General features: G+C 37.9%; 12 protein-coding genes, 3 long non-coding RNA genes and 3 pseudogenes across 15 annotated transcripts; 9 read left to right on the top strand and 9 right to left on the bottom strand.

Moving 5' to 3' along the window:
* Positions 1-3,783: 3,783 nt before the first annotated feature.
* LOC149096406 (uncharacterized) lies at positions 3,784-5,522 on the bottom strand. The gene has a single exon (XM_089281204.1). The coding sequence runs from the start codon at positions 5,414-5,416 to the stop codon at positions 3,812-3,814; it is 1,605 nt and encodes a 534-aa protein (XP_089137330.1). The 5' UTR covers positions 5,417-5,522; the 3' UTR covers positions 3,784-3,811.
* Positions 5,523-11,248: 5,726 nt separating this feature from the next.
* Positions 11,249-12,807, top strand: LOC149096405 (melanocyte-stimulating hormone receptor-like). Its single transcript, XM_089281573.1, has one exon. It carries the CDS (start codon positions 11,586-11,588, stop codon positions 12,540-12,542), a length of 957 nt encoding a protein of 318 aa, XP_089137699.1. The 5' UTR covers positions 11,249-11,585; the 3' UTR covers positions 12,543-12,807.
* A 4,992-nt stretch (positions 12,808-17,799) lies between these two features.
* On the top strand, positions 17,800-18,767 carry LOC149096404 (melanocyte-stimulating hormone receptor-like). The gene has a single exon (XM_089281289.1). It carries the CDS (start codon positions 17,800-17,802, stop codon positions 18,712-18,714), a length of 915 nt encoding a protein of 304 aa, XP_089137415.1. The 3' UTR covers positions 18,715-18,767.
* A 7,164-nt stretch (positions 18,768-25,931) lies between these two features.
* Positions 25,932-27,450, top strand: LOC149096403 (adenosine receptor A3-like; annotated as a pseudogene).
* A 4,723-nt stretch (positions 27,451-32,173) lies between these two features.
* Positions 32,174-33,165, top strand: LOC149096402 (melanocyte-stimulating hormone receptor-like; annotated as a pseudogene).
* A 6,955-nt stretch (positions 33,166-40,120) lies between these two features.
* Positions 40,121-42,271, bottom strand: LOC149096401 (adenosine receptor A3-like; annotated as a pseudogene).
* A 2,650-nt stretch (positions 42,272-44,921) lies between these two features.
* On the bottom strand, positions 44,922-45,851 carry LOC149096400 (trace amine-associated receptor 9-like). The gene has a single exon (XM_089281428.1). The coding sequence runs from the start codon at positions 45,849-45,851 to the stop codon at positions 44,922-44,924; it is 930 nt and encodes a 309-aa protein (XP_089137554.1).
* Positions 45,852-48,486: 2,635 nt separating this feature from the next.
* On the bottom strand, positions 48,487-51,140 carry LOC149096399 (adenosine receptor A3-like). The gene has a single exon (XM_089281669.1). The coding sequence runs from the start codon at positions 50,720-50,722 to the stop codon at positions 49,709-49,711; it is 1,014 nt and encodes a 337-aa protein (XP_089137795.1). The 5' UTR covers positions 50,723-51,140; the 3' UTR covers positions 48,487-49,708.
* Positions 51,141-55,278: 4,138 nt separating this feature from the next.
* LOC110059385 (proprotein convertase subtilisin/kexin type 6-like) lies at positions 55,279-74,272 on the top strand. Its single transcript, XM_089280897.1, has 11 exons — positions 55,279-56,049; positions 65,619-65,746; positions 65,979-66,052; positions 67,035-67,139; positions 68,909-69,093; positions 69,824-70,039; positions 70,519-70,619; positions 71,124-71,357; positions 71,513-71,805; positions 72,162-72,332; positions 73,351-74,272. The coding sequence occupies exons 1-11, from the start codon at positions 55,789-55,791 to the stop codon at positions 73,536-73,538; spliced, it is 1,956 nt and encodes a 651-aa protein (XP_089137023.1). The 5' UTR covers positions 55,279-55,788; the 3' UTR covers positions 73,539-74,272.
* LOC149096398 (uncharacterized) lies at positions 59,652-61,469 on the bottom strand. The gene is made up of 2 exons (XR_016204542.1): positions 61,232-61,469; positions 59,652-60,783 (listed from the first exon to the last, which is right to left on the bottom strand). It is a non-coding gene; the product is annotated as an uncharacterized LOC149096398 (long non-coding RNA).
* LOC149096397 (uncharacterized) lies at positions 61,601-63,065 on the top strand. Its single transcript, XR_016204543.1, has 2 exons — positions 61,601-61,843; positions 62,628-63,065. It is a non-coding gene; the product is annotated as an uncharacterized LOC149096397 (long non-coding RNA).
* Positions 74,273-80,765: 6,493 nt separating the features above from the next.
* LOC149096396 (melanocyte-stimulating hormone receptor-like) lies at positions 80,766-82,510 on the bottom strand. The gene has a single exon (XM_089281610.1). It carries the CDS (start codon positions 82,180-82,182, stop codon positions 81,322-81,324), a length of 861 nt encoding a protein of 286 aa, XP_089137736.1. The 5' UTR covers positions 82,183-82,510; the 3' UTR covers positions 80,766-81,321.
* A 1,538-nt stretch (positions 82,511-84,048) lies between these two features.
* Positions 84,049-85,973, top strand: LOC149096395 (uncharacterized). Its single transcript, XR_016204595.1, has 2 exons — positions 84,049-84,208; positions 84,637-85,973. It is a non-coding gene; the product is annotated as an uncharacterized LOC149096395 (long non-coding RNA).
* A 3,232-nt stretch (positions 85,974-89,205) lies between these two features.
* LOC149096394 (uncharacterized) lies at positions 89,206-91,045 on the bottom strand. The gene has a single exon (XM_089281282.1). It carries the CDS (start codon positions 90,775-90,777, stop codon positions 90,253-90,255), a length of 525 nt encoding a protein of 174 aa, XP_089137408.1. The 5' UTR covers positions 90,778-91,045; the 3' UTR covers positions 89,206-90,252.
* A 7,069-nt stretch (positions 91,046-98,114) lies between these two features.
* LOC149096393 (melanocyte-stimulating hormone receptor-like) lies at positions 98,115-99,550 on the bottom strand. Its single transcript, XM_089281337.1, has one exon. The coding sequence runs from the start codon at positions 99,017-99,019 to the stop codon at positions 98,147-98,149; it is 873 nt and encodes a 290-aa protein (XP_089137463.1). The 5' UTR covers positions 99,020-99,550; the 3' UTR covers positions 98,115-98,146.
* Positions 99,551-101,322: 1,772 nt separating this feature from the next.
* On the bottom strand, positions 101,323-102,605 carry LOC149096392 (uncharacterized). Its single transcript, XM_089280896.1, has one exon. The coding sequence runs from the start codon at positions 102,558-102,560 to the stop codon at positions 101,328-101,330; it is 1,233 nt and encodes a 410-aa protein (XP_089137022.1). The 5' UTR covers positions 102,561-102,605; the 3' UTR covers positions 101,323-101,327.
* A 78-nt stretch (positions 102,606-102,683) lies between these two features.
* LOC149096391 (uncharacterized) lies at positions 102,684-104,721 on the top strand. The gene is made up of 2 exons (XM_089281336.1): positions 102,684-102,743; positions 102,927-104,721. Exon 2 carries the CDS (start codon positions 103,321-103,323, stop codon positions 104,683-104,685), a length of 1,365 nt encoding a protein of 454 aa, XP_089137462.1. The 5' UTR covers positions 102,684-102,743; positions 102,927-103,320; the 3' UTR covers positions 104,686-104,721.
* Positions 104,722-108,394: 3,673 nt separating this feature from the next.
* On the top strand, positions 108,395-109,875 carry LOC149096390 (melanocyte-stimulating hormone receptor-like). Its single transcript, XM_089281407.1, has one exon. The coding sequence runs from the start codon at positions 108,576-108,578 to the stop codon at positions 109,440-109,442; it is 867 nt and encodes a 288-aa protein (XP_089137533.1). The 5' UTR covers positions 108,395-108,575; the 3' UTR covers positions 109,443-109,875.
* Positions 109,876-125,908: the final 16,033 nt, after the last annotated feature.

The following is a 125,908-nucleotide window of genomic DNA, read 5'->3' as shown; positions in this document are numbered from 1 at the left end:
TGCCTCTTTACCAGATGAACAGATTGGTGGTTTTTATCTGCGTCTTAGCCATAGAAGAACTTTTAAGAATGATCAAAAACTCGTCTCTCTGTTGTAATTCAGGCAGATCGGTTGGAGGCTGCTCGTAGTGTTTCCCTATTCCCTATAGTTCTAATACAGTGGGCTACCGTGTTGTGCATAAAACACCAATTTTTGTAATTAAAAATAGCATGCCCACCAAACACCGAGACGAAATATAGTTAATTCATTGATTGTGTTTTCATTTCCCTTTCTTCGTCCTATGAACCATGAAGATTACAGGCCATACTGGTCTCGTTTTGCGATATCAGATGAAAAAACGCAGCAACCGGGTGGAATTAAAAAAATATGATCGGTGAATATACACTAGAGAAGAGGAAAGATAAAGTGTAAAAGTTGAAATTTAGGTGGGAGCCATGAACTGTAGCGATACAAAATGCTGGTAGCTCTGAAGAAGACAGACTCTTTTAGAAATAGGACTTTTCACCTTTGTAACATGAAAAAAAAGAAGACCTTGTTTTTGAAACTTTGTCCACTGCCACTTAATGAAACAATGCAGTTCGCTAACTGCTAATGCTTGAGACTGACGTCTAAGGTCAATTATCTTAATTTAAGGGAAATGACCTTATCTTAAGCGTTTTTTTTTTTTTTTTTTTTCTGGAGCGGTCGTGAAACAATATTTCAAACACGAGGGGAATGTGTAATTTCTTTATCGCATTTTCAAAATCTCCAAATAGGCAACGGTAAATTAGCTTAATATAAAGTATGAAAATATAAGTTTAAACCTAGAAGGTATGTGGCTTTGTATATTAAAGTAAACAAAGTCAAGAACAATTTTAAGTTTAGAGTAAGATAGGTGTCGACAGCCGGAGTTTTGAATTATCTACATGTACATTTCCAAACGTGCTTGATAACAAAAGGCAAATGATAACTTTCAGGAAAAGACAGCACAGTCTCGAGGAAAGCGTGTTTCGTCAGCCACAGTTTCATGCCAGTAATAAAACTACAGAGAACAATATGAATAACATAGACTTAGAACTGCATATATTAAATGAGTGAAAAAGAAATGCAGCGAAATATGGAAAATTCGAATGAGTTGAACTTCTGATAAGATGAATCAACCTTAATTGAATACCCATGCTTTTAACGAAAGCGAATTAAAATGCAACATCTGCTAAGAGTTCATTTCCTCTTTGCAAAACTCCTAAGCTCTCTCGTGTTCACAGGCTAGAATCAACCTGACTAGCAATTTAAAACAAAGCTTTATCGGCCTTTTGGGGGAGTGATTATTACACTTTTCAGTGAAATTAAAGTTTAAGATATTGATACAGGAAGAAAAAAAGAAAGAAACAACAACAACATTAACGGTACGTCACAAGTATAGGGCAAAGTCGAAGTTTAACACCAATATCAAGAACCCAAAGGTCTTTAATTTAACGGGGCTTTTTCGCTTACTTACAGGTAATAAAAAAAATGTCTGTTTTTTTTTTTCATTGTATGTAAATTATTATCTAGCTCCTACAGAGAGGGCTGATGACTATATTTTACTGTTAAATGGCGGATATCACCGACAATGCAAAATGAAATTTTCTATCAGAATAATTAAATCTTCAAATGGTTTTAGCCTCCAACGAGAGCTGTCGACGTATTACAAAGCTTCCTGCCAATCACTGAAAGCTGACTACAAACTAGCAATACGCACCTGCTTCTGTTAGAAATAAGGTTCTTTTTTTCTGAAAGATTAATCAGGCTTAAATCGATAGCTCTAACTGATCAGCAAAAAAGAGCCTTTTAGGACCAGAGAGCCATCTTCGAGGTAATTTAGGTTAAGGCCAACTAAGAAACGAGCTGTTAGCTAAACTATACATGCTAATTCTTTGAGTCTGCAAACTTTCGTTTAGGTCGGGTAGCTGTGTGCCAACATATGTACCCTGTTGCTTTGATTCTGTAAATGAACACCCTCTCAATTCCAAGTGGAAATCTGAAGTTTAATTATCGTGTGATTATTGTGCTAAAATCCACTGCGGTGGGTATAATATGTACTTAAAGTCCAGAATCTTGTTATTAGTATTAGTATCTAGACCTAGTTTAATACAATCCAGGGAACGACTAGGCGAGTGATTCCAAAAAAAAATTGGACAACCGCGAGGCGCGAAGGCGATTTGAAGTTACGAACAAGGATACTTAGTGAATTGTACGATACGAGGTCCAACCACTGATAAAGCGAAACAAAAACAAATTTGGAGATTACGAGTCTTTAAAGGGGCACTATCACGACGATTTTGATGTACTTCTGGTGAAAGTAGGTTGAAATTATGAGTGAGTACCTTCGTTTGTACGTAAACTCTTTATATCCGACGTAATGTAGACGAAAACAGTTGATGCGTTTTCTGAGTGGAAGCTACCTTATTATAAAATTTCCTCGCCGTAGTGCGGACGGGACCTAAACGATACTTAATCTAATGTTAACGCTTTAACCAACAGGAAAGATATCAGACGTTTCTGACTTAAAATAAGGAAATTCGTTAACAAATTGAGGTAACTAGAGCAACGAATCGAAGAAGAAGAGGAAGAAGAAGAAGAAGAAGAAGAAGAAGAAGAAGAAGAAAATGGCAAACGTTTCAGTAGATGGAAACCACACCACGATTCAAGTGATATTTTGCATCCCTGGTCCTTATGAATTTTATCAGCAAATGCTTTTTGCAAGTCTTAACATCACTCTGGCAATCATAATATTTCTGGGAAATGCTCTGGTTATTGTTGCTCTTCAGAAGGCATCGTCTCTACGTCCTCCATCGAAACTCCTCTTCTCTTGCCTTGCGAGCACCGATCTTGGCGCAGGTATTGTTCTGCCTCCTCTTTACATTGTTCATGTACTGTCTCCAAAGCATTCCAGGCTCTGATCGTATCTTTCAATGAGTACTTGGATCTTTGGTTTAACGTTTTCCGGGGTATCTCTGTTGACACTCACTGCAATAAGTGTGGAGAGAGTTATCGCCCTGGGATTGGGGCTAAGATACAGACAAGTGGTAACTTCGAAGGAATTTTGGTTTTTGTTATTGCATGTTGGCTTGTTAGCAGCTCTATAGTGAGCTTGTTACCATAACGATAAGCTGCATAGTACTATTATTGACTGTGGTGACTTCCACCTTCTGTTACACGGTGATCTATCTAAAAATCCGCCGTCACCAAATTCATATGCAGGACCAGCACATTCACCGAGGGCAGCCAAACAGAGAAGGCGTTCCACTGAATATAGCACGATACAGAAAGTCAGTGGCAAGTGCAATATGGGTGCAATCAACATTACTTGCTTGTTATCTACCATTCGGAATAGTGTTTGCTTTATCGGGAATTACTGGCCAATTATATACACATACACCATCAATTTCCTTGGCTTTAAATGTAACGATATCCCTCGTTGTCTTAAATTCAGCTCTCAATCCATTTCTGTATTACTGGAGGATCACGGATGTACGTCAAGAAGTTAAGTACATGATCAGGCAGTTTTGTTGCTTCTTCTCGAGTTGAATGCGAGCATTACTTTTTGAAAGAAATTAAAATCAACTTCCTATAACAATATCGAATCTTACTCTAAAAAAAAGTACCCTAATATTTAAACACGATAAAAACAAATAAAAGAGTCACGTTATTTTAAAAATAGAGTTAAGCTTAGATATCTACTATTCAAGCTGCTTCGTTGGGCATCCTCTCTTTAGGAATTAGCAAGGAGTGACAGGCCTGCACAACTTCTGACAATGGAAACTTTTGTACCATGTAATATATGACCCCTTTATAGTTTTGCTCTTACGAGTATGTCTTTTAGGGATTTACCTCTTTTATACGATATTAGTGGTGGCTCTTTGAAAATTTGCCGTAGAGAAGGCTGATTTTGTATCAAGTGCCATTTTTCCATTAGAACATTTTTGAGGTTGGGCACTGATGGTTGATATTGTGTTACAAAAGGCAAGAGTTCTTTCCGGCTTTCATGTTTTTGTCTTAGCGCCGATTCCCTTTCTGTGAATTTAATATCTGAAAGGAGTGTTTCGATCAGATTTTTTGGATAACCTCTAGCAAGGAGACGTGATTTGAATTTGTAAATGTTCTCTTCAAATGTTGCTCTTGAAGAGTTAGTTCGTAAGAGTCTTAGAGCTTCGCCCTTCACGAATCCCTTTTTGACACCCGGTGGGTGGCTAGAGGAAAAATGAGTGTATTGAAAGGTTTCAGTTGGCTTAAAGTGTGTTTTTATATCCAGGATGGATTGATCTCTAAATCGTTTGCCTTTGTATACAACTGTATCCAGAAATGTAGTTTCAGTATTTGAAATTTCAGCTGTAAATTTGATTGTAGGGTGATGTGAGTTTGCTTGTTCGATGAACTTGTCTATATCAGGTTGGCTGACATCCCACAAAGAAAAAATATCGTCAATATATCGTTTCCAGATTGTGGGTTTTGCGACGCTATTGCTAGGAATCTCTGTTTCGATATTGGCCATAAAAATATTTGCAAAAGCAACGGCCATTTTAGTACCCATGGCGGTACCGTGGATTTGTAGATAATTCTTACCGTTGAATTGGAAAGAATTTTCTTTCAGTATCAGGCTTAGCATTTCTTTGAGATATTGTGTGGGGATAGGAGGGTTATTTCTGTGAAAGTTTTCGTATGCTCTGCATACTGTAGTTATACCCTCTTCTTGTGGTATATTAGTATATAGACTTGTTACGTCCATTGATACAAGGAATGTTTGTTTATTCACTTTTGTCTTTTCAATGAAATTAATAAAATCTGTAGTGTCTTTTAGATAAGACGCTTGTGATATGGAAATAGGTTGAGGTAATGTGTCAACAAATGCTGATATTCGTTCTGTAGGCCCACTGCAGCCTGAGATAATTGGTCTTCCTACTAGAGTAGGTTTGTGGATCTTTGTAAGGGTATAGAATTCCGGAATCCGCGGTGGATTTGGTGTTTGAGATAACCACTTTCTAGTCATGTCATCAATGTAGTTGCCACGGTGTAGTTTTGAGATCAAGCGTGACACCTTCGTATGTGTTTCCTTAACTATAGGCTTGTCAAGAGGCTTGTAATTATCTAGGTCATTGATTTGGACTTGGCCCTCTTGTATTTTATCATTTTTATCCATGACTGCAAGTGTGCTTCCCTTGTCCGCTTTTTTGAAATTAAGATCTTTGCTTTGCTGTAAAACATTTAGCGCTTTACGTTCTTTGCGTGACAAGTTTGGTTTTTGTCTGGTTATTTTTATCTCCGCGATTTGTTGTTTAACCTCTTCCAGGTAGGTTTCTAATGTGACTGATGGTTGGACTGGCGGTTCCCAGTTTGATTTGACATAGAAGGGATGTATTGATTTGTTTTGCCCGTGAAAAATGTATTTTGAGCGCATTCGTCTTGCGAAATCCTTGTAATCTCGCAAGAGTTGGCGCCGTATTTTATTTTATTTTATTTTATTTTATTTATTTATTTATTTATTTTTTTATTATTATTATTAATTATCTATTTTTTACAGCACGCATACTTACATTATTAATTACAAAAACTACGTATAAAACTACAACAATACAGCTACTTACGCTAATTACAACTTGCTCTAATTACAATGCTTGACGAAACAACAGTATTATTTAAACCGCTTACGTTACACTACTTTTTAATCGCGGACAATTACTACAAACTTTTACTACGGTTACTAGAACTAGTGAAAACTGCAAAAAAAAAAAGAAAAAAAGAAAAAAAAATGACAAAAAAGCGACAATTTACAGTATATTTAGCTATATTTACAGTTTAACTTGCACCTTTGCTCTGCTAGTTTCTATTTCTATTGTGTTTTTAAGGATAGCCAAGAAAGCGTCTAAGAAATAATCTTCCTCATTTTTTGAAGCGGTGTAAGTATAATATTTTGCAATTATTGTACAGAGGTTTAAACCGAGACACAGAGGCACGGTGTCTGTGATGCCGTAAAGTATTTGTGCTTCAGAGAGCGTGATTACAGTATTGTTTTTTCTGTACCACCAATCAGTAAACTCTGTCCAAAACAGCTGGACGTTGGGGCAAGTTACGAAGAGATGTGTAATTGTTTGCTTTTCAGCACATAAATGACAGCGGTCGTGCTCTTTAATACCGAATTTATGTAATGCAGCATTGGTGGGTAAAATATGGTGTACAATCTTGAACTGAAACATCGAGAGTTGAATATCTTTAGTGGCCTTGAAAGGCATCATGTACGTTTGATAAATTTGCTGGTCGTTCAAATTAGCTCTTTTCAGTCTTTTTTCGGCGGTGGCAGAAACGAACTTCTTTTCAACAAGGTAGTTAGTAGCAAGTTTGCAAGAGAGCTTCTCAAGGGGAATTCTATCCATGTTTGTAGGTTCCTTCGAATGCGGCTGTAATTTGCCTTTCAAAGTTTTAATCCAGTTAGATGGAATTGCTTGGCATAAACCGTAATAGGTTAGAAAGTTAGTTTTAAGGGCAAAGTGAGAGCAGAAATCTCGGTAAGATGTAAATGTGTCACCGTTGAAGATATCTCTAATTTTTTCTACACCCGCTTCATGCCATTCTTTGTAGTACACTGAGTAGTTACCAATCCTGATGAATCTATTGTTCCAAAGAATTTCATCAAGTATTTCCTCTTCTGAGGACGGAGTAAACAAATTGATTGACTGCCAAGCCAACAAGGCTTTCTCGTAAAATTTGAGAGGAATTCTTACATTGAGATTTTTGAGATCAAAATTGCACTTAAGGAGAAATTTGCCACAACATTTTTCTAACATGGTGACAGGGATATGCGTCCAGCTCGCGGAAGGGTAACCGTTATCAAGTCTTCGGATCCAGGTCGCTTTGAGAGCGTTGTTTATTGCATCAAAATCAGGCATTCCAAGACCTCCTTTTGCTCTCGGTCCAATCATTGTGGTTTGCTTTATCTTTGGGGTTTTCTTGCGCCATACGAATTGGGATATAACTTTATTAACATTTTGAATGAAATTAGATGTAACAGGGAGGACAGCGGTGTTATAAATAAGTTTGGAGAGGGCTAGTGCTTTTAGGATGACAATACGGCCATGTAGAGTTAAGTTCCTAGGGTACCACAGGTTAAGTAGGGAAGTCATTGAAGACAATTTCTGTTCAAAGTTCTTTTGAAAGGCAGCCTCTTCATCATAGGAGAAGTGTATACCGAGCGCAAGTATGGGATCTTTTGGCCATGTTATGTCTAGAGGTTCCTCCAAGTTGTTTTTGTTTGCGCCCAGCCACATGCCCTCTGTTTTACTTTTGTTTACTTCGATACCTGAGCAGTTTTGAAAGGCATTGAGCAGTTGGAATAAATTTTGGGCAGATATACTATCGGAAACAAAAACAGTGGTATCGTCTGCGTATTGTGAAATTTTGAATTCTTTTCCGTAAATATTGATTCCTTGGATACCTGCATTAGACCTTATTGCGTTAGCAAGAATTTCGGCGCAGAGCACAAACAGGGAGCCAGAAAGTGGGCACCCTTGGCGAACACCTCTTTGTAGATTAAAGAAAGCGGAGGCGTAACCATTATTTGTTACACAGCTTGAACAGTCAGCGTAAAAGGTTCGAATCCACTGTTGTAATTGAGGGCCGAAATTTAAAGCCTCCAAGGTCTTAAAAAGGAAGTTCCAGTCAACGGTGTCGAAGGCTTTTTTAAAGTCAATAAAAATCGCCATGCCGGGAATGTTTTCCAGCTCAGTTATCTTCATGATGTCATTGATGAGTCTAATATTCTGTCCTATGTAGCGGCCCTTGACATAGCCAGTTTGGTCTTCATTTATTAATTTGGGAAGGACTTTAGCGATTCTGTGAGCTATTGATTTTGTTGCTATTTTATAATCAACATTAAGTAACGTTAATGGTCTCCAATTTTCTAAATACAGCCGGTTCTTTCGTTTTTTTGGTATGACCTTTATTATACCTTGTCTTTGAGTGATATTTAGTTTTCCTAATTTATGGGCGTAATTAAAACTTTCTACCATTTCTTCGCCGAGTAGATGCCAGAAGTGCAAATAAAACTCAACCGAGAGGCCATCACTGCCTGGGCATTTGTTTTTGGCACACTGTTTGAGGACATTGAAACACTCGCTTTTAGATAAAAGCTGTTCAAGCTCATGCAGGTCGTGCTCTTCTAACTTAACCAGGTTAGGGTCTTGTAGGAAGGCATTATGTGTGTCACTATTGCAGGGGGCCTTTGCATACAAATTTTCATAAAATGCTCTTTGCATTTCTAAAATCTCATTTTCACAGGTAGTTTCCCTTTCTTCGTCCGTTTTAAGTCTAGTTATATGTGTTTTTGTGAACCTCCTTTTTTCGAGATTTAAAAAGTATTTGGTGTTTTTCTCCCCTTGTTCATGCCAACGTATTCTGCTTCTAATCATTGCTCCTTCAGTTTTATATTCAGCAATCTGGTTGAGTTGGGCTCTTAATTGGTAAAGCTTCGCAATGTTTTCTTTTGATCTATTTGATTGCAGTAAGGTCATCATGTCGTCAATTTCTTTTTGAAGGTCGCGTTCCTTATTTCTTTTTATTCTATTTTTCCTTTTTGAATATTGGACGCAAAATCCTCTTATCTCCATTTTGAGCATGTCCCAGTACAGGCCTTTGTCGGCGAGATAGCTGTGTTTATTTTTGTATTCGGGTATTTTGCTTTTGAGCTCATTAATGAAGTTTGCGTCTTTTAACAACGAGTTGTTAATTTTCCAAAACCCGGGTCCCCGTTTAGCATATTCTTTGGATTGTAAAGTAAAAGCGATAGCGCTGTGATCGGATATTGTGGGGTTGATGATGTTTATATCAATGGCAGACGGCAATTCTTTCGAAACAAGCCAGTAATCCAAACGACATTGCACTTTCAAGGAATTATCGCGCCATGTGTATTGTTTTTTGTTGGGATGTTGATCTCTCCAAATGTCTTGAAGTTTGAATCGTCCGACTAAGCCTTCAATCTCATCAATGACTTTTTGTTTCTTTTGAACCGGAGCTTCACCTGTTTTATCTATAGGTGCTAATGAGCAATTCAAGTCGCCTCCCAAGATGATTTGTGAATCTGCATACGGTAAAAGAATGTTGTCAAGGTTACGAAAAAACGCTGTCTGAGCGGTAATGTCATTTGGCGCGTAAATATTGCTTAGCAAGAAGGACGATTCAAACATGTTGCGATTCAAACATGGCGCCGTATTTTAGTTTTCGTTACTGTGGCGGTTGGTATAAATTTTAATCCCTTTGATAGCAATTTAATTTGGTTGTCAGTCAAATTCGCTTTCGATAGATCTTTAATAAATCTATCGTTATTTTTTGTAAGAGAAGAGGTTGATAGTTTTCTGCGTTCATTACGCTTTTTGGTTTTTATTTGTGTTTTTGTGATTTTTGATTTTCCCTTCCTTTTATTTTTTCTGTCTGTGTTAGCAGTGTTAGAACATTCAGTGAACAGACATGTGTACTTTTCAACATCTTTATTGTTTACAACTTCCTTTAATGTTGACAGTAGTGTAGGCACATTTTCAGCATCGATTCCTAGTATAGCTGCTAGGTTTTTTACACTGATGTCCGCCGATAGCGGTTTAGGTTTGGATTTGTTATTTAAGCCTCTCTCTGGAGTTCCTTTTCGGAGAGTTTTACCTTTTTCTTTGCGAAACTTAATTTTTTGTTTCTCGAGGCGGTGGTAATTAAACCTAGTGAGTGCTGATAGAAAGCCATGCTCTGCTTTTTGTTCGACCGTCTGAATGTCCAATTGCATGTTGTTTTCCTCGCCCTCAAAGCTCTGTTGACGAAGATCCCTGATTTTTCCGACATCTTCGTGAGAGCCAGTATGAACTTTGCTTATTTGGCTAGCTTTGAAGCTATAGAGAATTCATGGACACACCCTTTCGGAAAATGCTTGATATCTCTCTACGTGAGACAATAACAATAACCATAACCATAATAATAATAATAATAATGATGATGATGATGATGATGACGAAAATAATAATAATTAATCTCTATGGAGGAAGTTCCCGTCACATTGCGTGAAATTATAAGGCATGATTTGGTCCAACGCTTTCTTTACATAACACAGCGCTCTGCGAATAACGTCGTTCGCAATTTGCAATTCACCTCCCCAGTTTCCACGCTTTCCGAAAGGAACGCCTGTCTTTTTGAAGTCCCATTTGGTGGCTAAGAAAAGGAACAGCCTGCATTTACTGACTCGGGCTTTTTATAGGGAAGCCCGAGTAATTAGATTATTTGCCATCGATTTCTTTCGCGTGATAGTTAAGCGAATAATCTAATTGTTTTAGGCGTATAAATCTACTCAACGTTTAAAACTTCATCTATTTACAGACACTTCGAAAATGTTAAAAAAAGTGGCCCTCATTTTGCCAACAACCGCACACTGCTAGGCCACTCGGTACCTTTAAGAGAATAGATAGTAAGTTGCGTATAGCGATAAAAAGAACGCCTTGCGCGATAGAACTGTTAATCTTCACCTCTAAAGGTATCTTTTCGGAGATAAAATAAGGGCCTGATGTTCTCTTTTGTCACACAATGATTACGTTTAGGGTATCCTACAGTAGCTATGATCAAAGCAATTTTGTTATAAAATACAAAATTGTCGTATTTTAACAGCGCTTACTTCAAAAGTTAGATCAAAGTAAGTTGTTGAATCGTTGGAGAACTGACTTCTGAAAATAAAGGATGTTCAGCAAGCCGAAAAAAAGGTTTGTATAAGAAACAAAAATTCCGCGCTCGTAATTCATGACCAGCTTATGTAATAATGATAATGTTGGCAGATTGTTGTATGACGACTGCCGATGATTAATATTCAATTTTGTACGTTGGTATTCCTTTGTGCTCCTCTTCCTTTAGAGGGAATCTTTTTCTATGATGATTCTTTGGAGATGAAAAAAGTCTTGATGTTTTCTCATGTGACACGATTGTCAAATTTAGAGTTTACTTTATCAGACTGGACTTTTTTTAAGGTGCAACTCCTGGGAAAGGACGTATGAACAGCAAATATTCCGCCTTTGCAATACGTGACTCTGAAGTTATTGTTAGCTTTTAACAGCATTAATTCACGAGGCTGGTGATAATAAATAATTAATGACACGTCGTTTCATAGCAAAACGTCCATTCAAATAATGATATTTTTTTCTAAAATAAAATATGCTGTATTATTGCTTCGAATTTACACAAGGCAGAGTTTAAAGCTAAGCTTTAATTTGTTTAAATTTTACAAACTAACAAAGATATCGATCTTAGTTTTTTTTTTTATATTATTATTATTATGGAAACGCATTAGCTGACAGATGAAATGGCCTTCAGTAAGGTGCCTATAATTACTGAGGCGCATGGGGACTAACTAACACAGCCACCTGTAAACATTAGAATTGGTGCTGTAAAGAAGGAACGCTGAGCCAAAGCACGACAAGTTTGTGAAAAGGAGACAGCTTGATATAAACACTCAGGAAAGCACAAGATGGGTAAAATATTCAACTAACCTCTCGAATAATAAGACAAACTGAATGTAGAAGGAAGAAATCTTGGCACTTACCTCAGTGTATCACATGATGAAGATGGGGAACCTAACCGTGCATGAGAACGAGACACTGATTCAAGATTTATTTTGCAATACAAGACTCCTCGATATAAATCAAAAGATAATCATTTCTGCATTTAATGTTCCCCTTTCCATCACAGCATTACTGGGGAATGTTCTGATCATCATTGCACTTCAGAGGCCGTCTTCCCTTCATCCATCATCAAAGCTTTTGTTTGGTTGCCTCGCAATCACCGATCTCTGCGTGAGCCTCATAGCACAGTCTCTTCGTGTTACATATCTGATGTCTCCAGAACACTCCAAACTTTGTTACCATGTTTGGGTCCTTTATAATACCTTAGGTCTCATTTTTTGTGGTGTATCTCTGTTGACACTGACTGCAATTAGTATAGACAGACTTCTCGCCCTGATATTGGGGTTACGATACAAACACTTGGTAACTTTGAGGAGAGTTTGGGTCGTTGTTGTTATTTCACGGCTCTCGATAATTGCCATTGTAATCACAATCTTTTATAACTTTTCAATTAGTGATTTTGTGGTTTGCACGATCTTATTGCTGTGTATAATAATCTCAACCTGCTGTTACACAAAAATTTATTTCACATTACGAAAACATCAAGCGCAGTTACAGGGCCATGCTCACCAAACACGATCGAACAGAGGATGCTCCTGGCAATCCAAGAGATCTACTCCTCTGAATATAGCGCGATACAGAAAGTCAGTGTCCAGTGCATTGTGGGTAAATGTGACGTTAGTGGCTTGTTACCTTCCTATTGGTGTCATCATAGCTACATTTGCTATCACTGAACGAAATACACTATCCATTGACTTAGGTTGGGAAATAACGACGGTAGTCGTTTTCTTAAATTCATCCCTAAATCCTTTTATTTATTGCTGGAAAATCAGGGAAATAAGACTGGCGGTGACGGACACTATTTCTCGGTTTTGTTATTGCGTAAGGTAAATGTCTACAAATATGTCTTAAAGAACGCATCAAGCCTGGAAAACATGTCATTCATATACCTGAAAACAGTATTAGCTACAATATAATGATTAACGAATAACTTTAGGAATTCAAACAAAGTGATGTAATGGTGGCGGAGAGTTTCCTTCTCACAATTTTAACTAACAGCGCATGACCATTAAGGGATAATACATTTAGGAAGGGTATGTATTTCCTCAGGACCCTTAAGCGATCCACTGGTTTGCAATAAAGCATTGTCTACCTAGTATCTAGTACACAGGCTGGTCAAGAATAGTTCGTCAATCATTTGGAATGATAGCACCTCAGAAACGGGTAATTTTGAAAAGAAGCTAAGGAGGCACCATTAAGCAAAGAAAATATGATTGTTTTCTAAAGTCACCACTCATCACAATATTTGTTTTAACTTATTTAGCTTCAGTGATTTGTTAAATTGGTAGTTTTGGAGTTGGCAAATAATAAGCATAACGAGGACTGTTCGATTTTAAAAGGTGCATTAAAGAGGCTTAGACACAGAGTATTGAGTTATTTTCACCGTGTATAAAATTTCCTTAAAATTGAAGAAAACCTGCAAATAATAGTTTACTAATATAGAAAAACACCATAGGGTTAATAATAAACTATAAGGGACCAAAGATGATCAAGGATGGAGGACATTAACACGGATTACAAACGACGAACTTGAAAATTTAGGCTAAGCTTTTCGAGATGCGCAAGCTCCTGTAACGTCTCTATGTTTAGATGTCTAATAATCTTAATTGATGTTGCTATGGGCAACTAGTGGATCGACGCTACAGAAATGCTATTACTATTACAATATAACATTATTATAAAGTTAATTAGAACTTATGCAATCATTTGATGGACTGCTTACTTTGATCTGAGAAACCCTTTCACGAGCATGATATGTAATATATTACTGACCCCCTATCGCAGTTTTTCACAAACGCAATATTCAGGCAAGAAAGTAAGGGCATACTGGGTATTAACCCTCAGACGTACAAGCTAACTTGTACTCCTACCTTGGTACAAGGGGGGATAGGGGAACTACCTCCCCCTCGACCGTCATTCGACGGAGTCATTTGACTGGCCATCTTGGATTTTACTAATTTTTTTTTAAGTCAACAAATAAAGGAAATTAACGCAAAATCAAACCAGAATTCTTATGAAATGTATAAATTCATAAATTTGTGTTATTTGATGAAGAAAACTGGAAAAAAAAAAACTACAGAATTAGTTCCCTCAAAAAGCTGATTTTTGATCAGACTTAATAGTAACATTATTGGTAACTTTATTTACACACGGTAAATCCTTCAGCAAAGATTGTAAAAGATCAGCTATTTATCGCTAACTAAACTAACTAACCTAAACTACATACTAAAAGCTGCTTTACAAGGATGCCATGTTAAAACTCATTCAAAACTGTGGTGACGTATGCACATCAGATAAAGATGTTGCTGTACGAAGGTCACTGGATAGGCTGTTCCACAACCTGCCTCCGCTGAAAGAGAAACTGATTGGTGTGGGGCTGAGGAAAAGCCAATTTATTTTCAGTGTTCCTGACTTGATATGATATTATGTCTAGCACTCAGATACTCAGGGGTCATCCAATGTAAAGATTTCACATCATAACAGCAGCTTATTCAAATCTTTGATATTTGAGTTTACACCAACCCAGTGCCCGGAACAATTCATCGATATTAGAGTCATAACTGGCACACATTAAAATACGGGCTGCACGAATTTGGAGCTTCTGAAAAATTTCAGAGAGACCACTGCCACAGTTTCCATAGACAACACTACAGTAATTAAAACATGGTTGAACTGGACTATCATATTTATTCATTAATATATGATGTCGTATTCGCTTGATTGCAGCCAATGCAAAGGCAAATGCAAATGTTTTGTATATGACAAGGAATTTGATGGTTGCCATGGCAACGTCAAAAATGATCGCCACACAATTGACATACGAAAATTTCTGCAGAGAATGAACGAGCAGCTACTGAAAGTTTCAGCCTCTTTGAGTAAATCGTCTTTTCAAAACTTTCTGGAGGACGTCTGAGAGTTAAAGGATAAAGTATTAAGATATGGGATATTTAGCACAGATATCAAGAAGTATCGAGCAGGAAAATTGACTTTGTTTTTAATTTGAATTGACGGCTACGGGATATTTAGGCCAACAGCTATTGAGCCACAGGATACTCAGCCCCTTCCGCCCCTCCCCACGTAATGAGGCCTCATTACTGTCAACGGCCGAAAACAGGACTAACTACGCGACTGGGATAGAAAAATGAACATACTGCTTTCTGTACGAAATCTTTCCTCGTAGGGTTCCTAATAGCGATTAGCCGGTCGTTGGTGTCAAACTAAAAAGCTCAGCGATTTCTCTGGTGTTTCCCCTTTTATGCTTTTCTCAGTGCTTGTGTCACGATGTTTAAACAGAAATGGGTCTTTGCACTTATTTCGTAAGTTAAATAAACCAAACAAAATGCTTTCAATAGTGTTTTCAAATCCTAGGAGAATGACTCCTGCATTACCTTTTCATTCCTACATTCATTCGAAAACAAAAGCCTGAAAAAAGAAGAATTCAAGAACTAACACTTTTGGCTGCATTGAAAATTAAAAGAGAAAATTCAAAGTTAAAAAGACAGATCAACCGAAAATAAAGTCAATATTTATTCAGGTATATTATTATTATTATTATTATTATTATTGTTGTTATTATTATTATTATTATTATTATTATTATTATCTGTATATGTGATTGAGGCAAATGAGCAGACCCAGAGTTGACATCAATGAATAATTGTATGTTTCTAAGATTGACATTTTATAAATTAATCATCTGAGAAAAATTAGTTTTCTTTGTTTGTTATGTTTTGTTTTTTGTTGTTGTTGTTGTTCTTCGTTTTTTTGTTTTCGTTTTGTTTTGTTTTTTGTTTTTTGTTTTTTGTTTTTTGTTTTTTGTATTTTGTATTTTGTTTTTTGTTTTTTGTTTTTTGTTTTTTGTTTTTTGTTTTTTGTTTTTTGTTTTTTGTTTTTTTGTTTTTTGTTTTTTTTTTAACATGCATTTCTCTCAGCCTTGAAGAACTAAAAAGAATATTCGGACTAGTTTTGTGATGACAAATACAACTTATTTTGTGTACCTCTCTGTACCCCCGTAAATAAAATTAGAAATAGAATCGCGTGTCTTGTTTTCTTTTTTCCAGAGCAAATAAACATACTTGTACGACAGGAAGACATTTAAAATATAAACAGTTGAATATAACCGAGCATCAAATACTCCAATTCCACCTCGGCAATGGTAATAATAATAAAAAACAAATTGTACCTCAAAATTTAGAAGAAAGAAATTTTCATATTAGTTAAGGCACAGCAATGGCGGTTGCATATAGACAGGGCTAAAGCGTTTAGGTATTTTGGTTGTCAAATAACAGCAGCAGATTGGAGGCAACATCCCTTTATCTTATTTTTTTTTTTTTAGAAACATAATATTACCACGGTAGCTACATGCATGCAGTGTCTTAAGAGTTTTGGGTATTAATAATACATTGTTAGGTAATTTGCACATTCATAATTTATATATACAACAAAAACACAACAATATTTATCAATACACCGATCCCGTAGAAAGGGCCTGAACTATGGGCAAAATCTTTGAATGCACAAACAAAAGCATAATCAACATACGTAGACGCAACAACAAAAGGCGTTAATTATCAGCAATTTACTGCGTTTGCATAAGTCGGTACATGCATCAGAGTAAGTCAGCTCTAGCAGGTGTTTTGGTCAACAAAGCAACTCCTCGAAAATAATATTTAAGGGGAAACGAAGGAAAGATTTCTGACTGCTAAACTACAAGGTGAGCACATTGAAACTCATTCAGTAATAGCTCGTGGACTTATAGGTAGGGGTAGGGGGTAAATCACGTTTTTTTTTTTTTCGCCTCCACAAGTGGGGTACGGTTCTGATAACATCAGTTTCCAGAAGGGTTCATGCATTTTCTTCGTGTCGGGTTAGTAACTGGTATTGCCGAGTTTTTGTAGCAGTTTGGCGAGTCCGTTATACGAGTCAAACATTGAGAATAAGGATTTAAAATAACGTATTACGATATTCGTTACGCTATGATGTCCAAACTTCCAAGGTAAACAAAGGTAAACATCTTAAGCCAAATGCCCGAACAATATTTGATGCAAGTGATAAATCTTTTAATCTTCTTATGTGCTGAGATATATCAATTGTTAGGAGAAAGTACATGTAGGCTTTATTGCATAAGTGGACCACACACATGAAATCGCATAATTATTATCTCGCATCTTTATGGCCCTAAGTCAATTTATGTTAATGGATTCATATACCTGCGTAATATGTAGGTTCTAAATTGCATATATATATATATATATATATATATATATATATATATATATATATATTTTTTTTTTTTTTTTTTTTTTTTTTCCTAAATAAGAACACGTACATGTCTTCGGTTGCGAAATTCACTTTTTACATTTCACAACCCCTTAGCTGTCTGAAATGTTAATACTTAGCGTTTCTTCTCACGATTATGGACTTGGATGTTGCGTTCCCCAAAAGAAGCATATATTTTACAAAACAGTTTTGTATTTACGCGTAGTAAATAGAGGGAAATGGTTAGGAAACCTGGCGAAGTTCTTTGTTGTATGTTTTTGTGCGCTATTTTGGCATTTGACCCTCCACACAACCTGACAAAATACAAACGGTGGTTATATGTACTCATTCAACTAACCAATAGAAGCATTGCGATTACGTAATTCACGCAAAATCGACGAGCATAAAACAAAAGATGTGCAGGGTCAAGGACCTTCCAAAATACATCTCAACATGTTTGTTTGCTTCTTTGATGCTTACCGGCCCTCCTGACCGCTTCCCTCAATTAACTATGATTTACCGGAACAAAAATTTCTAAATATTTGCCCCAGTTTAAAGGGAGAAAGTTTACTACTTAGGTTTATGGGTGAGCTAGAACTATACTATCAGCACCAGCGAAAATATCATTAGCTATTAATAGGAAATAATCATTCCAATTCAACGACAGGAGCAACAAACGACAGCTAAACTACTGTTACTACGCTCAGCATGACGCATGAATAGAGTGTTCCAAACGTCTTCGTGAAAGATTGTGGACTTAACAAAAGGAGTGACATAACTATAGAAACATTAACATCTATAACTACCAGCTCAGAGGGAGAACACGAAAATGGCGACTTCGAACGTAACTGAAGATGGAAATTACACAAGTCTGTGTAGCACAGGTCTCCATGGCACATATAAAAAGATTGTGTATTCCACAGTCAACAGCACGCTAGCTGTAATTGCAATCTTGGGGAATGTTTTGATCATTGCTGCTCTTCAGAAGGTGTCGTCACTTCATCCGCCATCAAAACTTTTGCTGGGCTGCCTAGCAACCACTGATCTCTGTGTAGGCCTCATTACGCAACCTATACATATCGTCTTCTTGGCATCACCAGAAAACTCCAAAAGTTGTTACTATCTTAACTTGCTTTTTAATAGCACGGCAGTAATTTTTGGAGGAGTGTCTCTGTTAACACTGACTGCAATAAGTGTAGACCGGCTTCTCGCTCTACTGTTGGGATTAAGATACAGACAAGTGGTAACTTTAAGACGTGCGTGGATTTTTGTTGCCGTGTTTTGGCTTTTCTGCTTTGGAGTTGCAATGATGTTCTTTTACGACTATCTTATTACTATATCCATCATTTGTATAGTGATGTCATTCTGCATATTAATGTCAATTCTCTGTTATACGAAAATCTACCTTAAGCTTCGCCATCAGCAAGCACAGGTACAAGAAAATGTCCACCGAGGGCTAACGAACAATGAAAGAAGTTCGCTGAACATAGAACGGTACAAAAAGACGGTGTCCAGCGCATTATGGGTACAAATTACATTAGTGGTTTGTTATCTCCCGTATATTATCGTAACTTCGATAACTGCCATCACAGAAATGCATACACAGTTCCTTGATCTTTTTTGGGAGGTAACGATATCTCTTGTATTGTTCAGCTCATCCCTAAACCCATTTTTGTACTGCTGGAAGATGAAGGAAGTGAGGCAAGGAGTGAAAGTTGCGATTAGACAGTTGTGGTGTTTCTGAAATTTTTATATAATAACTTAATTGTCACTTTATTCGACTATGGCGATATTGTTGCGGGAAGTGGAGGGGGGGGGGAGATTGGTATCTGAATTCAAATGCTTAAATGGTGAGATTATTTTCAATTTTTCAGTCAAAACTTCAAGTTCCCATCATTCTTATAATACACGTAATAAGGACAATTTCCATTATCCTAAGGTGCGTCCCAATTGGTATAAACAGAGATTTGTTTTTCATGCCATAAGGGAATATAATGACTTAGAACCTAGTATAAGAAGAGTGAAATGTTCACATATTTTTAAAACTAGCTAGACCCTTTTGTATAGCTCAAGATTTCTTTGTGGTATTGTATAATTTTACCGTGTTAGTTCTTTGTATTTAGTTTGTAATTTAATTTTCTACATAGGGCTTCCTTGGCGAATTGTGTTCCCTGGTTAAATAATGTCATCACCATCATCATCATCATCATCATCATTGCTTAACTGTTTAGTATCTTTTCGTACGGATACCTTATTTATTAGATAGTCTGTAATCTTGCAATCATTATGTCGCACACCCTAAACTGGAATCACGTGGTTATACCATTATATCATTGTACATAAATTAGTGTTGTTCAGTTCTAATAAAGCAGTTGTGTAGAGCACTTGTCACGATTCATTGCGTACTCTATAGTAGTACTCCGGATCCTAATACACAACACTGTACAATGTACCTGGATCTAAAGATCATTTACATTGTCATCGGTATGTCCGGGCCTCGGCGCTTAGTGCTTAGTGCTATATAGGTGTCGCACTATTTAACAAATTGAAGTCAGTTTTTCATTCGTCTGTCCTGTTATTGACCAGGAATTTCGTCATAACGTTGTCAAAGTACCTGTGGATCCACGAGGCGATAGCCGAGTGAATCCGCAGACTATTTTGATAATGTTATTTTGATAATGTTATTTTGACGAAAATCATCGTCAGTAACAGGATAAACGCATTAAAAACTGACAACAATTTACGATAACAAATTGTCAAATTGTCCGCTCTTGCTCGTTGACGCATCCCATAAATTATAAATTCATGTGTCTGTGACAATAAAAATTAGCCAATGAGCGCGTGAGAATTTCTGCAGTTATCGTAAAAATCGGAGTTGCGCAGGGAGCATGGGAAGAGTTTTAGCGGAGTTCAGGCGGCCCCAAAGGGACGCCAGGGATCCGGAAACCCATACTCAAATAAAAAAAAAAAAAAAAAGAAAACCCAATAACGGATTTCCTCATGGTTGTCATAGCTAGAGGCATTGATCGTGAACGTGTACGCGCGACGACGACGGCGATGACGGCGGCGGCTGCGGAGTTGCGCGATAAGGCGGCCATTCTCCAGCTAATAGGTTGACAGAGACACGCAGCCCTGATTTTGAGCGGACTTCTTTGATATTGGACATCTATGTTAGGGTCCACTGACACCTATCGTAACAATTTATATGCTGACCAGTGACACGTGATCATGTCGCGGACTCAAGTCTAGAGCTTGTCGTGGTCATGTGTTTTTCGACACACGATTCGACTGCTGACCAAGTGCTGGTTCTTGATCGGATCGCGGGCTCATTTCAAGTTAACTTGTTGTAATCAGTACCGGGTTGTTCGGAAGCCGTTCAACGCTAACCCAGGATTAAAAGTTAACGGAAGAATATTTTTTTTCTTGTATGCAAATACTTTTCACTGCTTATGTTTTGTACAGTTCGAGACTACTCGCAAAGTACACTTAGACCCAATACAGAAGGCCAAACGATATAAACAGGAAACCTTACAGTACAGTTACAAAATTGAAATCAAAACTCTCGCTTGTCCTAGCATAGATTAATTGGGCTTTGAACAAACCGACCCAGGTGTTCTGCTCTTAGACTTGGCTAAAAGTATTTATTAAACTTAAATCAATCGATCACTTACATCACTACAGAAAAGATAACGCTGAGTTTTGTCATTTGATTAAGTTTGATACTTTTAGGTTGACCCGAGTCGGAAACTTACAGACGTTACGGAAACATGGCTCATAGATAATCTATGTAAAACAATATTACGTGTATATATATATATAACTAACTGCAGACAGTACTGTTTCGGCCTTCTGGGCCTCATCAGTGCAGTGCTGAAGACTAGGATGGAGGCTAAGCTTAAAAAAGCCACCCCAAATACTACACATGTGGTAGTATCTAAGTCATTACCAGAGTGCTCAAACTAGCGAGCTAGTGAGCATGCGCATATATATATATATATATATATATATATATATATATATATATATATATATATATATATATATATATATATGTTATTTGCCGGCTTAGGGTCGGTCCGTATATTGAAAAACTATGAACGATGTCTTGAAAATGCTGCCCGAGGCGCGCCGCAGGCCGAGAGCAGCATTTTGAAGCCCGGGGTTTTCTATAAGGCGGCAAATAACATGTTTATTTTATTTATTTATTTATTTTTTTCCTGCAGTAAATTGGTTTTACAGATTACAAATGGGTTTGTTTACGTAACTCCTGTCATTGAATCGGCTTGCGCTCCCTCTACTAACGATTTGTAAAAAATCTTGGCAACGAGCGAGTAACTCAAATAGCAGACGAAGAAAGATGGTGAACAGATTTTTCCGAACTGTTTTATGTTAGTTCCATAAATTTCACCAGCTAAGTTCTCCAAAATTGTTTTTGCGGTGTGAAATTTCGTGGGAAGTTTGAAGTTTTACTACAAAAACAATTTCTGTCAGTCGTTGCTTTTAAAACCACCTAAACTCAGACTTTTCTACCGTAAATTGAATGGCAGAAAGCGAGGAAATTCGTTAAGTGTATGCTACAGAAATTCTCCTGAATACAGCAACGATCAGATAGGTAAACTCGACTGAAATTGACTAAAATTCTACGGCGAGAGAAACACAGGATTGCGCGCCATTACAGCGCCAAGCTACAAACAACCCAGCAAACTCTCACAACTTCAAAACACTCAATTGAATTTACTTACAGTGACTTTCCTTGCCATTTTAAAGTGAACAGAGAGAAACTTGCGTTGACTAATCGTCGCTAGATATGTAAAAAAGGCAAAAGATTGACGATTACCGCTAACTTTTAGGAGCGAAATTTAGACAGCGGGGAAAAACTCCGGCCCGTGGGCCGTACCGTAAAAAGCTGGACCAGTCATCTGCGTATGATTAGCCAATCGAATTCGAGGATTTAGGATTCCGGCCCGCTCAGATGCTTGCGAAGAAAATAATAGGGATTATCAATGGAGATGAAAATTAATATCATTTGCGAAGTGTGAGAAAACAAATATGATTTAAGGAATATATTCGTATGAGCTTCTTTCTGACAATTTAAACATTAGCGGCCAATACATTTAGGAACAGAGCGTATTTCCTCTGGACCCTCCAGTGATCAACCGACTTGCAATAAAGTATGGTCTACTTAATATCTAGTACTAAGGTTAGTCAAAAATAGGTAGTCAATCGTTTGGAATAATTGTCCTGAGAAAAGAAAATATGGTTGTTTTCTAAAGTCACCACTGATCACAATATGTGTTTCTACTTATTTAGTTTCAGTGATTTGTTAAGTTGGTAATTTTGGAGTTGGCAGTTAATAAACATTATTATACATTGAACTCACTATCTCTTTTCTGAATTGCCGAAAGCGTGTAGTGAATTTTCGAAATCAGCGTCTGTAACGTCATAGCTGCAGATTATACAATAATCATGTCAAGGACACTCAAGGTCACGGGTAATCGTGTCATAAAGGACCGCGGTACATGATTTCTAAGGGTAATCCTGTCAAGTCCGCGCGCTTTGTGTTGCTTGCCGTCAGTGAAGAAGCAAAAACATGACTTTCATTTTTTTCGTTCAATGTGTAATTAAACAATTATTGGATTCGGTTTTCGTGATATCCAGAATAATTAAGGTCTCGGCAAGGGTTATCAGCCTCAGCCTTCGCCTTCGGCTTTCGGCTAATGATATTACTATTACAATACTATTCTTCGCTGGTAGCTGCATGCATGCAGTGTCTCAGGAGTTTTCGGTATTCAAAATTACATTTTTAGGCAACTTACATATTCATAATTTCTATATACAAAAAGACAGCAAAATTTATTAATACCAGCGCCGATCCGGTAGAACGGGCCTGAACTATGGGCGAAATCCTTGAAATTGTGGAAAGAAAAATAAAAGAAAGAGATATTACAGCCCCTGTCCCTGTATTAAGACATAATCAACATATGTAGGCGCAATAACGTGCTGTTGTTGGAAAATAGTCCCAACACCAGGCGCTAATTATCAGCACTTTTTACTGCGTCTGCGCATATCGGCAAAAGCATCAGAAAAATAAATAAAAAGAAAAAAAAAAAGCTTTAGCAGGTGTTTCGGTAAACAAAGCAAGTCGTGATAATAATATATGAAGGAAAGCGAGAGAAAAGCGCTCTGACTACTAAACTGCAAGGTGAGTACATTGAAAGCCATGTAGTAATAGCTCATAGTTTTATTGTTGATAAGATACCCGGTACAGAGCAGATGTATTCCCGGGGTAAATCATGTTTCTTTTCGCCTCTGCGATCATGGATGTTGCCGCATGTTATTTTCCGAAAGGGTCGGGTTAGTGAATCGTATCGCTGAGTTTTTGTTACAATTTGGCGAGCCTGTAAGACGAGTCACACAGTATATATGCACGTATACCCGGGGTAGGGGTAAATCACGTTTGTGTCGCCTCCACAAGTAGAAGACGTTTCTGAACATCAGTCTCCAGAAGGGATAATTTTTTTCCTGTCGAGTCAGTGACTGGTATCGCTGGCAGTTTGGCGAGCCTGCAAGACGAGTCAAACAGTGAAAACAAGAATTAAAAAAGTATTACGATATTGACTGGGGAGGCGCGGCGATGGGCCACTTGGCTCGCATGCAGACTTTTTTTTTTTTAAGGTATTGACTATCCCATGATTTCCAAACTTCTGTCAATGTTTTTCCTAGGTAAACTGGTATTGCGGCGCAGAAATACACTGTGATATTTTTACTCCACCTTTTCTGATGAGTGGTATATGGGTCAAATTTTAATTTTTCGAAAATTAGAGATAAACCGTGTGACTTCCTTGTAATCGTATTAGTGTTCTTTGATAGCCAACTTGAATTAACGAGCCCAATGGGGGTATATACATCTAAGGTAAACATCTTCGGCTAAGGGCAAAAAATCCCTATTTTTTGTTTTTTTTGTTTTTAAATATTCAAGTTAAAGAAAAATGTCTTTGCGTCAGTCATACTGAAAAAAAAAAAGAAGTGGCGATATAGTAATATAATAATGATCATTCCACGCCTTAATAGTCTAAACCTCAAAATATTGCGCATATTTCCTGAAAGATTGCCCGATAAATTGTCATTATGTAATATTAGACTTCCATGAATACAATACAAAAATGGTTTCAATAGTAAAAATACGGCCGTGGGCGATATTTGATGCAATTCATAAAGCTTTTATTTTGAGTTTGCGCCTAGGAATTATTATTGTTCGGAGAAAGTATTAGTAGGCTCTCTGGCATAAGTGGACCACACATGAAATATCACGTACCTGTAGCCCTAAGTCAATATACGTTGATGCATTTATACACCTGCGTGAATACGTCCAAGTTTCATTTTCTTTTTGAAAATAAGATCACGTAAGTGTTTTCGTTTGCTACGTTTTACACTCACGTACCTGACGAAAATGGACTGCGATCTTCCGAAACGAATCTTGCGCTCCCCAAGAGTCGCACAGATTTTACAAAAGTTTTGCATTTACCAGAGCAAAATTTTGGAATGATTTGCCAACCAATTTTTATAACATAGCTTTAGCGTAGCGCGCGTTCTGATTGGCTAATACGCTCGATCCATTTGCCCGTGGGTTGCACGCTCACGTCAGTTTGTTTATTTGTACTTTTTCTCGGCAATTTTTTTCATCGATGTTTTTAAAACATGATTCCTTTTTTTAAACTCCTAAAATATGGAAAGATTTAATCATTCTTCCGGATATGAGAAAGATTATTCCTGTGAGCTACGAAATTTCGAGCTCAAGTTTTTTGACGGGCCTCCACCTAAGAGATTTGCTAATTTAAGCGAGAGGGAGTTGAATCAGCTGGTTGAACAAAGGTACTCGGCACTCGGAGACAGACCAAGAAAAAACAACAAACTGGTCTGTATCAACCTTTCGAGGTTAGTAATGTATAGCGGGAGTTTTAGAGAGAATTTTTCAGCGATTTGGCGACAATAAAATTCAGTACAAGCTTTCATTGTAAAACTGTTCTGTGGTCCAAAGCCATTTAAATGCTTTCGGCGAGCAAAACTTGTACAAGAGAGTCAAATTTCTGTTATAAGTCTTGCTTACGAAATCATTCTGTTTTTCTGAGCTTTAATAAAGGAATTTTTATGAAATATTGGTAGCCTCTGCAGATGAATTATTTCCCTGGTTCCAGTTTTGCTCGATCGCTCGACTCGCTCGATCGTAAATTGAACTCTTGAAATTGAAGAAACAGCCGCTCGAAGGAGCAATTGCATCGTGCATAAATATAAACTTACGTTTTTGACAATTTCCTTTAAGACTCAGTCTTGTATTCATTTAAGCTTATTTTACCAAATAACGAAAGAAAGAAAGCCATTCATGTGTTCAACTTCAGACGTGCAACTCATCAATTTAAAACGAAATGGAAAGGAAAACGAAACCCACAAACCTGCTACTGAATAAGAGCATCTCAAACAGCTCAAAGACAGGGGTGTTTGTTCGCTTTCTTCTCCACGCTTTCTTTTAAGAAATGTCTGGTTCCATATTGTTCTTTTCTTTTGCTGGAGAGGCCATGAAGGACAGAGAGCTCAGCAACCAAAAGGTTCAACCATGCGTAGTTGGTTTTCAATTCTTCGGAAAACTGATCCAGATTTAAGCTTGACTAACGTTTGAGAAACACTTTTACCGAATGTAACTTTCGTTTGTTGTCAGCTTGATATTTAAGTTAACGAGCAGTTTGAAGTTGTTTGTTTTCCCGAGATCGAGAAAAGGCAAACTATAAACTCGCCGCGATCCAAGAAATATTTTGATGTGTCGCTTTGCATTATTTTGGAATGAACATTTTCGCGCGGTTTATCGCATTTTTGACTTCATGTAAGCCGGACGGTATTCAATATATACTCAAAAGTCTCAAAAGTCTCAATTTAATAAAAGAACTGGTAAGCGTGCAGTGTGAAACTATCGAGTTGTGTATGTACTTGGGAGGTTTGCTAAGCACTCAAGAAGCTAGAGTCGCACTCGGCTATCGCCTCGTACGACTCTTACGCTTTTCTCGTGCTTAGCAGGCTCCCACGTGCATATATAACTCGATAGTTGCACGCTGCACGCTTACCATTTCTTAAATATAGACGGAAGCTCACTCAAAAGATTTATGGGTAAGCTAAGCCGGTGTTATCACGCTCTGAACGACACATTACTGGAGTATTGGAAACGCCACCGCAACAGATTGTGCACTCTGACAAAGGTAGCTGAGAGACAAAACTAAAGGATCATTAACACTAACACAAACTGAGAGAAAGAGACAGAGACAGAGACAGAGACAGAGAGAGAGAGAGAGAGAGAGAGAGAGAGAGAGAGAGAGAGAGAGAGAGAGAGAGAGAGAGAGAGAGAGATGGCGACTTTGAACCTTACTGAAGATGGCAACTACACAAGTCTGTGTAGCACAGGCCTCCATGGCACACATCAAAATATTTTGTATTCCACAGTCAACAGCACGCTTGCTATAATTGCAGTTTTGGGAAATGTTCTGATCATTACTGCTCTTTAAAAGGTGTCATCTCTTCACTCGCCATCAAAACTTTTGCTGGGTTTCCTAGCAACCACGGATCTTCTGTGTGGGCCTCATTACGCAGCCTGTAAATACCGCCCTTTGGGCGTCGCCAAAAGACTCCAAAAACTGTTACTATCTTTTCATGCTTTCTAAAATCTTGGCAGTAATTTTTGGGGGAGTATCTCTGTTTACACTGACTGCAATAAGTGTTGACATGCAGACTTCTCGCTCTTCTCTCGGGGTTAAGATACAGACAAGTCGTAACGTTAAGACGCGCGTTGATTTTTGTCGCCGCAGCTTGGCTATTTTCCCTTGGTGTCGCAATGATGTTCTTTTTCAACCGTCGTATTGCCATGTCCATCATCAGTACAATGATGTTATTCTGCATAGTAACGTCGATTGTCTGTTATACGAAAATCTACCTCACGCTACGAAATCGCCAAGCACAGGTACAAGAAAATACCTACCAAGGAGAAACAAACGGAGGAGGAACTTCGCTGAACGTAGAATGATACAAAAAGACAGTGTCTAGTGCACTATGGGTACAGATTGCATTATTAGTTTGTTATCTTCCATATGCTATCGCAGCTACAATATCTAACAGCAAGGAAACGCGCGCACGATTAATTGAACTTTTGTTAGAACCAGCACTATCTCTTGCATTGCTCAACTCATCTCTAAACCTATTTCTGTACTGCTGGAAGATGAAGGAAGTAAGGCAAGCAGTGAAGATCACGATCAGACAGTTGTGGTGTTTCTCAACCTAAATGTACAATGCCTTCGATCTGAATGTGATTTGCATTGTCCTTGGTACCTTTTAGTACTCTATCGGCGTATATTACAGTACTGTATATTGGGGACTTAAGGTGGCTCAAAACTGTTTCCAACGCTTTCCAGTACGTAGATATTGTGTCACTATTGCCACTCTTTACCAGCTGATGCTACAATCATAGTATGCAAAAATTACCTAATCATTGATGAACTTTGTTATCATGTTTGTTACTCAATAGGTAAACAAAGCAATTGTATGACCTGTTATAACTACTCTTAATTTTAGCTTTAATTACCTATATTTTAAAAACGGAGCTAAGACTTTTTTTTTCATATTATCAAATTTGATTAGCAGTATGACACAACTTTTAGCAAAACCTGAAAATTTCTTCACACATTGTCAGAGGCTCCTTAAATTTTCAAATATTTAATGCGTTCACCAATGTTTTTGTTTTTTTTTTTTTTGTTTTTTTTTTTTTTAATACCATGATTGCAAGAGCAATTAATAAAGAGTGGCTACAATTACCCATGGAGTATTGGATACTGTTGAGAACTGTTTTGAGTAACCTTTATGTATTATAGTACTATATTATCCATTGTTTTTTTTTTTTTTTTTAACGACGAGGAATTCCAAGATGGCGGATCCACCAGGTAGTTGTTTGGTATGAATGATGAAATTACCAAGAGATATGGCTTCAATATCTCACGTTGTTTAACTCAAAAACAATGGTTTTAGAATATTGTATTCCCTCTAACGTTCATTGTCATCGTTAGCACTTTCGTGAAATTACTGTGAAGGGGAAGGAGAATTTCCCATCCCTCAACCGTTCGTAGGCAGACAAAAAGAGCTAGATGTTGATAAATCTTACACCAATATCAAAGCCAATTTATAATGGTAACTGAACTGAGTGGAGTGCAATTTGGTCTGAAATCATACGCGTGATTTCAAAATCGAACGAGCGCGTAGCGCGAGTTCGATTTGAAATCACAAGTATGATTTCAGACCAAAATTGCACGACATGAAGTTCAATTGCCACTTTATTAGATCCATTTTGAAATCGCACAATTTTATCGCCTTAATTTTTAGACTTTTGGTGTATTGTTCCAGTAGCCGGTTTGTTACAAAAAAAGCGGAACCGGAAACACCTTTACGTCTCATTTAGTATGCAAAACGATGTCATGTGACGAAAACTCATCCGAGCATGACATAGAAACAAGCGGTTTTGAAGTCAGAACGAAAATAGTCTGCTTCAGGTATAAAAGTTCAATTCTCGTCGCTTGAATCAATGATGGAAGGTCTTTCTTTCTTCTGTGGTTGAGACTGAGACTTTTCATTGTCTTTGGAGAAGGAATTTGAAGGTGCATCCTGCGTAATTCTGCGATGGATTTCTTTTGAGTTGTGAAACTCCCTCGAGTGCACGATGCCCAGTGGATGGTACGTTTTTTTTTTCTTTCATACCGTTTAATGGCATGATTTTAAGGGAGTCCAGCTCGTTATCATCTCCGTTTCTTTTTGTGACCTCGGCGAAGGACTCAATACTCAGGACCTTGTCAAGTTCTTGCGGCGCCATTTGTTTCAAGATATTTCCAAGATGGCGGGACTAACACCAGCTTCGTAAGACGTTCATTCATTCACTGTTTTGTGGAGCGGGGTGTATTTCGACTATGTTTATTCACAGCGACAGAGTTGAGCTCTTTTGTTGCTTCGTTTGAAAATACCAGAAATCTGGAAACATCTACCTTCTTGAGATGGCCCTGAATTTGTTGTTGTGTGGTTTTGTTTTACTGGACTCGGTATCATACGGATTTTGAGCAGATGTTGAAGAAAAATCGCCAAAATATTCATCAAAATGGACACTGAAAGTTGGAAACTTCCATTAAAGTAGGTGTTCAGCCTGAAGGAGCTGATAATCGTCATTTAGAAACTGTAATTAATTACATTCGTCAAGTTTTTTGGAAAAAAAAACCCACAATAACAACAAAGTTTTGGCAATACTAGTTGCTAAATTCTCCACACAACGGCTTTTTGCCTTTCATTTTCCTGAAATTTTATTGTTTACTTTAAACTAATATTGAAATCTGATTTGTTGTTTTGTTTTACTGTCCCATTCTCAATGGCTGAGAAAAAGATGCGATTTAGAGCAAAAAATAGTGCGATTCGTGAATAAATCGCACCATTGAGAGCCAATCAGATTGCAAGGATAGCCAGTGATTTCAAAATGGATTTAATAAAGTAGTGATATAAATTCCAGTTATTGTAAACAACTACGAAGGAGAGGTCAGATAACTTATATGACCAATCTGTTCTTAATATACATTTCTGTCACCCAATTTTCCTGTACAAAAAACACTGTCTCATTGTGTGCAAAGGTCAAATTCACCTTTAGCGCCATTATGGTGTGTTAAGCCTGGGCCAATCAAATTGATGGTTTTTGCGTTAGGTCAGTCAAGGCCATGCGGTCTTATCTTTTCACATATGGTTTACTTCAAGTCCTTTAACCTCTCAGAGTGTTGCGAAAAATTCCCGCCCACCCAACCCTATTTGGCTCTCTTGGAGCACAGTATCACACTTAACTATAGTTTGTATCAAATCTTTTGCCACACATAATCATATTGCTATGTAGTGGTTGTAGTTTATCCAGCTTAGTGCTGTTGGACTTGAGCACCATGCTTGCCCATTGAGAGTTTTATTTATTCCATTCTAAAGTTACAAAGATAAATATAAAGTAGACAAGTAAGAGGAGAAATGGAAAAGGGCAAAAATATAACAAGCTAATTAGATACCCTTGTTTAATTGACAGTAATAATTAGGGTAAAAAAGTTAACTTAACATAGGAGAGGAAGAGGTATGAATTAATTAATACTGAGCAAAATAATACTGGAAGAGTGCTTTTTCAAAACGTTTTCTAGTCGCTAAGTTACGTATAGATAAGGGAAGGTCATTCCAATAGTAACATCCAAGAGTTTGTTCTAATTGTTACTGTTAGTGTCACGCCAGGTGCTGGTTTGGACACATGGGCCACGCTTGCTCATTGAGCTTTGCTTACAAATGTTATAACATTAATTTGTTAGTTTAACAGGCTTAGAACAACACTTCTAATTGATTGATTGATTTCTTAGAATAAATAAACTTTTAGAGGGGATGAAGTGCTCAATATAGGTCGCCCTTTTTCCACATAGACTCAAATGGCCCCCCAGATAGCCATGTTACCAAAGAATCAAACCTATGTTGTTTGCTGTTCTCATTCTTCCGAAGGGAGAGGGGTAGGGGTGAGAATTAGGACCCCAGGGGGAGAATGAGGACCTCTCAATAGCTTGGTGCCTACAGTGACTCCCGGAACGGAGGGAGAGGATTATTTCCTCTTAGGGCCTGGGGATTAGGACCCCGGGGAGATTATGAGGACCTCTCTGCAGCCGGTTGCTGTTTATTAATAATGTACTTATTGCTTAGGTCCTCTCGTTGCTAACCACCTGACCGGTGTCATCCTTTACGATTCCTATTGGCAACTCGAGCACTTTATCTCCTGCCCCTTTTCTCACATCAAAAGCTGTTGTTGTCTTGTTTGATTTCATGGGTTGGGAGCATTAATGGTGTTTATAAGGGGCAGCTGGGTACCTTACCTAAATTACCCATCAAAACTGAGACCCAAGGCCTTAATCTAATTTTGTATTTCTGATTAACACATGGCACAATTTGTGTGTTTTTTTTTTTTTTTGTCTGTTTGTTTGTTTGTTTGTTTTTTCTTTTCTACGAACAACAAGAGCTACAACTCAGAAAGATTTTATTACCACTAGAATTATCAACTTTTATTACCGTTAGAATTATCAACTATAAGAAGTTATTAAAGCATAAAGGAAAAAACAAAAACAGTCCAGTTTTACAACACCAAAGAAGCACGCGATTATCTTTACTGGAGATATAAACTGATGTTTACTTTTGCCAACCATACACTCCAATATTCGAATTTTGTCTCGATGTTAGTTATAATTGATCAAGCTGTGAATAGATGACTTGCCGCACATTTCAAGGATCAATTGTAGCCAGTACAAAATATTGCACGGCAAGAGAGAGGGAAAGAAAAAGAAAAAAAGAACCTTTACCTTTTATTATTTTTACCGCAATGATAAAGTGAATGATGCCGAACAGAACACAAGAGTAATTTACATCAGTTATTGCAATTGAATCATTTCTTCGTGTAATATCCGAAATAATGAAGTATTTCGCAAGTTTTCCAATCTGAAGCGGAGGGCTGATATTAAAGGGGCTAGGTAACGCTGTTTTAGGTAAATTTGTTTGATTTTGTTAATTATGAGCTCTAAATGTCAAATTGGCAGAGCAAAAGTCTTTCATTTGCAAAATCACGGCCACATAACAACTGAGAATGATTTTCCAGCTGTGTGAATGACATTTTGATATAAACTGATATAAATTTGATAAAAAGGTAGGCCGACGTTTTCACATATACCCAAATGCAATCCATTTTATTCCTATCCAGTTTTGTCCATCCATGTCCTTTCTTGGCTTTCCTGTGTTTTGTTTGAGATCTTCATAGTTTTGAGCCGTTTTTGTGATATTTTAGTTAATTCTATGACCATTTGATCGGTGCTGAAATTGCCTAAAATTGCGTGACCTGGCCCCTTTAAAATTACAGTACGTCCCTCGTCATTAATTGTATTACAAAATGTTAATGATGCGTCATTAGAAACGTGATAATTACTTTTACGGTAACAGTTTGGGTGACTCGTTAACATATGCTGAATTACTATGTGGTACATTTTGTTCAGGTTTGACAGAAGAAAAAAAAAGTCCCAATATTTTAATTGAAAACTTGTTTATTTGCTTGATTTATTCCTTAAGTATTTTATACTGGATTAACCTGAAGGAAGCAGAGCATTATCACTTATAAAAATGGCTAACTTAACGGAATATGGAAACCACACGACTCATGGAACTTTCTATTGCTTTGTGGGGATCAGTGGAATGAAACAAACTATATTCCTTTCAGCATTGAATTTTCTTACATTTATCAGTGCACTCCTTGGGAATGCTATGATCATTGTTGCTCTTCAAAAAGTGTCTTCCCTTCATTTGTCGTCAAAACTTTTATTTCGTTGCCTTGCCTGCACCGATCTCTATGTGGGCCTAATTTTACAGCCTCTCTACATTACATATTTACTGCCTTCAGAAGATTCCAAATGTTGTTACTATTTCCAAACCATTACTAATATGGTAGCTGCGGTATCCTATGGGGTGTCGCTATCGTCTTTGACTGCAATAAGCGTGGATAGATTTCTCGCGCTGTTATTGGTGCTAAGATACAGACATGTGGTAACTTTGAGGCGAGTGCAGGTCGTTGTAGTCTTGTTTTGGCTTTGTAACGGTGCCACTGCAATAACATACCTTTACAACGACAATCTTACTATAGCTATCGTCTGCTAGGGGCTGTCACTGTGTTTAGTAACCTCGGCCTTCTGTTACACGAAGATCTTTATTACACTCCGCCAACGCCAAATCATCTTCTACTACCAGAAGAAGATCACCAAGAAGGATCGAACAAAATGGGAACTCATATAAAAATAGCACGATACGAAAAGACAGTATCCAGTCCAATGTGACTACAAATTACATTGGTAGCTTGTTATCTCCCATTTGGTACAGCAATGGTGGTAGTTTATTTAACTGAAACTCCTCCGTCTGTTGCCCTCGTTTGGGAACTCACACTATCTCTTCTTACGTTTAATTCTTCTCTTAACCCGATTCTCTACTGTTGGAAAATCAGAGGAGTAAGAAAAGCAGTAAAGGGAATGATAAGGAAGACATTTTGTCCTGTCAAGTTAGCCGTACCATCGGTCTATAGACTGTAAAGAACATATACTGAGAGCATGTTACTTCCAAAAGAGTTAACGTATACATTATTTCTGAGTAATAGAAAACAAAAACAAACAAAAAAACAAAAACAAAAACAAAACAAAAAACAGGTTGAAGGTGCTTGCATATGAAAGAAGTAAACATTTTATTTTACTAATATAAGTTAAGTCTGATAAGAGTCGACTTTCCCTTCAGAAAATCGAGCAAATTAACCACAATGACAGGTAATAAAGATAGAACAGTTCAGCAGTGGCTGTTCTCTTAATGTACTCTGTAAAAGTTTCCAGCACTATTATAAGAGCAATAAATAACAACAGAAATCACAATTGACTCGGATTCTGAGCGGAGACTAGTATTATTTACATTAATAATAATTATAAGTTGGTGAAAGAAAATAGCATAGAAAGTGAATATCGATTGGAGCCTAGAGGCTAAAGGAACCGCAAAGTTTCGAGGTGGCTTCTAATAACTATTATTATCAATATACGCGGCCAAATTGAAAACAGCCCTCTTGAAAACACGCGCTTTGCGGGCCGCAAATGACTCCTAGCGGGCCGTTAATGTATTAACGGCCCTGCAGCTGATTGGTTCTCGGTTCATCATCCGATGAATATTAACCAATCAGGTTACGTTTATTGACGCGGGAAAACCATTCAGGTGCGAACAGCTTGCGTAGTGAACGTTTGCCGTTTGGAAATTTCATTTTAAAATGGAAGAACTCCCAAATTTTCAGCTTTTTTCTAGTCAAAACTCGGACTTAGACAACGAGCAACTGGATGAGATTGGGCAAAAAGCTCGAGCGAAAAACACCAAGAGAACAACTGAGTGGGGAGTAAAAAAGTTCGAGAAATGGTGTGAGAAAAGAAAAATTACAGTGGATCTCAAAACAGTAAGTGCAACGGACTTGAGTGAAATTCTGCGAAAGTTCTTCGCTGAAGTGAAAACAGAGAAAGGCCAAGCATTAACTCCAAGTGCATTGACTGGAATTAGAGCGGCCATTCATCGCCATCTAACCTGTGCTCCACTCAGCCGAAACATAAACATTTTGCAAGACAGCGAATTTATATCTGCCAACAAAATGTTTGAAGCGAAGGCCAAGCTATTTACGAAAGAAAACAATGCGAAACCAAAACACAAATCATCCATTCAGTCAGGAGACATGCAGAAATTGAATCGATACTTCATGGAAGGGCAGAACACGGACGGCGTTTGGAAAGATGCGGAGAAGTTAGTTGAGTTTATTTGGTTTTCGTTGTGTTTTCATTTTGCTCGCCGCGGCAGAGAGGGATGGCGGGAGCTTACAAGGCAGTCATTTGAAATAAAAACTGATGAGACTGGAGCCCGTTACATCACCGAAAAACTTACTGAACAAACTAAAAATTACCAAGGAGGCGCTAAACAGTCTGAGCAGTCATACTCGGATGTTCGTATGTACGAAACTTCAACTGCACTTGATCCAGTGGCTGCGTTTGAATTTTACCTCGGCAAGACTCATCCCGACTGTAAGGCACTGTTTCAGACTCCAAGCAAAGCTACCACCAAGAATGTAAACTTTGCAAGCACCCGACACTGGTACAGAAATGAGCCTATGGGAAAAAATACTATCAGCAAGATGATGGAAAGGATTTCCATCAAAGCAGAGTTATCGGAGCGGTACACGAATCACTGCATTCGTGCATCGACTGTCACTTCTTTGTTCAAGCGCGGTGTGGACGCAAGGAAAATCTGTGCAATCACAAAGCACAAAGATGAACGGAGCCTTTCCCACTACATCAGCGAGACAACAAGTGCACAAAAAAGAGAGTGTTCAAAGATTTTAAGTGACACATTTCAGCCACAACTCGCTGTTCAGCAAGAAGCTTCAGGAATCACAAAGCAAAATGTCGCGGGCCCGTCAGCCGGTCCTAGCTCAAACTTAAACCCACAGTCTCTTCTCCAAAACCAATTTATTTCCTTGGCACAGCCGTACCAAAATTGCACCCAACATATTCAGATTGGAACAATGAACATTTATCACGGAAAGTATGAAGAACCGTCGCCATCAACCCGCAAACGCCGCCGAATAATCGAGAGCGATGATAGCGACTAAAAGCTGTAACTTATTTGATGAAATTAGCAAAGACAGTCTGAGTCCATTGCCTGTGAACGGGAAGACTATCATTTTTTTAAATGTAAACTGTCTTTTTGCTAATCATTGTTACCAATCTTTTTAAAACTAGATTATATTTGACATTTTATTGTAAACACAAAGGAATTTTATTTGGCTCTTGTTTAGCTGTTCGTATTGTAGCAACAACTTTCCATACCATAGTTTCATGCTACATCTCTGTTAAACATTTTTTTCTTATTAAATGAATTTGTACGATTTGGCCTTGTGTATTGATAATAATGATAATCGCATGACTTTTGTCGGTCATATAATTTATTTGTGTCCCTCGTAGCATCATTTGCGCCCTTGCGCTTCGCGCTCGGGCGCCAATGATGCTACTCGGACCACAAATAAACTATATGCCCTCCAAAAGTCATGTGATTGTCCTATTCTACTTCGCATTTGCATACAATCGGAGGTCACGTGAGATAGCAAGCATGTGATATCCGAGCTCAGTGCAAGTTAGCTGTCCGAGCAAGCAGTCTAAAAGTTATTCTCGCAGTCTTATTTTCGAGTGTTTTAGACCTTTCTACGTCTTGCGGTTAACATGTCTGGAGGAAAAGAATCCGCAGAATCGGCGAACGAAGACCAGTTATTGGCTTATGACCCAGACGAGCACAACAACGCCGGAATATCCGGAGAGAAACATCTCGACACGCCAAGTGTCATAGCGGCCAAGGCCGCTGTGAACGACTCGAACAATTCGATGTCGCTTTTCAAATCCAGCAAGCCCTCGTTAAAGGTATAATCCCAGTCGCTCGTTTGACTGATCTGTCCATGACAGAGAGGAAAGGCCTAGACCAGGAAGGGGTTCAACAGATAAAACAGTTTGGACTCGACGCTGTATCGTTGCTGACGCATGTTAACTATGAACTTAACATGCAGCGAAAGCAACACATGAAACCTGATATTGGCAGAGATTATGTCTCTCTCTGTTCTCCTCATGTGCCGTTCACTGACTTGTTGTTTGGAGATGACCTTCAAAAACAGTTGAAAGACATAGGAGATGTGAATAAAATTGGAGCCAAAGTGCAAGGTCATAGAGGACCCCACAGATCCCAAACGGGCTATGTCAACAACAATAACTCCAACAATAAGGGCCAAACCTACAAACCCTGGCGACACAAGGACTCCCAGAAGTCCAGCACAAACAACAAGAGGTCATCTCAGTAGCCCACGAAGCTAACACGGTAAATGCTGTTTCAAATTTTGTTGCTGGTAATATAGCTAAACACATCTCTATCTGGAGGTCTATTACCACAGACCCAAGTATCCTTGAGATTGTGTCAGGCACACCATGTCAGTCAGCTGTGCCACATATTACTTTTTCTAACGGCGATGATCTCATCATTGCTGGAGAGATAGATAAACTCCTAGAGAAGGGAATACTTAACAAAACCACACATTGTGACACTGAATTCATATCCACAGTTTTTACTCGGCCCAAGAAAGATGGGTCTCATCGACTCATCCTAAATCTTAAAAAATTGAATGAGTATGTCACATATCACCATATTAAAATGGAATCTCTCCAGTCAGCAGTACAGTTACTTAAAAAAGACTATTGGATGGCAGTTTTAGATCTCAAGGATGCTTATTATTCTGTGCCCATAAACCCCCAACACAGGAAATTTCTCAGATTTGAGTTTAAAGGATCTCTTTATGAGTTCACCTGCTTACCTAATGGCCTTGCATCGGCCCCTAGAGTATTTACAAAGCTCATAAAGCCAGTATATGCAACATTGAGGTCAAAAGGCTATCTTAAAGTAGGCTACATAGATGACATTCTTTTGCTAGCAAAAACACCTCATGAATTAGAGCAAGTTGTGGCTGAAACAATTGCTTTGCTTACATCACTGGGATTTACAATTCACGAATCAAAGTGTGTCACAACACCAAACCAGATTGCCAAATTCCTGGGATTCTTACTGAACTCTAAGGACATGATCATTTCTATGATCCCTCAAAAAGCAGCCATTATCAAATCCAAGTGTCACAATCTAGCACATCTGGAAGGACCCATTCCAATTCGAGATGTGGCCTCTGTAGTGGGCCTCATGGTCTCAGCCTTTGAAGGAGTTCAGTATGCACCTCTGTTCCATAGGTCTCTAGAAAATGACAAGACGTATGCTCTAAAAAACAATGGATGGGACTTGGAGGGGAAAATGACACTCTCCCCTTTAGCAAAACAGGACCTTTCATGGTGGATCACCAATGTTGATCAACTCCCCAAAGCCATCACGCCTAAACCCTCAGACTTAACTCTCATGACTGACAGCTCTCTTAAGGGCTGGGGAGGGGTGATTGAGGGCACATCATCTGTAGCGGGTGGTAGATGGTCACACCAAGAATCCCAACTACATATTAACCTTTTGGAATTGAAGGCCATTCATCTCGCCTTGCAGGCCCTATGCAACCATATGCAGAATCGCCACATAAAAATCGTTTGTGACAATACTACTGGTGTTTCATACATTCGTAATATGGGCGGTACAAAATCTTGCAGTCGCAATGACATCACCAGGGAAATCTTTATGTGGTGCATAGATCGAGAGCTAACACTATCAATTTCCCACTTACCAGGGAAACTAAACACAGAAGCAGATAAGGCTAGCCGTGAATTCCACAGTAGTAATACTGAATGGTCGCTAGACCAAACCGCATTTAATGAATTGAAATCAAAGCTGGGTGAGCCTGATATTGATATGTTTGCGTCAGGGCTAAACCACAAGACAACCCACTATATAGCCTGGAGACCAGATCCAGGGGCAGTAGCTATTGATGCCGTTACTATAGATTGGTCCCACTATAACCTTATCTATTGTTTCCCTCCGTTTAGTCTCATCGGCAAAGTCCTTCAGTTCATACAAGAGAGCAAAACAACAGCCATCCTAGTTTACCCACATTGGCCAACACAGTTCTGGGTCCACTCCTGCTTCAGTTAATGAAATCTCCACCGGTAAAAATCAAGATGCACAAGAAGATTCTAACATTGCTCCATCAACCAGAAGAAGTTCACCCTCTGTTCCCCAAACTTCAGCTTCATGGATGTCTTGTGTCTAGTCATCATTAATTAATCAAGGCGTAACATGGAAGCCTTTGAACACCATCTTGGAATCATAGTGACCTCTTTTCCTGTACCATCAAAGCCATACCAAACTGCTTTCAAGACTGAACTCGGATATCACATGCTTGCTATCTCACGTGACCTCCTCATTCCTGCAAATGCCACGGTAGAATTTCAATCAAACTTCAACTTCCAGGTAAGTCTCGCTTAATTTTCCAGTTTAGAGTTAATTTTAATTAAAAAAGAAAGCCGCAAGAAAGAAAACTAAATGTTAGCATTATTATTCAAATTTCTTAGAGTATTGTTGTGACAGTAAATAATTTTTTACTTATTAGACAGTAGACAATGTCCTGAGGTCTTTCAGGTAATAAGAAAAATCATGCCAGGGATCGCTTATCTGGTAGGCAAAGACGGCATATCGCAAGAATTAATGTCTAGTTATATGTGATCTGAAGGCTGTAGCCATATTTATCTAATGCTGGTTATATATAGCACAGCATCCCATTAGATAAGGAGACAAACTAATACAGTTATATGCAAATGCAATTGTGATATTTGAACAGTTCTTAACAGGAACTTTTTGGCATGGAAAGTGATATAAGCCTTCGAGTTTGGATTATAAAGTTTATCTTGACCTTGATCAAGAGGGATATCACACTAGTCCCACGGTTGTTTGATAATTAGATAATTGTGGTATATTTTATTTTGTTTTATGAAAGATAATTATTAATAAACTTAGTTGCGAGTGCAAATTTTAAAAAAATATGACGTCAGTCTTTTTTTTTAAAGCTTTATTGGGTTTCAATTATCAAAAAAGGATACTACCCAAAGTAATAAATAAATAAATAAATAAATAAATGGATAAATAAACGAAAAAAAAGGTATAATAACCAAAAAGGCAAGCTCGATCGAGACCAAAGGATCCATGCAAGGAGCCGCCCAAGTAGAAAGTTGATGTTTCTTCAGCGCCACCCACGCCAGGCCGGAGAAATTTGAAAAAACAGCTTTGTTTTTACTGTTAGGCCTACCATCCATATTAATATGTCACAAAAACAGAGCTTTTCGAAAACGTTCTTCTTATCGGAGGAATTGGAAAACTCCGACTTTTCGTTTTAGTGTGAACGGAAAACATTTTAAACACGGAGCTTCTGGAAAACGATGTCGCCACGATAATCATGGGATTTCCAAGCCCAAGTTTTCCTCAAACAGTAATTAAAATTGATGATGATTGTTGCTTTTTCAAATTTTTTCGTTGTAGGGGTAGCGGAACTAAGTATTAAAGCGTGAGGAATAATCCCGATTTGCATTTAGAGAGAATTCAAAGCCGCTTTAATCCTGTAATATGGGTGTTTGGTCCGGCAAAGAAAGTCTTTTAGACATCCTGAGATAAAAAAAAAAAAAAAAAAAAAAAAAAAAAATGAATCGAACCGAAAAACACCGACTACACAACAAAAAGGTAATACTATATTTAAAATAGTGCTCTGGCCATGTTAATAAAAATAATGAGAAACTGTTATGTTGTCAAGGCAGGAGTTTGATATTGAGCTGAAAGAGCCACGCAAATCGCCGGTAGCTTTCACTTATCACCATTAGGTCTCCGAAAAAGAGCATCTTTTGCTTCAGGGTTGGGATAAGTGTATGAATCGTTGGATTTTCGTAAAAGATTTGTGTTCTCACGCTTCACAAATAAAATTTATTATTTTTTCCCTAATAATAATCCTTGGCATGTAATTATACGTGTAATTATCTTTTTTTTACAGGATTAATTTTGAACCACGTTTTTAAGTCCATCACTTGGTCTCTGTTTAACCTAAAAGCAATAAACGTGATGAAATGGCCAATTACAACGTGATATTTCATGTGATGGTGTCAGGTATCGATTGATTAAAGTTTAAAACTCTCCCCACTACCCTGTGAAACTCTGTTGTAGTAAGCGCCAATATAGTACTGCGCACTAATAAGCGTTGAATCCCGGAAACACCGAGGACAAGTCGCATTGAGAACTAGGGCATTGTATAATTAACATGAGAAACCACAAAAAATGTCTGATCGTGACCTTCATTCCTTGCCTCACTTCCTTCATCTTGCAGCCGTACAGAAATGGGTTTACAGATGAGTTGGACAATACAAGAGATATTGCTGCTTCCAAAGATAGGTCAAGTAATCTGTGTGCATTTCTTTGCTGTTAAATATCGTAGCTACGATAGCAAATGGAAGATAACAAACCGCTGATGCAATTTGTACCCATAATGAACTAGACAGAGCCTCTTTGTATCGTTCTATGTTCCACGAAGTTCTTCCCCCGTTTGTTTGACCTTGGTGGACATTTTCTTGTACCTGTGCTTGGTGATGGCGAAGCGTCAGGTAGATTTTCGTATAACAGAGAAACGACGTTACTGTGCAGAATAACATCGCTATACAAGTGATGGATATAGTAATACGAAAGTTAAAAAATAATATTATTGCAACTTCAAGGCAAATAAGCCAAAATAAGGCAACAACAATCCACACAAGTCTTAAGGTTACCACTTGTCTGTATCTTAACCCCGAGAAAAGAGCGAGGAGTCTATCTACACTTATTGCAATCAGTGTTAATAGAGACACCCCTCCGAAAATTACACCCAAGATATTAAAAAGAATGAAAAGATAGTAACAACTTTTGGAGTCATCTGGTGACGCCAAAAAGGCAGCATGCAGAGGCTGCGTAATGAGACCCACACAAAGATCAGTGGTTGCTAGGCAACCCAGCAAAAGTTTTGATGGGGGATGAAGAGAGGACACCCTTTAAAGAGCAACAATGATCAAAACATTCCCCAAAAATGCAATTAAAGCTAGCGTACTGTTGACTGTCGAATACACAATCTTTTGATGTGTTCCACTGAGACCCGACCTACACACAGTAGTGCAGTTTCCTCCTTCGGTTAAGTTTGAGTTCGCCATTTTCTCGTTCTTCTTTCAGCTTGTGTTAGTGTTGATATTCCTTTATCTTTGTCACTCCTTTTGTTGGAGTCCGCAATCTCTCATGAAGATGTTTCCAACACTCTTCTAATGCGTCGTCCAGCGGGTAGTAGGTCTTTTCTGGTTGGTAAAAAGCAAAACGTTTCCAAGGAAATTGCTTTTAGTGATAAATAGTTCTTGATTTATTTTAAGAACATTGAGTCATGAAGTAAGAAAAAGTAAGACCAAAAGCTACTACAAATTTGCGATATTGGCAGAGAAATGCTGCCGAACACATGCAAATATAAATCTGTCATTTCATTTCATTTCGGTTGCTGACAACTTGTGTTGTCTCGCTGTTTTAACAACGATCAAAGAACCCAACATTTTAGAGCTTATCTTTTCTTAGTCGTTAAATCTTGAAAGTCCGTGCAATTACTTTCGAGGTCTGTCTTCTCTGAAAATTATAAACATTGGCTAGGATGACGTACATATATTTGGGCGTCTTTTAAACATGCATGTAAAATATAACCATGCTTCCTTTGTGTTCCGTGCCGCAGTGCGTTAGTCTTTGTTTTCTTAGTATTATAGATAAAATTCGTAATTCAGGGATATAAGTAGCGTTATCAGCCTTCCGCTTCAGGTGATAAGGCTTACATCGACAATGAACAACATAATCCATTTGCAATAAGTTATCCAATGTTTTCCTGTTGTCTGCATCAGTCACTTGATTATGGTAGGAGACATACCAAAAAGTCATGTTAGATTAAAGCAGTTACGGACACTAAATACTAAACATGATCTAGGTTCTTTTCTTTCCTCTCGAGCACAAGCTGTCTTTTTTACTTGATATAACACCCGATTTTTTTGAGACATGAGACATGAGACATGTCAGCTGTTCCCAGCCTGCTCAATTATAATTAACATTTAGAGAAGATTCGAATACTCGAGTGTTCGAAAACAGTAAAGAAAATCACGTCCCTTTTTTTTTTTTTTTTTTTTTGTTACACTGGACTTTCTTCCTTTACGTTTCAATGACTCAATTTTTATAGCTGATAATACAATTGTTAATAAAAACTTTAAACGTTTTAGCTCATTTGCTTGTAGAACAACGACGACAACAACAACAACAACAACACCAACAAAACACACACAAAAGGTGACATGTGTTAATAGACTCCTAATAAGCAATACAATCGTTTTCGAATGGACCAGCATATACCATTATATTCAAAATGTTCATCGTTGATATTTGAGTGAGTATTTAAGGCGCGTAGTATTGCCTCAGCAGATAACAAATCTTTTTGCGTTGGTCGCAAATGTGATTAATCTTTCTTATGATGCAAACACTTATCCTCTCCTCTTCACAGTAATTTCACGAATATGCTAACAATGGAAATGAACATTAAAGTTTATTAGAATATCAATGTCTAAAAACGTGGTCCCTGAGATAAACAGCATGAGGTAAAAAATTAAAAAAGCCATATCCTGTGGTGATTACAAACATAAATGAATAAAAGTTAATGTTGTTAATGAATTAAAAAAAGAATCCAAATCAGTTTGGAAACATGCCAGTCAAAATACCGTTGCCATAGAAAGTGTGGAGTACAATGACGGGTCTTAGGAATATGTTGCCAGAAAGTATTTCACATGAGGTTGCAAAGTTTTGCAACTGTTGGTCAAATATTGATTTTTATAACCGGCTTAAGTCACAATCAATCAATATATATATATATATATATATATATATATATATATATATATATATATATATATATATATAAAGATAGTGAAAAGAAAGAAAGAAAGATAGTGACAAAGCATGGACTATTCTTCGGAAATTGTATGTGCTACAAAAAGAGGCGATGTGATGAGACACACGCAGAGATCGGTGCCGGCAAGACAACCCAGCAAAATCTTTGATGGCGAATGAAGAGTCCACACCTTTTGAAGCGCAACAATATTCAGAGCATTTCCAAAAAATGCAGTGACAGATAAAGAAATGTTCACTGCTAAAATAAGTAGTTTTTGATGCGCTGCATAAGAACCTGTCGTACAAAATAAGTCAGGAGTTGCCGTGCTGTTTTTCTCTGATGGTAAGTTCGCCATTCTTCGTCCTTCTCTCAGTTTACTGTTAGAAGTGTTAATTAATGTCCCTTTAGATTGTTATCCCTAAACCTCTTTTTCTTTTTATGAGTCGATGGCTTGCCAAAGAGACGTTTTTAAGTCACTTTTTTCATCCAGAAGATCGTGTCAGAGGCTCATTTGGTCTTTACTTGCGCCATTGATACCAAAAGATACTCGTACTTTTACAGGTTAGAAACAATCAATCAATCAATCAATCAATCAATCAAATACCCAATCAATCAATCAATGAAAGCTTTATTAACCTATCAGTGGGACACACCCCTCTACTTATCGGCGACAATTTATTAACTGTTTGAAGCCTCGGTAAAACCTAAGAACCTAAATAATATATTATATCGATTAACAATTAAAACCGTAGTTATACAAAATAAAAACAAAACAAAACGAATCGGAAAAATGAATTGCGTTATGAGTTCCAAGAATGCAAATTCAGCAATTGTCATCATCTCCCATCATTTACTTAATTTATAATTGCAAATACGATTTTCCAAACTACCCATGCAGTGATGGTATATAAGGTCCTAATTTCGCCCGATAGTCTACTCTACAACTTAGTTCGCAGTTAGGGTAGCGAATGTTAGGCATTGCTAATGAAATTAATAATGGTAATAGGACTGAGCGGAGTCCAATTCGGTCTGTAATCATACGAGTGATTAACGAAATCGGACGACCGCGAAGCGGGAGTCCGATTTGTTAATCACGATTGTGATTACAGACTGAATTGGACGACGCGAAGCCCTGTTACCAATTAATCAAAACTACGACAAAATTCAGGAAACGAACAAACCATCGGTTGAGCACTGAACGATTTAACGTCGTTATGAATGCTGAAAAACACAGCAGTTTACTCAATAAAGTGCACCGCAACAGCGCGAGCAAAATGACGCGCACTGTCCAATTACAAGCACGACGCGTACATTGTCCAATTGTTAGGCTGATTTAGGATGAGGTGACGGGAAAGTCACTTGACGACGGCGCGCGCAGTACAAATACCCAAATATGGTCAGCTGACGACTGCAGGGCGCGCGGAATAACCTGGATTCTGTTCTAATTTGACCATATATGGGTATTTGTACTGCGCGCGCCGTCGTCAAGTGACGTTCCCGTTCTCTTGCTAAATCAGCCTAATGCTCAAATCGGACTACTGATGGCCAATCACGTTCGAGAATTTTGTTACAGTTTTGATTAATCAAATTATTGGCAAGAAAAAATAGAAACTCAATGTATTTCTTTACAAGCCAAAAAGAAATTAAAGGATCACGGCTTTTGATGTGCATTACGTCATAAAACAACGAGCACGCAAGATAAGGGACTCGGCATGGTACTAGTTTCCAATTGGAGGAAAGTCTGTTAGTCTGGTTATAAACGACAATGTCATTTTGCAGTCACATAATTAGCTTTACATTATGAAATTGGACTGCTAAATTACCTTCTTTCGAAACATCGGTATGCGACATATTTAACTCGACAAACAGTTAAGCTTTCTGATTGTGCCCTTCACTGCTTGCCTAACCTCCCTTATTTTCCAACAGTAAAGAAATGGGTTCAGTGTTGAATTAAAATAGAATAAAGAAAGCGTCAAATGCCACGTAATGTCTAGGGATGGCGTAACTGACCCAGTGACTGCAAATATTGCAACAGTTATAGCGTATGGAATATAACACAGCAGTAACGTAATTTGCACCCATAGTGCACTGGACACCGTTTTTCTATACCGTGCCCTATTCAGTGGAATTCCTCCCCCGTCTGGTTTACGTTGGTGTGAATAGTTTTGTACCTTAGATCGTTGTTGTCGCATTGTGAGGAAGATTTTCGTGTAAGAGAAGATCGAGGCACAAGTGGTCATTATGAGCCCCAAGCTGGCGATTCCTGTGGCAACAGCTCTGTCGTAAAAGAACATCATTGCAGCGGCGGTGCTGGATAACCAAAACACAAATATCAAGACACGGACACTTTTCAAGGTTACTATTCTTCTATATCTTAGTTCCAACATCAACGCGAGAAGTCTGTCCACACTAATGGCAGTCACAGTAAACATGGATATTCCACCAAAAACTGTGAATGTCGTGTTCACGAGGAAGGACAAAACGCGATAGCAAGGCGAATGAAAATACAAACGAGAAGCGATGTAGAGAGGCTGCGTAATAAGGCCCGCACAGAGATCGGTGCACGCTAGACAACGAAAGAGAAGTTTGGAATGCGGATGAAGGCACGACACTTTTCGAAGCGCAATAATGATCAAAAAATTCCCCAAAAATGCGGTGATGGAGGTTAACATGTTGAACGCTAGAATGAATTTTCGTTCCCAAGGTATTGCATTAGTATCAACTATCTTGCAAACGAAATCTTGAATTGTCGTGCCATTCTCCCTTCCAGTTTGGTTTGCCATTTTCCTGTTACAATTCTTGTTCTTTCGATAGTTTCCACGGTGGTTAATGTTCCTTAAGTTCTGTATCAAAGCCCCAAGGACATATAATGTTCGAGGTTGATGTTTCACTCTCTCTGATATCTGTCCGATCCTGACAGAAAATAAGGAATTGTAGTTCTAGTTAGGATTGTTACTATGGACCAGGAGCTTATACGGAGATAAATGACACGGTCAAGTTTAACAACAGGTGTACAAACAACGGTAATACTCAGGGAATCTATTTGCATTTCTATTTGCCTTGAGCTTTGACGGAACAAGAGGTTTTTTTCCTACTTACTTAGTCCCATGCAACCTTGTTTAAACCTTTCAAGTCTGCTATGGACTAATATTCATTGCAAAACACCTACCTTTTTTTCCAAACAATAATATACCAAGGTGAAAGGCAAGTGTGAACGATAAATTTGTAATTTTTAATTTGCCCTTCTTGACAAAACTGCAATGTCATTGAGCACCTCCCTACATAACAATGCGATTTATTACTCATCAATATCATTGCATGAATAATAATGATACATTTCGAGTGTTTTTTTCTTGAGCAACAACACCGGAAATGCTTGATTTCGTTGCATATTTTAACTTCTGTGTCCGTTTTAGCACAAAAGGTACCACTCGATTGATTTGGCGGATTCTAGATATACTATTTTCAGGCTCTTCTGCTTTGTTGTCGTTTTACTTTATACAGTTTGCGATTTTTGCGTGAGAAATTCCATTGTCTAACGGCCACGGCGTTGTCTATAATTAAAAGTATTTTAAAATAAAACAAATTCAGGCTGAAAAAAATGAGAGATAAAAGGGGAAACGATAGTTCACACTACTTTCCGCAATGCTTCTTTATCAAAAAATAACAATTAATTAACCAGTCAGTTATTAGCTGTATTCTTAGTTGAGTTTATCTAGATACACGTAGCACAAAACTGAATAAACGCAACATTCATGTCAAATGGACTTGTTAAAAATTTCGATTTAAATAACACGCTGGAGCCAAGAGCAAGGCATCAAAGTAGAAATTTGCTCCTTACGTGGCAAGTAGCGATCTTGAAATTGAAAATGTGATAATCAAGATTCGGTCCGCTTTAATAGAATTAAAGACAAACAAAATCTTGGATAAAGTTTGTCTTAAATTAAGACAAGTAGAGACAATTAAATTGTATTGAAGATCTGACTTTAACTTTTGAAAGTCCAAACTTAAAATTTAAAAACGAGTAAATTACTCCCAATCTTTCCCTAAATAGAGGTGTTGCTTGTTCGTGCCGACAGTTTCTAAACTTTGAAAATATAATCATGCCATCCACGCTCCTATATAATACGTTTTCAATTATTTAACTTATTAAAGGGAGATAACTAATGAGTGTTTTGTGTAATTTTATTTGCGTATGATATTGTCATTTTATTTAATGCCTACGTAAATATTTGAAGTTTTCCTGATTCTATTCGTTGCAGCAAAAATGGCTTTTGAATGCTTCGAGTTATTTATCTATTTTATACAATGCATGACCCTTTTGGTTTTAACCCCCTTCTTAAACGATTAAACTATTAACAATTTTTTTTCCTTACATTTCAATCCTTCACAATTATTAAACTGTTTCCTTTTTTGCCTGATAAAAAGGAATCTTAAGCCATTGATTCTGTCTTATGGTAGACTTGTAATATCGAAAAAATGTTACTGTGCAATATGCGAGGAGAATTACTATGTTCTACCTAACGTAAAATAGATTATTTTTCTCAATTTCATCCAGACACTGATCTCCAGTCATTTCGCCTGTTGCAAAAGCTATTTCTTTTGCTGAGCTGGTGCTAAACAAGGCGTGCATGACAAGGCCGATCCGAGACAACCAGGTCCGGTTGCGTATTTTGCTGTTAAACGCCAAGTTGGTGAGTAACGTTTGTATTTGAATTGCAAATAAAAATCTCTTGTGGTTACCCCTTCCCATAAAAAAAAAAAAAGACTTCCTGTTTAGATCGAAACCACCTGTCGTGCCCAGCCAATCATTTGAGTTGTTTGCTCTGAATATAAATTATAATATTGATCAGGTGCCCTGCAGGCGTGGGTGGAGGTTTTGTGTGGATGGATACCACCCTAATAAATCTTTTCCACGTGATATTGAGCTAATCTTTCAGCTGCTGTCCATTTATTCGTCAGGAAAAGTTTTGTAGCACAATTTATTTGACATTGACATAGCAACCACGTTTTGACATGCCAAGTTTTGATGCTGTATCAAAACTTGTCCTCTATTGTTTTCTTGAGCAGCATTGCAGAGTCAGTACCTTTATGCATTTCATTTCCTTTTTGGATTAATAGGTCAGGCTCGATATATCGATATTCTAAAATGGCTCTGAGGCTTTCAGGACAAACCTGTAAAAGTGGTACTGTTTTCTTTTTATCCAAGTCTCTTTTAGTAATTGAGGGATAGAAAAATAAAATAAAATAAAATAAATAAAATAAAACAAATGCGACTTTTGTCCTCAAGGCCTCGGAGCCATGTTTGAATATTGATATATCGGACATGGCCTAATTTACTTCAATTTATAATTTTCGTAGCCGCTTTCACAGTTTACATTGAAAGAGACCTACAAGTTAAGTATCTCGCAGCTTTGTTTATTATTATTATTAACACGAAATTATTGACAATTTCTTTGATCACTGTCATAGAAGTTTAATTAATTGCTAATTCGTTATTCCTTTTCCAGTAAACTTCAAACAACTCTTCATCACTTCTTAATCACAGCGATCTAAAGTAATACAAACGCTACTTTCAGTTATTTTATTTCCCTCAATGCTTTTGTACTAACGGATCACGTCAATGAAAGAAAGCTTAACTATTTTAGAACAAATTAGTTTAGAACGCTTGGTAAAATTACTGAGTCCCGAAGGTTGCCCATTCAGTGGAAGGGGTTTGAATTGTTTTCATTGCCCACTGATAAGAGCTTGTGTTGTTTGATTTATGAATAGTAGTACTATAAGAACCCATTTTTCTTGAGGGGTCAAGATGGAAATCCTAGCCTGATAGATTTATAAAAATTAGGTTCTCATATGCGGGTATTACAGTATCAGCAAATAATTTAAGGGAATATGAAACACGCCATATTGTAATTCAACAGGCACCGATTGGAAAAAAATAAATACAATAAACTACATTAAATAACTTAATGTAATTATTCACAACAAACTACGCTAATATAACATAAAGTGATTGCTTTCAATTTGTGGTACGTTTCGAGAAACATTCTCATCGGACGAACAAGCGAGGCGAAGCAATTTCATGTTGCTTTGGTCTGGTCAGAAATCAAGTTATGTTTACTAAATTCTCTATTCCAGTTTTCTTCATTAAGGTAGATAACTTTATTTGTCCACGGCATTTTCATCAGCCCATTTATGATACTCACCTAGCTATCTCTCTCCCTAACTAAAATCATAGAATAAAAATTCCAAACGAAATAACAACTGCTTTTCATGGCGGCCGTGTACAAAAATGTAAATGACTTAAACTGTGACGACTTAGTTTAGTCTTAGTTCTATACGTAAGTTGTATCAATAACTGAACTCTACTACGCAAAAAAAAAAAAGTCTCGTTCGATAATCAGAGCGAGGTTGTGGAAGAGCTATATTTTTTTAGTATTCCTTAAGCTATAGGCACTCCTTTTGTCGCGAAGAACATAGCGGATCAAATGACGTCATTTGATGTCATTTGACGTCTTGACCAAAAAAAATTGTGTGATATTGTGGAGCAAGCTGTGCCTTAACAGAACGAAAACTCAGAGAAGAGGTTTCACCCCTTTGTACCAAGGTGGGGTTATGAGTTTACTTGTACGTCCGAGGGCTAATTTGCGAAGCACCAGCACTTTCTCGCCAAGACCTTTACTGCTTGCCTCGCTTCCCGCATCCTCCAACAGTACAGAAATGGGTTAAGGGATGAGTTTAAGAAAACCAGACATAACGTGGCATGCCAGGCAGGATCAGATTTTAAATCCACTCCAGTGAAAAGATATTTTACTGTTAATATACCATATGGAAGATAACAAACGAATAATGTCGATTGGACCCACAATGCATTGGACACTGTCTTCCTGTAGCGTGCAACATTTATTGGAATACCTTTCCCGGCCAATTTATTCTGCTGATTGTGTACAGTTGCACGGTGGATGCGAAGCTTGAGATAAATTTTCATGTAGCAGATTGTGGAGGTAACCACACACAGTAAAGCTATAAAACAGCTTAAGGAAATAGTGACACGTAGCGTATAGAAGTATGATGACAACCCAATAGAAAAAGCAAAAAGCCAAGAAAAAACAATAAAAACGTGTACCCGCGTCAAAGTCACCACCCTTCTGTATTTTATCCCCATAAACAGAGCCAGTAGTCTGTCCACACTTATTGCGGTTGTTGTAAGCAATGACACATTACAAAACGCAAAACCTGTTACGCGCAGCAGAAAGCCGGAATAGGTAAGCGTGTAGAAACAGCCTTCCGAGTCTGCTGGCCACGGAGGCATCAACGTGGAATAAATGTAGAGAGGTTGTGTAAGGAGGCCAACACAAAGGTCTGTGCTCGCGAGAGATTGAAATAGACGTTTTGATGGCGAATGAAGGGATGACACCTTTTCGAGAGCATTAATGATCACAAAATTTTCCAGAAATGCAGTTATGCATGTGACAATATTAAATGCTGAAAAATATATCTTTTGATGAAATTCATTTATTCCGTGTCCGCAGAAAAACTCTGGAATTGTGGTGTTGTTTCCGTCGTCGGCTATACTGGCCATTGTCGTTTGAAGAACTTTCGCGTCAGGATCTAACAGAAAGAGAAAGTTTGAGTAGCATACTGATGGCCTCATTATGGGGGCTACAGTATTTGTGACCGGTTGAGAAAAACCCTTTCTTGTAGTTTTTTTTTTTTTTTTTTTTTTTTTCCGTTTATTTGCTTAACAGCACTCTTCATCTGAATAATGTCAAGAATACAAAGCACGCAGAACGCGTGCTTAAAACGCTTTTCATATGATTTGTCACTAAGCAATTGAAACATTTAAGTTTTAGAAATACATTCGCCAAGTTTACATGCATATACAGCACAAGAGACAATAATTTACTTAAATTCTATTTCCAATTCACCGCATACCTAAGTGATGGTTTATAAATTAAGTTCCCTCATCCACTGGAAGCAGCTCAGAGCAAAATAAGGCCGTGTTTTTTCAAAGAAAAGGAAAAGAGCTTTGATAAATTCCTCACAATTGCTTCTTATCACATCTACGCCTTAGCACCCGAAAGTTTTGAAATGTACCTTGACCCTGTCGCCGTGTAGTCTGAAAATTTTCCAAATTATTAGCTCCATTTCCGTTAACAGATAAGAATCAAGCACATATATTGAGCAGGATATCTATTTCGATTACTTATAATATCGTCCCTAATGTCAAGTTCCTAAATAGCTCCTAAAAACTCCGAATAGAGAGCGTATACACTTTCACAAACAGGAAATCAAACTCCTAGCACCTGTTGTATTTGATTAGCTTAGGTTGAGAGCTTTGATATTAAAGTGGACTTGTTCATTTCACGTTATGTTTAGATAAATAACCACGCTGATTATTCCATTTCCGCTTCCAACAAACAGTCCTTCAATGCTGCCTTTTCTTCATTAATCATAAAAATTACAATTTCCTCGATTATGATTGGTTTAAAAAACTCCTATTTTCCACTAATTCACTTGCCAAGTTGTTATCGGACAGTTTGTTATCGGACAGTTTGTTATTGTACAGTTTATCATTGGACAGTTTGTTATCGGACAGTTAAGTAAGCCGATCACATTCAAAGTTGTAGTTACGTGCGTGTGTACGCGCACGCGCTTTTTTAGCGCCTAATTGCCGGTAGTAGGCCCGGTGTTTACATCTCCTTTGTAGGTATTTTAATGCAAATTTTCCCTTTCTTTCATAACTTGGCTATTCTTCTTTTTTCGGAAATTGTAATTTTTATGATTAATTGGTAATAAGACTTCGTGTCGTCCAATGCGGTCTGTAATCATACTCGTGATAAACTGATTTTGTCATCACTAGCTCTTGTGATAACAGACCGAATTGGACTTCACTCGGTCCTATTACCAATACAAATCGTGTTGTAAACGGAGGCCTCTCCTTGAAAAAATAAGCCCTGTTGCTTACGTCAAGCAGTCAAATTCGAGGAAATTGGTACAGCAACAATTGGTGAGACTAATGTTGTACTTAACGAAAAGGACATTTTCAACTGGATAGCCTTATGAACCCTTTTCCAGTTTGTTATAAGTCTATAATTATTTGAAAACTTATTAAAACAAAATTCAAAAAACCAAAATGAAAAACATTATTTTAAATTGAACACGTTGTCAGTTGAGCATGAACTTCAGGTTCTCCACTTACTATACAACTAAAGCGTACATCTCTTGCTCATCTCAATATCCTTTAAGGTATCATGGTAGGTGGGTTGACAGTGTTTGGAAATCGCACTCTTACGCTGGCGCTTTGAAAGAAAACCCCATCAACCTGTACATTTTCTGAAAGCTTAATAGTTGTAGAATACAACAATATCTTTAAAATTTTCTAAAAAATTATTGTCGCAGTGATATTAAAAGAAACACCCAGAAACACTGCTTCTCTTAAACTGGTTCGCTTCCGCGCGTGAATTATCGGAGTGGCGCGATTAACATCGAAAATGTTTTCTCACACATCACCCTCAAAAAGGGAATCTGCGATCCAGATGTGTTTTTTTTTTTTCTACACCGTCCTAAAGTTTGATATTTTCAATGGGGACGTTTCCTTCTACTAAAGAGGCCATAACTTTGAAACGGAAGCGAAATTAAACAACGCCCGACACTCTTTTTCGAAGGAGGTATCTTGGAACATACCTGCCGATTTTCAGCCAATTCCATCGAAAGAACTAAAAATGTTCATCCTTATATGCAGTTTTATTTTATGGAGAAAAAGACAAAAATCTTTTATGAAATTGGTTTGAATAGGTGCTAAAAATCCCCTCCGCACGGACAGCTGTCGGCATGGGTCAGTTTACCACAACAATGGGTTATGACAACTTGAAATAAACAGATGACTACAATTCTGGCGCGAAACTCGTCGCAATGAAACGTGAGTGAAATCGTCCGAGAAGCGACAAACTACAAGTTAAACTGTCGGGATTTCTTTTACTTAAAAGATTTCGTCGGCGGCATTGGTATTATGTTGCTTAAGTTCAGGCTTTTCGTTCTCCAGACACTTTTTGAAACCATGCCTCGTAAAGCCAAAAAGAGGAAATCTCGAGGTCTACATTGTGTACATCTACATCTGCGCTTGACTCTCTCGTTCTGGAAGTTTTGGAATCGCGTCCGTTCTCCAGCAATTTCGTGCGACTAGCACTTGCTGTATTTTGCCCTTTAGCTTTATTGGCGGGACTAGTGTCCTCGAGCTCCTTCAACCATTCTTCTCGGTTAGAGTGCGACCCACGGTCGCTCAGAGCCAAAGATCTTGTTCGAGGCTGAACCTGTGGGTTCCAAAATGGGCAAGACCTTTTCCTGCGTTTTCGTCCTGACATGAAAAAAAAAAAATTGACAAGAACGAAAGCTAACTTGCGATGAAACAACCAGATCGAGAACAGCGTGCACAAATAAAACGTCACACCGCAATTTGCATTACATGTGACAACTGGTGGTGAATTTTAATTAGAGGTGTCAACGTGCCGTGAGTGGTCACTGAAATTCAAAAATAGTTTTTCTTTTTATCTTAAAAAAGTGAGAAAGCTTGCTCTCCATTCTTTTTGCAAAAGATTTATCTCAGTCTTCTCAATTTGAACAGCAAAAAAACAAAACAAAAAACAAAACAAAACGAAACAAAACAAAAAACAAAAAAGGTTTTTCATATTTCTCGTAAAAATCCACCAATCATGATACCTTTATATATCAAATGCTTAACACGCCCGCTCTTGAATGTTTATTATTTTATTATTATTGTTATTATTATTATTATTATTATTATTATTATTATTATTATTATTTTAAGTCCTTAAAGTCTTGCCACTTTTAACTTATGGTGCCGAGTGCAATCCATGAGCCTAGGGCAGTCATAAGTCTGCTGGATTACTTGATGGATAGAGTCCTCCTAAGTATGTGAGCAGTTCCAAGGAGGACGGTCTTCTGTAGCTCTGTTATTCTAATATTGCCTGGGATCTTGCCGATGTAGTTTTCTGTTCCCTTCTTGACAAGCCCGAAAGCTCCAATGATCACAGGGACAGTTGTTGTTTTCATTCCCCACGTTTTCTCGATTTCAATCTCAAGATCTTCTTCTTCTTCTTCTTCTTATTACTATTATTATTATTATTATTGTTGTTGTTGTTGTTGTTGTTGTTGTTATTGTTAAATGTTCTATTTGCTTTTTCGACCAAGGAAAGCGTTTTTTTGAAGATGGTGAATTGATTTTCATTGGAATCAAAACTAACAAAATTTGTACTATGCACTTAGATAAGGAATTTTCTTGTTCTTAACACAGGCCCCGCGTTTTCCACGCAGAGCCCGTGTTTTCCACGCATTCCCCGTGTTTCAAGGCAGATCCCGTGTTTTCCGCGCGCAGTCCCCGTGTTTCAAGGCTGACCCCGTGTTTTCCAAGCGGACCCCGTGTTTTCCACGCAGACCCCGTATTTTCAGGGCAGCGTGTTCTTACGGAGTTTACGGAGATTCGGCCTCTAGTCATGATTCTATTTTCAATACGGTATTGTAACCGTCAAAAAACAGTCAAATAGGCAGAGCAATATTACAGGAATCTCTTTCTTTTGATCCAGAAGGTCTTGAGAGAATCATTTTGTTGTTTTACATAACTAGAGATAAAATGTGCCCCCGGGCCTGGGGTGGTACTTCCAGAAAAATTTATGACCAAAATCTGCGATATTCCCTACCCTATTTATGACTTGATCCTTGAATCAAAACCCTGTTTCGGGCCTGCGTTATAATTAGTTCCCTAGCCTAGTTCAGGCCAATGTGAAATTACCGTAAACATAATTTGTAAACGGCTTCTATTGATTTTCTTTTCGATAATGATGAAAAAGTGGCTTCTTCTTAAAAAAACATACCCATATCGAGGCTAGAGTGTAAAAACCATGCCCTATTTATGACCTGAAGTGGCCAAAAATCAGCTAAAATCGATACCCTGTTTATGACCAAAACGGCTGAAAAACCATACCCTTTGGGGCCGCACATACCTATATAGCCCATATATACATAACTTATTAGATGTTTTGGTGTGTAGTATCGCTGTATATTTTTACGAGTTGTGCCGTATTTTGACCAGGTTTTCTACTGTACAAATATGGCAAACAGGTTTTCAACCGTACAACATCGCTGTATACGGTATTCGCTGCAGTTGGATAATAAAAGGGAGTACCCCCCCCCCCCAACCCCTCCTTGGAAAATGCCTCGGATTTATTCAGCAGTTGAAATGAACCGAGTTGTCCTTGGATTTTATCACTTGTCAACGAATCATCTTGTACATTTTAGCGAAGCTAATTCACGGTGAATTCTTGTTATTTTCAAGAATTTTAATTATTACAACATACAGCCATTTTTACTTTCTAAATGCAATACCCAGCAATAAGTATTCTGGTGACGTTCTTCGGTCAACAGACTGAATTACGTGTTCGGAACAGGGGTAAGCTCATTCAGTTTCCGCATATTTTATTCAAACGAAGTGGGGAGGGGTGGGGAGATCTTTCATACCGCTCAGAAAAAATAAATTTATTTAATAAAGGGCAATAATAAAGTTCGAAAGAATACTGTAGATCTGCAGTACGATGCGATCTTTTGAAGCTAGGTCAGACACTAATGAAAAAAAAAAAAAAAAAGAACATGCCAAACTGAGGTAACAAACAAGGGTCGCTCCACCTACACTTAGTCGTGAAGAAAATGCATGCCAGGTCACTCAGCACAACTACAGCGAAAACAGCTCAACAGGAAGTGTCAGGAAGTGTTAATTCAACAATTGCTTGTAAGATGGAGAACGCGGGCAAGGCAGGACTTTTGTGCTCTATTGTCCTACTGTTCTTCAGTGGAAATCAAATTTTTGCCACCGACATTTACACTAATATTTGGGCCGTGAAAGTTTATGGTGGTGTGCAAGACGCCAAGAAGTTAGCCGTCAAACATGGCTTGTCCTATGAAAGACACGTAAGTTAACTCAGTACACTTTAGCTTTTCGTCTCTGACTCTCGGATCCATTGAGGAAGTAAAAAACGGGACCTCTCGGCATGTCACTAATGCAACATAGTACGACTGGATTCTCACAAATCGCTTGTGTATGTGGTTTAAATTAAACTATAAATTCCGCCTTACTAATTATGAACGTTCTATTTTAGTCCATCGAGTTATGTAAGCTTTAAAGTTTACATTGTTTTTGCTTTTTTTTTTCCTAAAAACGCCCCGATCTTACAGCCAAAGATTGTTTCTACACCTCCAATACACCTCCATTTTCGCAGGAGACCCGTTGAATTAGAGCGTAGTATTTTCGGCAGGTTTCTTTCACAGGTCACAGGTCACAGGTCGCAAGTGACAGGTCACAGGTCACAGGTCACAGGTCACAGGTCACAGGTCACCAAAAGTGTGCCAAAACGTCATAAAACAGATGTATGCAAGTGTGTCCCAATTGTAACTATAACAGCTCTTTTCTGAAAAAAAAAAAAAAAAAAAAAAAAAAGAAAACGCATAGGGGAAATCAGCTGTAGCACTGAAATAAAAAGAAAATTGATCTAAAGAAAGCCAAGATTTATTTCTGTTGAAAACATACAATCTTTGTAGCCTTTCATTATAATATGAAAACGAAAGAGGCTTACACTGATCTGTGAATTATGCATTTACTTACCCTCGCCTAGGGTGTCTCTAGGTCGGCCTTAGCCAACTTAAAAGCCTTGGAAATGGCATTAGCCATATTCCAGGCAGTGTTGCAAATCCTTCTTGCATGGCAGCTAACATAGCTGTTGAGGGTCCTTCACAAAGGAGAAACACCAATCTTGACGCCATTTTCCACAACAAATTAGACTTCAATGGAATTTCCAGAAAATATCCATACCATACCACAGGCGGCATCTTGGATTTGCGAGGGAGAATGGGGTTTCCCCGACTGGAATTCTGAAGGCATGGGAGGGAAACGCAGTTTGGAATTCCAAACGCATTTGGGGGTTTCAGCTCTGAATTTTCAGAGGGGGAAGATGACGAATGCTTTGCTCTAAATCGGTGATCTGATGACCTTTCCAGCTTATATATCATCAAGCACAAACCAACTGTGGAAGAAGGATAAAGATCGATTAGACAGGTGTTAGCGATCACGCAGAAAAGTGAGTGTATGAATGGTGCGGCAAGCTCCACATCAAAGAGGCCTTACAGTTGATTGATGAATAAAATGCAAAACAGGCCTGTGTTTCTTTCCAATCTAAAATTGTCCATCGACGATCTTGTTGCGTGAAAAAAATAACTTGCACCAGTCTCCCTTTTCCAAATGGAAATGCCAGACAGATTTGCAGGGTTCATTACTAGTGGTCAGCAATTACTCAATGAATGCAATTTTCAATATGGCAGGTGATGGCACATCATGAACTTTAATTTACTTTTGTCTTCCGCTGGTATCGATATGATCTACTTTCCTGAAAATATGAAGGCAATGAACTAGAAACAAAAAGTTGTGTTCGGTGGTAAGCAACATATAGATAACACTTAGAAGGGAAAGCTACGGTGTACTTTATTAAACGTTAAACAAACTTGAGTTGCTTGTTCGCTTGACCAAAAATTGTGAGCAGAATTTTCTTGGAGGGGGAAAAAAGTGCATTTCCTGTTCGGTGGAAATTTTAGACAGTTAAACCGGAATTCCAAAGGGTATGAAAAAAAAAAAAAAAAAATCGGAAATTCCGAAGGGGAGGGGTTAACAATTTTGGAATTTGGAGGGCATGGGGGGGGGGGGGGGGGGGGTTGAGCATTTTGGAATTTCCTATGGCAAGGGGGGTCAAAATATTCATGCCGCCCATGGTAAGGAATGGATATTTTCTGGAATCACCCAATGTCCTTGGCAGCTATTGCTGCTTTCCTTTTTCTATCCAGATGTTTCCCTCCTCTGACTGGTATCCGTGTCTTTGTCAGGAATTCTATCGTGCTTTAGAGCAAATTATTGCTGAAAATGTTCACTAGACATAAAAGACTTCTGTTCGCTCGAAAAGGTGGCAACACACTGAGTTTGCGCAGGCGCAATGCTATCTCGTGTAAGACCTCAATGCGGTGAGGGAATAGAATTCTGAATATACAAATATACATAATTTGACATAATTTGATCATTTTGATGCCAGTTTCAAACCCATATTTTGATTTAATAGGCCACCTTATAACTTCAAGGGAAAAAAAGAAATGACTAAAAATGTTTGAATTATCATTTGGAGATGTAGATTTTGGATTGAAAGGTCCACTCACATCTGCTGAAATTAAACAACTTACATGCAATTATATTTATGAGTGTTTATTAGGAAGCAGAATGAATATATTAAGTACAAAACTAAATTTGATTTATTTATTTCTTAGCTCTTGGAGGACTATTACATTATTACACTATTATTATTATTACTACATTATTACTCTTGGAAAATTAAACATTTCAATTGGTATGGATATCAATGGACACTCACTCCTGACCATCACCTCTTCGCTTCCTGTTCTGAAGACATTTCAAACATCCACTGACCATTGTATAGAGCCTTATTAGAGAGGTACAAGCTAGGTGTTCAAAACGACTTTGCAGTTGTAAAGGGAATAGACCTCTTGGTTCTTCTTAGATAATTTGATTGTAAGGGAAAGTCTTTTTGCTTTTTTTTCTTCACAAACCCATGAGACACTAGTCACAGGTAATTTAGGGCACGACAAAGGCTGCTAGCATATTTTGAGTTCGAAAATGATAAAAGAAAAAGTCATATATCAAATGATAAAAAGTTCCAGATGATTTTTTAAACTTGCAAGAAACGGAAAGGCAAATACACTTCTTCAGGTAAATGGTTTCTTGACAATAAATGAATGTGATAAAAATGACAACAGTAAAAAAGAAAGGAAAAAGAACCTTAAGATTATTGCTCTCCACAGAATGCGAACCTGAAACCTCCTGCATGTGAGGCAATTGACTAACCAACTGTGCCACATCTACAACACCATTCATGATGGGAAGAATATTCGTGTTAATTAATGTGTACTGAAATGCTGGGTAATTTACACAGCATGCTCATGTGAGTTCTGAGTCCGTACAGTTGAGCTGAAGTTCGAGTGAGTTGATGACTGGCTCTACCCCTGCGAAATAAATTCCCAGTAGTCTGGGAATTCCTAGGAATTCCTAGGAATTCCTAGGAGATATTCCAAGACATGCAAATGATGTTTTATCCAAGACCTTGGAATTTCTGGGAATATTTGGGAATAGTGGAAGTATGACTGGGAATTATTGGGAATTCCTAGGAATTCCAAGTTATTCCAAGCCATGCAAATTATGCTTAATCCAAGACCTTGGAATTTCTGGGAATATTTGGGAATAGTGAAAAGTATGACTGGGAATTATTGGGAATTCCTAGGAACTCCTATTATTTCCCAGACTGTTTTAAAAAATGTGTTTGGAATACCTAGGAATTTTTGGGAATAGCTAAAACACATGAAATATTGTTGGAAATTTCTATAAATTTCCCAAAATGTCAAAATTAAAGATGAAATCAGTGCATGAATCAGTTTCTGTGAATTAGTAAAAATCAACACTATCATTTCTCTGGACTTCCATACCTTTTTATTGTTGTCAAGCTCCAAGATAATTATTTCCAAACAAATGTACATTAATTACAGTTTAAGTCTGACAACTCAACATAAAACTATAGCACTGATAACATTGCTTTTTAGATCCAACATGATTTGTTAGTGTATACGTGCCCGTATGGACCCTAAAATCAAACACCCAGAGTTTAACTGATAGAAAAATGGATGCTCTTAGATTTGATAAATAGATTAAGCAAAAAATTCTGTCAGCATAAATGAATATATATTATTTACAATTTCAATAAAACCGAAAGTATATATATGCACGTATATATTTAATATAATTGTAGATTCACACACATACCCATTACAGCCCACTGTTAAGCAATTTTTGACTTGATCCTTTATGACTCTAGGAAAAAGAAGAAGACATCTCTCACAGATGTCATAAATGAAAAGCTCACAGTTTCCACACACTTGCTGTACATTTGTAAAACTGTACTGTGACATTCTCTGGACAAATTACCGGTAGTTTCATTAAAACATGGATATCTTTAGGAGCCTCTCATTGTCATACAATGTCTTGAAATTAAGGCCAGAATAGCCATACAGGCATATTCTTTGGCAGAAAACTTAATGTTTTTTCTTGGGAACCACTAGTTTCACTTTCATCAGGGGAGTCCAGTGAATGGCCATCAGTGTCAGAGTTCTCAATTTCTTCAGAGGAGTCGGAACTGAAACTTCAACATCATTACCTCAATCACTGTCTGTGGACAAATCTGAGTTGTTGTGTATTACATCAATTGGTATTTCTGTAGTCTTTTCAGGTATAGGCCACTCGGTTTCATCAAATGCTTCTGTGAAGCTTCAATTCTTGCATAAAGGTTCACTCCATAATCCATCAAAGTCATCCACAACATTTTTGCCAACAGCCATCTCACTCAGGTGAACCGAAAACTCTGAGGTGTTCTGTTCATGGTGCTGGAAATGATCTCCAGGAAAAAGGGATGCAAGAGAGGGAGATGACGTCAACTGGCCTGTGAAGACTGCTTTAGCGATTTATGTGGTCGAATCTTGTAGATTTTGGTATGGGTATAGTGGGATCATCAATATGTTTCTTGTATTTCCTTGTCCTTGCGGTCACTTTAATTCATGACACAACAAAATCAAAAGAATCAAAAAGATTATGAGTCAGTGAGAAACAAATAAATAACTGACATAAATAAATGACAATGCAAATAAAAAAACCCTACATCTTGATGTATTGAAAAGACTATAGATCTCATATCATGTTAATCCTTATTAATAATTCAAAGGAAAAAATGACAAGCATTGCAAATTTATACTTGCTGCATTGTGCTGACTGGGTGTTGAAACACGTGGGCTCTCAAAATAGATTTGGTGGACTAATACAACAAGCTTAAGCTTATTTCGCAGAATTTATCTCGTTTCCTCAGGTCGATCTGAAACCTTTTAGGTGAATTTCGGAATTTTGGGGTTTTTAAAGAGCACACAATGCATTGCTTAGTTTGATTTATTTACAATTATAGCTTATCATAACAGAAAATCCCTATAAAATTGGATTCCTTACCTTTGCAGTGAACTTGATTTAAGTGCCTCGCAATCCTTTGTTATCTTGACAACCATCGAGAACAGATCAACCAGTTAAAGTACGTTCCATTTTCCTCCTTGATTTCTCCGTAAAAAGTTTGTGTAGTTTTTTCCTTTTGAAGCAAGACCCATCTATCTTTCAGAAGACCACCAAAACAGCGTGGAAAGGGAAACACACTTGCAATCGAAAGCGACTGGTCCGGCAACCTCGTTGCCAGTCTCTCTCTCGTTCTTCTCTAGTTTCCATTCTCTCCTCAACTGATCAACTGAACCAATCACAGCACGCGAATTTTCACGTGACTATTCTGGTGACTGAACGTGACAAAGATCGCGTTATTCATTCTCTTTTGGCGCCCATCTTTGAATTGAGTGTTAACGGTTGATCGCTCGTGCGTTTTAGTAGATTTCACTTCCAAAATTATATCAAAATGGTTTCTGCTGCGGTCCTGTGACCAGAAGAAAACAGCGTGAGTGTCATTAACGAGAAACAAGTTATTCTTGGCGAAGATTTGGAGCTAAAAAAAAGTCTTACTGTGGATGTTTCAACGGGAAAAAATTCAAAGGGTAGATTAGCCGTATACAAAATTATTTGGTGAGTAATCGAATTCAAGTAACCTTATATTATACAACGTAAATTCTTGTATTTAGACAAAAACTTTTGAATGAACTTTATAATCACGAATCATACATGAGTGGGTCACTCAGTCATGGCATGAAATGAATTCTGGCTAAAGCAAAGTTGAAACAATTTAAGTTGCCCAGAGTGCGGGCCTAAACAATTTGATTTGCGAGGAACAAGCTGTTTCTCTCGCCTCACTTGTTCAAACGAAATAAACATAACAGTTCTCTCTGTTCCCAGTCATAGTTCTTGACAAAAACTCCAACGAGGCAGCCACTCAGAGTGTGCATGAGTTTGATGTCTCCTGTGTGTTTCAGCCTGACTGTATGGCAATCCGTGTTGATCCTCAATTTTTGTCCATCTGTATATTCTTTTGTGTTTACTCTATTATTTACAGTGTAAATGTTCCTTTAATGTTTTAAGTGTCTTTTTTAATATTTCTAATGTCTAAATTTGGCTAAAAATCGTGATATATATACATTGTATCCTCCAATTCGAGAGTTGTTGATACACTTATAGAAGAAGGAAAACCTTGATTTAATCTACTGTAGGCTCAAGATCTATGTAACATATTTATCAATAGTATACAAGCACCTTCACAATTATCAAGTCTTCTCTTTTAACATTTCAACCAGCTTACAGTCAGGTCTTAATTAGCTGCATGTATTAAACTGTGAGCGCATAAATATTTGGATCTCAGTCTTACAGTACCTCATATATATCGCAATGTAATGTATTTTTTTAAATTTTGTTTTAGGTGTCATGCAACAAAGATGAACATGAAGAGGCTAGCTGTTGACACCCTAATTAGAGGGCAACAAAAGAAGCTGTGGAATCAACAGAAATAACTGAACAGCAGCTAAGTTTGCCCAAACTCAGCGTTTTTTTAATTTTAAGGATTGTTTCAGTTTTGTTCTTATTATTGATTCCTTACATTCATGAAAATCCAGATTTGTTCCACATAATAACAATAATTTAAGCTAAAATCTTGTGTATGGAAAATTGTTGGATTTGTAAACCAAAAAAGTAAGTAAATTATCTGAAAAAGTTCTCTTTTTATCAAACATGTAAAAGTTTGACCTTCATATCTGTTTTCAGTTTTACTTTTGATTCTTGATGTAATGAAAAAGAAACAGGATAATTATTCTTATGTTTAAATTCATGAAAGCCAATGTAATAAACCATTGATTTAAAACCTATTTGATGTGATATCAGTGACTTTATTTGTTATTTTAATGCTGGGCATTAATCATCAAAATTTTGTCTGGCCTACAAATGATACAAAATTCCCAGTTTTTCTCAGATTTTCCAAAAAATTCCAACCTATTCTCAAAAAAGCCTACAAATTCCAAGTTATTCTCAGAAATTCCCAGGAATTTTGAGAATTTTAAGGAGTTTTCAAGGTGAGTATATTTCAGTTGGAATTCCTAGGAATTCCGAGTCCGAATTACCGTGAAAATTCACACCTTAGATTCCTAGGAATTCCTAGGAATTTTTTCTTAGGAATTCTTAGGAAATTCCTAGGAATTCTTAAAGTTATCTCACAAGGGAAATCCTGTAAGTGAGTCATTTGCCGAGCTTGTACAAGTGGAGATGACACAATTTAACCTTGATTAAAATTTTTTGGATGAAAAATGGAGAGGAGAATTGAGAGAATTTGAACATTGCATTTTGCTAGATACAGTAAGTTTATATGGTTGCTGTAAATTTATACATGTACAAGTATGGCCATGGTAAAATGATATGCCTTTCTTTGGTTGAACAAATGGTTGATGAAGAGAAGAAAAGACATTGCACATGGTTGCAAGTTTTGCAGTTGCTTATATTGCCTCGGAAAGAGAAGAAAAAAATAATATTTATAATTTATAAAGTAAACAAGAAATCATTCACAGTACAACACATAGGCATTTTATAATTACCTGGTCACCCAACCAAGTACTAACTCTGCCAAACACGTCTTAACTATGTTGATATGAAGAGACATGCTGTTCTTGTGGTATTAATAGTGATTCCATGCTGAGCATAGAAAGACAACAAATTTCAAAGCCCACCCTAGAATTGACCCCAGAGCCTACAATGTTGTCATCAATGCCTTTATAACTGAAGAACAGTTTTAGATCTCATCAAAGATATTATATTTATACTAATTTGTAACCTTACATGCCTACCTACCTACCTACCTACCTACCTACCTACCTACCTACCTACCTACCTACCTACCTACCTACCTACCTACCTACCTACCTACCTACCTACCTACCTACCTACCTACATACCTACATACATACATAGATTTTATTTTGTTTTCAAATTATTTTATTTTCATTTTTAACCTTATATTTGCTGAGTGAAACAATGGAATTCGGCTAATTAAGCTAAAGAGAATGCAGCTGTCAGTAATAAGATTTGGCACCAAAATATTATTGAAGAACACAAAATATATAATTTTAGTATACACCACACAAGTGAATAGTGCTTTTTGCACGCTCTGATTGGTTAACTTAGAGGTGATTAGCAAGTACTATTCACCTCCAAGCAGCCGGCGTGAGAGATTTTAAAATTTCCGACCGCTTGTTACACATAAACTAACGTTTTGGTCTGCTAATTATTTAGCTTGTGTGGTATGTACTAAAACAATTATTGACCCTCAGTGTCGGTGAAAGTGATGGATATTTACCTCCACTTCGGTGAATAATTGTTAAATATAACTTAGAGAAGGAAAACCCAAAATACAGGGATTTTAATATTTGGTCACGCATCTGGCCAGTACTACGCTTACCCTAATAGCTGTAGTGATTAGGTAAGAAGCCGTATTTTCCTTGTGATAACATCTTGAACAAGGATGACTTCATGAATGTTAATCTACAGCACCACAATTCTCTTTATGTATCTGTTACTGTTACATTTTGTACTATTTCTTGACAAGGCCAGTGTGCGTTAGCTTCATTCTTCACCTCTCTGGCTCAATATATATGATAATTGTATGAATTTTATAAGATGTTATAGGTCAAAATTAAATTCAGGTTAAAATGAAATTCCTTTCTTTGTCTCATAATCCTAATTATTCATGGATCATGATTAATTAGGGTTAGAAGACAATATAGGAAATTGAGAATCAAACTAGGTTAAAATCATTTTAACCTGAATTTCATTTTTACCTGCATTACTGTGTGACCTTATGCATTAAAAACCCAGTTCAGTGGTATCAAAACAGCCAGTGCTTACTGATCCATTTTCCAAGTTGAGTGGTTCATAGCCACTTTTAGTTCCTAGCAAGAAAGTTCGGTAGTGCAACAACTAAATTTGTTCAGTCGATCACATGCAGGGTGAGTCTTCAACAAAAAGGTCTGGCTAATTTTAGCTGCTAGCAGTAATTAAAATATAGAGTTTTAAAAATAATTTTACACCCTGTATTCATTATAGCTGAATAAAATGCGAAGAAAATAGATGTATATAAAACAACTCTGAACTGTTCAGTGACTAATAACTTTGAACCCTGAGTGCAGACAAAGCAACTGCACCCAGCAGCTTTGAAAAATAATTTGTTTTTGTCCTAGTGACTAAAAGTAAATATCAAAAGCAATACAAAAGGAGAGGACTATAGGACTACAGCTGCTGTAGGAGTATGCAATACTTTGTTTGGTCAACTGTTTTAATTTACCCAAGCTACATCTTGTATATAGACATCATTAAATGATTTATAAATCTCTCTTATTTATGTTGAATCTTTCCTTGAATCTCATTTTAGGAGAGACCTAAACATCCAACATACAACATCACTTCAGTTTGGCCGACGTACACAGGGAGAGGAATTCTGGTGGCAGTACTTGATGATGGAGTTAATGGGAATCATCCTGAACTTGATCATCTAATTATGTACTGATTTCGAATTGTTGAGTTTCCTTTCACTCTTTACATTAACACTGGGGGTGGTGAATGGCAAAATCTGAGGCTTATGGAAGACCCTTCTTTAACATCTACATGAGACTGAGACTTTCAACAAGTTTGTAAAATCTGGGCCTAATAATATGCTTTACAGAGAATAGCAAATGGGAGACTTGTTAGCTAATTGACTAATACAGTAATTATGGCAAACTTGGTCATTAAGTGGTCATTTGGTATTTATTAATCTAGATTCTTTTGAACCAGTTAGAATGACAGTCGTGAACAGTACAGGTGATTGTGAGTTTTAGCAATTGAAGAGCTGTGTGCATATCAATCTGCCTTATGTTGAATTTTAGGCCCTTTTTTTCTTTTTCCTGGGTCTGATCTGAAATAGCAAAATCAACATTGTTTCAGGGAGAAGGGGGGAAGGGGGGAGGGGGAAGGAGAGAAATGTTTTCACCGAGATGCTCAGAAATCAAATTTGGCTGCCGAGTGTCCCATTACTTTTGTTGCCCATTATGTGCACTTGCATGTATCAGTAGCAAGCTTTTATTAGTAGAATAGGGGTGTTGCTAAAAGAAATGACAGTTAGGACTTTGTGGAATCCAATTTGATCTGTAAGTCAAATGCATGATTAGCAAAGTTGGACAACCCTTCAGGGGCAGTTCAGAACAAATTGGATGACACCCAGTCCTGTTACTAAATTTGTTCTGGACAGAAATTGTGTACAATTTCACCAGAAGTAAGGCTGTGTTTTCTAGCCTGTGGATGAATGTTCATAAGTTCTGAAATATAGAACGCTACAAATTCATGGGTGCAAGTGCAAGTCACGTAACATTGTTGGATTCATGGTTGTGATATATAATTAAAGAGAGTTTTTCAATTGAGTGTCGCAAAACCAAAACCAAGTCAGTTACTTACCAATTAGACTACTCACCCAATCTTAAACCATTATTAATAGTAAAACCAAAGTCAAAACCAAAATATTTGCCTTACTACTTTCGACACTCAATTGTATACTGATCTATTCTAATTCATGAACGAATAACTGAAGAAAGTTAGCATTTTTCATTTCCTTCTCGCTTCCTGCCCTCTTAAGAGTCGCTCTTCCTGTCCTTTTTCTTTCATACCACTCTGCCCCCTCTTTTCCTGAGCTCCTGCCCCAGCCCCCTGTCCACACTAATAAATTGTGAATGATGTAAAAAAAAAAAAAAAAAAAAAAAGAAAGAAAGAAAGAAAGAAATACATGTACATCAGAAATCATGATAATGATTCTAAGTTGTTGATGATCCTAGACATGGCAACATGTGTGCTGGGGTTATAGCTGGAGCAGTTAATTACAACTTGTGTGGTGTGGGATTGGCATACAATGCCAAAATTGCAGGTAAGTGAGCTGGTCAAGATTAATAGCTTACAAAAAGCTGAATAACTGCCCTTATCTTGATACTGGTACATTGATAAATGATGTAAGATTTAGAGAGTTTTTTCAGGTTTTTGGCCCCATGAAAGCCATCTTCAAAGGTAGTTCCCTTAGGAAACCAAGCATATAAATTTACACTCTGTTCAAAGCGTATATAAGATCTATTTTAACTATTTATTAATATTAAACTAATTTAAGTCTATTTTACAAAAAAGCTATTTGGCCAGAACTCATTGAAGGTTATACACTGTAGTCTATTTAATTCTATATTTTTAAAACTCTTTTTCAATACATTTAATTACAATTCTGTTTAAAATAATAAAATAGATTAGAACTTGGGTTTAGTAAAAATATAGTTTGGAGGATTCAATCAGCCTGTTCTGTCTGCTTTCTGAAAAAGATTACGCTAAAAGAATTTCTTTATTGGACGTAGAGGAAAATAGAATCGACATAGCGGAATTTACAATCTATTTTTACAGTTTTGAGTTACTTTTTTGTTCGCATGGTATCTAAAAAGACAGCTAGTATTCGAAATACATCTACTTGTAAATGCGTTCTTCTAAGGCAGAGAGGAGATAGAATTGTTTTAGTTTCATTGGAATTTGAATTTTTCAGTCTAGTATATCACTGGATTCTATTTGGTTCCTACATGAATCAAAAGAGAATTTACTACCAGGCGGATCTGTTTTAAAAGACATTTGAAGCAGTAGTTGTTTGTTCCAGTAGTAGTAGTAGTAGTAGAAGTCTTTATTAAGAAATCAGTCACAACATACGTGTGGCTTTACAATCAATAACAAACTAAGCTAAACTAGATAAAACCTATCATATGTATTACAAGAAAAAATTTAAGAAATAAATCTAAAAAGACATCTATTTTACAAAAGCCCGTTTGAATCGTTCCGTTTTTACTTTAGGGAGTATGAAGTCATGGCCCCTTTCTCTAAGAGCTCTGTTACGTTTGGGTGGGAGCAAGTCATATAATACATGGCCAGTGTCACTTGTGATTCTTTTGAAAAGATCACTGTCCCTATTCTTTATAACATCAGATATCAAAATGATCTTATTTGTATAGCCAAAACGATAGGCTCGCCGAAAAAAGTGTCAATCCGATCTAAATATTTGCCTCGATAGGCGGAGCCCCACACTTCTAATCCATACAGAAATCATGACATTATTAAAGAGTCGAAGAGTTTACTAAGCTGATCTTTAGTGTATCCATAATATTTGCATACCCTAAGAATGTATAGTCGACTAGAAGCCCATGAAACTTAATAGCAGTTTAGGGTGGTCACAAAGTTTTGGAGTTGGCAACTTTATTGTTGAAGTAGGTAGTTGATTTTGCCTTTCCTTCCAAAGACTGAGACAGTCACATATACCGTAATAGATCAAAGTAACCGGCCAAGATCATGAAGTAATTGACGATTTGTGCTGGAAGTGGGCTGGTTTTGATGACCCTGAGCAGGGAACCAATTTTCGTGGACCATAAAGCTGCTGCAAAAAAAGCCTTGAAAGTAGAAAGAAAATCTCGTTCTCTGTTAAATACTCTCCGTTAATTAACTAATTTGAACTAAATGGATGTTATTAGATATATGTATCAAGTGTACATTAAATAGAGATTAAATGAAAAAAGAGAGAGAGAGAGAGAGAGAGAGAGAGAATAGATGTGAGGCATGCCTTTCATGAAGAGGCTAAGAGTAAGAGTAATTGCAAACTTTCAATCTCCCATACCTCAGGAGTTCGACTTTTCGATGACGATATTGGTGTCAGGTCAACAGACGCTACAGAGTCAGCTGCCCTGCTTGACAAAATCGAAATGGTTGATATTTACTCAAACAGCTGGGGACCAGGGGATAGGGGCTGGCAGGTTGCAGGTCCTGGAGTGCTGGCCAATCAAGCTTTAAATAATGGGGCTAAAAAGGTGCATTTTGAGTATAAGTTTAACATACTTTTGTAATAAGAGTAATGTAACAATTATTGATATTAAAAAAAAAAAAAAAAATTAATACAAAGCCATTTAGCTGAGAGAAGCCACCGGCCTGCTGGCAAATAACACTGAAAAGGGAATAATGGAGGGTAATAGATTTTGCCTAGATGGAACAAAGAGGATTGGTGTCGATAGGTTTTATTTCTGTCAGAAAAAAAAACAAAAACAAAAACAAAAACAAAAGCAAAAACAAAAGAACCTTCTCCATATAGGGAGGGGGGCTAGGGAGGCGTCGTCATGGTTTCATGATTAGTGTGCTCGCCACCTGATCATGCAGTCGAGTTTGAGTTTTGGCCGAGAACATTGTGTTCTGTTCCTTGGTAAGACACTTTACCCTCATAGTGCCTCTCCCCACCCAGGTGTATACATGTAAATGAGTACCGCTGAACTTAATGCTGGGGGTTAACCATGCGATGGACTAGTATCCCATCCAGGGGGGAGTAGAAATACTCCTAGTCACTTATGCTACAGAAACCGGGATGAGCACCAACCTGATGGGCCACTTAGCTTGTATTCAGACTTAATCTTACTTTATTTGAAGCGCCATAAGCAAGAACGTTCTACCAGTCTCTCAGAAAATTAAGCAACAACAACAAAAGGAAAAGGAGACACAACCACTAACAACAAAGGAAACAAAACATTTTTTTTTTTTTTTTTTTTTCAGGGTAGAAGGGGCTTGGGTGCTATTTATTTCTTTGCAGCTGGAAATGGCGGCGTTTTTCAAGACAGTTGTGCCTATAACGGTTATGTTAATAGTATTTACACTATTGCAATCACCGGTTTAAACAAAGATGGTTCGAATCCAACCTATGCTGAAGACTGCCCTGGAATCATGGCCACAACTTACAGCAGAGACACATGGAAAGGATACGGAAAAGTTGTGAGTGAAACAGCTGTCAGCTTATGAAAGATTTTAAAGTTCTCCCCTTATCCCAAAAGGCTTCTTTGCTTTTTTCCCAAGAAGAAAGGGCCAGTAACCTTCTCTTTGGGGGCTGTGAAAACTAGTAAACTTTTTAATTGAGTACACTCTGAGCACAGCACTCTCTTCATTCCACTGTATATAACGGTATTGATTGTTTGGTCTGGATATTTGGCCCTTTTATGAAACCCAAGAATGACTAACAAGGTCTGTTTTTACGAACTTAAACTGTAAGGTGTTAAGCTGTGTACAATGAGAGCTGCGAGGTCTAAGCTTGAAATTGAATTTAAAAACATTGAAGGGATATTTTAGTCTGGACCCCATGCAATTGTGGTGTCGTTGTAAAACCAGTTATCAGTTAATTAAAGTGGTTGTAAATAAAGAATAACTGCGCTGAGTTAATCTCTTTCTCTCGTTTGCCTATTTTTCCGTTCATGCAGATAACCGCTGATAAACAGTCTGGATGTGTTGACAATTTTGGAGGAACGTCCGCAGCGGCAACGATGGCTTCAGGTCTCATTGCACTGACACTTGAAGCAAAGTAATTGACGGTTTTATTTCTGAGTTTTAGTGTGAACATTGCTGTGTGGAGGGTGACATGATGGTAGAACGTAACTTTCTGCTTCCCGTCCCCTTTCCTGTCGACCACACTTGCCTCCCTCCCCTCGCAGTTAAATGGCCATTATTGTGCCGTAGGAGAAATAAATCAAATTTTGTGTCAGCCCTCGCTGTAAGCGACCCTAACATTCTGTAACTTTAAGAGTGATCAGTTCCAAACCGTCCTTAGTTTTAGCTCTGACAACATCATGCACTTGTAGAACGTGTTTGATACAACTGACTTAATAGCAGAAAAAAATTGAAGCACATTTCTTTCTGAATCGCAAACAAGGGAAGACTCCTCTAGAATATCATTTACCGTCACTGATGCTTACTACGTTTACTACGTTTTGGTAAGTTGATATTTTCTAGTGTGAAGTTATGTTAAAGCAGAATTATTAATCTATTTTGTGTGATGATCGTTAAACCACTAGTTTTTGTCTTACAGTCCCGACTTAACATGGCGAGACGTGCAACACGTGATAGCCAGAAGCGCGAGACCAGCGCCTGGGGGAGTCCCACTAGGGAATGGAGAATGGGTAAGGAACAAAGCTGGCTTAGCCTTCAGCACGAGTTATGGCTTTGGACTTATGGATGCTGGCATGATGGTGCACTTGGCCAAACACTGGAGAACAGTTCCGCAGCAACGAAGATGCGAGTTTAAAGGTCAAGATGAAAACAGGTTTGACTCAGTTTGTGGTTTGTGTTAAAAGTTTGTTGACGTGATTGCAGATTTCTGGTGATATGTATATAAAAAAAATGAAGCAGTTGTGACGTAAAGCCTGCTACTATATGTATAAAATACTAATAACGATGCTTCTCTTCTTTCAATTACAGACCAATCCCTTCTGAGGTGTCGGTAACGTTCGCTAGCTGTGAGATAAAGTTCCTGGAGCATGTTCAGGTCAAGGTAAATCTTGATTTCACGCGCCGAGGAGATCTGTATCTGGAGCTGGAGGCTCCTAGTGGTACAAAATCACCACTGACTAATCGGCGACATCTTGACAACTTCACTGGATTTAAAAATCTTACAAACTGGGTTATCGCTACCCTTTTTCATTGGGGAGAGAATCCCGAGGGACAATGGAAGGTGAAAATTGGAAATCTGGATAGGAGGTACCAAACTAAGGGTAAGTACAGATCGGTGACTTTCATCTCGAAATATTCCTTTAGTGTTAAATTGTACAGTAACTGAATAGTGTAAACATGTTTTTGTTTTATTTTGTTTTGTTTTGTTTTTTTGTTCTTAGTACACAGTGCTTTCTACTTGCAACGAAAGCGTTTTGGACCACGCCTGATTGTCTTCCTTTTATGTTCCACCTCAGAAACCTCAAGTTACCTGATCATAAAAATGCGGGTTAAATCTTCATTCATGTACATTAGTCGTTTGGTTCATTAGTTAAACTGATTGCAGCCTTCTGAATCACATAGTGCCTTATGAAAGAGGACTTAAAACTAATGCTTGCGCTGTGTTTCTTCATTCTAGGTACACTTTATAGTTGGTCGTTAATTTTGTATGGAACGTCTGAGGATCCCCTTTTAAGGAACCGTTATGCCCCAAACAATTCCGGAAGCTTCACATTTCCAACATATGCAACAACATCATATCCTACAAAAGAACCTGCTACAATCTCGCCGCGACCAACTTCTAAACCTGGTAGGCGAAACTTGTCGGTTCGTCTTTTGTTTTTGTCGCCAAACACGAGTTAATTGGGGACACTATTTAAAAATTGATTTCATTTTTACGGAGAATGCTGTTAAAGACTGGATAAAAAAGTTCCATAGAAGACTATTCATTCTTATAATATAAAGTAATCACCACAGACAGCTAACCGATATGGTACAGACCATCCACTAATTCCCACGCAGTGGACAATTAATGCACTTGTTAATTAGAAGCTCAGCGATGTTTGCTTTCCTTAATTACGAAAATTAGTTGAGCTACAACTATGGACTAATTCTGTTGGAAAATGCGCAAAAACGTGAAATCATAACTACAGTACCTACAGGATAAGAGTCAGCACCCCTATTCCCCCTTTCAATGGTTGAAAATTGTAAAATGCAAAGTTGTGTTAGATGAAAGTGTTATGCCAACATTGCACAGTGGTGGGGAGGGGCAAAATGCGTATAGGATGACGTTTACTAACCCTTGTGACTAAGCTTGTAGCTTTTCGGGACATCTTGATCTGTTTTGATAAATCAGAATAAGTTTTCTGAAATACCGTCAAAGTGACAGTGACTGGATAGTGTTCAGGAGTTTGTCCACTTGCTCAAAGGTTACAACTATTTTGCACGGCATCACAATCGGCACCACAGAAAAACACTGTTGATGTTTTTATACTCTTTTTGTGTGCTTGAAGGACAAAGCTTTTTGATTCTTGCAATCGTTTTGAACATACGGTATCTTTGTCAGTGAGATAAAATGCTATTAAGCAAACACGCGTACGGTAATTTTACATGTATTTGCATCGACGGCATACGCGCACGTGCTGAAAAGTATCGGACTGAATTCTGACAGCAAGTTTCTTTAATTCGTCTGCTTTATAAACTTACAAATGTGGAACAACTATACTCATTGCTTAGTACTGCCCCCGTGAACTTTCAAGAGCAACAATTTCATGGACACGAGGTTTTTCAACATTTTTTAATGAAATTCCAATCTGTTTCTTCCATAGGTCTCCAGAAGGAAATCCTGATCCTCCTTATTACTGTTGGCGTTCTTGTCCTAGCAGCTGTGATTTGTCTTTATCTTTCTAGTCGTCTGTGTCCTGGGTGTGTTCCTGTGTGTTGTGTGCTGTGTCTTGGTTTGTTATCTCGCCTACTGGACCGTGTGCTCTCGTCTCTCTTTGAGCTGTGCCAATAGTGCCATGCTGACCTGAAGACGATCCACAGCGGGATAAACCAGACGCAAACAGAACTGGAGGAAAACGAAGAGAAAGAGAAATGCGACGACCTTGCTAAATACCCCAGACCTGTCCGCTCTGGCTCATCTGTATATTCGCCGGATACCAGTAAAGGATATATGGTTTAGAGCGTTATTTAACGACGTTGGCTTGAAAATCTACTAATGCATATTTTTTTTGTTGTTGTTTTTTTTGTTTTCAAACTTTAACTGCCATCATGTAATGAGTAGGTCACCGATTTCATTCCAGGGCTATATCGTGTGGAAAAATACCCTGATATTAAAAAAAATGACGGAAGAAACTCGTCATGATCGCTAAGGATTTTAGTTCTGTCGCGTCATCCAAATGTTGCGATCCTTTTTCATAAAACTTGACCATTGAAGAAGCATTTAAAGCCGTGGCACAGAGAGAGCTTAAAACACGGTGGAAAATTACGGGCCACCGAGTGTCAAAGATCGTTAAATCCACGCAAACTCCGGTAACCAATAACACTATTGTTCAGTTTTATTGCTTAACGCGCATGCTCAATACATGAAGTGTGCGGGATTGTGCGTTATTTGCGTGCGCAGTAATCATGTGCACCAACAATCAGCGCGAACGTCCTTAATATAAAGAGACGGGAACGTCACTAAAGGCCAGGAAAAGAAAAAATAACGCCATTGTATTTATTAAAAACAGGAAACAGAAAACAGAATTTATTCAATTAATGCTCGAAGGGATTTAAATGTTTTCAGATATATGAGCAGTTTGAGTTTGATTGTTTGAACAATTGACAAGTTTTGTTTTGTTTTGTTTTGTATTTTTTTTAAATTAATATATATTGTAGGAGCGTTAACAGAAAAAGAACCAGAACTTGGTAAATTAATCCCCGAAGGGGTTGAAACGTTTTCAGATATATATGTACATTTTCATTTTGATTGTTTGAATACTTGACATGTTTTGTGTTTAGAACTTGGTTTTAGAAGAAAATAGCATTAAACATGATATTGTAGGAGCGATAAGGCCTTAGTAATTTAGTAATATTGTTCCTGCAAGTTTCATAGGGTATGGAATGTGCATGTTGAGTAAGGCTTAAAAGACTGGTATAAAGTTTGTCGACAGACATTGATCGGTCGTAGTACGTTCCTGTCCGACAATTGTTAGATTAATAAATCATCTTTATGGCTTTCCTTGTATGATTTTCATTATTATTATTGCTTTTATTTATTTCTTTTTCCATTTTGTTTTGTCCGTGTGCCATTAAGTTGTAACGAATAAATTAATTAGTTATTGTAAGTTCACACAAGACGAACGAGCGGTCAAATTTCGGGTAATCAGAATGGGCACACCTTTAAAAGCTGTTCACATGAGAACAAGCTATGATATGATAAAGAGTTATACTCATTTTCTCATGGTGTGCCATCAAATAACACCAGATTTCGACCTTGGCCCCTCACTATTCTCCAGAGACACTTAACGAGGTAGTTTTTAAGAATTCATCTGGGACCTCCATGGCCACCAGGTGCTCAACAAATTCTTAGTTGCTCGGAAATTTCTATCAATCTATTGTTTTGTTTGTTTTTGTTTTTGTTTTGTTTTGTTTTGTTTTGGTTTGGTTTTTTTGTTTTGTTTTGTTTTGTTTTGTTGTTGTTGTTTTTGTTGTTTTTGCAGTAGGAATGTCTTAACTGCACCATGATCTAGCAACTTTTCTGGTTAACGCTTGTCAACTAGCAGACACGTGACCCAGACTTACGGCATGTGGTGCCAGTGGGGACGAGTCTACACCCGTTTAGTAGGGAGAGGAATGGGTGTGGCTTCAGAGGGCTTAGGGAATAGCAATTAGCTGTGGATCCAAGGTCGTATCTAAACCTTCAGTGAGGAGCGGGAGGAATTCACACGGGTAAACAAAATTCAAGCAGCAAGCGAGTACATGCAATCTTCGTGAAATACCCGCATTCCAGCTTAGAGTAAGGTTAATGACGGTGAGTGGCCAGGAGTTTCCCAAACAGCGACAAAACGGCTGGGAAACAGATAACTCAAAGAGCAGATTCGTTGAGTGTTCTTAACACGTAGAAAATGTTAAAGCTAGGCAGGGTTCGATTTTTAGTAATAGATTACGTTTTCATTTCCAAGCTCTTGCGCTAAATGGCAGCCAAATGGCGGTCCGAGAGAACTGTAGCGTGATGACTTTGGGTTTAGGGTTAGGGTGTGCCATATTGGTACCCTTCCGAAGGAGACCAACATTGCGTGTCCCTACAAACCTCTGTGAATATGGGTGAAAAAAGGCTCTGAATAACGCATGTATGAAAAACGGTGGTTGTTCAAATATCAGACATTTATCAAATCTTGGAGTCCTGATTGAACATATTGAATGGTCACCGTTTTTTCTTTCCAATGGCGCGACAGTAAAAACCAGCAAAAGCGTGAAAGTGTCAAGCTCTGGTTTTCGTCCTCTTTGACAATGAAACGCTCCACGGTAAAAAAGCAAACAAGACTCTTTGAGATATCAACCGAGATGAAAATTATTGGTCCTCTATATTTTTTATCCATTAACTTGCTTGCCGCCAGTTTAAAAAGATGAACTTTAGCTGTGTACAGATGGACTTCAGCTAACTGACGGCTCTCTTTAAAAAGTGAACAGTTAGAAATGGTCCCAACCACATACAAACACTGTATTTTAAACCTTTCATGAACAGACACCTGTCTTAAGCGGATAGTTTTCCTGGTCGAGAGGCCGTGTCTGCTTACGGGGAGGTTCGACTGGATTGACTTTAGCGGGTCGTGTTGGGAGGGATTCTGGACACCGCTCCTGTGCGCTGTAATTACCTCGATTTTCCTCTCCAAATTCATGTGACGAAGGGGCGTTATGGTTTATCAGCGCCTACCCTTAAAAGAAAGAGACGAGCTGAATATTCCCAAAATCTCGAATCCTTATGACTGCAAAAACGTTATCGACTGGATAAGGAAACGGGCTCCTTCGTCGGGCGCTATGATGAACAGGTGAACCATGTAAAGATCGGGAACATGAACATATATTCCAAAATCCTTCCCTACAGACATGTTTCCGCCATCCAAACTCATGATGGTATATAGAAGAGAATGTAGCTAAATAAATATAGATAAATTCGGTTGAAATAGGGAAATTTTCACATCGCAGACGTTAAAAGTACATTAAAACTTGTCTGTAGTGATCCGTACTGGGATTTTGCTTTGTTTAGCATGTTGAGGAAGACTTTTTTTTATCTCAGAACTTCTTGTGACAGGAAGACTGTGTCGTGAACCCGAAGGACGATATCATTGCTTCTGAACCATTATTATCGTCTTAATCTTAACCAACTCGAACTCTCTAAAGGTGTCAGTTAGGTGCTAAGACATGATCTACGCTGCCATGTTTGTTTTGGATGCTGCGACTAAGAAAATTTGCTTTCTTGGACTCCCTAAAATACAGTAATAGCCCACGTATAAGAACGCCGGCTGATGGCGAAGGCTGGTAAAGTACAGTTATGAACTCCTGGAAACTCTAAGAATGGCAGACCTAGGATGTAATTAATAACTTTGAGATCGCGCTGTTTGAATAAACGCTGCCATGATTATTAAGCGAGGTTCCATCAACTCTCATATCGAACTTGTTCAGAGAAGTGGAGGATCTTGCTCAGTGTCCAAGCAAGTCTTGCGGTAACAGTTTCTATGGAGCATATTGTTCCGTTCTTTGAAACCTCATCGTGGCGGTTAACAGTGAACTTAACCGGATGCAAAGTTGTCCAAACTTTGTTCAAGACTTGTTCATCTGCTGCAGAGCAGTTAGAGTCCGTTATGAAATTAAATTTGAAAATTCAAGTGAGCTGATGCGCGCATGACAGAATAAAATAGTGTCATTAATTTTGAATTTCAATAGTGCACGCTTCCGGAGAGGGTGCGTGCTTAAATTCTCCGAATTTGCATAACAGTAAGTGTTACTTCAGGTGCGGGCCACGGAGTGACGATAATTCATTCCCCAGACGTTAGTTTCACTATATAGTGATATTTGGCAACTTCATTGTTTCTTTCACACAAAAATTGCCACAATGGATGATAAATGGCGATAATATGGCCTAAAAACATGCAATTTATTCAGAGAATTAATTAAAAACAAAGAAGCCTTTTCCTGGCCATTTGAAAACCGGCCCGGAGTAGCGTCATTTTCCAGAATTCGATGACAAAAAAAAAAAAACTACCATATTATAAAGCAGCTTTACATACACACATACGTTTCTTGAAGCTCTCTCATAGGGGCTTTTCAGCCACAATGTAAAAGAAATTATCAATAAATTATATTACAAGAGTATACAAGAATTGACAAGGACAACAATAGCATAAAATAAATAAAACTAGAAAATTTTATGTCTGAATTTATGAAAACAGTGTTAAAGAAATCAAGCGTTTTTTTTTTCCTCTCCAAAGTGGACGTTATACAAACTAAAAGGAGTGTCAGTCTCCTCCACTCTTTTATCTTCCTTTTCTTGCTCTCCTCTCTCTATTTTCTTCTTTCTTTCTTTCTTCCTTTCTTTCTTTCTTTTTCAACGCTCGGAGTGATTTTAAGGCCTTTTGGAAATGTGAAATGAAAATGCATATGGCTGTTTTGGCGCAAAGTCTCCGGACTTTCACATGAAACCTTTCACCCGTTTATCAGGGAATTTTGAAAGGTCTGCATGTGTGGAAATGCGTTTTGCATGGTGCAAGCGCCTAAAGAAAAATTATACATTCCACAACCTCTTTTTGACTCTTTGGAATAAAAACGCTGGGTGGGAGAAATACAAGCGTTTGCCACCTGAGAATTTGAATCAAAGAAAACAGCGATGACAACAAGCTCGAAATGATTTATTCGCTTTCATTTTGCATAACAACTCGTAGAGAACTATCATATCGTTTGATATTGTAACATAACATATAATGCTGTTTCAATCTGTAGCGATCCTAATATCTCTTAACGTAGCGACGAAAGAAATCTTAGCCCACCGAAGAAAACTATTTTGGCTCCCACGGGAAATCTGTTTGTTTTCTTTTTTTCTTTTTTTCTTTTTTTTTTTTTTTTTTTTAACCCGGCAACAGGAGTAATTCTGGCCGAGCTGCAATACAATTCGGAGGGTAGCTAAAATATGTTGAATCCAGAAACCAAAACAACCCCAAGAATAGTCATTAGCGAAGGAAATCAATTTAAGTACTTTACCACAGCAAAGTAGTTACCAACAATGCACAAGAAGATTATTCGGAGCGCAGATAAAACAACTCTAACATTAAGTGTAACGATCAGCCTAGAAAATAACTCAACGAAACAACAGCTTGGAAGGAAGTGATCAGCGACAGGAATTATAGTGTTTAATAGCGGTACAGTGAAAAAATAGCTCGCAGCGAAGCGACCAGCGAGAGAAATAACTTGAAATCCAGCAAAACAGCTCGAAGTTGGACGACCAGTGGCAGAAATAATTTTGAATACAACAACAAATACCTTGGAGAGTAGCGCTCAGCGAGAGAATGAATGCCGGCACAGCGACTAAACAACTAGAAGCATGGCGATCATGGAAATGTAGCAACAGAACTACTCGTTTATGCTTTGTGACAGCTGACACATTTAGGCCCGGGGTCAAACGCCGTACTTCACATGAGCCGAACCCAATGACAGTTTGGGTCGACTCAAATAATTAAAAGAACGCCTGTTTGAGTCAAACGTCGAACTTAATTCAGTCGAACCGATCTGCTACACCAAATAAATAACAAAAGCCGTCTCTTGTTCGGTGGTTTTTCAAGGTAAATTCAAAATGGCGCCTTTAGAGCTTTGATTATGCGTTTGGTTCGACTCATGTGAAGATCACCGTTTGACCCAAAGGCGGTCTTCAGGCGTTATTCACGGCTGGCCAGGCGTGAAGAACGCCTCAGCCGCTCCAAATAAAATCAGTCGAACTTAATTGGGTCTAGCCTGCGTACTTCACATGAGCCTAATTGGTTGAATTGGGTTCAGCTCATGTGAAGTACGGCGTTTGACCCGGGCCTTAGTTTTTAATTTGATAATTTTCTCAATGCTTTTTACAAACATTCGGGCAGTTTACTCAAGGTGACAAAGTGTGTAAACACATTAATATTCACTATTTAAGTTTTTTGACCGTTCTTCCTTTTGATCTATATAATCATAATAACGAATACTCCTAAAAACTATATAAACAACAGCCTCCATTTGGCGCTCCATTTGGTAACAAGACTTATCTACCTTTAAGCGGGTTATACTGATGAGGTTCTCCAAAGCAAATAAACACTAAGTGGTCATTTATTTCCATTCTCTTACAACTAGTTATGAATTTGTTAAGAAAAGTTTGCCTGAGATGTATGTTGTTCATATTTTCTTCTACGATGGTCTGTCAATTAATCAGATATAATTGAGCTCGTCAACGCAAAGAGAAAGTACGTGACTATTTGCATTTCTGTTACAGTATATTCCTCTTGGCAATTTTGTTAAATAATAAGAAGGTATCTATATCGTCGATTAAATTAATCAAATTTACATACGTGGTTTTAGAACTCGAGGGAAGATTTCTAAGTATTCCTGGCAGCAGTTTTCCAAGAGATGATGTAAATGCTGACCCGAGGCAGATGGCAAAAAACAAAAAACAAAAAACAAAACAAAAAACAAAAAAAAACAAAAACACAAAAAACAAAACAAAAAAAAAACAAAAACAAAAACACTTCAAATGGAAATGTAATGAATAGGTGGAAAAATGTCCTACACGTGTTCTTTAGAAATAACTTCCACCTCTTATTTAGACGAAAAACATTTTAAATATCTCTTACACCTAAATCCGGTATAAACACAGTTCTTTTTTTCACGATTGGTATATAAGCTTACCCACCCTGGCCTTCTCCAAAATTCTCTGATAAATTAGGCTAAGTGTAAGGTATAGTCACTGTAGTAACAGGTGGCGGGTTTCTGTCCGTTGCGCTAGCTTCAGTTGGTCGGTAAATGTTTCGTCTAATACAGCCAGCGTTTTAGTTCTTGACGTTTCCACTGTTACTGTACTTTGGATTCGTGGTTACAAAATAATTTTGGACCTAGAGTAGATTATTTTAAATCAAGAGTAAAAGCTTTGGATCCTCTTTACAACGTGAGATCCAAATTAAAAACTATGGATTGGACAGAAAACAACCATAAAGATGATGAATTGGTGTACACAGCAAGAATATTTTTGTTTTCTTTTTTTGGAATTTGGCTAATGGGCCACTGTAGACAATATCACTTGGAGAGATGTACCCTCAAGTAAAGATGTGACTATCCTTATGACAAAAATATGAGATGTACGTTTATTGAACATTTATTATTATTATTATTATTATTGTTATTGTTATTGTTATTGTTGTTATTGTTATTGTTACTGTTATTGTCATCGTCATCGTCATCGTCATCATCATTATTATTATTAACCAAAGTTGCCAACTTGAGTTAAAGTCGCTTTAAGCTATTTCCCTGTATGTTCAATAAACCAAACCAGATCTGTAGCACTGAGCCCGGCTGATATTTCATCATAAAATACAATAAATAAAGCGCTAAGTTGAAGTTTACTTAAGTTCTTGCATATAAACACGATTTTTACTGATTGAAACAAGATGTTATATCAACGGCAATTTGGAATAACAGAGACCAGTTACTGTGCGTTTTTTTTTTTTTTTTTCTTTTTCTTTTCTTTTTTTTTTTTTTAGCCGCCGCTCTTCACTTAATGTTTTCCACGTTCACCATAAGATCTAAACTGATTTACAGCAGATTAACTTTTTGATGGTGTCCTTGGCTGCTTGTCGCACAGCTCTGATCCTCCAATAGTATAAAATCGGGTTAAGAGACGATTTTAAGTAAGTAAGAGTTGCTGTAACGTCCAAAATTATTTCAAATTTCTTTCCAGGCATTCGGCCATATGTTCTGAGCATTACCACAACGATAAACGGGATATAGCAGATAACTAATGCCAACTGCAACCATAATACGCTGGAAACTGACTTCTTATAACGTGCTATATTCAGAGGCACTTGCCTTCCGTTAGGTTGCCCTTGTGGGACTGTGCGCACTTGAAGTTGATGTTGCCGGAGCTTGCGATAAATCTTCGTGTACGAAAAGACAGAAGTTGATACAGAAATTATTATAAGAACGAAGGCTACAGTAAATGCAATTCTGCTTTTCCAAAAGAACATCGATCCACATGATAAACCAATTAACCAAAAACAAATGATAAATGCACGAACTCGTGGTAACGTTGCAACATGTCTGTATCTCAGTCCAGACAACAGGGCTTGAAGTCTGTCCAGGCTTATGGCGCTGGATGTGAAGACCGATACGCCATACAAAGTAAAACTTATAGCTTGATGTAGCCGGTGTAAGTTGGAAGTGTTTTTCCAGTACGTCCCGGTAGTAAACAAACGGAGAACGGCCCCAAGTGGTTGAATAATAACTCCAACGCAAAGATCAGTTACTGCCAAGCATCGAAACAGAAGTTTTGTCGGTGGATGAAGGGAAGTCTCTTTATGAAGAGACACAAGGATCAGAGCATTGCCTACTGATGCAAAGATGGACAGAAATATGTTCAAGGCTGCAAGAAAATCAAATACACTCATTAGCCTGTTATTATGCTTGTTTGGTTTGTCCCTTGTAAGGTTAGCGTCTGTTGTAAAGTCCGTAGGGTCGCGTACGTCTAAACCAACTTTTTGTTGAGCGAGGAGAGAATGTTTTGCTTGGCGGAGGGAATCCGAGAGGAAATATGAGATGGAGTCTAGCAGCTGGTATTTGCAGAACTAAAAGGTGACTCTAATCTACGGCTTTGCATTTTTACAGTGCTGTCTTATTCAAACAATACTGACGTTCACCTAGCATAATTATCAAAACATCTCCTGGAAAGGAGGGCGAGGATAATGACCTCTCAGTGGCTAAGGATTAGTAGCCCAGAGAGAGGATTAGACCCGCTCTGCAGCCCGGTTCTTGTTTCTTTTAATGTTTGTGGTTACTGCTTAAAGATTATTATCTGCGGAGGCAATGGTACACCCTTTAGATATTTAGTAAAATGTAAAAGAAAAACACTTTGAGTATAATGGTATATGCTGGTCCATCCGAGAAAGATTGTATTACTGATTAACACATGGCGGAATTTAATTTTTTTTTTTTTTCTCTCCCTCTCCCCCACGATATACAACTTCCAAGGATTTCATTACCACTAGTATTATCAACTATAAGAAGTAATTGAAGCGGAAAGGAAAATAATCCAATTTGGCAGCAACGAAAGAGTACGTGATTATCTTTACTGAAGAATAAAATATTTGCTTTTTCGAACCAAACACTGGAATATTCAAATTCCGTCTAAATGTTAATTATAATTCATCAGGCTGTGAATAGATGTCATACCGCACATTTCAAGGATCGAGTGTAACAAGTACAAAATATTACACGGCAAGAGCGAAAATGATAAATGAAATCGTGTCTTGTATTTAACATTCCAAACTTTTTTAATCTAGTATTACCTATTGCTTTTTGCCCCGCGATAACATAGTGATTGATAAGGAACAGAACACAAGAATAATTTACATCAGTTATTGCATTGGATCATTTTTTTTTTCTTGTTATATCCGAAATAATGAAGTATGACGTGAGTTTTCCAATCTGAATCGGAGAGCTGATATTAACACTGAAGTACATCCCTAATATATGAATTTTATCTACAACTCTAAAAACAGACCACCGTATTGTGGCACGGAACACAACCGAAACATGTTTATGCTCTACTATATTTACATCATCTTAGTCAATCCTGCTCATTTACAGAGCGGACTGACCTCGAAAGTAATTGCAAGGTATTTCAAGGGAAAGGTAAGTTTAGAAATCCGATATTCTCAGTTACTGCGCGCAGTTTGACGCAAGAATGCAAGGGAAAAAGAAACAAAACTATAAATTCTCTCTTTGTCACTTACTAGATATCAATAGGTACTTCTCTTCACTGAAAAAAAAAAGGGAAAGAAAAAAAAGCACAAGAAAAAGGCAAACGCGAAAATATATCTTATTTTCCTATTAGGAGTTTTCGTAAAGGTCCTAACAAAAATTGTCAAAGTACAAAACATCGTCTGTCGAGCTCATATTTGTTTCATGTCAGTTTTGCCTAATACCTTAATAATACTTTACATTTCCCTTCATACGAAAATATCGCCTACGGAAAAAAATATAAAATGAATAAATGGAATAAAATAAACAAAACAAGACAGGCCATTAAAGGAAGCCGTATAATGTTTACACAGATTGTCACCTCCACTTCCGTGGTTTAAGTCGAAGAGGAAGTTTATCATTCTTATCTTCCTCATATTAAATGATCGTCCTTACAATTTTTACAAATTTACAATTCCAGTTAAAGAACTACATGTGAAATAGTTTCAAGGTATATCTTTTTTTCATTTGTGTTCTTTTTGTTTTGTTTATAAACAAAAAAACTAATTAATTCATTTGACGTCATAGGACGTCAGTACCAACAAAAATGGTATCATCTTCTAGAGCAAGCTCAGGGCCATCTAACTGATGTAAATTTATTTCGCTTTGCCTTAACAGAACAAAAAACGAAGAGGAGGGAAGGGATTCAAACCTCCCCTTTGTACTACGGTGGGGGTATGAGTTAGCTTGTATGTCCGTATTTCATCATAACATATAATAACTGAAGCGCTAAGTTGAAGTTTACTTTAGTCCTTGCATAGCAACACGATGTTTTACTGATTGAAACAAGGTGTAATATCAACGGCAATTTAGTATGACAGAGAGCAGTTACTGTGCGTTGAGTAATCATGAATAACCCCCTGTTACTACAATTAATTTTAAGACTAAAATTAATCTCCACTTTTTTTTTTTTTCGAATGACGAAGAGCAACATTTCTTAAGGAAGATTATAAGTTACATGCCCTTTGAATTACCAGGTGAATTTAAAAAGTTAAAATATAAAATTTGCCACTTTTCGATAAGTACTGAATTACTTCTGGACGACGGCTTTAAGCGTTTTTCGTACTTTTTCAGAAACTATCGTTCTCCTATCCTCTTCACAGATGAAGCGGGCCGCCGCTCTTCACTGAATGTATTCCGTGCTCACCACAAGATCTAGACTGATTTCCAGCGGGTAAACTTCTTGATCGTGTCCTTGGCTGCTTGTCGCACAGCTCTGATCCTCCAACAGTAAAAAATCGGGTTCAGAGACGATTTTAAGTAAGTAAGAGTTGCTGTAACGTCCAAAATTATTTCAAATTTCTTTCCAGGCATTCGGCCATATGTCATGAGCATAACCACAACGATAAACGGGGTATAGCAGATAACTAATGCCAACTGCAACCATAATACGCTGGTAACTGACTTCTTGTAACGTGCTATATTTAGAGGCACTCGTCTTTCGTTAGATTGTCCTTGTAAGACTCTGTGTGCTTGAAGTTGATGTTGCCGAAGCTTGCGATAAATCTTCGTGTAGGAAAAGACAGAGGTTGATACAGAAATTATTATAAGAACGAAGGCTACAGTAAACGCAAGTTTGCTTTTCCAAAAGAACAACGATCCACTTGATAAACCAATTAACCAGAAACCAGAAACCAGAAATTATTGTATTATAAAATCCACTGTACATAGTCCCATAACATCTTTTAACTTGGATTTAAATTTTAGTATTGTAAATAGCTATAGGTTTTTTTTTGTTTTTGTTTTTTTTTCTAATTTAACTCGTTTTTGTTATGTCCCCGTATTAGTAGGGGAGCTTTTCTCCAGCTAGGTGGTTGATGACATTCTTAATAAAGTTTCTATCTATCTATCTACCAATAATTAATGCACGAACTCGTGGTAATGTTACAACATGTCTGTATCTCAGTCCAGACAACAGGGCTTGAAGTCTGTCCATGCTTATGACGCTGGATGTGAAGACCGCTAGGTCACATCAAGTAAAACTTATAGCTCGATGTAGCCGGTGTAAGCTGGAAGTGTTTTTCCAGTATGTTCCGGTAGTAAACAAACGGAGAACGGCCCCAAGTGTTTGAACAATAACTCCAACGCAAAGATCAGTTACTGCCAAGCATCGAAACAGAAGTTTTGTCGGTGGATGAAGAGAAGTCTCTTTATGAAGAGAAACAAGGATCAGAACATTGCCCAATGATGCAACGATGGACAGAAATATGTTCAGGGCTGGAAGAAATTTAAATACAGTCATTAGCATGTTTCCTTGTTTGGTTAATGTCCCTTGTAAGGTTAGCGTCTGTTGTAAAGTTCGTAGGGTCTCGTACGTCGGAGCCAACTTTTTGTTTAGCGGGGAGAGGATGTTTTGCATGGCGGAGAGAGTCCGATAGGAAAATTTAATATGAGATGGAGGCTAGCAGCTGGTATTTGCAGAAATAAAAACTGACACTGACTACGGCTTTGTATTTTTACATTTAGGTAAGGTAGGTAAATAAATAAGACACCTAATGTCAAGACTGCTCTTAGGAACAATCACAAGACACCGACTTTTGGGTGTCTTATTTATACAATACTGACATTCAGCTGCCATAGTTATCAAAACATCGCCTCAATAGCAATGAAAAGTCGATGTGATTACTTATTCCCATCACATCTTAAGCTTCTATATTATTTAAAGTTTTTTAGTGCGAGAAGCGGCCGTTGATGGAGTTTTCCCGGTCCTCCACGGGACGGGGAGTTGTAAGCCATTAACTGAGTCATTAAAAAAAATAATAATAATGGTTTCGCTCAGGCTTCCTTTGGGAACAGGAGGGTCCTAATGAGGTGGTGGCTTTTTACGCCTGTTGAATAATACTTAGGCATTTTACTGCTGATGGTTAAATTATTTTCCTTAGGGTAAACAGCAATCTTACAAATTAATTACCATTTTTGTAAAAGTTAAACAGTGCCTTTTTTGTTCAAACAATAATAGAAATATAGATATTTTTTATTACTGTAAAACATATTTGAGTTTAATTAGGATCAGTCTGGGACTTATAAGAATTGTAGACTATTATAGTCCCAATTTTTGGTGAATATTTCTTTTGTTAAAGAGTAAAAGTTAATTGTCACGAGCAAATGAAGATCGGAAGAACGGGAAAAAAAAGATCATTAACAATTCCATGAAAGACCTGCCTTTGGGCTTCAAAATATTTGCTTTCCAACCTTTTAGTCCGTATGATATGTTATTGAATTTAGTTTCAAAAAGCAGTGTTCTCTTTTTTTTCTTTTTCTAAGTCTGGGACTAAAGGGAAAACACGCCACAGTAAATTGAACCAACTTAGCTTGTGCTACAGGTCATAACCTAATATCAATCTTTTCAGGTGGGTGTCCTTAATTTAAACTCCAAATGGTGAAAACCGATTTCAATACCCAGAAAGCACTTTACCAAGATCAACCTATTAAAAAATACAGACTGTTTTGTCCCTAAGGGCAATCTTATATGGACAATACGACAAAAGATACAATCTACAACGGTAAATAGTCGGGTTTAGGGAAGAATTTAGGTAGATAAGAGTTAACGTGACGTAGAAAGCTATATTGCATGCGCTTTCAGATATGTGGTCACGGAGAGTTACGAGAAGCCACAAAACGATAAACGCGATATAGCTGGTAACTGATGCTCACTGTGCCCACAATACGTTAAAAAAAGCTACTCTTTGAATCATTCTATATTCAGAGGCACTTCTCCTCCGTTAAGTTGTCCTTGTGGGACAGAGGGCACTTGAAGTTGTTGTCGAAGCTTCCGATAAATCTTTGCAAAGGGTAAGACAGAAGTTTTTAGAGAAAATCATTATGAGGGCAAAGGCTACAGCTAAGTCCAGAGCGATACTTTAAAGGCCGGTATATCGATACACATGATATGCCAATCAACCAAAAGCAAATGAAACCTGCAAGAACTCGGGGTAATGTTACAACATGTCTGTATCTCAGTCCAGATAAGAGGGCTTGAGGTTAGGAATGAGGTTAGATGTGATGTGATGTGAAGATCGATACTTGACACAAAACAAAGCTTGAAGGGCTGCCTATTGTAGTTATGTAGTAAATTACTTTTCAACTCATTTCAGTTGTTACAGAAGATGAAAGGAAAATGGTGTAGAGTGGTTGTGTAATAACTCCGACACAAAGATCAGCGATCGCCAGACAGCGCAAAAAAAGTTTTGTTGGAGGATGAAGACAAGTCTCTTTATGGAGAGCAACAAACTAGGATCAGAGCATTGCTAAGTGATGCAGTGATGGAGGGAAAAAAGTTTCGAGGCCGAAAGAAATGTGGCCATGTCTGTCGGTAACCAGTAATAGCTTGTTTCGTTCAGCTTGATTGTCCTGAATGTTTTGTTCACAGTAAAGTTCGCCATTCTTGTTTACAGACTCTTCTGCTTATAAGCGTGCTGTGTCGCGGAAAAGCTCTCAATGGGCGCGTTTTACATGTATGACAGAGTAATTTAGACATTCCTTGTGCTAATATCTTTAATCAGCGCTTTTAGAGTGATCATGCAACAGTAAATTAATAATCAAGAGCAAATAAAGGTTGGAAGAACTCACAAGTATCGTTTAAAGATTCCATGAAACACCCGCCTTTGGAATTCAAAATGTCACCTTTACAACCTCGTTGATTTGTCCGTAAAATATATATTACAGTGAATTGACTTTTTCCCTTTTTTTATGGAATAATTTAAGAATTATTTTTAAAAGCCATAGCTCGTCCGGAATATCCAAATATATAAGCAGAACCTCAGGATGCTTTCCTTCACCATTTTATTATAAAACTAAATTAAGCTGAATTACCATTAATATATTGATTCCGTTTACATACAGCCTGGAAATACTTAACGGACAATTCAGTCTGGAAATGATTTTACGACGGGTTCTAGTCCAGAAAATTAGGAGTTATTTGCCTTCTCCTAGCAATTTTTGAAAAGGAACAATAAATAAAGCTCCACAAGAGATGATGATGGTGTGTAGGCATTTTGAGAGTTGCGATTATATATTAGTGTGGAGCCTGTTTCGTAAGTCATATTGTTAGCGGCAGTCCAGAAAGAAATAGTGAGCTAAGCATTATATGCTTTAAAAATATAAGCCCATGCACATATGGGAAACACTTTTAAAACTTTAATTTAAGCAGCACCTGTAAATTCTTCTCATTTTCTTTAATTGGGTTCTCTGAGTTTAACTAGAGTAATACATTCCTTCACGTTTATTTAGAGAACCATTTTGTTCGGAAATATCTTGAGCAAATAATAGACTAGTCATTTGGCTGCCTGTGGCAACTTCACTTCTACCTTGGTCGTTTCGCCACCTTACGGCGGTTTGTTTAAAGATCTAGAAATTCAGACCAGGCTTCCTTATGAACGGCGCGGGGAGGGGGCAGGGGAGGAGGATTGTTCCTCCATATCTAAGCGTAAAGAATGTTCAAGCAATGGTGATGAAACTTAGATTCTATATCGCATATTAAAAAACCTTTGGGAACATGACGTCGTTATGACGTTGAAATAATTTCGTCTTCTTACCCAAACAATCGCCAACCTAAAACAACCATACTGAAGCTTTTTTATTCTTCCAAAACATCCTGGTGAGGAAGATACCACCAAAAATTATTCAAACAGTTATTAAAAGTCACTTAAACGAATAATAACCTTGGTCGGTGATATTCTTTGCAAACTTTATTCTTCCAGGGATATCCAATTAGGCCTACCACAATTGTGAATGAAATTAGATCTTGTTCTTGTACTAGTTGAAAGTATATACTTTTCCCGCGATTCTCGTGCACGTCTCTATTTTCAAAACTAATTAGGTATTCTCCCCATTATATATTTCATAGGAGCAATACTTTTTGTGCTTTGTTCCGCTCTTGAACCTTTAACTTCTCAACTGCAGAAAGTCTTTCAATAGTCCTTATTGGACTACAGTAGAATGCACACATTTAAATAAAAGCCTAGTCAAATTGTTTGCCTGACGTCCTTGGGTGTTTCCGCAAGGATCATGCACCAGGGCATTGGTTATCTGCGAAACCTTTAAAATAGTAATAAGCGCTATCAATCCTTTCTTGGAAGAACGTGAACCTGGAGAGTGCCGTCGACATCGCACCTCAAGTTTCAGTGATCTCAGATTTAAGGATCTGGCAGCTGATACTCCTATGCTGCCAATCAACCAAACTTGTAGTTCCTAGATGGCATAACTCACATTGCTCCGATTAAAAACTGTAATCGGACAATCAATTGCTTTATTGCTGGCACAGCTTTTTTGCCTGACCCAAAATTATTCATATTCTATAATAGGTGTCCAAGTAAAGTGTATATACACTTCTGCTCTTCAAAGCCTGAGCGAGACCATTATAAACTGGCTACTTCAATTACTACTTCAACATAGTTTGGAAAAAGAAAAAAAAAAAAAAAAAAAAACTGGAAAGACGTTTTGCGAGATTTAAACCCATTATGTAGCATAAGAAACTTTTCTGATGATAGAGAGTTAAAAAAAACGGTTCAAGCGATCTATTGTTCTCACAAAGTATGAGTCTTTGGCCAATCTTGTCATTATTTCTACCACAGATTTTAGGTTTACTATCTATTTCTTTTATCTCAGATATTAACGATTAAAAATCTTCATAACGTTGAGTTGCCACCCGTGTGGATTGCAAGTGACTTTCTTTCTAGAAGGTAGTTTGTGAGTGGTTTGTGCCATGATCGCTGTTAGGATCAGTTTCGAATAAAAATGTTCCCGTGTGGATTGACAACGTTTTTCACATGGTTTCCCTGGTTTCTTCCACAAGGATCATGTACAGGCCAGTTATTCCCTGTGTAACCGTCATAATAATAGTATAGTGACTCTTCCGTATTAAAACAGGGTCCAAAGCGACTTGTACCAAAGATGGAAGGGGCGGGCCTATACTTGCACGTATCAGTAACCTGTTTAACAATTTGACAGTTCACGCTTCCGCTCTTAAAGTACACCAAACTTCCGGTTCCTGGACCGCACTTCAGCCAGTTGTTTATGTTGCTCTTGATGAGGACCTCTCTGCCAAGTTGTTTCCACAGCGAGAAGTTTATGGCGTTGTAGTCTGTTTCGTTCAATGGAGGAGTTGCAGAGATTGGCACGTCCACTTCAGGTTTTACTGGCCAATTTGGTCTTGGTGTGATTGCGTTTGACTTATCTTTAAAGTGATTGTAATTTGTGAAAGTATAACTCCACACTAGAGTCCAGCCTCCTCCGTCAGTCTCCATATCGCAGTAAGCCTTGAATGCGTTGTCTCGAGAATCACTGCTTGGATTAATCCAATAAACCCCCGACGATGGAGGAGGAGATTGACTTAGTAGAGTCTGGCATGAGGGAACGGCTGCCGGCTGGTTTTTACCTATCCAGGATGGATTGACATATGTTATTTTCTCAGGTTACTAAGATATGATTGAAAAAAACAAAGCAAACAAAAATGATTGGAAAAAAAAAAACAAAACCTAACAAAACAAAACAAAAACAAAGAAAACAAAGAAAAAACAAACAAACAAACAAACAAACAAACAAAACAAAGAAACAAAAATGTTCGAGCGACGTACGCTCGTTATGTGAGTCCAAACTACACAGTGATACCTGGACAAGGAAAAAAAAATTCAAGGAGAACTTTCTTTATGTAGAAAATGCACTTTGTTTACCTTGTGATATAGGAGTTTCCGCTGGGATAACCTGAAAAAGAATTGAAACGAAATGTTAATTAATCAATGAAGAAACTCTACTTATAAATAAAGCCTAACCCTGAAACTTCCCCACGCTATTTTTGCGTTCTTGTTTTTCTTAACTTTACAAAACGCTAAAACCCTCCCAAAAGGGCTCAAAAACTGTCAAAATCGATTAGAAAAGCTATTTTTCTAAATAAATAAAACTTACTGCAAGAAAATTACCATTTTTTTTTTTTCGAATTGAGCACACGAAAATTTAGGCTTTGAACTTACCTGTTTAAAAGCAGTAGAAACAAGTGAAGAGAAGAAACTTTTGTTTCAAAGTTTTTGGGAATTATAAATGATCCTGTATAGAAAGTTTTATCATTCAAAATAGCTCCTTTTTTGCAGTCCTAGCAAAAAACCTTGCGAGAGGGGAGAAGGAAGTAGGTTAAGCTGTCCTTGTACATGCACATGACAAATGACAAGCCTTTTCGACGTAGAAAGACCCTTGTCGTTGCAAAAACCTGTCTGGAAACATCTTTTTTGTTTCCCTGTGGAGCGAACACGTTCCTCCTTCTGTGATATAACTTGCACTTTTACAAAGGGCCTGTCTCGCGCACATGTGAGAACAGGACAACAATGAATTGACCTCACCATTCCAAATGACATCTTCACTTAAGAGTAACGACTTTTCTTCGATTTGAAAGAAAACGCCCAACTCTTCAGCTTTGGAAATTGCTATCATGGACAATATTGTAAGAACTACGCTGAACATCTGCAAAGAAAAAGAAAGAAAATGGAGAATCAAATAATGGAGTAGTTAACCACCCCAAAAGGTAAGTGAACAAGAGCGAAAAAAAAATTAGGTGATCAACATCAATTCAAAAGGAATATGTAAAAACAAATTGTCCAGAAGAACTACTTGCCATTTAGGTTTAGAGATGTATTCGTGGAGCGATGCTGTCAAAGCACATTCGTATGTGAAATCATAAAGCAGCTTAAGTTTACTCATCTTTTACAAGTAAGACGAGCGCAATTAACTTCGAGACAAATGTTTGTCAATGAATTTAAGTGCATTTCGTGGTCTCCTGAAAAGACAACCGACAAACGATTCCTTTTAACGAGATAATCATCCCCACCATGGCACCGTTACTTAAGCGCTTTAATGATTGTTTTGCTTCAGTCTTTGGCGTTGTTTTGAATGACAGAATTAATTGATTACGATGTAAACCATTTCGACTTTGCAATAGGAAACTTTAAAGGTTTAAGAACACCCATTCCTTCTCCAGCTTCAAATCTCCATGGCGTAGAATTAAGCGTTCCATTATCCGATCCCATGTGATTTTAGCAAAGGATACAGAAATGGAATCTCGCGGTGCATTATAATATAAATAAATAAATGAGGAAGTCGTTTGGTATTCTAAGAACCAAAAAAAAAGATCATTTTTAAATTGAAACTAGCTATGTACTGCCATTGCGGCTTAGAATCTATTAGTGCACTTGCAAAGTTGGAGTCTCTGACATCTTAAGCCAACATGTTGTCGCCCACCACTTTTAAAATCCATATTCGCAAAACAAATAAGAGGACTAATAATTTCAATTACCCCCATTTCGTTTATTTGTTATCAATTAGGGCCTCCTGGAACTAGGGCGCACAAGCTTTTAGGCGAGTACAATTTTAAAGAGCTTTCACACGTCACAAGTAGATTACCTTTGATTGTTCAAACTTCCGATTACTTCTTTATTATATGACCAAGAAAATCACGAACGCGCCTGTTATTGAATGGTAGCTGCGTGGCAAATTCAAAGTTAAGGATATCAGCCAATCCCAATGAAATAATGTTCTCAGTGATATCAGGGAAAATAATTAATTTAGTCATATTGGAATCAGGCCTCTTTTGATCTTCTAAGACCGTTGGGAGAGGGGGATGGGGGGTTTTGAGGCCATCCTACTCTAACTCCTAGATTATTAAAACCATGACGATGAAACTGGAAGGATTTAAACCACGTGCCAAAATATGTTCTTCGAAGTCCTCAAAATTGAATGAAAAAACAACATTGCAGTTAAAAGTTAAAATCGATAAGAAAGGCTACAATTATTTCAAAAAACAAATGTTCATTAGCGAAAGAAAGTCACATGTCACGCCAAATAAGTTTCAGTGCTAAGGGTTAACAAACATGGAGCTCACCGCCTCGGCGTCTTTTTTTATGCTCGAAGAACTTACTCTATTTCTTCTTCGTCACACAGACAACATGGCTTACGTATAGCCATCTTGACTTGCAAGACGAGGTAAACGTTTTATCATGATGTCCGCGGCCTTAACTTCAATAATCACTTATATGACATCGGTACCTTAGTGAGATAATTCTTGAACTAATACACCAACTGGGCATTGTTGTAAACAGACTCTAAATGTGGGCTAAGGTAAGATAAAGCAATCCTTTTGTTTTTACACGATAACAATACGACAGCAACGCTGATGTGGTCGTGTCAAAAAAGTAAACAAAACAAACACTCAGAAGACCACGAAAAAGGTATTTACAAAAGAAAAAGAACTATTCTGGACTACATCTTTTTTTTTTTTTTTTCTTTTTTGTGCCGTTTTTCTGCACCAGTTGTTTTACTCTCAGTCCTCTTTTCAATTTCCCCATTAAAGGAAAAAAAGGCAATGCCTTTCCCAGTACTAGTATGAATGACGCCTGCCCAAATTCTCTCTATAGTCCAGGTGAATTTGTCTTCTCGATTTCTTTTGTTTTCTTTTCTATTTTATACACGACCAAAGAACTCCATGCTTTAAAGATTTACCGTGTATTAATAAAGGCCATCATTTCAAGGATAATATTATAATAAATTAAGGGTAAAAGTGTTCTTGGTTTGTATTAATACTTGAATTTGCTTCAAAGTCACTGCAAGAACATTCATAACCTGCGTAGCAAGCGTTTCCGTGGGGTTTGGAAGCAAAGAAAGACCGAGGAATGGGATTTTCGGTGTCTTGACTGCGCGGAAAATGGAGCGAGAGCCAAAAAAAAAAAAAAAAAGAAAAGAAAAGAAAATAAAGAAAGAAAGAAAGAAAGAAAGAAAGAAAGAAGGGGGCGGGGGAGGGGAAGGAAGGAAACGCTTGCAGACAAACCCCTGGATTTTGAAAACCTCCGTTCGCCAGCGAACGGGGCTCGTGATTGGCTGGGCTAGTCCAATATTATTGACATGTGTCGATCTAAGGTATTTTAATACCTTTGAGTGCCAGACAAAAGGAGAAGACGCGTTCGAAGCTTATTTACAAAACCGTCTTTGACTTTTCTCGCTAAACGAAGATTTAGTCATCACCTTCGACAGTACGGTAGAAATCGTGTAGTGCAATGCCGATGCTTTGGTTTTTCGAAGCCCGCACATTATTGCAGAAGCAAGCGCGACACAATTTGCGGCTGTTCCTTTAATGTTGACATTACTTTCTTGAATGCCACATGCGCCAAGGACAAGATAATAAACCACGGGACAGAAAATTCGCACTACTGAGTGGGAAAACCTAGTGATTTCGTCTGGCTTGTTACATAGCAGCATGTTGTCGTAGGTACTCTGATATTTCATCAGAAGCCTTTTTATTGACAGCATTTAGAACCTCTGGGTACAATTCTGAATGATTTGTTATAGTGTTAGATGCGGCATGCCAGTTTTTGTCGCATATTTGCCTTACCAAAAATTTAGTCGCGGACAATTCTTACGAGGACATTTTATGAACAACTTTGAATTGGAGGCCGCCTAGGGGAAGATTATCTTTATTCAGATACTGGTCAAGATTATAGTTTCTTTTTTTCATCTTAGATGTTTGAAGCCTCTCCTGCCCAAATTGGAAAGTTTGCCGAGAAGACTTTCCGTTGTTTGTTTTTGCTACAGACGATAACATTCGAACCGATTTGCGGATCTGGCGTTTCCAGCAAACGCTTCTTTATTGGAGTTGCCTTTGTGGGAGTTGACTTGCTAATTTTACCTTGTATCGATTCCTGGACGAATGAATGCAGTAATCCAAGATTTCGAATCTTGCGAGCACAAGGATTACAGACACGACTTGAACAGTTCTGACATTTTAACTTTCTGGCAGATTTGTGCTAAAACTTCACCCTTGCAGTCCTTCCTTTTAGACGGATTGAGTAGAAATATAGCTTGATTATAAATTACTAAATTTAATTCATCGAGATTTCTCCGTTCCCACCGTGCGCTCGTTGTTTCAGGCAGTATTTTGACAAGTTATTGTGGTTCAAAGTTCACTTCCGCTACGGAAGGCCGAAGATTTTATTGGTAAATTTATGACAGCCGATCGCAGCAAGACATCTCAGTGTGTTCGTGGGCGGTTTTCAAAATTCAGGGGTTTGTCTGCAAGCGTTTCCTTCCTTCCTTCCTTCCCCTCCCCCTTCTTTTACTCGCTCCATTTTTTGCGCTGTAATTCTTTGCTCCCAAACCCCACAGAAACGCTTGCTACGCAGGCTAGAACATTCACAAAACAATTGTTTTTGGTCACGCTGCAGAGAGAGGGCCTTTTGCAACTGATTGGCAAATTCCTCGGCTTGATAATTCAGCAAAATACTGCAATAATCACTTCAGGAGTTAACTAGTCAACACGCATTTCTTGCCTAATATTTGCTGCTTCCTGACGTTTTTCCCTCCAAAACCCCGCTCATATTGATAGTCACTTCACCACTTTTTAACCATCTTGTCATTGTATTGATTATTTGACAGACAGCGCATCCAACTTGGACGACGCTAATTTCGTCTCGACTTCCTTTCAGCAGCTTCTAATAAAGTTAATATTTTAACATTCTCATTTCGACTTATGTGCGAACTAATCATCATGCATAGCTATCTTCATTTTTTATAATGTCGGTTTCTCGTAATAATAATAATAATAATAATAACAATAAATATAATAATAATAATAATAATAATAATAATAATAATAATAGTAATAATAGTAATAATAATGAACCTTTAACTGGCGTTTAATTCTGAGGAGGAGGGAAGCGTAAGGGAAGTATTTCCGAGTCTGCGATGTAGAACTGTTAGAATGCTGCGAGAACTCGATCTAAACGCGTCTTCGATTTAACAGGCTTCCCCTTCCTTCCCACGTGTTACCGTAGAGTGTACTGGCTCGCTTAGCCTGTTAATTTTCAATTAATGGAAGTGATTGTCTGCCTGCCGGACAGACAAGTCTGGACGTGTGTCTTTACAACGTACGTTTTAAAAATTATGGGGTCTGAGTTTTCGATATAATCAACGGTCTGAGTTTTTCAAGATAAGCTGCGAGATAAGCTAAGCTAAGCTAAGCTAAGCTAAGCTAAGCTAAGCTAAGCTAAGCTGAGATGAGCTAAGCTAAGCTATGTTAAGCTAAGCTAAGCTAAACTAAGCTATGCTATGCTAAGCTAAGCTGAGCTGAGCTCAGAGATGTTTTTTCCTTCCTCAGTTAAAATTTCTTTCCGCTTCGTTTGTTGTCTTTGTCACTGAAAACAGCTGGTGGTCATCCGCTTACATAGTTTTCATCAGTGGAGAGGTATAGATTCCTGGGGACATCCTCTCGTGGTAGCGTACCAATCCCTTGTTGTTTCTTGACTGATCCTAACCCTTTTTTTCCTATTTGTGAAATATTATCGCACCATGGCTATTGAGTTGTTAGAGAAACCGTATGCTCTCAGTTTGTTGATGAGTAGGGAGGTTTCACAGCTCTGATTCTTTCGATATGCGGTCAAGTTGTTCCTTAACATAGGGTCAATAAATGATGTGAGCAGTTTCCTCAGTAACTGCTCAAAGACCTTTCCTATCACTGTTAGTACTGTAACAAGTCTATAGTTCTTGATGTCTTGTTTATTGTCTTTCTTAAACACTGGTACCCAATCACCTTTCTTCCATTGCAGTGGCCAATCGCAAGATTCAATGCAGCAGTTGTATAAGTCAGCCAGGGGATGAGAAAGCTTCCTGCTCGCTATCTTTGAGATCTTAGGTGGTATTAAGTCGTGACCTGTGCTCTTTGGTAGAATCCAAGTTAGACAACGCAACCGCAATCTCCTTCGGCTTAAGGGCTTGGAATTTAAATTGTGAGGAGTCGCCGGCAGGTCGACAACTGCAGCTTTGGTTTATCGTATGCACACTCTCATGATGATACAGTTGGTCGTCAGACATACCTAATAAGCGAGTGTCACCAATGTCATTAGCCACTGAAGAGAAATATTTGGCAAAGTGCTCCTGTCAAGATTCTGAGTTATCGAGACACCCGACGGTCTGAGTTTTTCAAGGTCTGAGGTCGAGACACCCGGCAAGCAACTCCCGTAATGCCAAGGAAACGCACTCAGCAACACGTGAATGAAATAACAAAGAGCAAAAAAGGTAGGGCAGGGTAGCTAATTTTGGATTAACAGCAAGACAGAGCGATTTTAAAACAAACAATAACTTACCTTGAACAGGTACATCTAATTTTCCATTAAACGTTCTTCAATTTTTTTTACAAAACAGGTAAAACTAGCTGTGTATTCTGATTTGCCTGTCAAAGGGGACAGGATATCAGCTACGTGAGCTGACAACTCGTAAGCGAAGTTGTTAACACAAGATACAACAGGCCTTAATGGTATGTTTGGCTTGTGAATCTTAACTGATATCCTGTCCCCTTTGATAAACTTACTGCATGGGTCACCCCGGCCCCAACGGCCATTTTATCAAATTTGACCTATACGGAGAATCTAGAAAAGATGCATGCGATTTATTATTTTACCGAACATTTAAAACGACACACTGAATGAACGAATGCTTCAAATTATTTCATTTTAAACAAAAGCTAACGTTGCCTGTGTTTCAATGAGCTTAAAAATAGAAACAGAACGGAGGGCTCTGCCCGGTACTTGAGTCAAATTTGAAGAAGACGCTCTTCACCGAGTACGATTTACTGTACCCCAAGTTCTAGGCTGATTTACAAAAATTCAGTTGTTTGATCGTGTCCTTGGCTGCTTGTCGTACACTTCTGATCCTCCAGCAGTAAAGAATCGGGTTTAGAGACGAATTAAGGTAGGTAAGAGTTGAAGGAATATTGACAGCGACTTGAAACTTGCCTCTAGATATTCGGGCATAAGTTGTGAGAATAAACATTACGAGAAACGGAATGTAGCAGATAGCTAAAGTCAGCTGCACCCATACTGCGCTAGAAACTGTCCTCTTGTATCGTGCTATATTCAGAAGCACTTGCCTTCCGTTAGGTTGTCCAGGGGGTACTGCGTGTACTCGAAGCTGACGTTGTCGAAGCTTGATATAAATCTTTACATAGGAGAAGACGGAGGTTGTAAGGGAAAGTATTATAAGGGCAAAGAATACGGTAAAGGCAATTTCAATTTTCCAAAGGTATATCGATGCATATGTTATACCAATGATCCAAAAGCAAGTGATAGCTGCACGAACTCGTGGTAATGTTACAACGTGTCTGTATCTGAGTCCGGAAAACAGAGCTTTAAGTCTATCCACGCTTATTGCGGTGGATGTCAAGACTGATACGCCACATAAAAGAAGACTTGAAGTAATATTTATTTTATTTATATAAAGCAAAGCTTCACTGCTCATCCCAGTTGCAGCATAAGAGAAAAACGAAACGGTGAAAAATGGTTGCGAAATAACTCCAACACAGAGATCGGTGATTGCCAGACATCGAAACAAAAGCTTTGTCGGTGGATGAAGAGAAGTCTCTTTATGAAGAGCAACAAGAATCAGAGCATTACCCAGTGATGCAGTGATAGACAGAAAAATATTCAAGGCTGCAAGAAATTCAGATACGCTCATTAGCATGTTAGTATGCTTGTTTGGTTCAGGTCCCTTTTGATATTTCCGTCTACAGCCAAGTTCGCCGTGGCTCGTACGTCGAAACTATCTTTCTTTCTTTCTTTTTTTTTTTTTTTGGTTCAATTTTGAGACCGAGTGTTTTGCACAGTGAAGGGAATATGAGATGTAAGCTGACAGCTTGTTTCTGCAGAAATACAAACTGACACACATCTACGGTGTTCTATTATCCAACTGCAGCGAATACCGTCCAAATGACAGTACAGATATACAGCGATGTTGTACAGTTATTTGTACAGCAGAAACCTGTTTGCCGTACAGGTTGGCGCGCCCACGCAAAACTGTCACACTCTCCCTCTTTCATTGATAAATTTATCGACTTTATGTCACCTTACTTTATGTTTATTGACTTTATGTTATGTTAAATTTATTGACGTTTGTGTTACTCATACCATGATTTTAATCAGCAGTTAAGTAATAAATCTCTTATTAGATATTTTGGTGTGTAGTATCGCTTTATATTTTTTCTCGTTGTTTGTATTTTGACTCACCCCACGGGCTCGTCAAAATCCGGCGCAACTCGTAAAAATATGTAGCCACACTACACACCAAAACATCTAATAAGATGTATGTATTTTTCACAGTTCTGTCTAATTTAAACAATACTGACATTCACCTGGCATAATTACCAAAACTTCACCTGTATACCAATCGGACGTCGACATGATTACTTATTCACATCACGTCCTAACCTTTCATATTATTTAACTTTTTAAAGTTTTTCCGTGCGATTAGCGGGCGTTCATCGATTCTTGCTGATTACCTATGTAATGGGATATCATAGACCATAAACTGAGTCATCAAAAACTAACCAACTCTCAAACTTGTGTTAAGACATGGCTCCGGGCCTAAGGTATGGGTCGCACTTGGGAAATCTTTGCCAGAATCTGTTTACTTTGCGGTGGAAATCTGTCATCGCCGGCCTTTGCCTAGTGCGACCGCTGGTTTTCTGCTTTGGCAAAAACTTTGCGAATCGGCAAAACATCAAAGACGCCGTATTGTTTGTGTGGGGCAGGCAGATTTTCGAAAAGTCGGGCCAAACAATGGGAATCACAGCGGTAATTGTCAACACTTGTCAACGTAACATGAAAAACGATATGCGCGGGAAGTTCAGTTCTAGTTCGCGGTCTATCATCACGAGCGGACGTGGCTATTATTATAATCCCACACAATTTCAAGGTTTTCAAGGTTTTTACGGCTATAGCATGGAATATCCGCAGTATGCTCCCGTCTACCATGATATGACTGGAAGGGGAACGCAACCGAGCATTTCACATGCGAGCATTGCGCAGGAAAACACTCTACCGGCCAGGTCCATGCAAGCAAGCGCTTCACAAGTGTCGTCGTCTTCATCTTCCTAATCGTCTCCTGATCCTGAACCCGCAGATACTGGAAAATGATCTTATGAAAGATGGTCAGATGACGAAGAAAAAATGCTATCAACCTGTGGGCCGAGAATTTCGATCGCATCAGAAGCAGTCAAGCCCGCAAAGCTTGGGATATGACATTGCCAAGCAAATAAATTTGAAATCTGGTACTGACAATTATCTCCCGCTAGTGCGACCCTCCGTTTCTGTCTAAAAGTTTTCCTTTCCGGTTGCGGTTTCAAATTTTTGTGGTTTTTTAGCCGGCAAAGATAAAAACTTTTCCCAAGTGCGACCAGCACCCAATTTGCATAAAATCTAAAAACAACCATAACTTTTCAACTTTTTACTTTCAATGCCGTCAGACTTGACAGCAATATGAAAGATATAAGTGCTAGATAACTAGGTGGGAAAGGGAAATGGAGTGCTTGCATTTTGCAGTGAGTCGGATTTTTGTGATTAATTCTGAATCTGTACCCATAACTTTGATGTTACTTCATGTCTGATAACAGGTTATAGCTTTTCAGTCTAAATGGTAATATATCGGCATTATACGGTTAATGGTTATTATTAAAGATTCGCACAGCTATTGATGATATTGAAGCTGGTTTCGTCATTGGCTCCGGGCAACAACAAGTTGCCTAGGGAGGCCAAGAAACACCCCTTGTTTGCTTTTTCTCTTCTTTCTACATCTCCAGCACCTTTCTAAGAATTCTTGCCGACCCCAACAATGCACATCTCTGGATCAGTCCAACAGGAATGCCCACTTCAATGGCTCTCAGATTGTCCTTCAATCTCAGTGGTATTGATCCCAATGCTCCCACTACCACTGGAATAACCTTTGTCCTCAAACCCCACATTTTTCGAACTTCTCTTGCTAGATCTTGATACTTTTAAACTTTTTCATCTTTCTTCTCTCTCACCCCATTATCCTCTGGAATTGCCACATCTATAATCTGACAGCTCTTGTCTCCCTTGTCAATGATCACCAAATCCGGTCTCCTAGCCCCTATTTCATGGTCTGTTCGCTCACTGAAGTCCCATAGAAGTTTGTAATCCTCATTTTCAAGCACACTGTCTGGAACATGGTCATACCATCTCTCCTTTCGTTCAAACCCGCATTTTCCTGACAGGTCCCAATGGATTGCTCTAGCCACGTTATCGTGTCTCCTTTTGTATTCTTTTTGTGCCAGTTTCGAGCACGAACTTACAATATGGCTAATGGTCTCGTTACCCTGCTTACAGATCCTACATTTCGGGTCATTCTGTGACTTGTCAACCACCGTTTTAATATAATTTGTTCGTATTGCTTGATCTTGTGCAGCAATGATAAGACCTTCTGTTTCTCTCTTGAGCTTTCCTTCTTTTAACCAGGTCCATGTTTCCTCACTTCTTTGTTCTTCACCCTGTCTTGCAAACTGTCCATATAACGGCTTTTCTTTCCAATCTTGAATATTTTCAGTTCTTCTCGCTTTAAAGTTGGCAGCTGTTTCTCTATTCTCATCCTCATCCCTCCTGACGGCTTTTAACAGTTCTTCCTCGCTTGTTTGGACATAACATTCTAGCGATACCTTTGCTTGATTGACACAATCCTCTACGGATATCAAACCTCTCCCTCCGTCCTTCCTCGGCACATAAAGTCGTGCCACGCAGTCCCGTGGATGGAACCCTCCATTCATGGTTAGCAATTTTCTTGTTCTGCGATCTAGGTCCCGAAGTTCTTGTTTCCTCCATTCAAGTATTCCTCCTGCATATCTAACGAGTGACACTGCCCAGGTGTTTATGGCTTGTATCAAGTTTCCACCGTTCAACTTCGAGCGGGCAACTTTTTTAACGCGTCGTAAGTATTCTTTCCTGATTTTGTCCTTCATTTGGTCATGAAGCATGTCGCTGGCCTCAAGCACTCCTAGATACTTGTACCCTTCGCTTTCTTCCATTGCTCTTATTGTAGTGTCATCTGGTAGTGTTATGCCTTCTGTCTGTGCCAGTTTGCCACGTTTTATGACCAAGACAGCACACTTCTCAATGCCAAATTTCATACCGATGTCATTGCTGAATATTCTCACTGATTGTATCAGTGAGTCCAGTTGGCACTCACTTCTGGCGTAAAGCTTTAGATCATCCATAAAGAGAAGGTGATTGACCTTTGTCTTGTTGGCATATGTGTATCCCGCTTTGCGCTTTCTTCTTCTTATTATTATTATTATTATTTAGTTTTTATTTTATTTTATTTTATTTTTTTTCGTTACGGTTGGTTAACAGCAATCTTAGAAATTAATAACTTTACTCTAAATTAAACATTTTAAAAGGTCTGAGGACCATTCCGGGACGGGAAAAAAATATTACTATTTACTCCTAGCAGGTCATTTTTTTTTTGTCCCATTTTTACGGCCAACGGTTAATCCCAATAGGACCCTTTTATAAGGTCGCAATGTAATAGGATAATTCAGTCAATCACGTGCGGAGGGAAAATGAAAATGAGAATTTAAAAGGTCTTAGGACCATTCCGGGACGGGAAAAAAAATATATTACTATTTACTCCTAACAGCTCATTTTTTTTTTTTTTTTCTGTCCCATTTTTACGGCCAACGGTTAATCCCAATAGGACCCTTTTATAAGGTCGCAATGTAATAGGATAATTCAGTCAATCACATGCGGAAGGAAAATGACGGTTAAAAACTACACGCTGTTCCCACCGAACTAAGATTTCAGATTTCAGATTTCAGATTTTTTATTAATTGACACTATTTACAGACATATTTCACTATTGCACACACTCATACCTTCTGACACTATGACTAAGGTCATTGATTGTTACGTTATCAACAAAATATCTAGATTATTACAAAAAGACTATTAGTACTATAGCAAACACCTAAGAAAGATATGAGACGTGCTCTCTGTTTACAGTTTACAGAGTCTACCTCAACTAGCTTAGGCGGAACGGCGGAAGAGGAAGCTTTTTCTGACCTTATGGAGGATAATTTTCTTCGTCAGTTTGTCAAAGGTCCAACGCATATTGCTGGAAACAAACTTGATCTGCTTCTATGTAACTTCTCCGAAGTCATTGACCATGTTTCTACAACTTCTCCTTTGCAAAATGAATTTCCCTCTGACCATTATTTGGTGGACTTTTTTATCCGACTGAAATTCAAGCGATCAAAGCGTGTGCGCCGTAAAACGTACGAGTACAAAAGGGCAGATTTTGACGATCTGCGAAGTCGCCTACAGCTGCTACCTTCTGACATGTCGCACTTCGACGATGTTGACATCTATTGGTCTCGGTGGAAAGATTTATTTCTAGCAGCAGTTGCTGAATGTGTCCCAATGAAGACCATTAGAGACACCAACTCTCCTCCTTCGATAGACAGGGAAGTTAAGTCTGCATTACGCAGAAAGTACCGTGCCCTGAGGAAATATCGTGAAAACAAAACCGTGGAACGGAAGCTAAAGCTTAGATCTTTAAGCAATGAAATCAAGAGACTTGTTCGACAAAAACATCGCGACTATCTCCTTAAAATTGAAGGCTCTTTAAAGGAAAACCCTAAACTATTCTGGAACTATCACAAAGCTATCCTACATCATCGACCGGGCTCGAATACTGAGATCACCTTGGACGGGAAATCAGCAAAAACTGCAGCCGAAAAGGCTGAGCTTTTTAATGCTTATTTCTGCTCTGTGTTTACATCATCCAAGCAGGACAAAGCACGCAGTTTGCAACTGTATCCCATGAGAAGAAATACGGAACTTTCTGAGATCACACTATCTTTCAACGAGGTGAGAGATTGCTTGTTTATCTTGGATCCGTCAAAAGCCACTGGCCCCGATGGAATTCCTGCGCGTATTCTTAAAGAGTGCAGTGAGCAGATCGCGCCAAGTCTTTGTTCCCTATTCAACCATTCTCTGCGTACTGGGCGGTTCCCATCAGAATGGAAGTCAGCTGATGTTACTCCGGTTCATAAAAAAGATCTTTTGGAGCCAGCTGAAAATTATAGACCAATCTCACTTTTACCAATTGTGAGTAAAGTTATGGAACGCTGCGTTTGTAATAGACTTTATTCCCATGTCTTGCAATCAATTACATCCTTACAACACGGATTCATGCGTTCCCGTTCATGCTCTTCGCAACTTTTATCCGTACTCCATTCAATTGGGGAGGCACTCGACAAAAATAAACAGACGGATATTTTGTACCTTGATTTTGCCAAGGCCTTCGACACAGTTGATCACATCATTCTTATTGAAAGCTGAAATGGTACGGTGTCACAGGTCAACTAATAGATTGGTTTTCTGACTACCAAAAGGACAGATCGCAGAGAGTTGTGATTGACGGCACCGCCTCTGAGCGTCTACCGGTCACTTCCGGTGTACCCCAGGGTAGTCTTGTCGGCCCACTCCTCTTTGTGATATTTATCAATGACCTCCCTGATGTCATCCATGAGCAAACCAGCACCGCTCTGTATGCTGATGATACCAAGCTGCACCGTACCATTTTGTCAATGAAGGACTGTGCTCTTCTCCAGCAGGATCTGACAAGTTTAAACACCTGGAGCCACGAATCAAATATGAAGTTCAACGCCTCCAAATGCAAAGTGCTAACAATTACGCGAAAGAAAACATCTGTAAATCATGAATATCACCTTGGCGAGGTAAACATACAACGCGTTCAGGAAGAAAAAGACCTCGGTGTAACTATTACTAAAAATCTAACGTGGGACTCGCATCTAATGTGTATTGTACTCAAGGCTAATAGAATGCAGGAACTCTTAAAGAGAACTTGCCCACTTATGACCGACATCAAAGTAAGGCGGACACTTTATCTATCTCTCGTGAAGTCACAGCTTACTTATGCTACGGAAGTTTGGTCTCCTGCTAGTGTCAATTTGAGAACAACCATAGAAAGAGTCCAGAGGCGCGCCAGTCGCTGGATACTAAGAACTAGAATCGGCGAGATGTCCTATAAACAACGATTGCTGACTCTTCGCTTGTTGCCACTAACATATGACAGGGAACTGAGAGATCTTTTATTTCTCTACAACTGTATTTCTGGATATACTGACCTAAAAATTGAACGATATGTTACTTTTACTACACATGGCCGGTCCCGCTCTAAGAACCCCACCCTCGTACTAAAACCTGCTTACTGTAAAACCGCAACTTTTCAAGCTTCTTTTTTCAACAGAATTGTAACACCCTGGAACACTATCTGTAATCTCGCCCCTCAAGACAAATTTTCTAGCCTAAGTTTATTCAAATATTTTTTGCGCGCCACTTATTTTACTTTACTGGACACTACCTATGATATTGACATGCCCTGCTCCTGGTTCCTCTTCCGTAACTGCCCTTGCCACCGCTCTTAATTTTCTGTGACTAATATTATCCGCATCTTGTTTTTGACTATTGTATTAATTGATTTAACTATAATTTTTAACTATAAGTAATTATTAGATTTTATTGTAATTTTTATCAAATTTAAGATTTTCTATCACCATTCTTACTAGCTTTTAGGGTTGCGCCTCGCATGGGTAACTTTATTTTCCCGTTCGCGGAATTCCTATTGGTCCTTTTCTTCTTTTAATTATATTGTAATTTTGTGACCAATAAAGTTGATAGACTAGTAATTATCACATGGTTTTGAGATAATCTAAGTCAGAGAAAGGAGCATTTAACTTATTTGTATCGAGGGTAGGTTTGGTTGAACGAGAAAAGATGTGAGAAATTCAACTGAAGGCGAGTGTTTCCACTTAGCTTGCAATACAGATCAATTCTAACACCCAGAAATGCACTTTTCCTGGTGGATCTTATAAACAAAATATTGACTGTTTAGTCCCTAGAGGCAATCTAGTCACTATTTTACTTACAAGGGAAATGCAACAAAAGATACAATCTACTTCTTTTCTCGTATTTTGCAAGCGCTAAATAATCGACGATGTTGATACGTTCTCCTGAAGAAGAAACTGAAAGACAGAACTCTCTGTTTGTATTCATCACAGTCGAAGATAAAGAAGAAGGATCACTGACCTTTGTGTTGGAGTTATTACACAACCACTCTACGCCGTTTTCCTTTTATCTTCTGTAACAACTGAAATGAGTTGGAAAGTTATTTACTACATAACTATAATGGGCAGCGCTTCAAGCTTTGTTTTGTCTCAAGTATCGATCTTCACATCACATCACATCTAACCCTAACCCTTACTTCAAGCCCTCTTATCTGAAATGAGATACAGACATGTTGTAACATTACCCCGAGTCCTTGCAGTTTTCGTTTGTTTTTGGTTGATTGGTATATCATGTGTATCGATATACCTTTAAAGTATCGCTTTGGCCTTAACTGTAGCCTTTCCCCTCATAATATTTTCTCTAAAAACTTCTGTCTTACCCTTTGCAAAGATTTATCGGAAGCTTCGACATCAACTTCAAGTGCTCGCTGTCCCACAAGGGCAACTTAACGGAAGAAAAGTGCCTCTGAATATAGCATGATTCAAGAAGTAACTATTTTAGCGTATTGTGGGTGTAGTGAGTATCAGTTACCAGCTATATCGCTTTTATCGTTTTGCGGATTCTCGTAACTCTCCGTGACTACATATTTGAAGGCGCATGTAATATAGCTTTCTACGTCACGTTACTCTTATCAGCACCTAAATTCTTCCCTAAACCCGATTCTTTACCGTTGTAGATTGTATCTTTTGTCGTATTGTCCATATAAGATTACCCTTGGAGACAAAAATGTCTATATTTTTTTATAGGTTGATCTTGGTAAAGTGCTTTTCTGGGTATTGGAATCAGTTTTTATCATTTGGAGTTTAAATGAAGGACACCCACCTGAAAAGATTGATATTAGGTTATGAACTGTAACAAGCTAAGTTGGTTCAATTTACTGTGGCGTGTATTCCCATCGGTCTCAGACTTAGAAAAAGGAGAAAAAGGCCACTAATTTTTGAAACTAAATTCAATAACATATCTTACGGACTAAAATGTTGGAAAGCAAATATTTTTGAAGCCCAAAGGCAGGTGTTTCATGGAATTGTTAATGATCTTTTCTTTTTTTTTTTTTTCGTTTTTCCGATATTCATTTGCTCGTGACAATTGACTTTAACTCTTTAACTAAAGAAATAGTCATCAAAAATTGGGACTATAATAGTCTACAATTCTTATAAGTTACAGAATGATCCTAATTGAACTCAAATATGTTTTACAGTAATAAAAAATATACATTTTTTTATTATTTTTTAAACAAAAAAGGCACTGTTTAACTTTTACAAAAATGGTAATTAATTTCTAACATTGCTGTTTACCCTAGGGAAAATAAATTAACCATCAGCCGTAAAATGCCTAGGTATTATTCAACAGGCGTAAAAAACCACCACCTCATGAGGACCCTCCTGTAACTAAAATAACACCAAAGATATGGTTGCAGATCTGGAATCATACAAATCCAACTAACCAGAGCATACAAGCTCTCCATTTTCTATTCCTTCACTATTATCTTTCATACTGCCAGGTATGAGAGTATTTAATTAAAACGCTGAAAACGTATGGTTGTTTTCGAATTTTATGTAAATAAAGCTCTGAAACATGCCTTACAGAACCTTAAGAGTTGTATATTATTATTATTACTTGTTTTTTTTTTTTTTTTTATGACTCTGTTAATGGCTCACAACACCCCGTCCCGTAGAGGACCGTAAAGACTCCATCTACGGCCGCTTATCGCACTAAAAAAAACTTTAAATGATATGGAAGTTTACGACGTGATGGGAATAAGTAATCACATCGACTTTTCATTGCTATTCAGGCGATGTTTTGATAATTTTGGCAGGTAAATGTCAGTATTGTATAAATAAGACACCCAAATTTCGGTGTCTTGTTATTGTCCCTAAGGGCAGTCTTAACATTAGGTGTCTTATTTATTTACCTTATCTTACCTAAATGTAAAAATACAAAGCTGTATATCAGTGTCAGTTTATATTTCTGCAAATACCAGCTGCTAGCCTCCATCCCACATTAAATTCTTCTATCGGACTCCCTCCGCCATGCAAAACATCCTCTCCCGGCTGAACAAAAAGTTGGTTTCGACGTACGAGACCCTACGAACGTTACAACAGACGCTAACCTTACAAGGGACATAAACCAAACACGGAAACATGCTAATGAGTGTATTTAAATTTCTTTCAGCCTTGAACATATTCCTGTCCATCGTTGCATCATTGGGTAATGCTCTGATCCTTGTGTCTCTTCATAAAGATACTTCTCTTCATCCACCGACAAAACTTCTGTTTCGATGTTTGGCAGTAACTGATCTTTGCGTTGGAGTTATTATTCAACCACTTGGGGCCGTTCTCCGTTTGTTTACTACCGGAACATACTGGAAAAACACTTCCAACTTACACCGACTGCATCGAGCTTTAAGTTTTACTTTATGTGCCGTAGCGGTCTTCACATCCAGCGCCATAAGCATGGACAGACTTCAAGCCCTGTTGTCTGGACTGAGATACAGACATGTTGTAACATTGCCACGAGTTCGTACAGTTGTTATTTGCTCTTGGTTAATTGGTTTATCATGTGGATCGATGTTCTTTTGGAAAAGCAAAATTGCATTTACTGTAGCCTTCGTTCTTATAATAATTTCTGTATCAACCTCTGTCTTTTCCTACACAAAGATTTATCGCAAGCTTCAGCAACATCAACTTCAGGCGCACACAGTCTTACAAGGACAATCTAACGAAAGACGAGTGCCTCTAAATATAGCACGTTACAGGAAGTCAGTTTCCAGCGTATTATGGTTGCAGTTGGCATTAGTTATCTGCTATATCCCGTTTATCGTTGTGGTTATGCTGATGACATATGGTCGAATGCCTGGAAAGAAATTTGAAATAATTTTCGACGTTACAGCAACTCTTACTTACTTAAAATCGTCTCTGAACCCGATTTTTTACTGTTGGAGGATCAGAGCTGTGCGACAAGCAGCCAGGGACACGATCAAGAAGTTTACCCGCTGGAAATCAGTCTAGATCTTGTGGTGAACACGGAATACATTCAGTCAAGAGCGGCGGCCAGCTTCATCTGTGAAGAGAACAGGAGAGCGATAGTTTCTGAAAAAGTACGAAAAACGCTTAAAGCCGTCGTCCAGAAGTAATTCAGTACTTATCGAAAAGTGGCAAATTTTATATTTTTATTTTTTAAATTTACCTGGTAATTCAAAGGGGATGTAAATTATAATCTTCCTTAAGAAATGTTGCTCTTCGTCATTCGAAAGAAAAAAAAAGTGGAGATTAATTTCACTCTTAAAATTAATTGTAGTAACAGGGGATTATTCACGATTACTCAACGCACAGTAACTGCTCTCTGTTATACTAAATTGCCGTTTATATTACACCCTGTTCCAATCACTAAAACATCGTGTTGCTATGCAAGGACTAAAGTAAACTTCAACTCAGCGCTTCAGTTATAGTACGTTATGATGAAATACGGACATACAAGGTAACTCATCCCCTCCGCCCCCTGCCCCCCCCCCCCCCCCCCCCCCACCGGGGTACAAAGGGAGGATGGAATTCCTCCCTCCTCTTGGTTTTTTGTTCTTTTAAGGCAAAGCGGTATAAATTTACATCAGTTAGAGGGCCCTGAGCTTGCTCTAGAAGATGATACCATTTTTGTCGGTACCCACGTCCTATGACGTGAAATGAATTAATTAGTTTTTTATAAACAAAACAAAAAGAACACAAATGAAAATAGATATACCTTGAAACTATTTCACATGTAGTTCTTTAATTGGAATTGTAAATTTGTAAAAATTGTAAGGACGATCGTTTAATATGGGGAAGATAAGAATGATCAACTTCTTCTTCGATTTAAACCAGTGAAGTGCAGGCGACAACCTGTGTAAACATTATACAGCTTCCTTTAATGGCCTGTCTTGTTTTATTTATTTTATTTTATTTTTATTTTATTTTTTTATTTTTTTATTTTTTTTTATTTTTCCGTAGGCGATATTTCCGTATGAAGGACAATGTAAAGTATTATTAAAGTATTGGGCAAAACAGACATGAAACAAATACGAGCTCGACAGACGATGTTTTGTACTTTAACAATTTTTCTTAGGGCCTTTACGAAAATTCCTAATAAGAAAATGAGATATATTTTCGCGTTTGCCTTTTTCTTGTGCTTTTTTTTATTTTAGTGAAGAGAAGTACCTATTGATATCTAGTAAGTGACAAAGAGAGAATTTATAGAATTTGTTTCTTTTTCCCTTGCATTCTTGCGTCAAACTGCGCGCAATAACTGAGAATATCGGAAACAGAATTTCTGAACTTACCTTTCTCTTGAAGAACCTTGCAATTACTTTCGAGGTCAGTCCGCCCTGTAAATGAGCAGGATTGACTAGGATGATGTAAATATAATAGAGCATAAACATGCTTCGGTTGTGTTCTGTGCCACAATACGGTGGTCTTTGTCTTCAGAGTTATAGATAAAATTCATATATTAAGGATGTACTGTAGTTTTAATATCAGCCCTCCGCGTCAGATTGGAAAACTTCCGTCATACTTCATTATACCAAGAAAAAAATGATCCAATGCAATAACTGATGTAAATTACTCTTGTGTTCTGTTCCTTATCAATCACTATGTTATCGTGAGACAAATGACAATACGTAATGCTGGATTAAAAAAAAATGTTTTGGATGTTAAATACAAGACATGATTTCATTTATTATTTTCGATCTTGCTGTGTAATATTTTGTACTTGTTACACTCGATCCTTGGAATGTGCGGTATGTCATCTATTCACAGCCTGATGAATTATAATTAACATTTAGACAGGATTCGAATATTCTAGTGTTTGGTTCGAAAAAGCAAATATTTTGTTCTCCAGTAAAGATAATCACGCACTCTTTTGTTGTTCCCAAATTGGATTCTTTTCCTTTCCTCTTCAATCACTTCTTATAGTTGATAATACTAGTGGTAATGAAATCCTTCGAAGTCGTATATTGTGTTGTTTCTAAAAAATAAAAAATAAATAAAATAAAAAAACACTTAACTCCGTCATGTGTTAATCAGTAATACAATCGTTTTCGGATGGACCAGCATATACCATTGTACTCAGTGTTTTTGTTTTATATTTTACTAAATATTTAAAGGGTGTAGCAATGCCTCCACAGATAACAATTTTTAAGCAGTAACCACAAACATTAAGGTCTTGAGTCTTTTTTAAGATATCGATTCAAATACTAATTTGTGTTTCAGCAGCTAATTTAAGTTAGGTAGCCAGCTGTTCCTTACTACCACCATTAATGCTCCCGACCGATGAAATCAAACAAAACAAACACAACTTTTAATGGGAGAAAAAGGGCAGAGGATAAAGTGTACAAGTTCCCAATAGGAATTTTACAAAATAATAAGGGTCAGGTAGTTGGCAACGAGAGGACCTAAACAATAACAACATTATTAAGAAACAACGATCGGCCTGCAGAGCGGGTCTAATCCTCTCTCTGGGGTACTAATCCTTAGCCACTGAGAGGTCATTATCCTCTCCTTCCTTTCCAAGAGATGTTTTGATAATTATGCCACGTGAACGTCAGTATTGTTTGGATAAGCCAGCACTGTAAAAATGCAAAGTCGTAGATTAGTGTCAGCTTTTATTTCTACAAATACCAGCTGCTAGCCTCCATCTCATATTTCCTCTCGGATTCCCTCCGCCAAGCAAAACATTCTCTCCCCGCTAAACAAAAAGTTGATTTCGACGTACGAGACCCTACGAACTTTACAACAGACGCTAACCTTACAAGGGACTAACCAAACAAGCATATTAACATGCTAATGAGTGTATTTGATTTTCTTGCAGTCTTAAACATATTTCTGTCCGTCTTTGCATCAGAAGTCAATGTTCTGATCCTTGTGTCTCTTCATAAACATACTTCTCTCCATCCACCGACAAAACGTCTGTTTCGATGTTTGGCAGTAACTGATCTTTGCGTTGGAGTTATTATTCAACCACTTGGGGCCGTTCTCCGTTTGTTTACTACCGGAACGTACTGGAAAAACACTTCCAACTTACACCGGCTGCATCGAGCTTTAAGTTTTACTTTATGTGCCGTAGCGGTCTTCACATGCAGCGCCATAAGCCTGGACAGACTTCAAGCCCTGTTTTCTGGACTGAGATACAGACATGTTGTAACATTACCACGAGTTCCTGCATTTATCATTTGTTTTTGGTTAATTGGTTTATCTTTATTTATTTATTTATTTATTTATTTAACATTTCTTTATACATGGTAAAAATCATCAGGTAATACTAATATTTAAAAATTAATACCAATAAACTACTAATAAACAGTCCATGCTAAATACTAATTAATAAAAATTGAAGTAGTAAATCCTAATTTAAATATTAAACTAATCCTGTTTTCCATGAATGCCGTGTCTGACTTTGCTTTTAAATTGATTGAAGGATTTTATCATCCTGAGATTGCAGGGTAGGCTGTTCCAGAGAGTTGCACCACTGTAACTAAAGCTATTTTTCATATCATGTGGATCGATATTCTTTTGGAAAAGGAAAATTGCCTTCGTTCTTATAATAATTTCTGTATCAACTTCTGTCTTTTCCTACACAAAGATTTATCGCAAGCTTCAGCAACATCATCTTCAAGCGCACACAGTCTTACAAGGACAGCCTAACGAAAGACAAGTGCCTCTGAATATAGCACGTTACAAGAAGTCAGTTTCCAGCGTATTATTGTTGCAGTTGGCATTAGTTATCTGCTATATCCCGTTTATCGTTGTGGTTATGCTGATGACATATGGCCGAATGCCTGGAAAGAAATTTGAAATAGTTCTGGGTACGGGCGAGTCGTATATCCCTGTCGTGTTCTTTGATCCTCTCCTGCATAGATCTCCCTGTTTCCCCGATGTAGACTTTGCCGCACTCACAGGGAATCCTGTAGACAACACCATCTTGTTTAGCCGGATTGACGGTGTCCTTTGGTCGCACTAAGTGTGACCGAAGTGTCGTGTCGGACTTAAAGACGGTGCGAATGCCTTGTTGTTCTAGGCAGCGGCGGAGAGACTCCGAAACTCCATGGACATAAGGTAAAACGGCGGTGGATTTAAATTCCGCGACAGGCTCTCTTCTTGGGGTTGTTCGTGCCTTTGTGATCTTCTGTACAAAAGAGGAGGGATATCCGTTAGAAGCAAGTACAGATGACAGATGTTTCTTCTCTCCAGCGATTACTGATGGTTTGGTGACGAGACGTTTAGCCCCGTCGTACAGACACTTCACAATACCGCGCTATACTGACTGAGGGTGGTGTGAATCATACGCTAGGTACTGATCAGTATGTGTTGGTTTCCTGTAGACACTGGTGGTAAGGCGGCCATCAGGTTCTCTGTGAACTGACGTGTTGAAAAAGGCGATCTTGTTGTTGTTCTCGATCTCCATGGTGAAACGGATTGATGGTTGTTGACTGTTCAGGTGTTGCAGGAAGACGTCAACTCTATCCCGATCCAGGATGGTGAAAGTATCATCTACGTAGCGTTTCCAGATCTTAGGCTTGCAAGGTGCGGACTCTATTGCTTGTTCTTCAAATATCTCCATGTAGAGATTAGCAATAACCGCGGATACAGGGCTCCCCATGGCTGTGCCGTCTCGTTGTTCGTAAATCGATCCGTTGTACTGGAAGTACGTAGATCGCTTAGGCCACCGCTTAGGCCAATTGTGTCGTGTGTCAACACCTTTGCATACGACCTGTCTGCTTTCTGCTTTATACTAATAATAAAAGTTAAATAAATGTATACCTCATATTTTTGTCTTAAGAATAGTGACATCTTTACTCGAGGGTACATCTCTCCAAGTGATGTTGTCTTCAGTGGCCCATAAGCGAAATTCCAAAAAAAAAAAAAAAAAGAAAACAAAAATATTCTTGCTGTTATACCAGTTCATCATCTTTATGGTTGTTTTCTGTCCAGTCCACAGTTTTGCCTGTAAAAATCAGACCAATTCTTAATTTCGCAGCAAGGGTCGGAATTTCGATTTCGCTCATATTCTTATGGTAGATAGGCTAGGGTATGAAAAAACTACTGCATAGTTTTTCTGGGGGGCAAAATATCCTTTTATTTCAAAGAAATATGCAAATTGCCAAATTCCGTTAAAATCGTCATTTGACGCACCATTTTATTAAACAAGTTTGAGAGCCTCGCATGCAAAACCACATCATTCTTCCGTCTTTAAAGCACTCAAATATTTTTGTGGAATGTTTAAATGTGTACTGGGTTGATTTTAGGGAATGTTGCGTTGTCTTTTTGGGTGAAAAATAATTAAATTTCGAAGACATGTATTTCATTCACTTAAAAATACTTCGTGAATATAATTAATTTTCATGTGCGAAACCTTCAAATGGATTAAGCTTCTGGTAGTTGAATCGCAGAAGGATGATCTACAGATTCCTGTAAAAAGTTATTTGGGCAACTGATTGTGAGCGACGAGAGAGCTTTTCAAAGTACGTCAACTGTCAACCTATTATTGGTGGAATACCATGAATTTGTGACAAACTTTCGGCGCATATGATCGCTACTGCATCTAAGTGAAAAACGGCTGAGTCATTTGTAGGTAGTTGCTTGCTTTGCACTGCGCCAACATACTACGTTTGATCGATTGCTGACCATTGTCGGCGCAGCACAATCTTACAGCCGTTATTTGTTCGTCACGCAGTGCTGTCACGGCTTACGCTGCACATTTTGATCTATTTTTTATAGAATACTCTCAGGATAAGAGAAAACAATTTATTTATTGTTTATCTGTTCATATATATAACAATATGTGTATACTTATATAATAATATTTTATAGTGTACGTGGCCTTAGTCCAAATCACGTTTGTTTTACGTTCTGATGTTTGAGACAACCGCTGATAAAGCTAGTGGCTGTACTCACTATAATTAAAATAAAATAAAAAAAATAAAAAATCGCCATACACAAATTGTAGATCAATGAAGCGAGAACTAGGTGAAATAAAAATAGGAAATCACAACGTGTTTAATTCGTGAGAAAAACAGACTAAATTTAATTAGTAATTACCTGAGTAAACAAACCCTGGCCATGCCATTTTATTTGGCGTATTTTGTTTGCTTACTGGCTAGCATTGGTATGTAGAGGACTGTTGTTCTTTAAAAGCTATATTTGTGGAGTTTGTGGCTATAACACGAAAGATCGAAAGCGTAAAACTGAAGTTGTTCCGTTGCTTCCGTACGATAAAGATATCAACAATCATAAGTTTACTAATAAATTAACCGAGTCGAGTTGATTTTATGCCGAGCGGTAAAGTTCACCAAGAGCGAAAGTTTGCGCACCATGTGACGATATGTCCTAACCACCGCACAAAACTTGGATTAGGGTGGAGCAGAAGGTTCAGCATTAGAAGGGGGGGGGGGGAACCCCGTATAAAAGAGGGGGGCGCTCGCAGGAAATGTTGAAAAGAATCCCTGTTTTGTGGGCGTGGCTTGGAAGTTTTTTCCCCTCCCCTTGGAGGTACTGATTCTCACGAGGACATGATTGATCATCGCAGGTATACACACAACTTAAGCAGTCACGGTGAAATTAAAGCCTGAAGCAAAATTCAGGCCTTAATTTCACAACTGATTAAGTTGTGTGCATAACTGCGGTGATTAATCATATCTTGATCTCTTTCTCCGCAGTTCAAATATTTTATGGTTCATGTATTCATTTGCACTAATTCTTACATAACACATAACACATAACACATCTCAAGTCATATTTTTTCGGCTCAATACCCTAAAGGTACTGTAAAAGCTCCCCCTGTGCACCTTTGGACACCAAGCACACTAAGAGGTACCAAACCGCGTTTTTAACACCTAAACGTTGTGATGAGCAACCCCGTCATTTTAATATGGGAGTTTCCCCGCGGGGTCCAGCAGCAGGTGCAGGACTATGGAAGGAATTTCCGGCCATTGTAAAGGTAAAGGACCGTGTCTAAAAGGTGAAAGTGGGTTGGAAAAGAAGGAGTCAGATATAATCTTACGCAAAATTGGTTCGTTCGCTTGGTTCGTACAAGTTGGGTCAGGTTACACACGCGTCATCCAGGACGCACTAGCACTCTCCTCTCTCTCCCACACTTTTTTTTTTTTTGGCAAGTCTTTACAAAATCCTTCCCCAGCTCCGAGTTGTTATTGCTGAATCTCACGTTAACGCTTCAGGCCATAGTTTCGACATTTTGTTTCCATGCGGTGATCGGGCGACAGCGGACGCGTAAGAAAAACTGCGCGCCGGCGAGGGGCTTGCAAAGAATTGTCGTGTCAAAAATTAAAAAAAAAAGCATACGTGGGAGAGGGAGGGGAGCGCGAGCGCGCGTTGAATGACGCGTTTGGGATTAGGTAACGGTACGATCACGTTGTGAAAAGCGATCTGAAAAAAAAAAAAAACTTTGCAAAAGAAGCATAAAATCTCCGACTGTCGTAAAATTATTCGAAAACAAGTTCGGCCAAGTTGTTAAAAATCTTGCGAGTTCGTTTTAGCTGGTAGCTGTGAAATTTAGAGACCGGGAAAATTTTTGGAATACGTTCAAATGTCTGGAGTGGTTCACTTGGCTCCCTTGTCAATACAGTCCAAAATTATCAGTAAAATACTGTAAATAAAACCCCTAATGACCACTTACCGCTATTAAGCTGCCGCTGCCACCATTTGGTCGTTCCTATAAGGTTACATACATACATACATACATACATACATACATACATACACGCATACACGCATACATTTTATTTTTGTTTTCAAATTAAAATTACAATTATAACATGCTCGCGGATAGCTGAGCTAATCTAGGCGGGTCAGGTTTACACGAATTATTAACATACAACTAGATACAACTAAATACAACTGAAGGCAACAAGAGAACTAAAGAGACTAAAATTGACAGCAATGACTAGAGACAACTAATAAACAGTTACGACGAGAGGCTACAGGGTTTCTCTATTGTCTTTACCCCTATTAAGCGGCCACCCAAAATTTAAAAACTTTGTTTTGGAAAGGGCGATTGCAGCCGAAGAATCTGAAATTGAAGGTGACGAGTGATAATTCAAACACACTTCTATCATGATAGTCTTTAATTAACTCCATGTTCACTAAGAAATTTAATATATAGATTTAGGCCAGCCTAAAAGCGTAGTTCCTGGGCCGGGTTGTTCAGAGCCCGATTAAGTTCACCCAGGAAAAGGTAGAATTTTGAGGTTTTCTGTATATCGTTTGGCCTTCTGTTTTGAGTTTTAATAATCACCATACACACAAAACAAAGCAGCAAAAAACATTTGTATAGCAGCAAAAGTTATAATTCCGTTAACTTTTAATCCTGGGTTAGCGTTAACCGGCCTCCGAACAATCCTGCCCTGTTTCCAACAAGTTAAGCTGACATGAGCCTGCGATCTAATCGAAAACTAGCACTTCGTCAGCGGTCAACTTAAAAAAAACATTTGACCTCCATGCCCTGTAAACTTGAGCCCACGATATGGTCACGTGATACTGGTCAGCGGATACCTTGTTTTGACAAGTGTCAATTGATCATAACATGGATGTCCAATATCAAAGAAGTACACGGGAAACCAAGGCTGCATGTCTCTGTCAACCTATTATTTGGAGTATGGCCGCCATGTTGCGCGACTCCGTCGTCGTCGCCGTCTTGTGTACGCACCCACGAGCAATACCATTAGCCATGATAACCATGAGAAAATCAACTCATGGGTTTCCTTTTCTTTCCTATATGAGTATGGGGCTCCGCTTGGCGGCTTCGGGCCGCCGGAGCTTCGCTATAACCCAATAGTGAAAAAAAATATTCAAGGTACACCGATCTCAATTAAGCGGCCAACCCCTATAAGGCGGCCACCTCCCATTTTCCCAAGGGTAGCCCACTGTATTATATGTAATTTATGTAAACCAAAAATAATTGCACAGCGCGAAAAGACTTAGGTACGAGTTTAGCCTTACAGTATTACGCAGGGCATATAGGTAGCGGCGGTCCAGTAAAAGACAGGTGCATTGGTAAACTATTCATTCTTTTTATTTCCTAATTTAATCTCTTCCTAGTCAACACGATTGTGTGCTCCCTGTGCTTCCGAGCCTTACGGAGCCTTACGTATTAGGATAGAAATTGTCCTATCCCTACCCTCTAAAATGGGATGACAGCATTGCGTGACGAACAAACAAGGAACCGCTTCAAGCAAAGGATTCAAGCAGCAATATATCAAACGATGATCAAACGTAATATCTTGGTGCAGTGCAGACAAACAACTATCTACAAATGACTTAGCCGTTTTTGACTTAGATGCGGTGGTGATCATTTCTGTCAAAAGAGGGTCATAGATTCATGGTATTAAGCCTTTAAATAAGTTGACAGTTGGGATGTACATCGGATGTTGTGTAAACAAACGCAAACTTCTGCTTTATGTGCGACGATTGGTGACAGAAACACGTCAAATCGGCTTGTGGACCTGCCTTTTACAGCAAATAAGGTTAGAACATTCCGAAATTATCAGCTCTGTGTCTATTTCAACTTAATATAGCTCAAGACATATGGCGCGTGCTAAAATATATGTATAACAGGTAAATTGAAATTTGACGACGGATGATCAAATATCTGCATTTTTAACGTACTTTAAAAAGCTCTCTCGCGTCGCTCACAATCATTTGCCCAAATGAATTTTTACAGAAATCTGTAGACCATCCTTCTGCGATTCAACCACCAGGAGCTTAATCCTTTTGAAGGTTTCGCACGTGGTAAAAATCAATTATTTTTACGAAGTACTTTTAAGTGAATGAAATACATGTCTTCGAAATTTAATTATTTTTCACCCAAAAAGACAACGCAACATTCCCTAAAATCAACCCAGTACACAATTGAACATTGCAGTGTTTTAAAGACGGAAGAATGATTTGGTTTTGGATGCGAGGCAAACTTGTTTAATAAAATGGTGCGTCAAATGACGATTTTAGCAGAATTTGTTAATTTCCATATTTGTTTGAAATAAAAGGATATTTTGCCAAAAAACCGATCTAGTAGTTTTTGTCATGCCCCAGCCTATTTACCGTAAAAATATGAGCGAAATCGAATTTTCGACCCCTGCCGAGTTATTTTCCATATTTATGGACAGGGACTCTTAAAACATTCGTACAATTTCGCAAAATTCAGCCTAGATATTCCTTTATAAAATAACTGAGATACCATGCAGGCTCCAATTGGTCAATAGAGTTGATAAAGCTAGGTTCTATTGTACCGGTAAACCACGGTTCTCGCTCTAAGCGGGAACTAGAGAACTCGCAACTCTACTGATAACTAATGTAATAGCAGTGTAACTAACCTTTATTCCATTTGCAAAACTTTGGAAAATTATTATTAAACACTGTGTTGAATCGCTTTACCAAGCGCGTGAAGTTTGGACTTCTTGCACACCTTTAGTACCGCCTTTTACTTTCGTGATGATTGATTCTACCTACGAATCCTTGCATTTCCCCGTCACAATACTTTTCAGTTAATTAATATACGCTTTGCTTTCACCGATAACCTTCTCCTTTCCTTTCTTGAAACCTTTTCGGCGTACGTCAAATGTTTTCGTCGCTTTGCTCTGCGTATTTCTTGTTCGACGTGGAGTCCGTGCCTTCCGGCATTCTTTCGGTCGCTGTGATTGGTTTGTCGTGTAAATGTCATGAATTTGATGAGAAAAAGCAACTTCACGATCACGAAAGTATAACAATTTTTCCTCTCGTTGACAGTATTATTATTATTTTTTTTTTAGTTATTTCATAAAAGCGTTAGAGCACTCTTTCTATAGGTTTACAAGTCCAATAACCACTTGGGATAATAGGACAACATATCCGAAAAGCTTGTAAATCACTCGTGTACAAAGTAACGGCTCGTGATTTCCAAGCTTTTCTTGTGCTCTCCCAACATTCTGCGTTGTTTATAGCGCCAGTAAAGCCATAGAAAGGGTGGTTTATTTCTTAAATAAAATATATTCTTATCTAAAATAAAAGTGTATTTACACAGATTTCTGTAAATGCATGGTCGCGTTTGCTATCAATACATTAGTTTATAATGAAGTTATAGTCAGGCGTGTGCCTTCACACGTCTTGTTGATGATTTAATCAGGCAACTGAGCAGTTCAACGCCAGTCATGAATTCAAATGCTCTGAGAGTGATGTTCGTTTCTATAGTTTCTAATTATCTTATTTTGATGGCGCCAGCATCTATAATAAATCGCAATTATTTCTAATATTTTTATGGTTCATTTTTAGTGCGAAGTCCGTGGGACGGCGTAGTATTAGGGTTAGAATAGTAGGAAAGGAGTTCAATTGAGCAAAATGCTAGTTCCTGATAGAAAACGTGGCTCTTGCTCAAGTCTCATTATTTGTTTCAGTTGGACACAATATGGTGGCATACCGCGTGGCACTAAATGTTTGCAGGAGTACGTTTATTTTCGCGAGAGTCCGTTTATTTTTGCGAATCGGCGATTTTTGCATTTTGCGGAAAATATTTTTTTTCCGATTGTAAAAGACTGTGTTTTCGTATTTTTCCGCCCAGTCTATATAATGTTATTTTTTATGCTGATTTGAGGCTGAAAATATTATGTGAATATTATTAGTTGAAGTAGCTTTGGAGGCAGACTGCAAGCAATAAAGCCTTACTGACACATAACTTAGGCAGCATCGAACATACGGCGAATGATCGATGTCTTAATGGATTATTTTTTGCTAGTTTTGCCGTTGAGAGAATCGAATAACTTTTTCAACCTACAAAGCTACATTCTTTGCAAGATATCAGCCTTGGGTTTATTCTTAAAATATTCGTACAATTTCGCAAAATTCAGTCTAGATATTCCTTTATAAAATAACTTAGATACTATGCACGCTCGAATTGGTCAATAGAGTTTATAAACCTACGTTCTAGTGTACCGGTAAACCACGGTTCCCGATCTCTGGCTGCTCTAAGCGGGAACCAGGGAACTCGCAACTCTAGCGACATCAACTGTAATAGATAGTATTGCCTTTCACCGGCTAAGATATCAATAACACGGATATCTTTTCATTCAACATATACATGGAAGTTTGCAACGAGAAAAAACGATCAGAAGTTGGTCTTCATTTGAAGCTTTATCTTTTATTTTCCATGGCAAAAATTTTACGCTGACTCCGGTTACGCTAGAGATTAAAATTAAGGAAATTTTAAAACCTTTTTTTGGTGCTTTTTACGCTCTGTGAAGGTCGATGTCAGCTGGGCTTGAATGATCAATTTGGGTTGTCAAAAAAGTAGGGAAATATTTCTTTCTATCAGAAATTTTCAGTTTAAAGTCAATGCATTAATGCATAACACGATAAACGAATTTGGTTTCCATAAGCTCAACTTTCAGGCAATAGTTTTCATTTAGCAAAATACAGAGAAACACGAATTTGATATCATTTAGCATAGGTAAATAAATTCTGATTATAAATTTCGGAAGGAGCGTTTCTGTAACTAACCTTTATTCCATTCGTAAAACTTTGGAAAGTTATTGTTAAACATTGCGCTGAATCACTTCGCCAAGCGCATGACGTTTGGACTACTTGCACACTTTTTGTGCAGCACTTTACTTTCGTGATGGCCGATCCCACCTACGAATTCCTGCATTTCCCCGTCAAAATACTTTTGAGTTAAATAATTTACTTTTTAATTCCACCGATAACTTTTCCGTCTCCTTTCTTGAAACTTTCAGCGTAGGTGAAATATTTTCGTCGCTCTGCTCTACGAATTTCGTGTCCGACGCGGAGTCAGTGCTTTCATTCTTTCAGTTGCTGTGATTGGTTTGTCGCATCATCTCATGAATTTGATGAGAAAAAGCAAGTTGATCACGGAAGTACAATAATTTTTCTCTTATTGACAGACTTTTTCTATAGTTATTTCATAAAGGCGATAAAATACTCTCTCTATGGGTTTACCGGCACAATAAACTACTTGGCAAGTTGGGGGAACACTCGAAAAGCTTGTAAATCACTCGCCCCACGGCTCGTGATTTTCAAGCTTTTCTCGTGTTCTCCCGACATCCTGCGTGGTTTATTGCGCTAGTAAACCCGTAGAAAGAGTAGTGTATAGACAAATTCGGCTATCACACAAGTGACATTGAATTGGGTGTTTACATTGCGTGAAAATGGGGCTCCCTTAACATTTTCTTTATTATTGCAGCTGCTTGTATTTGTTGTGTTAATCATGTGCGTTATTGTAGTTGTTAATTCAATAAAGAATAGAAATGGTCAAAATCCTCGAGAAATTTTCCAAAAATTTGGCTCAACGAACATGGTCTTCGTGGCTCGAGCAAGGCGGAAAAAATAATACAGGAGAGAAAAGCTATAAGTTCTTTCAGGAAGGGTATGTTCACGATGTTTACACGTGTCAACAGTTGGAGGATTTCCATGTCAAGGTACGTTGCTAAAGATCTCTAAGGAAAATTGAAGAGCCTCATTTTAGCCGTAATCTTCAGGAAGAGCGCTGGCAGGGCAGAAGCACGCTGTTCGTGTAATGGAGGAAGCGGTAGACATTGCAATCATGTATTTGCGTTTTTGTTCCAGTTGAATGATTATTCATGTGTTAAATATCAAAGACATCCTGAGTGATGCAATCTTTACAAGACTACCCCCGTCTTGGTATTTTTCGAGAGCAGTTTCTCTGTACATGTGTTAACGACACCTGATTTTCTTGTTGCAGTATCCAACTAAATCTGCATTTTTCTATCTAGATTAGGGAACAGAAATTGTAAATTATTTATGAATTCACCATGACTGTTAAATCCAGTCAAGAGTGTAATAAATTTGCCCTCTTTCTTTGAGCTGCACATTCGGAAAGGTAGGATACAGAAAAATTATGAAACCGGGGAATTCTAAGATGTTCATCTAATTAACTAAAGATTTCATCCTCAAGATGTTTGTGCCTTTCGAGAAATAATTTCATCGCCAGTCCTGGTCGAGACCAACGTGACACATTCTCCTTCAAATGCTGCCGAATCCGTTTCTTCATTTTCTTTTCTGCTTTGATTCATCTTTTCTGAAGCGTACCTCTTCACCGCTTGGTCCTTCTCCTGCTTATCTTTATCCCACAAAAAAAAGAAAAAAAAAGAAAAAAAGAAGGAACTGCATCGGCCTTCAATCGATTTTTACCAGTGTAAGGATTAATAAAATCTTCTGATGACGTTGAAATATCGTGGATCTCTTTTCATTTTCACGATCCAAACAAAGAGGAGACTTTTAAAATTTAACGGAAACTCGTGAAACGACAGATCTTTTCGGTTAGCGGAGCTGTTCTGACAGTCTCCGGTGCAACAAAACCGCGGAATCGTGGCTTATTTTTCTCTAAATGACAATACGAACGTTCTTGTTTTGGTTGTTGTTGTGCCCAATTCAAGTCACGTGACACTCGCGCGTGAGTTAGCCGAATTTGTCTATTGCTTAAATAAAATATATTCTTCTATAAAAAAAACAGTGTATTTACACAGATGTCTGTAAATGCATAGTCGTGTTTACTATTAAAACATCAGTTTAATGAAATTATAACTAGATGTGTGCAGTCACACGTCTTATTCATGGCACTTCCACGCCAGTAATGAATACAAATACTTTGGGACTGATGTTCATTTCTATAGTTTCTGAATATCTTATTTTGATGGCGCCTGCATGTATAATAAATCGCAATTATTTATAAACCCTAAAAGGAAACCATAGAAATCCTTCCTTAGTTTAAAAATATCATGAGAACCTGTTAATATTAAATAGATATTGCTGTTAGCATACATCTTTGCGCAGACTCTGCAGAGGATACATATCTAAACAAAGAGAAGAAACTCTGGCGCGTCGTTAATACCAGGTTTAATATATAGTTTTTTTTAGGAAATGCATGTATCTTTTTATGGTTCATTTTTAGTGCGAAGTCCGTGGGACGGAGGACTATTAAGGTTAGAATATTAGGAAAGGAGTTCAATTGAGCGAAATGCTAGTTTCTGATCGAAAATGTGGCTCTCAGATGTCAATACTTGTGTGAGTTGAACACAACATGACGGCATACCGTGTGGCACTAAAATTTTGCGGGAGTACGTTTATTTTTGGAAGAGTACGTTTTATTTTTGCGAATCGGCGATTTTTTTTTTTTAATTTTTGCGGAAACTAGTTTTTCCGATTGTAAAAGTGCGTGTTTTCTTTTTTTCTGCCCAGGGTGAATAATTAAGTTTTCTAACCCAAAAACCTACATTCTTTGCAAGATCTCAGCTTTGGGTTTATTCTTAAAATGTTGGTACAATTACGCAAAATTCAACCTCGATATTCCTTTATAAAGAGTTGATAAGAGTTGCTAAACCTATGTTCTATTGTACCGGTAAACCACGGTTCCCGATCTATGGCAGCTCTAAGCGGGAACTAGAGAACTTGCAACTCTAGCGATAACAAATGCAGTAAATAGTTTTGCTTTTCACTGGCTCAGATATCAATAACACGAATACCCTTTTCATTCAACATATACTTGGAAATTTAGTAGGGAGAAAAGAGGACCAGAAGTTTTTCGTCATATAAAGTTTTATTCTTTTTCTTTTTTTTTTTTTTTGTTCCAGGGTAAAAATTTTACGCCAACTACGGTTACGCTTGAGATTAAAATTATGGAGGCTTTAAAACCTTTTTTCGGTGCTTTCCACGGTCTTTGGAGGACGAAGGCTGGGCTTGACTGATCAAGTTGGGTTGTCAAAAAAGTGGGGGAAAAATTTCTTTCTATCAGAAATTTTGAGTTTAAACTCAATGCATTAATGCATAACACGATAAACGAATTTGGTTTTCATAAGCTCAGCTTTCAAACGATAGTTTTTATTTAGCAAAATATGGAGAAATACGGACTTCATAGCCTTCAGCATAAGTAAAAAGATTCTGAAAAAATTTCGGAAGTAGGGTTTCTGTAACTAACCTTTATTCCACTCGCAAAACTTTGGAAAGTTATTATTAAACATTGCCTTGAATCGCTTTGTCAAGGCCACGAAGTTTTGGACCACTTGCACACTTTTCGTACAGCCTTTTTCTTTCGTGATGACCGATTCCACCTACGAATCCCTGCATTTTCCCGTCAGAATTCTTATGCGTTTTGCTTTGACCGATAACCTTTTCCTTTCCTTTCTTGAAACTTTCTTGGCGTACGTGAAATATTTTCGTCGCTTTGTTCTGTGTATTTCTTGACCGACGCGGAGTCTGTGCCTTCCGGCATTCTTTCAGTCGCTGTTATTGGTTTGTCGCGTTATCTCATAAATTTGTTGAGAAAAAGCAACTTGATCACGAAAGTATAATAAATCTTCCTCTAATTGAAAGTATTTTTTATATTTATTTCATAAAAGCGATAGAGCACTCTTTCTATAGGTTTACAGGCGCAATAAACCACTTGGGATGTTGGGAGAACACCCGAAAAGCTTGTAAATCTCTCGTATAAGGGCTCG

The sequence above is a fragment of the Orbicella faveolata genome, unplaced genomic scaffold (genome assembly GCF_042242905.1).
Source record: "Orbicella faveolata isolate gen_17 unplaced genomic scaffold, um_ofav_v1 contig_48, whole genome shotgun sequence".
In the NCBI taxonomy this organism is placed as follows: Eukaryota; Metazoa; Cnidaria; class Anthozoa; order Scleractinia; family Merulinidae; genus Orbicella; species Orbicella faveolata.
Note: the sequence above shows the minus strand (reverse complement) of the source record. Positions and strands in the feature narration are given on the sequence as shown.

What these genes read in the sequence shown, in the direction of transcription:
- LOC149096406 (XM_089281204.1), bottom strand. Translation starts at nt 5,416, where the DNA reads ATGCGCTCAAAATACATTTTTCACGGGCAAAACAAATCAATACATCCC.
- LOC149096405 (XM_089281573.1), top strand. Translation starts at nt 11,586, where the DNA reads ATGATGAAGATGGGGAACCTAACCGTGCATGAGAACGAGACACTGATT.
- LOC149096404 (XM_089281289.1), top strand. Translation starts at nt 17,800, where the DNA reads ATGGCGACTTCGAACGTAACTGAAGATGGAAATTACACAAGTCTGTGT.
- LOC149096400 (XM_089281428.1), bottom strand. Translation starts at nt 45,851, where the DNA reads ATGGCAAACCAAACTGGAAGGGAGAATGGCACGACAATTCAAGATTTC.
- LOC149096399 (XM_089281669.1), bottom strand. Translation starts at nt 50,722, where the DNA reads ATGAGGCCATCAGTATGCTACTCAAACTTTCTCTTTCTGTTAGATCCT.
- LOC110059385 (XM_089280897.1), top strand. Translation starts at nt 55,789, where the DNA reads ATGCATGCCAGGTCACTCAGCACAACTACAGCGAAAACAGCTCAACAG. An exon ending in CGTGAACAGTACAGGTGATT is followed by an intron (nt 66,053 to 67,034) that starts GTGAGTTTTAGC and finishes AATGATTCTAAG; the next exon opens with TTGTTGATGATCCTAGACAT. An exon ending in GCGACCAACTTCTAAACCTG is followed by an intron (nt 72,333 to 73,350) that starts GTAGGCGAAACT and finishes TTTCTTCCATAG; the next exon opens with GTCTCCAGAAGGAAATCCTG.
- LOC149096396 (XM_089281610.1), bottom strand. Translation starts at nt 82,182, where the DNA reads ATGAGTGTATTTGATTTTCTTGCAGCCTTGAACATATTTCTGTCCATC.
- LOC149096394 (XM_089281282.1), bottom strand. Translation starts at nt 90,777, where the DNA reads ATGGAGACTGACGGAGGAGGCTGGACTCTAGTGTGGAGTTATACTTTC.
- LOC149096393 (XM_089281337.1), bottom strand. Translation starts at nt 99,019, where the DNA reads ATGCTAATGAGCGTATCTGAATTTCTTGCAGCCTTGAATATTTTTCTG.
- LOC149096392 (XM_089280896.1), bottom strand. Translation starts at nt 102,560, where the DNA reads ATGGATGATCTAAAGCTTTACGCCAGAAGTGAGTGCCAACTGGACTCA.
- LOC149096391 (XM_089281336.1), top strand. Translation starts at nt 103,321, where the DNA reads ATGAGACGTGCTCTCTGTTTACAGTTTACAGAGTCTACCTCAACTAGC.
- LOC149096390 (XM_089281407.1), top strand. Translation starts at nt 108,576, where the DNA reads ATGCTAATGAGTGTATTTAAATTTCTTTCAGCCTTGAACATATTCCTG.